We start from the raw sequence: 131,487 nt of genomic DNA, 5'->3' as shown, positions 1-131,487 counted from the left end.
TGTTCTGACTAGTGATATGGGATCTGAGCACTGTGGATGACAGCTCAACATCTATCGTCTTTCCAGCCTAGCCATGCCAGGTTGCTTGCTGTTTTGGTGCCATGTATCAATCGCTCTAACTGTCTACTCGCGAGCTTTACTATAGTGCTTATTAATTAATATAAAGATAGCTCCTGACTGGGTTGAAATAAATGAACTGCAAGGGCCTTTTTTAAGTGATTCTGCCCTATTATCCCCAAAGAATGGTCCAGACTGGATGAAGTGAGCTTCTTATTAGAAGTCACGCTGCTAAGAGTACCCATATTATCAAGGCACTATGCACCCTGACCAGCAGCAGGTGCGTAACGGAGGACGATGGGCCCAGATCTAGAGCCACACTACACGGAAGCTGGGGTTTAAAAAAAGAACAGACAATGCAGGAACAACAGTGAATGAATTAGAATGATGACTAAAACTATAATCAGACAGCCTCCCAGTGGTAAGTAAAGCGTATCGATGATACGGAGCAGAACGCGCAGTAAAGACAGTACGATGGAAAAGAGAGAGCCTCCCATTTTCGCAACATGACCGTAAAGTTAGCCACCCAGTAATGGACGAGGTATAAGAACATGGCATAAAAGGCAGTTAAACGCAAGAAAGAGCCACCCGAAAGGTACTGTGATGCAACCACAACATGAACAAGGCAAGGCGCAGAAAAAATGCCACGAAAAAGAAAAAATGAATAAAAGCAGGATTCCGCCCCAGTCTTCGCTTCGTGATAACAGACGCAAAATACCACCTTTATTCTTCTGGGTCCCACGGTATCAGTCAGAAACCGATATTTGCAATAGGAACGGTGAAGATAACAGTATAGTCCTCCCATTGGGTCGCCCCAAAAAGTTTATATGTCGTTGAATCTGGTTCTCCAAAACTCGCAAACTACACGGTGTAAGTTTTTTTTTTTTCTTTTTTTTCTTTTTTTAAGTGAGAATTCGATGAGGCGAAGGTCGGCCCACGGACAAAGCTGCAAAACCGGCATGATAGTGCATGAGTCACGAGTCGATGCACCTTCAATAAGTTGTGGCCGTGGCCGCACGGATTGAACAGATGGGATGGCAAAATTGTAGAATTGCGCCAGCACAATTCTTGTGGCGCCATCAACTCCGCACAGCCCCAGACGAGACGAATCATGGTCCTCCAAATCCGGTAACGGATTCCAGAAGATTGAATAGAGCTTCCCGGTGAGTAGATGACTGACGGATTGACGAGTATCTCTTTTATATGCCTTTAGTTTCCGCTATTTGTCTCCATAGACCAACCCACGGCCCAAGCCTGAACCGAAAACGTCAGAGCGTGTGACCAGCACCTGCGCAAACTTGAAGTCAACCATCACTGACATAGGTCTCCCGCAACGGTTCCAGTCAGAGTCCAGATTTACCCTTGGATAACCCGATTTACCGAGCATATTGGGCATTGAAGATGGCTACTGACCCAATCCACGGCGGTCCAAAGCATTAAGCATATCGCTGTCAGTGCTAGAGCGGCCTGGGTTTTCACCGGGGTTGAGCATATCCCGCACGTTTAGACCGTTGCGAGGCGCTGAGCCCGGGGTTGACGTTGGCGGAGGTGTGGCACCGTTCTGAGGATGCATCCCAGGATAAGGTGAAGCATGGGGTGAAGAAGAATGACGGTTATCGTACGAATAAGCTCCCTGAGGCGAAGGGCGACGGTCGTGCGGGGGTGGTGGAAAGTAGGGGGCAGCGCGTGGTTGATAGGGAGCGGACGTCACTGGCGTCACGGGAGCCAGATTTGTAGGGTCGGGATAGTCATACCCAGAGCCGGAGCCTCGACGAGGTCTCTGATCCAAGGAAAGACAGATTAGCTTTCAATAACAGAAAACGGCGTAGTATATATATTGATGACCTACATGATCCTGAGGCACGGAAGCAAGGGGTGGTGTGGCTCCTCCGTAATGATGCTGGTACATCCCCTGGGGTGGTGGGAGCGTTGTCTCCGGCCCCGCTTGAGGTTGTTGCTGGGGAGGCAGGGGTTGACCATGAGCACCGTAAAGTACAACGGGTTCTCCAGGACGTCCGTTTTGGCCATTCCTCAAATGTGGGTATGCGGCTTGAACAGGGACGAAAGCTTGGGCTTGAGACGAGACGGGAGTAAACACGCATTGCTGGCTGAAGCGAACGCAGTTGGTGCAACGTCCATCTGAGCTATGCTCGAAACCAGAGCATCGGATCTGCGACGCCGACTCATCAGCTATTTATTCCTGCATAACAGTTCCGGTGTACCGTACCTTTCGTCTCCGACAGTAGCGACACGCAATAGCAGTTCTCTGTCGAGGAGCAGCCTGGTAGACGACACCTCCCGGTGCTGGTGCGCCTGAAGGCGGAGGTTGCTGGCCGTATGGGGGCGGCGGAGGCGGGGGCTGCTGACCGTATGCGACATCTGGACGATAGGCCCCCGGGGGAGGAGGAAGTTGGTAAGGCGGTTGCTGGGGGTGCATGGGATGCACGGAAGCCATGTTGGATTGAGGCGGTGGGTATTGAGACTGAGGAGGATACTGCGACTGAGGGGGAGGGTAATGCGCTGGCGGGGGCGGATACTGATGAGCCTCCGCGGGCGGAGGATACGACGCTGGAGGGTAGGATGATGGAGGGTACTGGACGATCGAAGTCATGATTAGCGTAAATGTCGAAGAAGCAAGCGAGTCACTGCGCGACTAGGCAAGACGGGCCTAGGCAAGGCGGGCCTAGGATTATATAGACCAGGGCGAGGACAGCACATACCGGGTACTGAGAGGCTGGTGGGTAGGGAGACGGGCTCTCTTCGGGCTGACTAGAGTTCCACTGTGGTGGTGGATACTGCCCCCGTCGACTAGGGTCGTTGTAGTCGTTGGGATTGCTCGGGTTCGGATTGTTCGACATTGGAAGGTCGGGGAGCAGGCGATGCTGCCGAAGGACGGGCGAGGCGAAGGGGTTTAAGAGGAACAATGCAGGATGATGTATGGGCGCTGGGCACGCACTGTATTGCGGGCGTTTGCGGTATGTAACGTATGTTATGTACGGTACGCTGAAAGAGGGTGAGTAGGTTGAATAATAACACGGCAAATAAGAGACCGGGATGGGCAGTTCAATCAAAGAGCTTCCGTCGGGTGATGTGCAAGACTAGCGACAGCCTCGTGGTCACCTTGAGCCGAACAGGGAGACAGAAGCGAGAATGGAAGCAGAATGAAGAGCGAAAAGCGAGGACAGGGATGAACTTGGGAAGACAGGGGTGGTAGTGGGAGAGGCGGTGGAGGGAAGAAGGAAAGGCGGAGATGGAAAAAATCAAGAGAGGAAAAAGCAGAGAAGAAAAAGGAGAAGTGACACTGAAAAAGAAAATGGCTTCAGGATTCTGATTATGACGTGAAGACAAAATAGCAGAAAAATCAACCACAATAAATGGATTCTTACCGGTAAGCGAGAAAGGACACTACGCCGGAAGGCTAATAGTGCAAAGCGACTCTGGACTGAGTGCGCAGGCGGCTCAAGGCAGTGCTGGTGTAGACTGGTTAGACTGGTGAGACTGGTGTGGATAGAAAAGTCTCGAAGAAGTAGTTTCGGGGAAAAGATCAAGACAGAGCCCTAACAATAATAATATAATAAAAAGAAGTTCACAGTAAGAAACTTGTCAATCTGGTGCCGACTCGCCGGTCCGCTCGGGAGGCAAGGAGAGCGGGAAGACTCGCATGCAAAGGCATTCTTTGGGTCGACTGGGGCGCTGGATACCATATATCATCAATAGATTAATCGATGCGCGAGCGGGCCTATCCTAAGTCTTGATTTCTCAAAAGGGAGCCGTGCTTCGTTAGCATGATTCACCGCAACGGGAGCAACCTTCGAATTAGTGGAGTGGGCAAACAAGCTACTGTGCAGAGTCCTCCAGCGTGCATTCCGTCCTGGATTGATCGAGTCATTATGCGCCTGTGGTCTGTCCCTAACTAACCGACCGTTGCGGTCGTAAAGTGACTGATGCCGCTACGGGTGGGACCGCAACGCCCCATGCGCAGTCCCATAGACATGGACGAGGGCGCGCTAAGCAGACAATCAGTGATCAGCTGAAGCTGAAAAGGGACGCCGGGACGGGTAAAGGCGCCGTGACGGAACTCCCCACTCTCTAATTTAGTGCTCTTTGACCTCTTCGGTGTCAGTTGTTACAGGTACAGCGGCTGGTATACGCTGACCGTCTCAGGACCCGTTCAGATGACCTGTCTGCAGTACTGTCTAGAGGTAGGCTTTGGCCCGGCTCGGCTAGTGCTGAGCTACTGTACTTGCTAGAGTCCTGGTAGAGTTGGGGTCGAGATACCCGTTGATGAAGAGTTCGGGAGGCCCCACGGTGATAGCCGGTTCCGTGGCCTCTGATTGGCTGTGGGGCAAACTCTTCGAGTCGCCGCTGCTAGCTCCCTCTACTAGACTTCAATCCTGCCGGGCCTAACCTTCGGAAGTTCTGCTCTGGCTCTGACCTCGTCATCCCACAAAGCCTAGATCCTTTTAGGGTGCTAGTCTCGCTCTGCTGTCGCGCAATGCTACCTGAAATATCCGGATCCGCTTCCGTTGTTGAACTTATGATCCAACTCAGAAGACACCGGAAATCCTAGCAATCTCAGAAATCTCAGAAATACGCAGTCTCCAACTTCACGCAGGTTGCGGCTTCCTAAATTGAGCGGGCCAGTCCGTCAAACGGTTGAACCATGGTTGACTTTGCTAGTGTGCCAGACTTTGGTTTACCGCGTTATTCTCCTCTCTTTTCTCTCACCCCTCACCGACAAGAAGGGCTAGCTCGATCCTCCCGCCAATTCGCCTGCCTGCCAAGTGCCCTTGGACGTCTTGTCGGCGAGTTATTCGCCAACTCGCAAGACCGAAACCAAGACACCCAGAATTACACCCGCGCTTTCAGGCCCTGATTTTCCGGGTATGCAAGGAACTTCAAGTCAGGCACCCGTCTCGACCCATGCCCGTGCATGCTCATATCAGATTTCTGGCCGTTGCAAAGAACAAAGCGATCCTACAAGCCTCGAGGATCTCAGAGCCTCGAGGGCTGCACCCATACTCTGCGGGCTCAAGAGTACGGTCGTACTCCCCTTGCTTGCCATGCAAGGATTCTTCCAAGAATCGCCGCTGCAAGGCAGGCTCAAAAGCTACTTCAGAACCTGGAGTCCCCGAACATAGCCGACTTGCCAACAAATCGGTGGAACCGCAAGGGCAAATGGCGTTGACGAATACAAAGTCGCAGATTCAGTGCGTCGTCAATGTGCAATGTCTTCCGGAAAATTCTCTCATCTGGCATTGGCAAAGGCCGATTGTCTGTTATCGCTGCGGGTCAAAAGTCCGCTGCGTCTTGACATCTAAATCGCTATTGTATGTCTACTCTGTTCCCTCGTATCTGGACTGCACGCAAGGAGGAAGTTACTACGGTCACTGCAACGCTAGGCGGCGCCTCGACGGATCGTCTACGGCCCAGATATTGGGTATGAACTCAACAACATTTGGCTGAGAGCAATCATATCATCTACCGTGGTAGTCGGCCGCTCGACCGCTGACTCGAACCGCCTGGACCCATGACAAAGGACCGCCCCGAACCAAATTCAGCACTAATAACCCGGTGGAACGGACTGCGTTTGGCAGAACCATGGTAGAAGTTCTGCACTGGACCGAAGTACCGAATTATTGGATCCGCCGCTGTTAAAAGCTTCCAGTGTCTCGGGGCACGCTCGGCCCCGGTGACTCTATGCGGGGTCCCATACGACCAACACAGTACGTAACGCCATTGGCATCAACCAGGTTATGGCTCTGGTTAAATCGGGAGATGATCCTGACTATCGACGACACAGCGAGCACTAGAAAGTGTGCTTCCACCTCAGTCACCGGTCCGTGGTACTGGCTGAGCTCGTCTGGGACTACCGAACATCTCGCCGTCTGCTCGAACAGACAACCAAACACCGACACCGGGACGGCCAATTCCCAGTACTGAGACTAAAGGATCTTGGTCTTGGTGGCAAATTAAGTGCGCACGAAGTTTCTTCTCCTCGGTTAATGATTCTGACTTTGTCTTCTTTTAGGTCCAGCCTGTTTCACCTCCTCCGCCGTATAGTAGCTGCGTCGCACAATCAGGCGAATGTTCGATTATACACTCCCATTGGCTCCCGATACATGCAAGACAGCCAATAGAGGGGCGTTCGACATGAGGATGGACGGGAAGATTGTTCAATCAGCGTCAGAAAACCCTGCTTAGCACTAAAGTCAGAGACGATCCAGAAGCGGGAGAGGGGCGGAGGGGCAGAGGGGCAGAGGGTCCGGCCTACGGTACCAGTGCTACAGTCCTGGGATCGGGTGACGAAGACGTTACAGGCTGCAGCAGCGATCGAAGGAAATATAAAAATAGAAAAAAAAGAAAAATAAAACAAAAAATAAAAATAAAAGAAAAAGAAAAGAGCAGGGAAGAGGATCAGAAAATCAGAAATCAGAAATCAGAAAATTACGTAGGTGCGCTCAAAAATACCGAACATGCTTTAGCGCGACTCGGCCGGTTCGAATTTCTCGGTCTGAACTTTTGAAGTTTGCAGCTGAAAAGAAGCATCGCGGGACGGTGAAGGGTCCGAGCCTACCAATCACACCGGCTGCAGAGAGTCTGCTGACATGCATTGCTTACTACGGTCCACGGAGTACTCCTGCCCTTTGGATTGTTTGCTGTCGTAATCGTCCATTACCCTACGCAGAGTTGCTCGATCCCAAGCGAGCAGATGCGGTCTGGAGCTATCATCGATTCAGGCAACTGACACGACTCTACCCCGGCCCTCCAGCACAAATGAAGAACGAGCGGTCCATTGAGACTGGGATAATCCTATCAGATGCTGTCGTTCCTATCAGTATCCCCTGGCGATACTCCCTGGATGGAGGACCTAGAAACATCCAGTAACGGGGTAACCCGTGACCAGCCACGCTTATCGTGTGACTCGAATCCCCAGAATCCGGCTTCAGCACAGGACTTGTGCCGGGCCCTAATCTGACGGTCGCACAATGATGCGACCGACAAGGGGGCGCTCGTCTCCTGGAAATGCAGGTGCCTGTGACTCCTGTCAAAAGTCGGCCCGTCAGGGCATTGGGCAACCACACCGCACCTCGACCAACCCCCGCTAGTGAAATTAATTGTCGCCCTCCCATGCCACGGCGGCCCGCACCGTTCCCGCCAATCTAATGCATGAAGTGTATCGCTGCCGTCGCAAGTCGCAACCTTGGATGCTGAACCCCTGCTAGCTTTAGAGCTTCATCTCTCGACCGTGTACCGTCCGACTACCGCTCATCCTTCGTAGGTCTATTATTTTTATTGGACTGGCTCCCGTCTGTGGCTGGCGAACCATGCTTGACTAACGCCCCTGTACCGCTTGCCTCACCCCCTTGCTCTCGTCGCTCCGCATGGACTCGCCAAAGCGATCTTCAGGGCGCTCGCATTGGGTCCTTGCCTGAAGCAAGGTGTCCTGTTTCGTTTCGCGGTGTTGTTGTAGTAGTAGTAGTAGTAGTAGTAGTAGTGAGTGGTAGTGAGTGGTAGTCAGTGGTAGTAGAGTGGTAGTCTACCAGCAGTCTTGCGCAAGACCAGATTGCAACGCACGACTGCAGGTCGACAAACTGGCAGGCAAACTCGGTGTGCTACGCTCGTGCGAATTGATATCAGGCAAACCCGGCCGCTTGCACATGGCGAGTTCCACCGAGCTCAGTGCATTAGCCTCGCTTCGTCACATTGATTATTGTTGTTATTATTATATTATTACCATGACTCTTTGGTCTGTAGCGTCAATGACTTGGACCTTCCATACCATACCGAACGGGTCCGGAACGCGGCTCATACGGTAATACCGTAATCAAACGGCTTCCTTTTTCTGCCAGGCTCAGAAAATTGCCACGTTTTTCGATCCCAACCGGCTCGGTGCAGCCGTCCGTCTTTCCGCTGCGGCACCAGAACCCACCGGCCAGTGCGGCCACAATCACCTGCGTTGCTGGCCTGTTGTTGGGCTGAGGGCTCTGCGCTTTTCCTCAGGTTTCCTTGTCCCAGTCCTTGGTCTTGCTCCACCGCCGACTCCACACTCCCTTCACCGCCAGCCCTGAGTCTGAGAGCACTACCGCATTCTGCGGTGAGTCGTGACCACAAAGTTCAAACTCAACGCTGCGTTAAGGCCTCCAGCCTTCTCTTTTAGCCAGCTATTCGCCCCTAGTCGATGGGCCGTCGCGCTGCGTGCATAATCTGCTGCAGGCTACTGACCGCATGCGCTTGGATCCTGAGAGCGACACTAAGCGACGGACCGTGACTCAGGAGCGCTCCTTTTACGTGCCAGACTCTTTCTGGGAAATCTGAGTCTGCCAATCTAACGGCATGTTTGTCAGCGCGTGGCGGTACGACGGGACAGCTGAACGGACACGCTATTTCACCACTACTGTCGAACTAGCGGACTAGTCGACTGCCCAGGTGCCTAGCGTGCGGCTACCCCGGCGGCGCAGGGCAAGCCAACTTGACGAAGCATGCCGCCTGTGATCATCAATAAACCCGCATGCGTTTTCGGTCATGTGATCCGCTTCCAGCCTATGAATGGCCTCAAATTCAGAGACTATCTCTCTACTTTATCGCTTCTGAGCCGCTGTTGGCCCGTTCCGCCGCTTAGTGTGCGACTTGGTGGGTGGCAGGGCGCCAACCTTTGTGACCTGGTTGGTGGACGACGCCTGCGACGACAGGCAACGAACGGCCAGCAGTCCAGCACTTGGGCATAGAGCAGGGCCAAACCTGTCTGTGCTCAGCATTTGTTGGGTTGGGTACAAGACTAGTCGCAGAGACGTGTAAGTCTGGAGCAGACTGTAGCAGTCTGTCTGAACGAAAGAGTGACGTGGTCGACGAGGAAAAGAAGGGTCCCCTGCAACCATGATACAATAATATGGCGCCTCAAATGCCTCAAGTCTACGGAGCACTTTGAGAGGCCTCATGTTCAGTTGCACCTGCCACCTGGTTCCCCCTAAATATACAGCATGTCTGATACGGAATCAATTTATATTATTACTTTCTTTGTCTACGGCTTTCGGATCCCGTTCTTTCGCCTCCGAGGGGAATTCAAGTATTAAAAATTCTCTATTGAAGACGAATTGGGTGATCAAACTCTGTCGCCAGCCTATGCAGCTATGCCTAATGAACCTATGCTCCAGGATCTGCTACGTCAAGCGTCTGACTATGATCATATTTGGTCACACAAACGATGTCAGCAAGTCTGTCATTTTCCGTCGCGTGATGTTTTTCCTTCGTGGCAGGCTGAAGGCAGCCCCGAGATGTATGCCTGACCTAACCCTGCTTGCTTTTCGCAAACCCATGCATTCAGCCCACCAGACTCTCCAGGAGCCCCGACTGCGTCATTGTTCCTGTTGCAACCCAAGTGCCTCCTCCCCAGTGCCCAGCGACGATCTTACTTCCAACTGCCGCCAGCCAGAAAAAGCAAACACCACTATTGCCATTAAGCGTTAAAACTCAACTTGGGCCGGCCCCAGGTCCCCACAGATAGTCACAGACGATCAGGTTCAAGGATTTAGGATCTCGCTGCCGGTGCGGGCTGCCCCGGCACCGCCACATTATTGTCGCAACTGGCAAATTCTCCAGCATACAGAGAATGAATTACCCGGTCATGGACAACGGTCAATAATTCTGATTCGTCAACAGAGTTCCGGAGGACCTGATTTCCGGTCATACATACAACGTCTGATCTTGGAGGGACGGTCAAGTTTGCAATACCAGAACACCATCATCAATGCTTGATCAGATTCAGACGCGTATATCTATTCATTATGCGGCCGGCTAGCGTAAATATCATCTGTCAAACCTCGCAGCTCCTTATCCCAGAGCTGCAATCTCGCTCCTATGATGGATTCTTGCGCGCGGCGCCCTGTACCTGGTTGAACACTTGCTTTCCCCAAATACCCTTTCTCCAAGTTCAACTGTCTATTGCCCCACCCGCGATTCCCCGGATCAAGGGTGTTGGCATGGCCTGTTTGGCATTGGGTCGCGTGCGAGGAATGCAGTCCCCCGCACCCCACACTTGGAAATAAACAGCCTGTCTTTTTCTTTTTATAGTTAATTACAGTTGATAGCCTCGCTTCAGGGATGTCTGTACTCGAATACGGATGCGATGCAAAGAAGTATGGATTTTCCACGCCTACTGTGTGGTGTCTCTGGTACCCAGCCCCGCTTCGCTATATATACTTCTACTCACTGCTGCACGCTAACTTCATTCTCCAGGAGTAATTATTGATTGACAGTATGCTATCTCGCAGGTCACAGATATAATAGGAGTAGCCGAGGTCACGTTTTCGGAGACCCCTGCCCCAGGGATCCCGCCGGCCTATCGACGGTCTTCGCTCCGCCAGACACATGGCCTACAAATACGCTATTGCGCAACAATATATGTGTCTTTTCCTAAACGCACGCATTTTTGCATAGCCTCACCCTGTCCCCAGTCCTGCTTGTTTCAGCTCTGGCAGATTGACCGAAATAAATAATACGCGTGCCATGATCTTGATGTAGGTACTGCACCATAGAGACCACCGATGAGCTGAAAAGACTGGGGTAAGAAAAAAATCTCTTTTGTCCGATCACCTTCTAGCTAAGGCAATGGCTAACCCCAATTCAGCATTCCATCAGACCGTAATTTTTGGTCGGAATCAGAAGCTGCCTCCACAGTTGTCTGGTATTTGATTGATTGTCTGCTACTCCAAGTTGAGCTCTCATGTAAAGAGTCGCTTCCTCAGGACCTGGTTTACCCATTATAGATAGTGTGTGTATTATAAAAGAGGCCAGTCAGACTGCCGTGGGGCTCATCCCCTGAGATTCCAACCGTACAACTTACGAGTACCGTGACGAGATACAAAAAGGACCATAGAAGAAGGATGGAATAGAATGGGTTCAGGCTAGGCGCAAAAGACGATCTGTGTCCCCTCGGAAAGTATGAGACCGGTCCTTTCGCCTCTTATTCAGATACTCAAATATGATGGTAGTCAATAGGAAATCGTCTACCTGAAATTCATTTACACCCAGGACACTTAATAGTCTGGACCAAGATCAATTCTTCCGCCCATTTTGGAGTGGGGATGCCCATGAGCTCATGGTATAAGTAGCTGGTGGGAGGAGAGATGGGGTACGTTTGCCCTCGACAGCAGCGCCGCAGTGCTTAGATTAGAGAAGAGGGCCGCGCTCAGGTGTATTTTTGAGGGGTAGAGGGATGTACTACGGTGCTGCGAGGCAGGCAGGAAGGTAGATCTATGAAACTCCGTAGGAATCGTTGATTCGTAAACAGCCCCAAGTTGCAAATCTAGCCCTAGACTATCTCTTCATACGGTTTAAGCGAAGAGTGGCTCGCAGAAATCAAAGCTCAGCAGTTGGAGGATCGTAGGGCATGAAAAGGCATCGCATCTAGATTTTCTGTCATTTGCATCATCTGCCTCTCAGAATAATTCAAAGTGATCAAGATTGAATAATCCCATAGTATTTCAGAAAGAGATGCATTCGTGAGCCGGAACCACGTGACCATGAAGTACCTTCTATCCAGGTGCAGGACAAGAAGCATAGCTGTCCTGAGGTGATGAGAAGAAAAGACGAATCACCCTTTAGGTTTGTGCCGCGCTTTTTCTCGTAATATTCAGCATGACCATACACAGTCCACGTCAGATTAAATCGATGCACGGCCTATCTGTCTCTTGCAAGGGTAAACAGAAGTCCACGCATACTTTTGAGGTAACTTTGTGTCTATTGACTTTGTTTGGGCACGGATGCAGTGGGCTAAAGTCTGTAATGAAGAAGGCTGCGCTAATCACTATCCGGGGCGCGGGTGCCCGGCGATTCGTGCCGTCCGTGTTGAGAGCCTGCATGCCTAACAGAATACTGAGTGCAATGCGGACGGTAAGCAGGTCATAGCATGCACGTCAAGATTGGTTGCCGGAGGCGGAGATCCGGAATTGGAGACGAGACGCAGAGTCGCAGACGCGTTGCCTGTCAGGCTGGGCGTGTCAACGGGTCGAGACCTTAGCACGACGGGTAGACAAGAACTAGCGGTAAGTCAAGAGCTAAAGTGATATCATCCCTAGCTGAAGTAAATGACCAGCAACTCTGCTGCTAATACAGATGGGAGCCCACAGAACGAGGGTAAACACCTTGCATGAAGATATTCATAGGCTAATGGCCAGCTAAAGTGAAACGGCCAGGATGTGAAGACAGATTACAACATTACTCAGATAGCAAACTGATCAGAACGCAAAGGAGAAAAATATGGGCCCAAAATTATACATCAATAGGCAGGACTATCAAACCGCGCAAAATTACACACCTTAGCTGGCAGCCAGCCGTACTCATTTCCTCGAAAAGGTTCTGGTACCGGTAAATTTCACTCATCGTCTGACAGATCGGACGCGACATTGCCCTCACTTGCTGGATCAGGCATCACCACGCTGTTGAGATACGTAACCTGAGCATGACGACCCGGGTTAGCTGGTCTCTCTCACAAAGTACGTGCATTCCCAGGTACTCCGCCACCGAGAAACCCTGTTCATGAGTCGTGGCCAATTCTCAGTCGGCGTCATTCTAACCAGAGCCAGAGCAAGAAGCTTGGGGGGAATGAGGGGCACCGGTGATATGAGGAGGGTATGTCCAGACACAAAATGCTAGTGCCAATTAAAAGGCGCAAATCGCCCGCCGAATCGGGGAATAGCCAAAGTTGGCCACATATCAAGGAGAAAGTGTAGCTTACAAATGGTTCCATAATGCCGATAAGAGCGGCAATTTTATCCTGTGCGTCAGGACTCACAAAATCAGTATCGGGAATTCGTTTGCCAATAGTAAAGCTGCGCAGCCGCAGAAGCTGGATGTTCTCGTTATCGGGTTCGTAGCCCTGGGGAAGGAGACGAGTTAGTTCCTGGTAAGTGGTAAGTTCACTAGATTTCCAATCGTAATCTCGGATGAGGAGGTATGGAGTGCTGAACCATGGAATGCGAAGAGACGGCGTGGACGCCTTTCCGAACCGGGCAGAGTAACTCGGGGCACCAGTAACCTAGGCAGCCAAAGCAGGCCGCGTGTGGCCTAGAAGGCTCATTCTGGCCAAGCCGTAGCCTGACCCAGTGCAGAACCTGGTCACTTATTGGGTTTAGATTCGTGGTCAACACGGCCTGAGGTGGTGCCCAGGAAGGTCGCCGCGTCTGCGCTTGGAATTGGAATATCCACACGGAGATGTATGCAACAGCAAAGCTTCTGTTACTGCAAAACACCGATTAAGGAAGTCTTTCTGCGTCTCCAATTCTGTGACAGTTCGTACTTTCTATCGATCCTCGTTCTGTAGGACCGATTCGTTACCGAGTTCATGGCCAGACCATCGATGACCAGTGACCACTCAGGGCGGTCGCCAAGATAGTTCCTGAGGCTCAACGCTGTTACAACTTCAGATCAAGCACCTGTCTATCGCTTTCTCTTGATTTGAATGAAGCACAGCAGCGACGACGTGCTCGGTAACTGACCCAAAAGCCAGGATGGACGCGCAATCTCGGGAAATGTGATGAAGACAGGTTCAAAAACTCGCATCACACTGGCTCGCCTTTTGAGGCAAGGCGAGATTTTTGGAATCAACCATTCCAGTCAACGAGAGAGTGGTGGATTGAGACTACTCTCATGGTACAAAATGACCCTGGAGTACGTAATAAAAGAAGGGTCCTTACCTTCGGCTTAGTTTTCAGCGCACTCTCGCTGTTCTGGCTAACGAAAGCTTTTACAGCTTCGTCTTCGTCATCCGGTATCCCTTCGAAAAATTCACGTCGCAACCTTTCCTCCTTGAGAACTGACTTCAAACCTTGCGAATTACCATCGATGTCTTCCCGAAGAAGCGCCAGCTTGTCAGCTTCCGGATGCCAAAGGCCCGAGCCTAGAACAGAAATGTTGTTTAGCAAGATGGAAACAAAGATATAATGTGAGGAAGGGTGAATTCTCATAGCTGTCTTCCGCCCATGCTTGTACAAATGCGATGAACGGAGTGCCCCCGTCAGACGGGCTTTTGCAACACAAAAGTACGGCCAAGGATGAGATGCTGGGACGGTCTCTGGCGATATAAAAGCCGCGTCCATAGAAAGACGATGACATATGGAATAGAGGATAATCCGTCTATCGGGCTAACTCACCAACAAAGCTAGCACCCGGTTGACAATGCACATAATATGCAGCATAAGGACCTTTCTTGCCGGTGCGGGACCTATTCCTGAATTCAGCTGACGCGTGTACGATGGCGATAAGACTCTGCCTACCATGCAGCTGAGAAATGTGTCTGCATGAGTATATCAGCTTCGTTCCTTCAATCCTGACTGGGCTTGACAGAGCGGACCGCGATGTCTGAGGAGATGATCATACCTTGTATGGTGTAGGATCTTTACTGAACCTAATGTCTCTATGAATGCGAAATACCTGCTCATTCATATTAGTATTTGTCTTCTCCCTCCAATTAGACGTATCTCACCAAGTCTTTCGCAGGCAGCTCAGGGATAGTGCTATCCTGCTCAATGATCTTCTCCGTCAAGGTTTCAACAAAAGTATCCCAGTCTTTCTTGGAGGCGCGATAGTCCGCGTCGTGCGCTAAGTTCCAAATAATCAGTTATAAGTCTCGCAAATGGAACCGGGCAGACCATGGAACCTTTGAGCCACTGTCTTTCATTGTTCTTGGCCAAATCCTTCAAAAACAGCATGGTATTGGGATGCAAGGTGTCGTCCCTGTAAGGTATATCTCCTGGATCCCTTGCTTTAGGCTTCTTGATGAAGACCTCTTTCCCTGGTCCAAGGCCGGTCTTGACGCCCTCTCTCCATAGCTCTTTCTTTTCTAAAGAGACAGGCGCTTCCAGCAAGGTTCCACGCTTTTGAGCGGAAGCCTTTACGGCCTGAGAAGTCGCCTCTTTTCCGGCTGTAGTCGGCACGTTTGGACGTTGACAATCTGAATCTGATCCCGACGAATGCCCATCTTCTTCGTCCTTGAAGATGAAATCGTTCTCTGGCTTTGCCGCACGCTTTTTGACCTTGCGCTTTGACTTTTCGGTATCGTCTGTCTTAAAATATTTGCTTGTCTTGGCGGTCGATTTAGGAGATCCTTTAGGGTCGGTAGAGTCGTACTTTTGTTTCTTTAGCGCTGCAGCTGAGGCTCCAGCAACTCTTGCGGAAGCGCGCCTTTTGGGTGCCTGTTCTGGAGCTGGCGCAGCTGCTGTTGCGGGAGCGGCCCGAGTCGATCGAGGAGGCATTATTAGCAGACTGCTGCAGCCTTCAGACGAGATCGATTTCGGTCCAAATTAGAGCGGCTAGAGACTTTCAAGGCTGTTTGCAGCTACGCTTGCTGTTAGGAAGAAAGTTCCCAAGGAAATGAGATGGCGGATGACAGAGATGTTATGTGGCGGCTCCGTTGTTCGCCAGGACCAGGACCAGCTACTAAGCTAGTCGCCGATTGAGTTCGGGCGTGGTTTGAGCGTCGCCGTTTCAACCTTTAAATAAATGATCTTGTATGACGAAGACCAAGCGGCCGGTAGCTTCTGGGGCCCTGGGGCAAGTTCGCGTGGAAGGGGGCGAGATTGCGGTAGGACCGGGCTGCGATCAGTTAGTGTCGACCCCACTGGGAACTAGGACTTGGAAGGATTTTCGGATTAAGCACCTCAGTAAGATTCTATCAGAAAACCGGGGCCCTTCGATCTGGATATATACTCAAGTGGCCTTTCCACTATCACGAAGTTTCTTTAAGTGTTTCTCTTTGTCTCACAGCATCGATCGACTCTCCCCCTTAGGCAGGAGCAAAGCCCGTGAACCGGAGCACGAGCATCACAGAGTTGACTCCATACTTCCCTATCATAAGATGCAAAATTAGCAACGGTGGTATTTAGAATTGATGAACAGAACACAATGATCCCGCCAGTTTTCGTATCGCGCAAAAACAAGATCCTCGCTGAACTTTCGGCACCAGAGGAAGAATACTCTGACCTTTCACCAAAGGGGTCTGTCGACGAGGGAATCCGCGACCTTATTGAAGACATCAACACTCTCCCAGGTTTGGTGACGACAAGCAGCTGCGCTGGTCGCATCAGCGTGTTCTTGGAGGGGAGAAAAGCGCCCAGTTTGTCTGAAGACAGCCCGTCAGCTGGTGATGGGAGAAAATTCGTGCCCTCTGGTGGCAAGGGGGCGGGAAGATGGCTGTATGTTTCGCATGATCCGCTAGAGATCAAAGAGAATCAGTCGTTTCTTAAACTGTTTGGGATGGTTCCTGGAGATGGGAAGCCACCGGGCGCGGATAAAGGAGGTCACGCCCTGCGTCTTGTGCGCTTTCACTTTGAACCAATGGTGAATCTTACCCTACCAGCCCAACCGCCTCTTTTCTGCATTAAAAGTCCTGCAATTAATCTGTCTTGTTGTCTCTTGTCTTTGTATCTCAAGCTTGGGCAAGCAAAAGCATCACCTGCCAATGCCATGCTAACACGACCTGTAGATCCTCCATATAATGACCGCAACACTACACCACGCCCAGCCCGTCTTATCGGCGGCCTCAAGCTCAGGATTCCGAGAAAGTGGGCTCCAGGGACTTCGATGCCTGGTAGAAGGTGACAAGGGACCTAGTCCGATCGTCGCTGTTCGATCAGCAGGCCTAGCACTAGAATCTGTGATAGGGTACTATGAAGACGATAGCGACGTTATTCGAAGTCTAGTATCAGAAGAATATCTCCAGATGCTGGTCACGATGTCAAACGAGCGCTTCTCGGTGAACACTGAGCGTAAAAAGCGATTTAGGATAGCGCTTCTGAATAACTGTTCCTCGGAAAACCCTAACGGCGCTAATCACAAAGGGAAGACGAAGCCTGGATGGGAGGATCCGCAGAAACGGAGAGAGAGAATGAGGGCAGAGGGGTTGGCCAGGAAGAAGCTTCTCGAGAGGCAGGATGGGGCTACGCAGGCCAAAGACCAAGATACACTGGAAGCAGATGAGGCAGGAATATGGGGTTCGTTAGATACATAAATCTCGAAAAAAATTCTGGACTATAGAAGCCAATTTAGCTGCGTCTGACCCATTCCACCCTCCTATCTCGCCAAAAATACGAGCCTCATTCAAAAATCGAAGAGACGGAAATAATGCGTGACTGTAGAGGAAGTGACAATGTATCTTGTATTCAAGTTTCCCAAGCATTTTCTTCTAGTTCAGAATCGTAACGATGATATCGCAGACCTGGTAATTCCTAAGAGACTTCGAGCACGGACAGGTCTTTTCTTCCAATAGACAAGATATCTCGGTCCTATCGTGTGGGTAGGAGCGAGCCTGAAAAGCCCCTAAAGCAAAATACAGTACAGGTCTGGACGAAGCGCATCCAAGCGTGTAGGCCTATGTCCTGACCGTACACTTTGGTTAGTTCATACCTGAAATCTGAAGGAAGAAGAAAAAGAATGGATGGTGTCCTGATAAACTGGAGTTGGCCATACCTTCCCTCTAGCCGGTCATCTCCGGGCTCCAATTATTCGTGGTAGGAGTGAGGCACATAGGAGACGACTCGGTTTTGCGGTGGTGCCGGTACGCAGGACGCGCTTCGAAAGATGAGTCAAGAAGCAACGCGTGAGTCCAAGTGCTACTGGGGCCGCTAAGGCCAGAAATGCGGCCTGATCCTGCAGACTCACTTGCACGGCGGAAGTGAGGCATGTAGACACCGCTGCGGGATGACGAGTCGGTCTGAGCCTGGCTTTCATCGGTATCAGATGTGTAGAGGGAGAGTGACATGTTGCGGCGGTCGCTAAGGCCACGTGAAAACGATAGTTCTCCAGACGGCCTTCTAAGGTTCAAATTCAGCATGTTGCTCCTGTCGTCATTCATCCAGCCGTGGAGGACGAGATCGTGCAGGATCTTCATTTCGTACTCAACAGCATCCTCCCAATGAACCTTGGCGGCGTTCTGCGACCATTCGAGCCAGATGCGTCCGTACGGAGAACTAAGGTAGGGCATATCCATTGGAAATTTATTGATCAAGCCCGAGTTTCTCAAATCTGGAACGACACTCTGAGAGATAAGGTCCGCGTAGTACTAATAATGTTAGTGCTCTCAAGAGACTCAGCACGCGGAACTCACAATATGAATGTCTTCATCGAAGTCAGGCTTATTAGAAAGCGTGTCAAACGGAAACCACTTGCTCATGACTGAGAGCTTGTTGATTTCGGACTCGATTTGCGAGTTCATGCAGAGGGTATACTTCTGGCGCTCGCTGAATCCAGGACAACTCAGGCCAGCCTGAAGTAATTCACGAAGAAGCTTCTCAAGGAGACCGACGGTCTTGTGTTTGATACCAGTTGCAAGGCATTGTATGTGACGGTTGGCCAGTTCGAAGAGCTGGTTGCGATCTGCCACAGTATAGGTCCAAGGAGCATACCAGGGGAACTAAAACGACAAGAGATATGATCAGCTAGTTTTGGACACAAAGCGGTTAAGGGGATTGAGAGCAAAGCCGTACCTTGTAAAGCGTACTTATGGTCGATTCATAAGTACGCTGGGGGCATTTCTCAGAGAAAGGAGACTGGATAGCTTGTGATCAGTTGCTATTGGCATAATGAAGAGGATGATTAGGACTTACACGCTTAGGTAACTCCGCATGACGAATAGCCATGATAATCTCCTCGGAGGTAAAAAACCCATTGAACCCAGAACAAGCGATTTGGTCGTGATTCGGCTGAATTTTAGGCATCCCAGCTTCCCATTTGACACAATTTGCCCGCGGGAATAGATCCTTCAAGAGCGCATCCTGGTCACTTACTTCGACATCAACATGGCGACCTCCAAGACGAGGTACACGTCCATTACTTTGGACACGGTTTATGCGCTCAACTGTCTCAAAAGCATCAGGAACAGTCTGAAACTCGACATAGCAGTCCATCGTTTTTGCGGTAGATCTTTCCATGATGATATGGATCGGGCAGCCCATCTCTTCAGTAATGGGACGTGCCTGACGGCCAATAAACTGGAAAACCTCCGGCTTGGTGACGCCGTAAGGAATCTAAATCGAATTAGCTAACTAACGTTCATGGCACACGACCAAGCCTCTCACGTTGGATATTTTGACAACACCCCATTTGGGAGGCCCTTTGAGATTGACCAGGCTACCAATCGGCATGTAACCAGGGTTTGTCGTTTTATCAACGCTTTGTGTATACACAGCGAGAACACTAGAGCGTTCTGGGACATCTTGAAGGTCAGGGTTACTCAGGTGGTGCAAAGGCGAGGGTTCAGTGCACTGAGAACTGCGAGACACAAGTTCAGTCTCGTGAGGCGTACGTGAGAGCTGCGGCATCATAGTAATCTGGGTCCGGTTAACAAGATTACAAGCGTCCTGGTAGGGCCCTGAGTGTATCTGAAGTGAGGTCCTCAAAGACTCCATAGAAGGAAACTCGGAAACGCTGGGGGTAATGTCACTAGACGATAAATAAGGAGCAGTGTTACTGTCAGGAAAACCGTTGATGGAAACCACATCTCCGTCGCTTTGCTTGTAAGAGTGGCCAGGCACGAAAGCAGCAGTGTTAGGGTTCATGTTGGATTCAGGAGAGATGGGCTTGGGTCCTATCCCCAAAGGACCAGGAGACGTAGAGGATGCGATGGTGGGGAGGAATAGGAAGGAGAAGGAGAAAGAATTACAAGATGAGTGCTATTCAAATGCTATCTCTATGCCGAGACAGTGCTGAGTTGTTACTCTTTTTAAGAATAGTTGTGAATTTGAAACAATCAATCAAAGGGAATGCTGGAACACTTGTGTCCCTGTATTTGTGAATAGGAATACTAAGAAACAAGAAGTCATAATCTATTCCTTGTAGCTTTGCACACAGACAAATGGACCTGAAATGGCTAAACGGGGGTAAAGAGTTAAGAAATGGGAATACGCACGTTGGGGGTCCGCCGCTGATAACTGAGTCATGGTATACCTACAGTAGAGCCGAAACCAGCTGTCTGTCTTGTTGACAGCTTGCTGGAGCTGGCCTGGAGAAACTGGGCCATGAAGTGGGGTGCCGCACACAATCTCTAGTGTGATAATGACCATGTTTTGTGGGTGCCTCACAGGGTGCACCAGCAATCCTGAATGATACTTCCAGTATTTATGTTTTGAATCATCGTCAGCAGGGTTTATTGTAGGCTTGCCGTAGACAAGCGCATGCTAGCTTAGTTGAGCAGCCGCCGAGTTCAATTCACCAGCAATGCAGGCCGCGATGGCGTGTAGCCACAGATAGCTAAGGACGAGATCAGTAATATAGAGAAAGACATCTAACAGGTGTATGACAGGTAGGAATATCACACGGAATAACAAGTCGAACACATGGCGACTCTGGGCCGTCCAATTCATACGGGGATATCCAAGGTGCAGGGACTCGAGCTTGTTATTGTTTATGATATGTATTTGAAGAAGTATCAAGCTTGACCATATACAGAGACAATTCTTCGGCCAGCGAAACCGCGCAGGCCATCCTAGATAGTCTACACATCTAATGGTGTAGGAAACTGAGAAATGGGACGTTGGTGGCTTGTGGGCATCAGCTTTCGGGATGGCCTAATCGAACTGCACCGCTATTAGGGAAGTTGTCCTCAACGCTGCGCAACAGAACTTACCGGTGTCAGGAAGGACTCAGCGACAAATCGAGCGCGAGCATTCAGCTTGGGAGTGTCAGCATGGACTTCAGCCAGAGGGGCAAGATTTAAAAATAACATACGAAAAGCTTCATTTCAGAGATTTCTTTATCCACCTCCTCCATGAACTGGAGAATGAAGTCGACCAATTTGTGCTTAAGCATGGCTTCTGTGTGGAAGTTCGTAATGAGGAAAGATATGTCGTAGCCCTGCTCATTTGTCAGCCGCTATGCGGTGTGGCTGGACGAGTTCATGTCCTTATGTCTTCGTACCTTCACAGGCTTTCTTCGCAAGATAAAGAAAGATTCCGCGCGTTGGGTCAAGAAACGTTCAAACTTGTGGACAAGGACTTGATTCATGTTAGCGTATAGCCCGTAACTCTGTTAAGGCCACATTGCAACGGTATCAAGCTTACTATGCTCAATTTCATCTGCCTGTTTTATCCGAATGCTCACACGCACGCTGTTCACACTAGGTTCGATTAAGACCTTCTCGTTCTCGTTTCGTGAGATTGTCAGAGGGTTAAGGAGAAGTTCGGGGGAGCTCGCGGCCTCGATCTCAGGTACATTATGTCGCTCGGACGTTTGGGACGCGAAGTTGGATATGGCAAGCGCGGCAGTCAACGATGACCGGACGCATTGTAGATACGGACGCAGGGACTGGGACTGCGATTGTCGGTTAGACAGCTTGAAGTGCTTGGTTCAATTGCTACCTACCATAATGAGGGGTGACGTATAATGCGGTGTTGCGGGTGGGCTCAAGGAGTCAGCAAATAAGCACCAACTTCAACACTCTCTGCTCAGGCAATTCTAGGTTCCCACAAGCCCAGCTTCTAGGACATCAATGCAATAGTTTCAAAAGTTCGGCGTAGATCAGGGAGAGGAGACTAGAGTGTTGAGTGGTCAGCCAGTTCGATAGGCAACGTCCCGCAATCGGGCCTGGAGACGTTTGCTTTGTTTGCATCGGGCCCCACGCCTCTCCAAACAATCTGACAATCGCTCTGATGTACCTACGCCACTACACTCTTAAACGAGAAGCTTTGCAAAGCACTTTTTCACGTCCAGAGTGACGACAAGACGTCAAAATGGCCTCTATACCAGGTATGGCCCTAAACGATCATGTATTGCGACTTTGACAGCAACGTAGCTGACTCTACACTAGTTATCGTTAAGCATCAAGGGAAGCGCTACGATGTCGAGCTCGACCCGAATTCCACTGGCGAAACATTCAAATATCAGCTATACTCTCTTACAGGAGTGGAGCCAGAGCGACAGAAGATTCTTGTGAAGGGAGGCCAGCTCAAAAACGATACTCTACTATCTACTATCAATGCGAAGCCGAACCAGACATTCATGATGATGGGTACCCCTTCCGGGGACCAAGGCGCCGGAGCATTGACACGTCCTAAGGAAGTTGTGAAATTCTTAGAGGATATGACGGAAGCAGAGGCTGCCAAGGCAGCAGGGGCCATCCCGGCCGGGCTGCAAAATTTGGGAAATACGTGCTACCTAAACTCGACATTGCAGACGCTGAGGAGTGTCCCGGAGCTACACGAAGAGCTTCAGAGATACCGCCCATCTAGAAACATCAGCGGCGCATCGAACCTCTCGAACCTTTCTGATTTCGGGCTTGGTGGCCTGGGCGCCTCTATGGACCTCACTTCCGCGTTGAGAGATTTGTTCAAACAGATGTCCGAGACTCAGGAAGGATTTCCTCCAATTCTATTTCTCAATGCTCTGAGAAACGTATTTCCTCAGTTTGCTCAACAGGACCGAAACGGCCATGGCTACGCCCAACAGGATGCGGAAGAAGCTTGGTCACAGATTGTGTCGCAGCTGCGGCAAAAATTGGTGATCAAAGATGGCGAGGGGGAGTCTGCGACTGAAGTATCATTTGTGGAAAAGTATATGGGCGGAAGATTTGAATCTGTCACTGAGTGTGATGAACCGGCAGCAAAGGAGGCTGGTGAACAACCTAACAAGACTTCTGACGTTTTCTTCAAGCTTGACTGCCACATCGACAAGGAAACAAACCATTTGCACGATGGTATACTATCAGGGCTCGAAGAAAAGATTGAAAAACATTCTCCTACCCTCAATCGTGATGCCGTCTACACAAAGCGCTCCCGAATCGCGCGGCTGCCGAAATATCTCACTGTGCATTTTGTTCGATTCTTCTGGAAACGCGATGCGCAGAAGAAAGCTAAGATTATGCGCAAAGTGACATTCCCTGCGGAGCTTGACGTGCTCGACTTCTGCACTGACGAGCTCAAGAAACAGCTCATCCCTGTCCGAGACAAAGTACGAGACATTCGAAAGGAGGAGCTTGACATTGAGCGTGCGCGGAAGCGCCAGAAGATTGCCCGTCAACGAGAGGAGGATGCGAAAACTGACAACGCTTCAAGCTTGGAGCCTATGCAGAAGAAGAAGGCTACTGAAGAGCGCAAGGAAGAGGGAACAAATTCAGGAAAGGATGAGGATGCTGCAATGACTGACGTCTTCAAGACCGATGCTGAGTATGAGGCAGAAAAGCAGGCGTCTATCACCGCAGCCAAGAAGGAGCTGGCCCAGCTTATTGACCCGAAGCTGGGCGCAGACAGCGGAACAAACAAGACTGGCCTCTATGAGCTGAGAGGCGTAATCACACACCAAGGTGCAAGTGCCGACAGCGGCCACTATACTTCGTACGTCAAGAAACAAGGCAGCAATAGTAAGGAGGAGCGTGACGACAAGTGGTGGTGGTTCAACGACGACAAGGTGACCGAGGTAGATGGCTCGAAAATTGAGACTCTGGCTGGAGGTGGTGAGTTCTTCTTTACCTACATTTCCTCCCTTTGCCAAACAACATTAATGGAGACGAACTGTTGCTAACGCAATATCTCAGGTGAATCGCACTCGGCTCTTATTCTTCTTTACCGTGCCGTTGATCTGCCAACCGCTGAATAGACTCGCTTCATACGACGGCTAATTCTTATCAATGACATACTACGCATGGTTTGATGGCACGTTGTGAAACAGTCGGTTCTTAGCTTTTATCATGGTGGAACCGTTCATGGTTTTCCCTTCATCCATACATCAATAGAAGCGGATTCTGGATAACTCTCGATGCGTACGGATTAGATATTCTTCGTAGAGTCACCCGATCATGAAATATAATAAACAAGCCTTGGTCACCTGTCCCACTTATGGTTTGGTTTGGTTTGGTTTTATTATTTAACGTCACTCGGCGGATCACGGGGCCCACGTGATCTGCGGCCTCCCAGGGGGCATCTGGACGTGCTACCTAAACAGAACTGCCTAGGAACTAGCTAGATACAGGTTTGAAGCAGCAACTATGGACAATATATGTTGGAAATGAGCGGAAGAAGCACCCGGCGCTGCCCTGGCCAGGTCTTCGAGGGCAGATGCCCGTTTCGACTACCTATAGATTGGGGGGAGGGGCCGGACCCTTTATCCAGGTAGATGTGTGGACTGTCGCACTATCAAGCGCTCCGGCGGGCCCAGTTCGGCATATATCCTTGAAGAAGGATGATTCTTGCACGATGCGGCTGAATTCACCTGTCCCACTTAGTTTCGTAGGTATACTATACCCCCGGCAGCCAACAATGTCACGTGAACTGGGCCTCGGCTGGTTATTCGCAGTCCGGGGCACTGTTTGCCTCGAGTCTTCCGTGTGCACAACTCGGCCCTTCAGCTTGCAATGTGACAACCGACAACCATGTTCGGAGCCCGTCAAGTTGTACATGCCCGGCTCCGTCATGCCGCAGCTCAACGCCGTCCGGTTCCCAGATTACTACCTTATCTCTCGAGAAATGTTAGCTCAGTCGGTTATCAACCTGCTCCTAAGCGGCGTCCGTGGTTGCGACGGTTCGTATACGCCGGTATCTTTGGCGGAATCGGTCTCGGATATGGGCACCACTTATGCCAATACCTAGACCCGCCGCTTACGCCGGGATCGCCCATGGATGAATCCCTGACAAACTGGTATAATGACGCGGTCGACAAGCTCCCCCTCATGAAGGAATTGCGGGAGAATCCGGATTATGTCGAGACCAAAGTCTACGGTAACTTTTCAAAGGAGGATAAAGCACAAAGGCTCACGTCTGGGCCGCTGAGCGGAGCCTCGAGGTTGGCCTTCCAGGTGTGTGATTACCGTTTTGCAATATTCCCATTCAGCGATGCGCTGCATCTTCACTGAGACGTTGGCGCCGGAGGCCTTGCTGGCATTGCAAATGAAAGGATAGTTGAGCAAATGCGGCGAGCTTATGCTGGTAGACTGGCCACTCTTTGCTAACTGATTGGGTCGCACAGCGAGTGTTCTGGAATCACAAAGATAAGACGGCTTACAATTTCGTATACATCGGACATGGTATGGAGGGATGGCCGTTTGTTGTCCATGGCGGCGCACTAGCCACCGTACTGGACGAACATCTAGCTCGAGTGGCTATCCAACACTTCCCTGAGCGCACTGCGGTTACGGCGAATCTAGATATCAACTATCTACGCGCGGCCACGTCGAACGGGATTTACGTCTTCAGCGCGAAGCTAGATGAGGAACGGAGTACAGATCGCAAGGCTTACGTGATAGGATCGGTACGTGATAAGGACGGCAACGTGTGCACCGTAGCCAAGGGGCTCTTTGTAGTCCCTCGAGGATATAAGCTGCGGAAATTGGAAGGCGCCTTTTGATCCTCGCTGACTGGTTCGGTTGGCACCTACATGAGCTCAATGGAAGAGGTTCATTCCATCATACTATTTGGATGACATCATGCAGTAGGCGCTCGTTCCATACTCTGTATGCCAGTGCATCATGGTCAGATATGAAAGAGGTCGACGCAAAACAGGCGATTGGAAGAGCCCCAGACATTCCTCTCTTTCAGCAGACAGTGTTTGCATGCTTTACATCCCGCTAGATTATCTGCGACTCCTAGGTGCAAAGTGCCGAACTTGTATGACCTGTAGCCAGACCCTGGTCCTTCCTGGTCCTTGATTGCGTCGTTTAATATCCCCCGATCATCGCGCGCAGTCCTGAAACGGTCATCTCCGTAAAGCGTCGCATGGGAAGCGCGTTCATTTGCCAGCTCTCCATGACAGGCCGTTTGACTTCGACTAGCCACTATCTAGATTCGGCCAGTGTTACTGTTATTGGACACGGTCCACGTTTTCCATGCAGGATTCTCGGAACCCCCGCATTGTCTGTTGTGCTCTTCTTTAGCAGTAGCCATACCTGTTCTTCTGTCGGCAATGCCTCAACCCCTCAGTGATAATTTGCCGCGGCCCAGGTTCGAGGAACCATTCGAGATCTGAGGTTTGTCGGTACTGCTCGTTCGTTGTTGTCACTCAACGCTTGCTTCTAGGTGTTATCCCCACCTTCTGGGTCCAGTATACAAGTGTCAGAATCCGGGGTAAGAGAGGGGCTAGATGGCTGGTTTGTGCTTTATAAAGTCTTGCAAGACCCGCAATGTTAAGATGCCCATGCTTATTCGAAGCTTGGGTATTTCTTACCTACTGCACCAGTCTCCACATATTTTATTACATTGACCTTAATCCGTTCACCTTTTCTACTTGATTGATAACCGTCGAGATGGCTGCGAGTCCTACCGATTCCGGTCAATTCCAGGTAGAGGAAAAGTCATCAAGCCAGACTTGCGACAACATAAAGCCAAATACCAGCCATCAGGAGCATGCCGAGACGTATGCTGACGAGACTGGGCTATCTCAAGATGAACAGGAATCTACCAAGGTATGAAGCACTCGTGCTGGATCAGGCTCCTCAAGAATGCAGTTATTAATTCAGTTATTGATTCATATTGAAGATGACATTCCGCCGATTCATGGGCTTCACAGCCATGGCCTTTCTCTGGACTGGTAGTCAGATCCCCGTCTACCTTTTCGGTGGTATCCCTCCCATTATCTATGGTGATATCGGCGGAGTGGACAGATGGGTCTGGTTTGTATGTACTTTCCCTTATTTCGGGTCAGTTTGAGGACTGAAGAAGTTAACCTATATACTTAATAGGTTCTAGGGAATCTCCTGGCTCTAGCCGGTGTTTGTCCTTTCGTTGGTTCCCTCTCTGATCTCATCGGGCGCCGTTATGTTGCTCTTATTGGGGCTTCGCTGGTCACTGTCGGAATGATTATTTGCTCAACGGCACACGCAATGAATACCTTTATTGGTACGAATCAATGCCATTGCTCATTTCTCGTCCGGTCAGATTGAATCTAATATAAGCAGCCGGAATGGCCATCGCCGGCGCAGGTGCTGGAGTCAACGAGCTCACGGCACTGGCTGCCACAGCCGAAATGGCACCTACTCGCCAACGAGGCAAATATGTCGCTGTCTTGATCTTTACCATTGCCCCATTCGCGCCATCAGTGCTCTGGGCCCAGCTGATAGCAGATGCAGGCAGTTGGCGTCACGTCGGAGCTTTCTGCGCCGCGTGGAGTGGGCTTGGTTTGATCATTACAGCAATCTTCTATTTCCCTCCGCCTCGAGTTAATTCGGAAGGCCTTACTCGAGCAGAAATCATCGGCAGGATTGATTTCGTCGGCGGCTCTCTGAGCATCGTGGGTTTGATTCTTTTCATGGCTGGAATGCAATGGGGCGGTTACCAAGTACATTTTCTCGCTCTGTGTAACTGTCTATCCATGTTGACTAACTGACTACTATAGTATGACTGGGATTCTGCACACGTTCTCGCCCCTCTTATCCTCGGGGTAGTCCTACTAATCGCCTTCGCCATCTGGGAAATTTACGGCGCAAAGTTTCCCATCTTCCCAAGCCGCCTGAAGCAGGAGCCCCGTACACTAATTCTAACTCTCGTCATTACATTTATCTCTGGTGCCAATTTCTTCTCGGTGCTCATGTTTTGGCCTACACAGGCATTCAACGTTTACGGCCATGACCCAGTCGATATCGGTATCCGCAGCCTTCCCATCGGCTTTGGGATCATGGGTGGCGCCTGTATTGTTTTGTGGCTCCTTAGCGTCCTTCGTGGCCACAACAAGGAACTCCTAATTGCTAGCAGTGTTTTGATGACGGCAGGTTCGTACACTCGACAAACAAGCAAGTTGATGGACATTCAATAATCTGACTCTAACCAGGATGCGGCGCTATGGCCGTAGCGGACGTCGACAACATGCATCAACTCTGGGGCATTCTTATCGTCGCAGGCCTAGGTATTGGCGGGATAGTCGTTCCAGCATCCATAATCACCACCATAATCTGCCCAGATGTACGCTTCACTCATCTCTACCCCCTTATTCATTGCTTAATCTGATAAATTTCCCATTGCTCAGGACCTGATCGCCACCATCTCAGCCCTAACGCTCTCCATCCGCGTCGTGGGTGGCAGTATCGGCTACACGATATATTACAACGTCTTCGTGAACAAGTTTGTCCCCAACGCAGAGAAATACATCGGCGGCGTTATGTCCATGCAGCTCAACATTACAGACGTAGGTCTGATCACCGAGGCAATTGAGCTGACAAGTGCGTCTCTCCTGGAAGGATTGCACGAGATTCCCGGAATAAACGGCAGCCAGACCGCTTATGAGGCTGTCGTTCTTGCTGGGCAGCTTGCATATGCGGAGAGCTACAAGTGGGTATATTATGCCAGCATTGGGTTTGGGGGCGTATCAATCCTGGCGGCGTGCTTTTTGGGGAATATTGCCAATTATATGGATGATCATGTTGCTGTTGTCATACATTAGGGCTTTGGTGACTTTGAATGTTTTTGGGGTGGGTGGATCTCTTTGCAGGATAGTAAAGTGTAGTGTTACCTGGAAGGGTCGAAGTGACTGGGTTAAGATAATATAAATATATCTAACCCCACAGAATTCCACTATATATTTTGCCCACCCCAAATATCTAGAGCACTGCCTCAATCCGATTACTAAACACTTAGTAGTTCCGACGTTGATAGTTGGCATCCCTCATGTCCTAGGATTGAAGATGGATCTTTGCGTAACTTTTTTCCCTGTGTTAGCCCTTGCTGATACTTCTCCAATTCTTAACTCCACCCTACCATTTCAGTTCACGGAAACCCCAACCACACCTAAACATCTTCTATTCTGTAACTACTGATGTTATAAATAACTCAAGGTGCTTCCACACCAATACCAGGTATTACCATCTACAAATAGCTAAAATGGTATACCATATTTTACTTCTAATCAGTGAGTACACCTCTGACATCGCACAGTCCACCGAAGCCCTGTACCTAGACGACGCCACCCTATGCACAACAAGCACGCAAGTAACCTCTTCCAAGTCGTTTGCCAATCTAAACGATGAGGAAAAGAGGCTTGCAAGGAACATCAGCTCTGGAGCCGACGAAGACAGGACCGAGGATATCTTCGCCGTCACGACACAACAAACGGTCTTTTACCCACAAGGCGGGGGACAACCAAGTGATACGGGTATTATCGCAATCTCATTGTGCCTAGACTCAAGGATGAACGCAGAGGCCAGCATTTCTGAAGGACCTAATGCAAATGGTGAAGCCGACGGGATCTTCCAAGTCCTGCTCGTCCGCAAAACAAGCGACGGGAAGATCCTCCATTTCGGACGATTCGCTAAGGTCCCTTTAATCAAGCAACCATATTTCACTGCACACCAGCCGGTAACCTTGCATATTGATGCTGCCAAACGCAACTATCACTCGCGCTTACACACAGCGGGTCACGTTCTCGGCCTCGCAATGCGCCTTTTATCTACGACACTGGGCGAGCGCAAAAAGGTCAAGGCGAACCATTTCCCCCGCGAGGCGTGCTTGGAGTTCGAAGGATTGCTGTATAATGAGCATAAGCCGCTCATCCAGGCAAAAGTCGACGAAATCACTGATATGGATCTTGATGTGAGGATTAGCTGGTGGAGCGAGGAGGAGGTTGAGAGGCGCAGAGACGAGCTTGATATGGTGGAAGGGCGAGAGGTGGGCGGGATGGGGAGAGTGAGGGTTGCGGAGATTGGGGATCTGGACGCGAATCCGTGTGGGGGGACGCATGTGGTGAGCACGAAAAGAACGGGAAGGATTGTGATTAGGAAGATTAGTAGGCAGAAAGGGATCAGTAGGGTTTCGTACGAGGTCCCTGTCTCTTTAGAGTAGAGGGTAGAGGGTTGAAGGGTTGAATGTATGTACATAATCGATTGACGATCAGGGTATATAACAATATAGTATAATCGTAGCCATTCATATTAGCGTCCAATTTAACCAAGCCCGACTCAGCTAAGAACTTGATTCATAGAAGACCTCTTCGGAACAAACGTCGAGCTCCCCGGCGCCTTCCCTGGCTTCCGCCTATCCTCCTTCCCACGCAGTCCCCGACTAAGACCCCCACCTAGTCCCCTAGCCAAAGAAGCAAACGGAGACGCCCCCCACTGCTCCAGGTCATCCTCGGCATGGCCATGGCCATGGTCGGGGTTCACCAGACCATCAATGGACCTCGACGCCTCCCGTCTGTTCTGGGATCTATACGCAGAAGCTGGATTGGAACTGTCGCCCTCATGGACCGGGGATGAAGCCCGGCTCCAAGCCAATGGTGAAGAGGCCACTATATCAGTCATGCCGTGATCTGCGCATTTACAGCCGCAGCCTGAAGGGCAGAATTGTGAATTCGGCTCTTGGTCGCTGTCATCGCTGTGCTGTTGGGTTGGATCTGTGGAGGCCACGGAGAGCCAGTCGCGGTAGCAGCTGAAGCAACAGACGTGGCCGCAGCCGAGACACGGTGTGAGCATCCCTTCGACTACTTCGTGGCATATAGCGCATGGAAGCTTGAGTGGCAGTCGCCGTGTGGGTTTGCATTTGAGGCAGGTTATCGAGGTCGCGTCGCCCTTGGTTTTGCTCTTTCTCGCGGCCAATGCGGCGTCGACGGTAGTTTGGATGGCGAAGATGGATAGTTGTGGAGCCCCGCAACCGATGCAATGTCGTTGAATTCCAAGGCCTTTTCCATCCTTGTCTGCTGAGATTTCTGGCGAGGTTGTTCGGAGTGGACGTGGTAGAGAGAGCGAGTCTTCAGGGCTACTAGGGCCTCCTTCACGAGTGGGAGCATGGTTTGGTTGCTTCAAGTCGCCTATTTTCAGTATTTCACTTCGCTGTATCGGCAGCCCCCAAACAGACAGCAAGTGGGCATAGGCCATGCGATATGACCGGTATAAGCTATCTTTCTTGGGGTCAAGGAACAACGCTTGTGTAGCATTATCGCTGTCGAAAGCACCTTTGTTCTTCAGCGTCACCCGAACTTTCTTCGTCGGTTTAGCATTTTTTGGAGTAAGCCTTTCGCTCTCCGTATCAGAGTGGGTTTGTAAGCTGGATATAACTGCTGGCGTGAGATGATCATTGTTTGTAGACGCAGGTCTAGGTGTAGTAATGGAAGGGGTCCATGTGCCGGACGCTACGGCTGTGCGAGGACTCTCAACTTGGGCATGCTTCCTCCTAAGAAGGTCGCCTGCTGGAGGTGAAGCTGAGGATGGCGCAAATGTGTTGAAAGACCTGGTGAGAGACGACGCGAGAGCTGAACCAAAACCAGAGCTACTTCGTGGCTGTGCTTGTTGATCGGGAGAAGCTGCTAATGACGCATGCTGAGTGACTGCCCTGCGCTCGATACCTAACCCGCTCGTACGAGAAAGCAAAGGAGGGGTTGTACCCGCGGAATAAGGGGGCGTTGTGCCCACCCGCCACAATTCAAAGGATGATCGTCCCGAGCTTTGCGCACCAGGTGTGGCATGGCTATCTTTCGGTGTGGAGTTGAGCGGTGTCACCGCTTGCGATTTGTTCGCATCTAAGGTGGTGTTGTTATAGACATCTAGAGGAAAGAAAAAGTGGTCTGCTTGTTCCGGTGGTAGTTCTCCCTTGGACGGAGACCGCTCGAGGTTTGGCTCGTACAGAACGCAGGAGAGCATCGCAGCCATTTGTATGTCACCAACCTGCTCGAAATGAGCAAAAAGAGCCGGAATGAGCAAATTGCCGCCAAAAGGATGGTTTCCCCATTCAACGACATTTGTTGTATTTTGAGACGTCTTGTCGGGATGGAGTGCGTCGAAACTTAGGTCTATAGCACTATCTTTGCGCTGAATGCGCAAAGACCTGCTCATACTATTCATGACAGGAGGTGACCTCAATGACTTTGTTTGCTGTAAGATGAGCTTGACCAGGCCCCAAATACGAGCCAGTTCATAGTAACCATGATCAAAGGCAACCGCCGCGTTGTGGGCACAAACATCAACGACTTCGCCGCATATACGGTAAGCAATAGCCAGCTCTCGCTTGGCCGGCAGTATACCACTTAGATCATGAATTGTAATGACATTCTGCGGTGTGTCAGATGATCCTGAAGTCATCCCGCCGACAGTCGACCTCTGAGAGTTGTCTGTGGAGCGTGGCCGGTACATCCCAAGACTACCAACACTACGCCATGTTTGGGGTGTGGGAAAGCGATGTTGAAGACCTGAAAGAATACCCGACGACCCGGAAGAGCTCGATGTCTCAGCTTCGGAGTCATCTGAGTACTCTGAAGCACCATCGTCAGTGCTTGCTATGGTACCTGTTATCCGTGGCCCTGGTGAACTTGTTTCAAAACGTCCAAATCTCTCAAAGAGATTATCAGATCTTGACAGTCTCGTCATTTCCTTAAACCCGAGATTTTCAAGAGAGTATGCTGATTTATCTTTCTTTGTTGGAAAAAAGCATACAAGGCGGCCATTATTGCCCCAGACCGCTCCACACTCCCTGGCCCTAGGTACCATCACGTTTGCGTTAACAGGTCGAATCAACTCGGAACTCATTGCTAGGTCTTGGCTCTGCGATAAGCCAACCTCATCCTCATCACTGGATTCGTCGCCTCCGTCATGGCCATTTGTTGGTGATTTAATAGTCTCCGCTGTTTCTCCCAGGATCCAGGCGATGCTCTCTTCGAGGCTGCTTTCACCCAAAAGGTACCGAACAACACCTTCAAGGCAGCCCCGCTTGTATGACAGATACGTCTCAGAAATAGTTTGCAGCTCCGCAATAATCTTGCTGGCGAGCTGGTCACTGACAGCCGTTGTCCTCTGCACGCTGAATGTGGGTACTGCGTCCTTTGGGTAATCTGGTGGGAACTTGATGTCCACTCGAATGAAAAGCGAGGCACCGTCAGCGCCCCATGGCCCATGCAAAGATATTGTGGCTTTTCGCCGCCTTATATCAACTGACTCGAAAGCCACTTTTGTGAACTTTTCACCCACGTGAGTTATCTCGTCCCCAAGCGTTTCGATATCCCATCCCGATATTTTCACGCCTCTCATCCAGGCAATCGGGTTGGTGTCAGTTCGCAGACCGGTTCTACTCTTCATTCCAATCCTCGAGTCGGCATTGCCTCCTTGTATCCAGGCGGGGGCGTATGGAATTGATATAGTATTTATACCGGCGCCGCGAGAAGACGGAGGCACGGGAGTCGCAAATCCTGGTGACAAAGTACCATCTTCCTCTAGTTCGAGGCCAACATTCTCGTCCCGGAAGCTCCTATAGACCGCTCCCTTCCGTGTGATGTTCAGATTGGATATGAACGATTTTCCTTTCTCGTAACCTACTCTTTGTAGAACATCAGGATCGACCCGGTGTAGACGGAGTTCCTTATCAGTACCCCAAGACACTAATTGGAATTCTCTGTGGTCGATGCCATCAACAACATCACCACGAGCCCTCCAGAGAAATTCTTTAACCTGGCCTTTATGGCCGGGAAAGCTATGCACTGGAGCGAGGTGGTTATCAGGATCCGCGCCCTCCACAGCTCGACGGCTGTACAGATGGAGATCACTGTTCCCTCTCTGAGGCATAGCCAAGACACCCCAGCCAAATGGCGTATTCCGTGCACGCCAAACAGGAAACGGTGTCTTGATCACTTTCTCCGGTACATCGTCCTCCACGGTATAATCCCAGAACTTGATTGTTTTGTCCAAGGAACAGGTTGCTAAAGCCCCGGGTCGGACCCTATTCCAGTCAACGCCGTAGATCTTAGTATCGTGAGCTACGATAGATCGAATCGGATAGGCTCCCATCCGCTTATCCCAAATCCGAAGGTACCTGTCGTGAGAGCTCGCAATCACATTGGGATTTTGTCGGTTCCACTTTACCTGAGTAGCTCCGGCGAACCAGTCTGAGAACGAGATAGCCGGCCGGGAAGTAGCTCGGAGATCCCAACAGTGAACGAAACTATCGACTGCACATGTCGCAAGGATATCAGGGTGATGTGCTGAGAAGTTTATATCCGTGATGGCGCGGGTGTGTGCATGCAAGACATGCTCGATGGAATTCTGGTAACTCCGCATCGCCAAGTTCCATACCAACGCCTTCTGATTAGATGTGCTAACAACCCAATAGTCTCGAGCAGCAAATGGAGACCATTGAACGTCCGCAACTTCCCAAGGAGTATGGTGTGGAAGATACCGAGGTGGAGAGTAAGGTGAATCCAGGTCAATAATGTGAAGACCCTCCTTCGACGCCAGAACCACGTCTCGACCGCATGGAGAGATAGACATGGAACCAACCGGTTGGTCTACATGAAAAGAGCTGTCCTCTCCAAATGTCGGACTATCAAAGGCCGAAGCCAATGGCTTCGGTTCATTGGAGTCGGACATTTTCGGCGCTATTAAATACCAGTCGTTGAACGGCTCTGCCAATCTTCTCTACCGGAGACGGTTTTCAACAGACTGGTGGACACATTGACCGCAAGAGCTGCAAGGACCTATAGTAACTAGCATCTCGAACTAACACGATGGTTGTCACTGTCGACAAAATAATGTAGGGCGGCTCAATGGATAATCGTATGCACAGCGCATAACGTGGAGAACCAGCTGTGAGCGGACGGGTCTAGAGTTCTAGGCCTAGCGACCTCCATAAACATATGAGATGGATTGAAGACCAGAGATGTGACTTACAAGTTAGCGGCAGGCCAGACGACAGCCCCGCGGAAAGATTGGTCGTACTGACAACGAACAACAAGGAGCTACACTCCGCACTGGATGCGGCGGGCCTTAGCTCAGCGCAGCGGAGCTGATTGCGCCAAGAACAATGCTTAGTCAACGGGCTCCGGCTACAGAGGCCGAAAGAATCCTAAAGTGCAATGCCCCTCGTCCGTTACGTCGTTGAATCCTTTTGCGATGAGTTCTATTTGGAAGGGCAGGACCAACACCGTCATTTTCTGACAGCCCGTCGGTTTCTTCACCCTAGGACTTTCTCCGCGCTCCGATTTTAGTTGTCTTCGTTTACACAGCAAGCTTTTTTAGTTCTTCAACCAAACAAGGAGGAATCTCGAGTTCAAGTGTCTCCCCGCTCTCAAACATCCACAAGCCTCTCAAACAGCACAAAATGGCGGGATTGCCGAAGAGAATCGTGAAGGAGACAGAACGGCTTTTGTCAGATCCGTATGTCTCCCACATTCATCTTGAGAACTCTGGTCAGTACTGATCCTTTCCCGATTAGAGTTCCTGGCATCAACGCTGTCCCTCACGACGACAATCTGCGCTATTTCGATGTCAGCATCCATGGCCCGACATCATCGCCATATGAAGGTGGCATCTTCCGCCTCGAGCTATTTTTACCTGAAGATTATCCGATGGTTCCTCCCAAAATCCGGTTCCTGACCAAAATCTACCACCCCAATATTGATCGTCTCGGGCGGATTTGTTTGGATGTTTTGAAGAGCATGTCATCCAACCTTTACGAATACGAGTGCGTACGAAATTAACCTCTTCTAGGCAACTGGTCTCCAGCCCTTCAGATCCGTACCATATTACTATCTATTCAAGCTCTGTTAGGGGCCCCCAACCCTGACGATCCCCTTGCAAACGATGTTGCGCAGCGCTGGAAGGAGGACGAAGCGGCGGCAATCAAGACGGCAAAGGAATGGACCATAACCCATGCAATGACTTAGGCAATCCGGATACGCCATTTATCTGCCGTGCGAATGACCATCGACGACATCATGATGAGACCATGAGAAAAACATTCGACTTTGGTGTACCCTGCATTGATTTGTTGGGTCATTTTATATTCTAGAAATTTAGCCCTGTTTCTTCCGTGGAGGGAAAGAGCCGTGTGTCATTGAATACATTTGCATTTCATTCTAATCCTGGTTCGTCTTTCCCTCAGAAACTGATGTAACGGCGATGGGCGACTGCTTATCACTTCCAGGCATGCCGCATTTCAGCTTCCTGCGCTACTTGCAACCATGAATTACTATTCAAGACTTATTAGAAATTTCTTAAATAGAATTGCTTACATTCACTCAATTTGAGGTCAGACAATAATAGGAAGACTGTAATATGTTCAGGGTTTGTAGTCTTTCAGCTTGTGTACTCTACTGCTTCGAAGTGCCCAGTTGAAAGGTTAGAACTTTCTATGCCATCCGGATTCCGTTTTCTATAATGAAAAACCATGTTCAGAATGAATGTATTGATTGTTATAATCCAATGTTATTCACTGCATTGATGAACACAGTAGAACAGCTCATAGTTCTTTCAGCCTAAAGCATCATCAACAGAAGAAGCATGACTTTAGATAATCTGCTCATTCTTCTATATTGCTCATGCGCCTGGCCCGTCTCAGTGATTCTAGGTCTACCTTCAAAGTTCTCCCTGCACAATTTAGTAAGTCCTTAATCTGTGATCTCAAGTAAGAATGGGCATAATGGCAAACAAATCAAAGAAGAAGAAGTCACACGGTCCGAAGGGACTTTCTAGGTAAGACACAATTTCTTCCGCCTTGTTTGCTGGATTTGGGCAATAGTCCCATTCTGCTAACAGAAGCAGCAGCAATAACGTCAAACCACTCCAGGTCTCTGACTCTGAGAAACTGCGTAAGAATAACACCAAGGCAGCGGTGACCTCGTTCCATGTTGAAGACACCGATCGCGCTGGCCTACCTTCGCCACGACTTCCCATATCCGAATCTTCCCAGTGCCTTAAGCAACACAAGCCCACTCAAGCGGACTCCCCGAATGAAAATTCAATTCGAAGGCGTATTCGAACCCTCACATTAGGCTCGACAAAGACGCCCTCCGGTCTCAGACACAGCTGGGAATTTAAGTCCTCCTCGGCCCAAAGCTCACACATATGGTCGAATTCCTTTCGTGACTCCGTCTCAACACAAGAGAGCAACTCGCCGCAAGACAGTCCAGCTTCGGTTTTAACGATTATTCAGAATCCGAAAGAAAAGGGACGAATTGATAGAACATCCAGCTCTTCCAGTATCCTGAAATACATCCGGTCACCGACTGGTATGGGCTGATACTCCTTTGTCTGCTGCTCGTTTGACAGCTAATACTGCTAACGATAGATTATATGATGATCGACCTCGATTACTGCGAGGCCCAGGCAGCTATGAACAGCAGTAGGCCCAACACAAGCGCCCCAAAAATTGGGAAGAGCTCGTTCGATGAACTGGTAAGTATGCACCATGCACACTGCGTTTGGACTGACACCCGAAAAGCTGGCCTATGTCCGCCGCGTGACCAGAACCGAGATTCGAACGATAGTAGTCGATGAACTCAAGGCACCTTGCAGACCGAACGAGGCCAGAATCTGGGATCATAGAAACCTTTGGTGTGTCGATTGCCGTAAGAACTGTCCCATTTGTAATATGGCTTGCTGTGTGAAAGAAGAAGTTGATCAAAAGGCTGCCGATGAGAACTTAAACAAGGAGGTAATCAAACAGGCCAACCATCTTGCAAGGATCATAGAATATCTCAGCATCCATGCCAAAGATGTTAGCACCTTCTCGCAGTGTACCCTTCCCGACGGGTGTGGGCGTTACGTGTGCCCCAACTGCTGTGGTGTCTGTCCGAACGAGGTATGCCGCGATATTCAATGCAAGGTAAGCGTCGCGGCTGCACATTATGCAATATCAATAACTAAATATGCCTTACAGGAATGCAAGCCGAATGTTTGGGAGACCTGTGATTGGCACAATTGATCATGACCAAAGTTGCGCGCTCTTAAATTATACTCTCTAAGAGTCTCAGGGAGCTGTCGGATCTTCCGAAGGGGTAGGTGCTAGATGTCCACTTATCTGACCTAATGAGGACATAAGTTTCCAACCGCGTTGTCAGCCACCATTCCCCTCTCAATCAGAGCAAATGGTTTGGATGTCAGTTATGAATAAACAATTCGCATAAATTGAAAGGAATCTACTGCGCCTTGGGGCCACTCAAGAAAAAATGTCTATGAGATGCCGAATGCCAAAGGAATAGCACTGAGATATATTGACCATATAGGCATAATATTTGAATACAGATAATAGCAGATTCAAATGCATAGGCATATAGAGCTATCTCAGCGACTTACTTCGTAGATGAAGGGTCAAGGGCAGAGCGGGGTCACGTGGTCCGCTTAGCGAGCTCCGCACCGCACCACCTCAGAATTGTGTCAGTCTAGCGAAGCACGCCGCGAAGACCGATTCGACTCAACCACCCAACGCCAATCGACAACATCTCGTCCCAACCGGTCGCGCATCTATAACGTTCAAGATGCGTACCTACGACGATTCTTTCAGCGGTCAGAAGATCTACCCTGGAAAGGTGCGTTCTGTCCTCCCGCCCAAATCCAATTCGATGAATCCTGGGCTCCGAGCGAAGGCCCAACAGGCTTCACGGTCGATCGAAATCATCGTTATTTGGAAGGCTTAATTTGAGAATGTTTGTTGACAGAATGGTTTTGGTGCAACAGGGTAAGCTGTACGTCCGCGGTGACAGCAAGATCTTCCGCTTCCAGAATGGAAAGTCCGAGTCCCTCTTCCTCCAGCGCAAGAACCCTCGCCGGATAGCTTGGACTGTCCTTTACCGTCGCCAGCACAAGAAGGGTATCTCTGAGGTCCGTACCGCCTTTTCTTTACCACTGGATTCGATTTTCGCAGTTGGAATGATACATCTGGGGACTGCGAATGGTTTACCCCTCGGCCGATACTATGGGTCGTGAAGAGATGGAACATTCCGAAAGTGTTTTGCGGATAACATTGGTGGCATCGAAAACAGAATGCTGACCATTGATTTCAACACGAACAGGAGGTTGCCAAGAAGCGTACCCGCCGTGTCGTCAAGTCCCAGCGTGCCATCGTCGGTGCTTCCCTCGACGTGATCAAGGAGCGCCGCTCCCAGCGCCCCGAGGCCCGTGCCGCCGCCCGCCAGCAGGCCATCAAGGACGCCAAGGAGAAGAAGGCTGCCGCTGAGTCCAAGAAGAAGGCTGAGAAGGCTAAGAACGCCGCTGCTGGTGCCAAGGGTGCTGCTCAGCGCATCCAGAGCAAGCAGGGTGCTAAGGGTTCTGCTCCCAAGGTCGCTGCCAAGTCTCGTTAAGGAATGAATAACGGTTCGGCTTGGGATTGGGTGCGGAAGGCAAGAGTTTCATGGACGAATTTTGGGAGGTTACTGGAGCTGGAATATGTGTTTTCCCTACCACCAAAAATGAAATGTTCCAAAACTATCGGCGTGCAAGACGGCCTCTTACGGGTTTAACGGCTCTCAGATAAGCTCTATCAATCGCGCCACGGATGCATGAATGAAGATCCAGATGGCCGCGGGATATATCGTGCTAGTGTAATTCCTACATGATCTTGCTGTTCACTCCATGCGCATCCAGATATTCCAGGGGTCGACTGTTAATTGATATGCCTGGGCTTGAGACTCCGTAGACGCCCAGTCAATGTGCAATTAATACGAGGGTGCTGTTATCGGCAGCAACCTTGTACTTCTCCATAAGATGGGGGAATGCCATGGACCTGAGTGATCAATTGACGCAAGTCTCCCATAACGCGGCGGCTTGACCTAAAATCCATATACCGCCCCGTTGAGCCTCCGCGCTCCAGAGTCCTGTCCCGGAATAGGGCACAAACCTAGGCTAACCTAATTCGTCGTCCGCGTCTGAGTTCAGACAAAAGAACTTCCAAGTATCAGCAGAGTACGCTGATATTGATAAGTAGGCAAACATAAGACCAATAAGCAAGTAGAATAAAAAATTATAAGGACACTGCCTCCATAAAGCGCCCTCCCAAGACCTCAGGGACAAAACTTCTCAAGTGGCAATTCACTGCCTCAGGCCGTGTCCAGTGAAGTGACGAAGCGACACTGTTGCCTGCTGACTCAGCCGCTTTCCGCCCTGCCGAATTTGCCATCTCGCTTACAGGTCAGCACTAGCGCGATTCGCCCACAGATGCTCAGCGCAAAGTGGTGACTCAGTCAAACCCCCCCTACAAGATTCCACCTCGATTTTTCAACTTCCCATCTCGATCCGACAAGTTCTACATCGCCAGCAGCCATGGGTAAGGTTCACGGATCTCTCGCCCGTGCGGGTAAGGTTAAGTCTGCTACTCCTAAGGTGGGTTATTTCTCTTCTCTACTATATCGATTGCCCCTTCGCTGTGCTAGATGGGAAGGAAGTCTTCGGTGGGACTTGTCTCGTCTCCCTCTCCCTGAGATAGGCAAGAAGAGATGGAAAATGGATTTCCAGAAGACCGACGTTGGATGATAGAGGAAGGATTTTGTGATGGAAATGACACAGCAAGGCAAAATCGTTGGGAGTGTGAAAAAGCTGACGAGTTCTCTTTCATGATCTAGGTCGAGCCCCAGGAGAAGAAGAAGCTCCCCAAGGGTCGCGCCATGAAGCGTCTCAAGTACACTCGTCGTTTCGTCAACGTTACCATGACTGGTGGCAAGCGAAAGGTACGCCGATTCTGATACTCTGATACTCGGTGAAGGAAGAGAAGACTCTGGAAACAGCCTCTTGGCCAGTTCCTCTAGATTTTTCATTCTTCTTTCCTCGAACGACACCACTGGGAACAACAGGCTTACACATATTTTCCGTTAGATGAACCCCAACCCCGGTAACTAGACATACCCTAGCGGAGGAACGAAACTGGTAATCGCGGCGGGTTAAAATGACGATGACGACCACGAAAGAAGAGAAAAGCACAATCATAAACGGCCTGGACGGTTATTATCCGCCCTTTACCTAGTCAGAAAAGAGTTCAATCAATCGACAAACGCCGAGCACGCGAAGACGAGAGATTTCGATCCGGAAAAGGAGTGGTACGGAGACGGTTTGCGGTTTGCGGTTGGTTCTTTTCATTGCATGGCTAGTTACTTACGGGTCTCGTATCTTCATCATCAAATGGGAACTTCAACTTCGTTACTGGGAATTCATATTCGGCCATGGTCTTCTCCACAAACAGCTTCATGGCTTTCATCTTCCAGCAGTACATATCTAGACCCGGCGGCGCCATATTCGGTCTTGGCGGCTTGGGTATCTGTTTCGTCCTTGCTCTGCCTGTGTAGTTACATGTTTCAAGCCCTCCATAGCGCCTGCTGCTGTACCGCAAGACGATCCCCGACCTACTTGGGGTAAATGCGCCAAGTACTCAGTCGATGGATTCTGTGGCTGGTATAGATGATGTATGGTTGGTTCCCCAATAACACTCATTTGAGCAAGGGTAACCTAACCAGATTGAAAGTGTATGTGGAATGCCTTTCATCTATGTGTATTTCTATCCCTTAGCAGCGAACACTGCCAGTAAGTCTTGACATCCACAAGCCTTTGAGCGCCAGCAGACACGTCCGGTCACGGTCCTGGAACATGGAAAAAGCATGAACCTAGCGCCATCGCATTGATTATCGATATCCCTAATAATAGTGAGCCATTTCAAGTCCGGCCCTCTTGAATCCACATTTCAAGTAGAACCCTTCATTCGCCTCGGAGCAGTCAAGAATAGTCTAAGCGGACGAACGAGTTAGTAGCTAACCGACCACGCTTCCGAAAGGAAGGACTAACCTTATAACACCCAACCTTTTCTGCAACGAAATCCAACGCCTGAATTACCCTCAATCCCAGTTTCTTCCCCTGTTGTCCCTTCTCTACAGCAATATCCTCAATGTGTCCTACCATCCCCAACGAGTGTATAAACTTGCGCTCGACAATCAGACTCCCCGTAGCCACGATCTTGTCCTGTCCGTCCACGATAACAAGGAGGTAGTATTCGTCGTTACGGGCCGAGATCCAGTCATACCGCTTGTTCCAGGCTGCTTCATCGATGTCGCCGACTGTCGTCAGAACGCGCAGTACGTCGAGATACCCGCGGCTGAAATCGGAGCGCTGCACGGGGCGAATCTTGTATCCCTCTGGGAGAGCGGAGGAGACGGCAGGGGAGATTAGGGACGTGGAGAAGAGAGGTGTATCTTGAGAATGTGAGGTTGAGACGGTCATTTTGACTGTAGCAGGAAATATGGTGGCTTGTTGATGAGTATATGTGTTTCGATATTGAGGGGATGAGTCGAGGTGGCGGTGAGGAAGATTGAGTTTCAGACTAAGTATGTGAACAATGTCACCATACGGAGTCGTCAGGTTGAATCGAGAGTGGAAGAAAAGTTACTCGGGCTGTCAACAAAGAAGGCTGAGGCGGGGAGATATAGGGAGTCTTTGGCCAGGAACCTGAAAATCAAAGGAAGGAGCTGAACCATGGTCCCACTTGAGACACCGTGGCGCAACTTCAAGATTCAAATTTGGGATGTAGTCGATTCAGAGTTATTTATTTATAGATCTGATTTAAGGAGGCCCAGTGTGGTAAAAAGGCGTTCTTATAGTATACTGGATCTGCAGGGGAAAAATAAAAATAAAAAATTAAAGTGTCTATGGTTTTTTTTTTTTTTTTTCGCTTTGGTTAATTTTGAAGGGATTCTGGAGCAGTGATGTTCTTCAGGAGATGGTCTAGGTTAATTTCCAAAAATAACTAAGGCAAACCTAGGCATAGGAAGCAAATAGAAACCAAAGAAAAAGTACATTCATTATACAAGTGTGAAATAGCTAAACTCGCTACAATGTTTTATACCACTTTAGTACGACACCTCCCAAATCTCGTCATGCTCGTCATGCTTGTCTATTTCTTCTCCTTAGGGCTCAGCATCAGCTCTGGTCGGACATACTTGTCAAAGTCCTCCTCGCTAAGAGCCTTGAGCTCCATGGCACTCTCTTTGAGGGTGATACCCTTCTTGTGGGCGTTCTTGGCGACCTTGGAAGCCATGTCGTAACCGATGACGGGGTTGAGGCAGGTAACGAGCATCAGACTGAGAAAGTTAGCACACATGAAACAGTAAGGCGGGTACGTAAAACCTACCTCTCGTGGAGGAGAGTGCTGATTCTGGACTCGTTGGCCTCAAGACCAACAACGAGGTTCTTCTCAAAGCTCTTCATGCCATCGGCGAGAATGCGCACACTGTGAAGAAGGTTGCGGATCATGAGTGGCTTGAATACATTGAGCTCGAACTGACCGTTCATGCCACCAATGGTAGCAGCGACGTGGTTACCCATGACTTGAGAGCAGACCATGGTCAAGGACTCGCACTGGGTAGGGTTGACCTTGCCAGGCATGATGGAAGAACCAGGTTCGTTCTCAGGAAGGATGAGCTCACCAAGACCGCAGCGGGGGCCGGATCCGAGGTAACGGATGTCCTGGGCGATCTTAAACAGGGAGCCGGCAAGGGTGTTAAGCGAGCCGGAGGCCTCGACGATTGCATCATGAGCAGCAAGAACCTCGAACTTGTTGGGAGCGGTCTTGAACTCGGTGCCAGTCATCTTGGACACCTCAGCGGCAATCGCCTCGTCGAAACCCTTGAAGGTGTTAAGACCAGTACCAACGGCAGTACCACCCTGAGCAAGGTAGCGCAGGTGGGGCAGAGAGGCTTGGACGCGCTCGATGTTGCGGTCGAGCTGGGCAACGTATCCGGAGAACTCCTGGCCAAGGGTAAGAGGAGTGGCATCCTGCAAATGGGTACGGCCGATCTTAATGATGTTCTGGAAGCTGTCCACCTTCTTCTGAAGGGCATTACGAAGGCTCGTAAGAGCAGGAAGCAGAGTGTTCTCCAGCTCTAGAACGGCGGCAATGTGCATGGCGGTTGGGAAAGAGTCATTGGAGGAAGCGGACATGTTAACGTGGTCGTTGGGGTGGACGGGCTTCTTGGAGCCCATCTTGCCTCCGAGAATCTCAATGGCACGGTTGGAGATAACCTCGTTGGAGTTCATGTTGGACTGAGTGCCGGAACCGGTCTGCCAGACGACGAGAGGGAAGTGGTCAAGGAGCTTGCCCTCGGCGACCTCAGCGGCAGCCTGCTTGATAGCCTCACCAATCTTGGGATCTAGACGCTATTAAACAACGCATTCTTGCCTAAATTTTATCAGACAGAGCTTACCAAGGCCAAACTTCATGTTGACGGTAGCAGCAGCACCCTTGAGAATACCAAAAGCCTTGACAACAGCATCGGGCATGCGGTCCTGGGGCTGGTTGATGTCGAAATTGCCCAGTGAACTATCCATTCGTCAGCCTCTTAGACTCTATTTCCTCGCGTAACTCAAGTGACGATGCCTTACCGCTGAGTCTGCGCGCCCCAGTACTTGTCGGCGGGGACCTAAACCGTTTGATTAGATGTCATATGTGATCGTCTCGGAACCAACTGTCGTACCTGGATCTCGCCAAAAGCATCACTTTCAGTGCGAGTCTCGGAAGCCTAAATGAGGATAAAGTCAGCGCCTTCTGATCAAATGTCCTCGCCGGACCGTTCCACAACGTCGAACATACCATTGCGACGGTTGAGCTGAAGGATCTTTTGCTGGAGAAAGACTGGAAGGACTGAAGGCGGGGGAACTGTGTAACTGGTCGGCTATTGGAGCTCAACGCGCGTCGGCTAGTGAACGAGGCGGGGGAGCGAGCAGCCAACGTCGCGGCCCGGGCCAATGCGGAGGTGTTGGAGGCTTTGGCAGTAGCATGTGTCAAAGAGCTCATCGAGCGCACCGCGGTTCTGGAAGCCATGGCGAAAGATTAATGTAGATGCCGAAGGGTATATAAAGACGGAACACCGAGAGTTGCTAGTAACTGTGGCAATTGGGGGACAGTGCACTATAGAGAGCTCTAGAGAAGAAAAGAAGGGAGGAAAAAGGACTCCGAAAGGCGGCCAGCACAAAAGACTTATGGATCCAGTTCACCGCGACAGCTCCTGCCCCAGAGGCCTCAAGGTGCTTTCCTGTTGCTGCCGTCCGGCCGCCGGCCGAATACTCCCGGCCCGGTATTACACAGTACGACATCGCACATTTATATAAGAATTTGCCTGAAACAGCTGTATGATACGGTATCTAAGATTGGCGGATAAACCAAAATCCGTTGTTCTCCCTTCATCCTTGACATTCTTCTTCCAAGTTCCAAAGCACGGCCACTCCAATGTCAAGGAACAAATTCCCCCGTCAAAGTTTCTATCATCCTTCTCTTGAATATTTTGGCCGATAGACTGCGTCGAAACCGCTGAGGCGTGCGCAGCTACTGCAACTCCGGTCAGTTCCACTCGTCCGTCTGTCGCTTCAGCCTGTCCGCAAACACTCCGGCTTCGTTTCGGAGAGGGTCTATTCGACACTGAAGACCAAAGCCGTGCTAGTCGGAGAAATCAGGGGCCTATACGTCCGGTTTTATAATGAGTCCGTGACCGTGAACGAAAGTCAAGAAACCAAAGTAAATTTACATCGTTTGACAGCACAGGTAGAGGCGCTCCCGCGAAGGGTTTTTGGAGGTATGACATCCTCGCTAAGGGCAGAGGTATTGTATACTCCATATCCCTATACGATTCGTATGGACAGTTCTCACGGTCAATTCTCTCTTTGGCATGAACGGACTTTGCAATTCGCAGACAAGCACGACGAGGACCTGCAGAGCTAGCGGGGTATTGGCATTTCGACAGTAGAGCGCTACCTCCGCCGAAACATGTCCGCCAGCCGATTGCCCCCAACTGATGCTCTTCCAAGATCGAGGTTGGACTCTCCCTGCTCGGGATCTGATCTATAGCCGCGCAAGAGAAGACAATATGCAGTATTTTGGTGAACAATCTCGGTTGATTGCAACCCAGCAGTCACTCCCGACCGTGGGGAAGCTTGCGCTCAGGTGCAAGTCGACAATCCACGTCAAACGCCACCAGGTGACCGTCGAATCTGTCCAGTATGTCGACGAGGCGTTTAGTCTTTATGGTCAGTTGCGAGGTGACTGGTTACCCAGCCGCTTCCGTAAAGTCAAAAGTAGTCGGCTCTCTTGGGCTTCCCTTGGTCGTCAAGAACAGGCGCAGGCTCGTTCTTGATTCTTCCGACTTTAGCCGCGCATGTCCTCAGTGGGAAAATATCCGGCTCTGCAGCATGACTGTAAGCTGTCGAGTATTAGCCGAGTCTTTGCGAGTTCGTAGGTATGCTGGCAGCAGGCGGCCGCCGTTGTATTTGTCGGAGTAATCTACATAGACCGGTCGAAACGAGGCAGAAGCTCGGCAGGGATGCTGTTGTTTAGAAGCTGGGCAAGAAATGCAAGGCGCAGCTCATGCAGGTCCTTGGTACCTGCCATTGGTTACGAGCAAAAACGAACAATGACGCAGGCGGAGTTGTAAAGGAGATGGGTAGTAGTGTCAAGTCCAGTGATTTGGAGATGCGGGGATGTGCTACTGCCATTCCTCTACTCCCACCCACGTTAAGGCATTCCTTCTCCAACTCCATCAACCACCGCAACATCCGCCAGCGTCCAGCGCTCCGGTTGCGGTATGTTGTCTTATATTGGAAGAGAAACATTTGGTAACCCCACCTAGCCTTTATCATGGCCGGCTTCTTCGAAATCTCCGCCGAGGTGCTAACCGGTTATCACCGGCTTTCTGATGGATGGCAACGGATATTGTTGGCAGAAGACATCCAGCTGACTTCTGACTTCATGAATCGTCTATAGCATCAAACGGCCGTCTCAGCAATCCTTCTACGATAAGCGAATTAATCGGTGTCAGTCTAGCGGCCTAGCGGCGCACCGGTAGAAAAGCCCGGACCCTAAAGGCGTACTGTGTCTACGCTACAAAAAAAAAAAAAAAAGGTCATCCACCTTAAGTGATGCATCAAACCATGTTGACCGTCTTAGCCGGGTCTGACGAATTGAAAGCACTATTATTCTGGTGCGGGTTGAGCAGCAAGCCAAGTTAGCGGCTGCGTTTGCCGAATTGGCTTTCTCTGGTTCCATCAGAAATTTATGAAAAGCCAATGACAATGAGACCCAACTATAGAAATCCACGAGGCGATATCGGTCTAAGCCTTGTGGATTCAAGTCACCGGAATACAGTATATCTTGACGCTACTCCCCGCTTCCCAGGTGGTTTCGGTTTTTTGGTACAAATGCAATGCAGATATAGAGTGCATAGTTTTCAACTTGACTCATTATTACTACGGGACGATCTCGCCTAGTATAAGACCGCATCCACTGCTCCACTCGCATTCCGCACTTTCACCCCGCGGAAGATCTCTGCTGCCCTCAACGTTCTCATAGACGTCACTCACAATGACCGTGCTCAATGTCAGCCCAGTTCCTCCGGACGAAATTTTCGCCCTGAACCGTGCATACATCGACGATGACTTCCCGCAGAAGGTCAATCTCGGTGTAGGCGTTTACCGCACCAACGAGGGCCAGCCATGGCCTCTCCCCGTCGTTGAGGAAGCAGAGAAGCAGCTCGCAGCCGAAAACAGCGTCTTCCGCCATGAATACACAGCCATTGAAGGTGATAGGGCATTCCTCCCTCTCGCTCGGGACCTAATGTTTGGGTTCGACGGCCAAGCTACTTCTGATGCGAAGCAGGAGGCAGCCAAAGCACGCATTGGCACCGTCCAGACAGTCGCCGGCACCGGCGCAAACCATCTCGGTGCCCTCTTCCTCGCAACTCACATGAAGCCACGAAATGTCTGGCTCTCCAACCCCTCTTGGGCAAACCACCTCACTATTTGGGAACTCGCCGGAGTGCCCCGCAAAACATACCCCTATTACTCTGCCGCCACCCGCTCCTTTGATTTCGACGGCATGATCTCAACTCTCGAATCCGAAGCTCAGGAAGGAGACGTGATTCTTCTCCACGCCTGCGCCCACAATCCCACAGGACTCGACCCCAACAAGGAGCAATGGAAAGCTATCATCGACCTCTGCGAGCGCAAGCGCATTTTCCCTTTCTTCGACTCAGCATACCAAGGCTTCGCCTCCGGATCCGTAGACGAAGACGCCTGGGCTGTCCGGTACGTCCTAAACGAGAAGCCGCAGATGGAAATGTGCGTTGCGCAATCCTTCTCTAAGAACTTTGGCCTCTACGGCCAGCGAGTCGGCGCCTTCCATTACGTCCTCAACGAAGGCGCAGAGGATCTCCGCGATACAGTCGTCAACAACCTTTGCCACCTCATCCGCGGAGAGTACTCCATGGGTCCCACGGCAGGCTGCAACATCGTCAAGAAAGTCCTCACAAGTCCTGAGCTCACGGCAAAATGGCACCAGGATCTGAAGGTCATGAGTTCGCGGATAATTTCCATGCGCGAAGCTCTTTACAATGAACTAGTCAGACTCAAAACCCCCGGAACTTGGAAACACATCGTCGAACAGGTACCTTGCCCAAACCGAAACTATAGCATCCCAACGGTCTCAGGTGCTAACACTCTACGCAGAACGGAATGTTCTCCTACACAGGACTTACACCTTCACAAGTCTACGCTCTTAAAGATAAATTCCACATCTACCTGCTCAAGTCCGGCAGAGCCTCCATCAGTGGACGTAAGTTTAGCAAGTTCTCTTGGCACTTCACAATGCCTACCTTTTTCCGCTATGCGGTGCAAAGCTCTGGGTCAAACTAACGATACTTTTGCTTATAGTGAGCCCGAAGAATGTAAATTACGTCGCCAGAGCTATTGACGAGGTTGTACGAAATGTCAACTGATCAAGCACGTTATATGAGAATATTGGTACATGTCACCAATTTGTATGTACTCTTTACAGCGTGTACATAGATAGAATAGAGATGTTGTAGCATATTAGCTGTATCTTCAGAAGCGTCAACAGTAATATACAATTTTGTGAAGGTGAATAAAGATTGGGTTGGGCAAGGTACATAGTCACGCGCTGACATCTCGCGGACAAACTAATTCTACTACGAACGAAAAAAGCGATACGTACGAAATTCAGCTTTTATCAACTAATGAATAATTTTGATTACCTATTCCTGACACGGAGTGAAAGAGAACCATCTGGACTGAAGCCTTTTACTATACAGAATGGTAGTCAATAGGGTAAGACACAGGAATCGAAATCAGACAAACAAGCGAGGAGGAATGGAAAATAGAGAGCAGGAGTATCAAAAGCATGATAGCATAGCATTAAACTAAAGCGTCAAAGGCTAAACTTCAACTCCACAAAAGTCATCAAGTAGGCGGGTAGGATATACAGTACTCGAACGTAGCGCTCAACAGTTAATATTTATGATCAAAGAGGCACCTCGTTGAAATCTGATTCCCCCGTATTGTCTTTGGTTTTGTCTTTATCGGACCCTTTAGGACTGGAAAGGTCTTCTTCATCTTCTTCATGTTCTTGCTCGCCATGTTGCTCATGCGGGCTTTCGTTGTATTCCTCTTTGCCATCTTCACCAGGCAAAGAAGCCTCTGATTCGGAAGCCCCGTTCGCTTCAGTTGATTCGCTTGGTGGTGCTGGTGTCTGCAACTCCTTGGCTCCGGGTTCCTCATCCTTTGGAGGCGGGGGAGGAGGAGACTCTGAGTTTTCGGATGAGACCCTATCATCGTCTTCCGCCTTTGGCTGTCCGCTCATATTGGCTCCAGGAAATGGAGTCGGGGGCGGCTCGGAGGTATTCTGATCCCGCTCTGACTGGTTTGCAGGGAGGGACAGAGACTGCGACTGAGATTGTCGCGAGGGGGACGCTATGGAGGACGTAGTACGCTGGTGCTGCGTCGAGCCATGAATTGGTCCGAGTTGCCGGGCCTTGGGGTCGGCATTCAGGTAGTAGCCTCTCACGCTGACGATGGTACCCTCCGCTTCGCATGCATCAACCCACTCGGGCACCACAACGGGGATATTCATTTCGACAGCTTTCTCCCATAACGGGCCCCTGCCTTCAGTGCAGACGAAGTGCGTGGTATCGATTCGAACAGTGTCAATAAGCTTACCACCAATGCGATCAAGGGCCTCGGCGAGGGCTTCCTTTCGCTGAGGATGAAGCACGCCAGTTGTGACTGTAATACCGGACAGATCCGTCATTTTGTGCGTCCGGCAGGTCAACTTTTCGGATTGGTATGTGCCTGCGGTCGTACGTAGAACGAGATGGAAGGTGTATTCAGAGTGAATTGCGAGACCGCTGATCTTGGTGCTGCGCGTCTCAAGGGGCCGGGGTATAGAGCCGGCTTTGGAGCCATTGCGGTAAAGTGAAAGGGTCTTCAGGGATGCGGTTGCTAGGTCGATAGGGTCCCATTCGAGGACTAGCGAGGTTTGCGTAGCGTTGCGGAGGCGGAGTACTGGTGGTGAAGGTGTCTTGATTCCATAGGTGTTAAGGATGCGCTTTTGGAGAGCCTGAAAAGCGGCCGCGTTGGCAGCTTCTGCGGCATTGTTACGCGACACGGTGATATCCACGATACTCCCTGAGGTGATATTTTGTGGGAGGAGGACCGAGGGAAATTCAATCTAGGTGCAAGCCCAGCGTTAGTGGCCACGTGGAATGATAGTCGAACGGTGGAAGCCATTGATTCTCGCTACTAAGCAATAGCTGCGGGTGAGCCCGTAACAGGCAATAGCTTGTAAGTGTACCCTCTTTGCGGTATGGAAGGACTTACGAGGCGATTGTCCTCAGTCAACAGGACGGCGACACCAGCGTCGACCTTTCCGACGGTCAAAGAGACCAACATTCTGACGGAAGCACGAATCGACAGATCCGCAAGAGAAGTGCACCGACAAGAGAAGGGAGAACGCTGAATGGAAAGGGATGGTTCGTGATAGGAGTTGAAATACGTTGTTGACTTGCTGGTGATCGGCCCCGGTCTGGCGAAGATGCCAAGCTGAGCCAGACGGAGCCAGACTGGGGAGCCGCGTGCTAAGAGCAGGAGCAGGAGCGGAAGCAGTCGTCATCAGGCACACCCTTTCTAGCTTCCTTACAAATGAATTTATACAACCTTCTGACATTTTGAACTTCCGCCTGTTCCTTGTCTGTTGCGGGGACCAACATCTATAACTCTATTGAATTAATTATACATGGGTATCATCTAACGAGCTTCGTAAATATTAGGCCTTAATGCCTCGTTCCGCCTCCACGTTCAATAGAATTGCGGTAAACTTTGCCACCTGCACTTTGAGCTGACTCCTTCCGCGACATTTGTTTGCGTGGACGCTGAAATGGAGTTTGCTCCCGTGGTTGCTCTGGAACCGAAGCATCTGTAGGGGATCTAATCGCCTTCCGCGCTTGTTTCCGCGGCTGCTGCTGAGACGCTTGCTTCCGTTGTTGCTCTTGAATCAATGCATTCATCGTGAACTTCATCTCCTCCCGAATCATGGGAAATGTCGCCGAAATCATAGCCGGTTCAAGATCAATATTGAGAGTCCCTGTCATGTTGCCGGAAAAGCCATGCGCAGCAGCAGAGCGTGGAGTACTTGAATCCAGCCTCCTGCCCTCTGCATCAAATCCGCGTTCTTTCAGTTCCTGTTTGAACGCTGCTCGCGCTCTTCGCGCAACCCATGATCGAACCACTCGCTTGTAGGAAACCAATGCGCTAACTGAAACCCTCCACCAGAGAGTATTGCGATCACGGTTGTCGCATAGATACTGGATCTTCGGAGTGATGGGATTGACTCTTGCCGTTAAATACCGATGAGCAATTGGTGAGATGATCTGGTTTGGAGAGAACCTCGCAGTATACAAGTTTTTTGGTCCGATGGTCTTCATTTTCTGAAGGAGCGCGCCAGGAAGGAAAAAAAGAATCTGCGCAGCAGGATCATATATGCCCCGGAGGGAGTCGAACGCGACAGGAATGCACCTATTATTGTATCATTCGGCGGACAAAAGCATCTCGTTAAGATTGAACTCAGTGTACTCCGCAGTCCAACAAACCAGCCCCAGCAATAGTCGGATCCAGAGTTCTGCCGCCACATCCAAGGCGGTAAATATAATCCGTTGTTCAGACAAGGCAAACTTCAGGCCGCCACGCATCGCTGACATAATCGTCCCCTAACGTGATTCAGAAGAGCGGGCGATTTTATTTAAAGGCACAATCCCCCCACTTTCAAGTCGCTTCGGCTGCCATTTCCTTTCATTCAGGACCCCGGTCTATCTCGTACTGCTGATCAGACATATTACGCCCGGCAAGAACCAACTGCTAGGGACGTTTCAGCATGCCCAAGAACAAGGGAAAGGTATGACTTTTCATTTCTCTTCTCCGTTCAACCCCGCTCTCAGATTTTTGCGGTGTGCCGCACAACTTCGCCTCTGGCTCTACCACAATGTTATGCCCGCGAAATCCCAACATAATCGGGGCCAAATCAACTACGGTGGAGCGCAGCAGGACCGATATAATATAGGCGTCGAATTTGTTTGCCACTAGACAATATGCTAACACAACCTCATAATACAGGGCGGTAAAAACCGTCGTCGTGGAAAGAACGAAAACGACAACGAGAAGCGCGAACTTGTGTTCAAGGAGGAAGGTCAGGAGTATGCGCAGGTCGTGAAGATGCTTGGCAACGGCCGTCTCGAGGCCCTCTGCTTTGACGGCGAAAAGCGACTCGCACACATCCGTGGCAAGCTGAGGAAGAAGGTCTGGATCAACCAGGGCGATATCATTCTTCTTTCGCTGCGTGACTACCAGGACGAAAAAGGCGATGTCATCATGAAATATACCGCCGACGAGGCCAGGAGCTTGAAGGCCTACGGCGAGCTGCCTGAGCATGCCAAGATCAACGAAACTGACACCTACGGTCATGAGGGTTTCGAGGACAACGTCGAGTTCGACGAAGACCGCGACAGCGAAGACGAGAAGGAGGTCGATATCGACGAACTATAAAACCCTACCCACCCCTCGATATCTTTGTATTCTATACTCCCACAAGAGCCACTGTGTTCTTCCCGCCAGCTTCGACAAACTTTCGGCACTTCGTTTCTATCCCGGTGCAGTGTTCACCCTCCGTCGGTGATAGATACTGTGACGAGGAATCGGGCTTGTGGGATCCTCCACTGCCCACCGTCAGAAGACCAGTGCTTTTCAAGCTCCAGAGTATGGATCATTGATATTGGGTTACCGGAGCACCATTCCATGGTGATATTGGATGTCCTATTTCCAAGCACATCTCATCATGGAGCCGTTCTCCAGGTTCTGCAGATAAACGGACGCTACATGTACGGTGTCAGCTGTGCTGGCATACGTCCTGTCACCGATTCATTTGTCTGTTCTCTTTCTACTTACTGCTACTTGCTCCTTTCTTTTTTGTTGAAAAAGCTTGGATGATAGATTTATGAAAGGGTTATGATATTATTACATCTTCAATGTCCGCATTTTCATTCGTAGATTCTTAGAGATCAATCCCCGTCAAATACACTCTTCCGAAAAAATCCAACCACCTGCCTCGCAGCCTCCCTCCCCATGAACGGATCCAACTCTTCAACACTCATATTAGCAATCTCGGAGATATTTCCCGTCTCGAGGATCAACCGTTCTAACACCTGCGGCGATACGCCCGGAACAGCCCTTAGCATCTCCTGCGGCAGAAGATTAAACGTCCTGTGCTCAATCCCCGAAGCAGTCATGAGATCCCCGGAGCCCAAATCGTCTGAAATATTCACATCAAGCCCAATTTGCACGGCACGGACGGGGTCCGGCTCAGGCGCATTCTTCTTCAGCTCGGCGAAGATCTCGGCGGTTTGGTAGGGTGATGACGACCAAATGATTTTCAGGCGCGGGAATGCAAGTGTCAGGAGGACGAGGAGGTGTTGTGCTGACTTTGGCGCGGAGGGGTTAATCAGCGCGCTGCTGGATGATAGAGACGTAGTTACGGTTCCAGATGAGGAGAATCCGAAATCCGTGAGGAATGTTGTCCCCGGCGTCGTGGCAGACGTGAAAGCGTCAAAAGTAAACGATTTGTTCTCGTCGAATTCGATGAGCAGCAATGGCGATTTGTAATGTTGCGTCATGGTCTCGGCTTGGTTGTAGAGGCGGCCGTTGCGGAGGGAGGAAATGAGATCACGGACGGACTTGCGCTCGACACAGATGTCCGGGGTGAGGATGTAGTCGCCGACGGTGATCTGGCAGGGTACAATGACCATATTGTTGCCGTGGAGGAGGGAGGGCAGAGCGCTGCGGAATTCGCGCACGTCAACGACGACACGCGGGGGTGAGGCTGTTGCTGTCAAGCGGCCCCCGCCGGCGATGCGAGTATTTACTGTGCGGAGGAATTGCTCTTGGGGATCTTCGGCGCTTTTGTCGTGCGTGAGGGTTACGGCCATATTCTATTGATGGTTAGCTTTGGTTTGTTTATACAGCTTAGCTGGGTTCTGACGCTTTTCTCTTTGATAAGCTTTGTGAATGCGTCTTTCTCCCGTCGCACTGCGCTCAGGTAACGCTGTTCCTCGACGGAGCCACCATAATACATGAAGTAAACCCGCACGTCCCTCCCTACATGGGAGCTGCGGTATACTTCGACCCGCCGGATGAATGCAGGGTCGGGCTCGTACATGATGATATATCTAGGACGGACTTCTTCGAGTATATGTTCGTCCATATCACCGTCGAAAGGATGTACCATCACCAAGTCATCCATATCATATAGTTCGTAAATGTCGCCCATGTCCTCAAGGTCATCAATAATGATCTCTTCCTTGAGGCTTTCTTCTACTTCCGTGGGTTGAATCACATCCAGGAGAACAGACATTTGCTCTGAAGGCTCAGTATCTGCTTGAACACTGCTGTTTGGTTGACGGGGAGCTGCAACAGAAGCAGCTCCTCCACGGACTCGGCGTCGTTTGTTCGGTGGAGCTCGACCTTGCTGAGTCGTCGGTCGTGGTGAATCCCGGCCTGATCCTGTTCGAGGCTCTTCATTCACTGGTTTTGCTGTCAAGTTTTTGTTGACATTGACCAGTGAGCGTTTCCAGTTGACATACTCCCTTAGTTTCCTGCGCAACATAACTTCTCCTGAGCGCTTCTTCTCTTGCTTGTCCTCGCTACCATCTGCAACCTCCTGCCGCTCATCTTCGACTTTGGTATTCATTGTTCCCAGATACTCCCGAAGTTGACAGCACGTTCGTTGATCTGTGCACATTATCAGTACCGTGTTGTTTGATTCACCTGTACTGGCCGGATTATGATATGCGTCCATTTCTATTTCCTCGAGGATCTCAGCCAGAACGTCCCATTTGGGCTGCTCTTCCAATACAGGCCGAAGCGTGGTAGGTAAAGATGTCATGGATGAGCGAGATAATTCATTGCCAATCTTCCCTTCGTATACTCTAGACTTTGCTGTCTGAAAGAGGACGTGGGCCGCGTCGAGAAACAGCCAGGGTGAGTAATTGTGCCTCGTGGAGCCCGGCGGAGGGGAATGCGCGGTCACAATAGTGTCAAGATATTTGACAAATGAGACAGCATCATATGTGAGCAGGGCGCTGATTGTTGTTAGTATGAATGTCTGTTTAAAAGTGGGCCATCGTACGTACTGAAGTATTGCGCGGAGGTCACTGAGATCGCTCACAATCTGCTTGGTCCTGAAGCTCACACGATGCCACATAGGGTCAAGCTGGCGTCTGATGGAGATGTCGAAGCTCCTATGCAGAGCGCTATCCAACGTCCAATCGGCCATGTCTAATCCCGTGTTCGCTTTCTTGAGTTCTCCAATGCAGAGCTCCACACACTCAAGGACTGCGTTTTGTATCTCGCGCATTTTATCACTCATGGGGACCTCGAGCTCGATTACTTCGGCTTTCCGATGGCCCTCCAGCGATTCAGCAACAGTAACGTGGAACCGCGGCCATAATGAAGCTTTCCGTAGGAAAAGGTTACGCAAAGAGTTGGCTAAGGGCGCGAATCCCGTAGTAAAAGGTTCCGGCGAGTCGGAGAAGGCTTTCAGAAAGCCACTTTTGTTGGCATTGCGATAGATTCGAATGATAAATGCTTCAGTCGACGTCGCGACAATTCTACCAGAAGTCAGCTGGCCCAAGACAACCGGGAGGCAAGGCCTACTTGTCAGCATGAAGTACAACCAATCCAGTCACCCTCTCTGGGTCAAGTAGCTCTGAACGGGTCAGCAGCTTGACATCGGGGACGACTGAGGAGGGATATACTGGACAAAAGATCCACGACTAGTATCCTGGATGTCACACTCAGAATACCGCCTTCGGCGTATATCTTTTCCCTAGAGCAATCAGTCTCCCATCATATAGCCCATGAAAGCGCACCCACCGCATCGGCACTGTAGCCCTGTCGGTATTTATGACCTTTAAACCCCTTGCAAGAGGCGTTTTGCTTATTGCATAATGCTCCGCCAGGGCTTCTACCATGTTAGCGGCGTACTTCTGGATGGGTTATCGCTTGAGGCACATACCCTCGCCGATCCATTCATTCTCTCGGTCATTCGCTCCCACTAATAGAACCAGATTATTCCCTGCTGCATCGTAGAAGTGAAGCAAGTTCGTAATCAGGCGGAGGAGGCCTAGGCCACGGGCGAGGATGACCAGCTCATCTTCGCCGCGGAGTTCGGTGAAGATGTCCTGCTGGAATTGCTGCAACGTACTCTGTTAGCAGAAATCACGATGGAAAAGAATGTACGGTACCAGAAACGTACTAATGGCAAGGACAGCTTCACCGGCACATTCTGTCGTTCAGGCGGCATCGGGAGCCTCTTTACGCGAGGAGAGCAGTGTTCCTCGCGCGCTGAGGCACAAGGCGAGCACGAGGTCACGTGGTATGATGCAATTTATACAGCCGCATCGGCTGTCGCACCCATTCAGCGACTTTTATTGTTTTAATAAAAAGAGAGAGTGTGTAATGTCGTAGCCAGGGAGATTCATTTTATTTTGTGAATACTGGACTGCTCATGTAGTAAGGTTAACAAATACGGTGACTTTTAGGGAATACAAGGTAGAAACATCTGTGTGCCCGCCAGCCCTCATACAATCATTACATTTTTGATTAAATGGACTATTTCAGCTAATAGCGATGCCGCAAAGTTTTCCAATTCGATATCTGCTTCTCAGGATCTTTCAGATAGGTATCACTCATTTATTGAGTTCCTTCATGCGAGCTTCGATTTCTTCTCGAGATGCTTTGGGCGGCATGTCTATAGCTCGTTAGATCGCTGGGTTAGAATCAATGAAGCAGGATCGCTCACTATCAGGAATCTGAGGACCCTTGGAGAGAAAATCTTGAGCGGTGGCTTTGTTGTTCTGGTCCTGAGAAGTTGAGGAGTCGCTGTTGCTGCCTGAAGTAGGGATCTTGGGGTCAGGAAGGACAGGCATCGTAGTGTGTGTTTGAGGGTTTAGAGTACAGTTGCTATGAGTATTTGATGGTTTGCGGATGAGAACAGAAAGATACTGCCTGGAGCTTATTCTATATGAGAAGAGAGACAGGTAGGGTGACGTCATTTGAGTAGGGCAAGGAAAGACAGGGCAGGCTCTGAGGGCGATTTTCACGGATTTGTATGGCTTTGAAAAGACCGTTGCCTGATTCTCGATTTGTTTTCATACGGTGGGATGGTGTTCTACGCAGTGCAAACAGATTCCCCCATGGACTGGTCTTGAGCACTGACCAAGATATATAGTTACCTATATATGGACCAATTCGGGCTTCCCCGCGTATTAAACACATAAAACAAGGCTCAAAATATTCTCGCGACGCCCATTCCACTTTATGATATAATTATATAAGTGCCAAATATTTTTTAGGAACCGAAGGTGCTCTACTAAGAGTACAAAGTACGTCGTAAGCGCAACAGTGCTGCTGAAAGTTCCCCACTGGGCGGTGCCTCTTGTCTAGTGCCTACCTACGACTCCGCTCGCTCCCTCTCTTGTCACCTCGACTTCGCTGGTCGACTCCCTCGTTTCTCAATTCCGACTCCTAAAACGACCTCGTATTACCATTCTGCTGGAAACCTCTACTCTGACCCATCCGAATTCGGTTTCCAACATTAAATCCGGTGTACTCGCCCCCTAGGCGCCTAGTTTCGATCCGTCTCTGCCGCCAACAGGATCAGCTACATCTGTCCCCAGGCACAAACGGCCCCTATTCTTGTACATCTTTCCTGCAATGTGCCCCGTGAACTCGACTTGAGGCAGCATCTTTCTTCCTAGTATTTGACATTTTCGACATTCCACCCCGCATACCTTCCCCGCTCAAGCCGACATGCCATCTATCCTAAGTGACGCTGACAAGGAAACGGTGAAGAGAAGTGTCCCGAAGCCGGCAAACAAGATCCATGCAGTCGCAGTTGCGCGGCTGTTTGTGGCATACCCAGATCCGCACAAATGGACCTACACAGGACTGCAAGGCGCCGTCGTCCTGGCAAATGACTTGGTCGGGCGCACCTTTTGGTTGAAGTTGGTGGATGTATCGGTAAGTGATAAATGATGGTTTCGAGGATCACATTTTGACGTCTCGTGTCTCTTTTTTAGCCTGCTGGAAGGGGTGTCATTTGGGACCAGGAGATATACGAGAACTTCCAGTACAATCAAGACCGGACGTTCTTCCACACTTTCGAGCTTGACGATTGCCCCGCGGGTCTATCCTTCGCGGATGAGAAAGAGGCGAAGACGTTCATTAAGAAAATGTCGGAGCGGGAGAAGAATGCAAGCAAAGAGACCCGCCAGACCCCTTTTGCATCGACACGAGGACAAGGTCCTACACCCGTAGCGAACGGAAAATCCCACGGCGTAGGTCGTTCGATATTCGGCAGCCTGCTGGGACGGTCGAGTGCGCCAACACACATAACGCCCGCGGAGCTCCCCCCTGCGCCTACTATTCAAGTCGCTCCACCACCCCCTGCGCCCGCAGCTACCCCTCCACGCAAAGAATTGCCTTTCGACACTAGTGACCCGTCATGGAAGGGGCTACTGAATGAACTCGAGGCAATGGGATTTACGGAGGACCAGATTGCCGATAATGCAGATTTTATCAAGTCTTATATCGAGCAAAAGAAAGCCAGTGAAGGGGAATCTGCAACACCGCCTGCTGACGACAGGAAAGGCAAGGCGCCGCCCCCCCCACCTCCTTCTGTACCACCCCCTAAGACGAGTGCCGTGAGTCCTCAGCATACTGGCAGTAGTTCAGGCAGCAAACGCGGTGCTCCACCTCCACCGCCCCCTTCCCGCAAGACCCCAGCTAAAACAGAAGACGACCAAGCTCCTACGCCTCCCCGGGATCCGTCGCCTCCACGGCCAAGGTTCCGTGCTCCGCCACCTATCGCAGATGCCGGCAAGTACGCTCATACGGCCGGCCAAGCTCCGCCCGCGCGTCCACGGGCGGCGTCAGGAGCTACGCCTGGGCCTCCGCCACCACCTCGACCCCCGAAAGCTCCGGTGGACGATGCGCCGCCTCGGTTTGGGGTACCACCGCCGTTCCAGGGTGAGCGCAAGGTGTCAGCCCCCCCGGCACCCCCAAGTCGCAGCCCGGCAGGACCTCCGCCTCCTCCACCGCGTACCGCAAGTCCCGCTACACCACCTCAACTCCCGCCCAAAGTTCCCGCATTCTCCTCAGGCCCTCCGCCGCCCCCACCAAGAAGCCCGGCCTCCCAACCGCCGCCCCCTCCGCCTGTACCTGGTGCATCGCGGCCAGTTCCTCCACCTACTGCAAGCGTTCCACCACCACCTCCACCACCAGCACGCCCGACACCAACTGTAACCGGACCTCCACCACCACCGCCTCCACCACCAGCAAGTTCCGGACCTCCCATGCCACCTCCACCTCCCCCTCCAGCCCCTGGAAGCTCCGCGCCGCCGCCGCCGCCGCCGCCGCCCCCAGGGGCCGGTGCACCACCCCCCCCACCACCTCCTCCAGGGGCTGGCGCACCACCTCCACCCCCACCTCCTCCTGGTGCTGGTGCGCCTCCTCCCCCACCTCCTCCTGGTGCTGGTGCACCTCCTCCACCTCCTGGTGGAGCAGCACCACCATTACCTCAACCTAGTGGAGGTAGGAACGACTTGATGGCTGCTATTCGAGCGTCTGGCGGTGGAGGTTTGCGAAAGGTTAAAGATTCTGAGAAGAAAGATCGAAGTGCAGCCATGGTGCCTGGAGCAGCTAGTGAATCGGCAGCTGCTACTCCTAGCACTGGTGGTGGTCCTCAAGGAGGTTTGGCAGGTGCATTACAGGACGCCCTAGCGAAAAGAAAACAGAAAGTCAGTGGAAGTGGTAAGTTCTGAGTCTCGAATCTATTGGATTTCAATCAATGACCTATTATCAGATGATGAGAAGGATGATGACGATGATTGGTAGCGACATGCAGCTGGGCGCCTTTTCATTACCTGGTCCTTTTCTGCATAGGTCTTTCAGTTCGATACCTACTTCCTCTAGTCTTCTGTTGTAGTCTATCTCATATTGTACGCGGATTAATTGCGGAGGCGGTATGCGAATCTCCAAAATTGCGGCGTTCAGTGTCTTGTTCTTCAAACCAGTCAGCCGCAGCTCACGAGGCTACAAAGCGAAGCTTACAGGGAATTTCACTTTCATAGAGGTCTAAAACTGCTTTGTCATTGCTGTACTATTTTAAACATTATATATGTCCTTGCTTCATAGCGATTAAAGAGGACGTACTGTGTATAGATGCGGAACATAGTTGATCCGGCTTTATCTGTACTGGAAAACCTGAAGAGCGGAAAGGTAAGCCATCGTGAACTCGAACAACCGCGGACGGGAAATTTGGATGTAAGATTGCGAGAAGAATTCTGTGCAATCTCCCGCCGAGATCTTGCCAGAACAAACCAGAAATGCTCTCACCGTCGCCTCTGAAGCCTTCAGTTCCCTCTGCGTCACTACTCCGGTTCCTGCGTGCTCAATCCGAGTCGGTCCTCTTTTCGACTAACCAGCCGTCGGCATGCCGCCGTATTTCTACCAGACTGCCTCACTCGTCCAATCCGTTGCCATTGGAGGGACATTCTAGTCGAACGCGCTTAGAGCTCAGTCCGTGTCGAGTTCGCCTATTCTCCGAAGTTGAACCTTTGCGATGTCGCATGTCACGATGCGACACTCTTTTATCCCAGCGTCTTTCGCGATCCCCGCAATCCCGGAACTTCTCATCAACCAGAAGCCGACCAATTCTGCGCAGATTCTGGGATTTTCGACGGAAGAAGCAGGCTGCTGAACCCCGCCGGGGACCTTCGTTGCTCGACGATACAGAAAATTTGAGCCTTGCGCGAGCGCTAGCGGCCAAAGCCTCCAACGAGCTGCGCCTTCGATGCACCGAGTTTGATATTAATGGAAATGTCACTTTAATGAATGGAGAGTTCAAAAAAAGCGAACTTATTGCGAAGGTTAGGATTAAGGACTGAATGGGGTGACGAAAAGCTAAGACTGTCACAGTATGGCCTTCTTCCGCGTGATCTTCGAAAAATCGATTCCTCAACGCTGCCTCATATTTTCGTGCGGCCCAGTACTATCCTGATCAACCTTCTCCATCTCCGCGTTTTAATCAAAGCTGATCGTGTCCTGGTTTTTGACGCATATGGCTCGACGGACTCATATATGCAATCTTTGTTTGTATATGACTTGGAGGGCAAGCTACGGCAGAAGCAGGCTCAGAGCACGGGTGCGGGATCCCTGCCATATGAGTTTCGAGCCCTCGAAGCTGTCTTGATCAGTGTGACCACTGGCCTAGAGGAAGAATTCAACGGTGTTAGGGAGCCGGTCGTGCGTGTTCTGCGCGCTTTGGAGGAAGATATTGACCGGGATAAGCTCCGACACTTGCTTATCTACTCCAAGAAGCTGGGCACATTTGAACAAAAGGCACGGCTGGTCCGAGATGCGATTGACGATCTACTAGAAGCGGACGACGACCTGGCTTCTATGTACCTGACTGAGAGAGCAAACGGTTTCCAGCGCGAAGAGCACGATCACCAGGAAGTTGAGATGCTCCTTGAATCGTACCACAAAGTCTGCGACGAGATCGTTCAAGCTAGCGGCAACCTAGTGACCAGCATCCGCAACACAGAAGAAGTGTAAGCCGTTTTCCACAATACATTCCCGTCCCTACTAACACTCCTTAGCGTTAAAGCTATCCTCGACGCAAACCGCAACTCTCTCATGCTTCTTGATCTCAAGTTTAGCATTGGCACTCTCGGCCTCGCAACGGGGACTCTGTTCTCCGCCCTCTATGGCATGAACCTGAAGAACTTCATCGAAGAGTCCGACCTCGGCTTCGGCGCCGTCTCCGTCACTTGCTTCGCCATCTCTGCTCTCGTGTGCGTCTACGGCCTCGCAAAGCTACGTAAGCTCCAACGTGTCCGCATGTGGGGGGAAGCCGGCGTCGGCGGAACCCCCATCATCCCTCTCCACTCTTCTCGCGCTAGCGCCGTTCCAGGCCACCGCGCCAATTGGCGTGCCGACTCCATCGAGCCTGTTTGGGGCAGTCTGCCGGGTGAGGGAAGGGCGGAGCGTATGAAGCGCCTGAAGGATAGCTCTGCTGCGGCGGCGGCCCGCTCGGCCGCGAGTAATGCGGCGAGCACGAGGGCTGCAAGTCTGAGGCGTGCGATCAGGTTTCCGTCGGATTCAGCGGTGAAGGGGAAGGAGAATCAGAAGGATGCGGCTGCTGCTGTTGGCGCTGATGCTGATACTGGGGTTCAGACTCAGAGCGGGGGTTCTACTGCTGCGTGATTGCGTTACCTCCACTCATGCCGTCCTATATCTCTCTATCCATTACCGCTTACCGCCACGTATCATGTAATCTAATGCCTGACTGATACCATGTATAGAGTTTGCTCACGTTTGTTTTCCGGATGCATTCGAAGCTGGTGGAGTTCGGGTGGCTTCTCAATCGAAGTATTCTTATAATCTAGATAAAAAAGAATAGAAGATAACTCACAATATAGGTCTTTATACCTGGATTTTCAGTTGTGTGCATACGTGCATCCGCCAGGTCTCGACCAGTCCAAGCTCTACCAAGCACTAGCCCTAGCCTTATCGACTTACGACCTCCTGTAGACAAGGTTCATGCGATTCATGCAAATATAAGTCAGATCATGAGCTGCCGTTTCGCTCCCCATAAAAACCCTCAAAAAACCTCTTAAACGCCAGAGCACCATCCTCCCCAAATAACATCTTCCCATTACCTTCCGTCTCTTCAGCCTTTTCCCTCGTGCGAGAGAACATTTCTAATTCAAAGGTCTGTAGTAACGGGTCGAGCGTAGCGAGAAAAGATGCAGACTGGCCGTTACTGTCTCGAAAAGCACGGATTATAGCTTTGGAAAGCAGAAGTGAGTCCCACATAGCGAGGTTTACGCCCTCACCTGCCCAAGGGGGCATCAAGTGCGCAGCGTCGCCGATGACCGTTATGCCTACGGCGGGATTCGTATCGTGTGAAAAGGCGCTGTCTATGGGGAGGGTGTAGAGAGGCTTGATAGGAAGTTTATTGATATCCGTGTTCATGTTGGACTCTTCGTCGCAAGAGGCGGAGACTAGTTCTTTAATTGACTTCCCGAATGAGCCGAGAAGTTGATCATCTGTGAGAAGACGCTCCTTGGCGCCCTGCAGATCAAGCTTGTTAAGTCCGGATGTCGAGGCGAAGTGCTCGTCTGGTATAGAGAGAAATGTGTATATACGTGCTGAATCTGCAGCCCCGCGTTGCGCCATCACGCCATGACGCAGTCCAAGGGCTGAGAAACTCCCGTCTCCAACCAGAGATGATAAGTGTGGGTACTTTGAGCGGATGTTGTAAATTGTCCCTGTGATGCTCTGCATGCCGGTATAGAATGGTTTTACGTCTGTCAGAGCTCGGCGCACGCGAGACCAGGCCCCATCCGCGCCAATGAGAAGGTCGAATGGTTGCTTCCCATGGGGGCCGAAATCGAGTTCCTTGGTTGACGCTGAAACGGAGAGGAGCTTATGCCCGTATCTGATAGAGTCCGGCGGCAGGTGTTCGGTCAACATATTGGTGAGCGCATGCCGTGAGATCTCTGGCCGCTGGCTCAGTTCACCACCGTCGGCGTAGATGATATTGCCGTCTTTATCGGCCACTCGTTGCGCCTGGGAACATTCGCCCGTAAGTGTGAGGAATGTTTCATACAGGCCGCATGCTCTGAGTGCGGCGAGGCCGGACTCTTCGTGGAGATCGAGCATGCCTGATGGTTTGGCGAGGTCTGCCTTTGACGGTTTTTGGCGCAGCTCGTAGATTGTGAAGGGAATGTGGTTCTTGTACAGGAGACGGCCGAGAGTTAGGCCTGCAGGGCCGCCGCCGACGATGGCGATTCTGGGGGGCTTGAAGGACATGGCGGGTATCTAGTGATGAAATTGATGATATTACAGTCAGATTCATGGCTAGGGTATATCTTCTTATATGGGAGTCAGCCGGAATGTTGAGAGTCCGTGTATAGAGCGCTCGGTGATTTCTATAGGCCGACAATCATTAGTCTGAATGGAGACGGAAAGCTTATTGCCGAAAGAGCCTCAGGCAGATGTGGTCCAGCAGGCCGCCGTGCCTTCTAGGCCCCCCTTGATAAACTAGTTGTGAATCGCTGGTCACCTGACCATCGCATGTGATTGAACGTGTTGTTCTGTGTCGCTTTCAAACAGACAACTGTGCTGCCAGAATGCAAGAATTCTTGTTGACAATCGAATTCAATCAACTGCCTGCCTTACAGTGGTCTTACCCACAGTATGCGGTAAGAACAGTCGTCGCTACCCTAAATATGGATTAGAAGAGCTCGCTCAGAATTCTCTTGAAAAGAGTCGATGAGACCTGAAATATGTCTGGATCATATTGAGACGCTGGCCTATGTATGGTGCTGTAGATGACACCTGCCAGTCCTTTGCGGTTTTAAAGGTTGGGGTCTAAGGTTCTAAGAATTATTCTGCTAACAATAGGAACAGTAGAAGAGAGTGCGAATGCCCAAGATAATAAAGAGTGACACTGATTGATGGGCTAACCAAGTTACTCAAAGAATGAGGCAAAGATCAGACTAAGTACATGGAGCGAGCGTTCCTAAACGGAATAAAACACTTAACACTACCGCCCAACATCCTCCAGACCTTGGGCGCAGCACAATAGATTTCATAAGTGCGTCAACATACCTACCGCACACGTACTGGGAAACCCGATCCAGTCTTATGAGGAGTATAGAGGATGACTGATGGCTATTTGTGCGGCAACCCAAGTCTGCCAGAGGGCCCTAGACGCAGACTTCAGACAACGCGGTGTCCGGTTTTTCTAAGCCATATTCTATATAGAAATCCCATCGGTCACCGATACAAATGCACCCCACTACAGGAGGTGGCGAGACAACCCTGTTCCGTTCCCACATCCAGAATACCAGCCCAGACATCTATATTTCGAGCTGGACCTCTGCCTCAACCTAGTTCCCATCCGGTGCCATTTCTTCGACACCAGCACCCAGCAAGCGTGACGCAGTGTGTAGATGCGCAACATGACTCATAGTCTGATCAGCATAGCTGCGGAGATAGCCTGGTATTGGGATGACCATATATCAACCGGCAATCGTACAATAAGGTCGGTTTCAAATTATAGCCATCGCGGGGAATGGGATGGATTGGTATTTGGGGTGAACTGTATCCGTTCGCCTATAAACACGTCAGCAAGCGGAGCTAAAAGGTGGCTTTTGTGATAGCTCATACGCACTCCAAACTCCAGCGGCAGATTACCAATGCGGTCTTCAACAATGGCTGGACTGAATCAGTTAGCCATGTACCTGCATTGCACATGTTAACTGTAAATTTACGCGAGGCCTCAAACAAATTGCAATTCCCTCTTCTGCTGGCTCCCAGGTATTGTCGTCCCTAGTCTGGTAGGCTAGTCCCTCCTTCGCGGCGTCAGGAATCGGTTCAGATGACTCGTGCAGATAGGTAACTCGCGGTGTTGTGCTTGTCAAGCTAGTTTTCACACGGTACGGACAAATGGTCCGTTGTCTTCGGCTGCTGGAACTAGGGGTCACAGGGGCAGCGGACCGAGTAAGAGATGGCGAACTTATTGAAGCTATCAAAAAGCCCGTTTCAGACCACGGCCTCTTGGTCCGGTTGGAAGTCTCAGTCGGTAAAGTTGCCGGTGAAATAACTGGAAGGTGTGCGTCTAGAGAGTTGATATTTTTCCCAGCAAATTTAGATTAGGATGAACTGTCAACAGTATCAAGTCATAAACCAATGGCAGCTCGCTTGTTGTTGTCCATTGCGGTGATGGATGGGATTATATATGGGAAGAGCAATCTGCTGAGAACGAACAACTGATGCCACTCAAGGGAAGTTTCATGACTATGAGTAAACTGACGGCAATAATGGCCGATGCCAGACAGTGGTCACGGACCATAAGTGAGTGTCAACTACTAGCAAAAAAAGTCCCAAGATGTGATAGGAGAAGTCATGAGTTTATACTGAGAACAATAGTAAGCGATGCATTGCAGGCGGGATAACAAGGTATTAGGACTGCCTGTCATGCTGCCTGTCACCTAGGAGCTTTGACGGCATCAAATGGCAGCCCTTCATTGTACAAAGGCGGTGATTTCATTTTCAGCTCTTTTCAAAGTAACTTTGTGCACAGCATCGCCCTCCGCTCTTTGCGCGGGCTTCAGCAATTCCAAAGAGCCCGATCTGCGAATTGGCTCCAGGGCAGAGGGAGCGATAGTAGATAGTTGAGAAGACATTGTGATTAATTATTGAGTTGAACTCTCAGTATCTACTATGGATTGGATAATCAGCAGAGGCATTTCTTTATTACAGCGAACATCTCCTGCCTCAGAAAGAGGTGGTGCGATGTGCATGCTGGGTCTACCAGATGGAGCCAAATCCTGGCTCCTCTTTTGCAGCGTTGGTGCTACTTGCTTTGGCGCTTCTTAAAAGACAGGAATGATACCAGAAAGCGTCAGCGAGAAGAAGCGTCGCCATGCGCCGGGAAGGGAATATGCTGTACCAGTTGATCCACGTGCAGCCAAGGCAGATGGTTCAAGGGACTGGTAAAACAGCAGTCGAGTTGTCATGTCTCAATTTCCTGCTAACCGGCACATCGTTGAATGGAGCTTCTACCATTGTAACTATATTTAATATTTTCTATAAAACCTAATTAAATCTATGTGATGACATGCCAGGGATGCTTTGCCAAGAAGATCATGGAATGACAGCAGCCAATAAACTCGTGATGACATGAAAGCTCTGCGACAAAACCAATTAAATGAATCAAAGGCCCATAGTCGAAACCATTCGATCACGTGTAGTATCCCCTAATCTATAGGAGAAGGTGATATGGAACCGAGTAGAAGCTACGGAATGCAGTAGGAGCTGCACCAGTGGCAGCTCCTATGCGTAAGATGGACGGATACCTAAGGACGCTCATTACGTCGTATCTAGCTCCTACCGCGATCAATACAATCTGTTATCTCGGAATCCACTTGACGACAGCAACTCGCTGTATACTTAATTCTATGAGAAACTGGTCACTTCTGACACCTTTGCCATGCTTTCTCTTGTGGGCTCTACCCCTGGACCGTGACTCGTCTTCATAATAGTCGATATGGCTTTAAATTAGGAATCGATAATTCACATGGGACTACAAGCTTACGGAATTCCCAGAGTGAAAGATTTGGAGATCCAACCTTTCCATAACAGTAAATAGTCTTTAAATTCTTCTATGTAAGGCCCTTTAGTAGTTGTACTTTCAAGCATCTGTAACAATGCGGGCCAGCGTTTGGTATATTCTGTAACCTCAATTCATCCAAGTGACCGTTGGGGGTATGGCCCCCTGCTAGAAGAACCGATTAGGTCATTATATGCACTTGAAGGGCCCCGCGGCTGCTCCAAGTGATACAGCCGCTGGAAGTCTGACGTGCGAATGAGCCATCACTAACTATCCGTTCTATTAAGCCTCCACTAGAGCTTGGATAGCTGATGCTGGTGGCTAAGATTTTATGAAATGGGTGGCCCTTATTTGAGTGGACCGAGGCGCGTTGATAAGACCTGCAGCCTGCCAAACATTGGGGGCATTTTCCCCCTTCCCCTTAAAGGCTACAATTGCAAGTTAACTCCTCCCTCTTGTTCCACTAGTTTTCTCTTTGTTTCAAGCTCTCTGGGGCATGGTGCTTGAAGTATCAAGTTTGCTCCCGCATGAGTATTTTGAGTGTGGTTGTGGATCGATAGAAATTTGCGGACCGTCCGGGAATTACAGTGCGGCCCCGCCAAGCCGATACTCGCTTAGCCGATAACCTCGCTTAGCCGATATCTCATCTCGGGATGAATTCCATCCCATATAAATTTACCTCGCTTTACTATGTAACCCCGATCCCCGATATATCGACAAGCATATCGTCTATTTGAAAAGCTCGTCCTAGTGGAAACCTTATTCTAACCAATCATATGGCTCCACCGAAAAGGCTTTCTGACGTCCAGCGGAAGGCTTTGAGAGACTGGGTTCATAGCCAGTCTCGCCGTCCAACACAAAAGGCCTGTATAGCATGGTTTCAAGCTCATTATAACCATCGCTTGAGCCAGTCTACTGTCTCTGATATCCTCAGCCCACAATATCATTATCTTGACTCGGAATGCAATCCTTCCTCGGCAACTCGCAAAGGTATTGGCCAGTGGCAAGACCTTGAGGCTATCCTTTATGAATGGCATCATACACTTGATTGCAAAGGGGCATATATCAGTGGTGATATTCTTATTGAAAAAGCACGCCAAATCTGGAGTTCTCTATCCCAGTATCGTGACCAGCCCCCACCTGCTTTCAGTAGTGGTTGGCTACATCGGTTCAAACAACGCTATAATATCAAGCAGCGGACATACCACGGAGAAGCTGGCTCAGTACCAGAAGACGTTGAGGAAGAGATGAAGGCTATACGTACGATTGCTGGCCAGTATAATGAGGATGATATCTATAATATGGATGAAACTGGGCTTTTCTGGCGTATGCCTCCTTCACAGAGCCTATCTTCCGTTAATAGGCCTGGAATTAGGAAGGATAAGACTCGGATATCTATGATATGCTGTGTCAATGCCTCTGGGACTGATCGATTACCAATCTGGGTAATTGGGAAGGCACATAAGCCACGAGCTCTTCGCAATATCAATATCTCAGCAATTGGAATTCGATGGCAATGGAACAAGAATGCCTGGATGAACCAAATTATTATGCGTGAATGGCTCCTGGAGTTCTATCAACATATCGGCCAGCGATCAATCCTTCTTACAATGGACAACCTCCCTGCACATCTTTCTGGCCTAGAGCTAGCACCACCTCCTCCTAATATACGCATCTGCTGGCTGCCAAAGAATTCAACAAGCCGGTACCAGCCTCTTGATCAGGGTATTATCCAGAACCTGAAGATATATTATCGGAAACAGTGGTTAAGATATATGCTTTCCCACTATGAGAGGGACCTTGATCCACTAGAATCTGTGACGATTCTAGACTGCATACGCTGGCTTGTACGGTCCTGGCATCATGATGTCCTAAGCTCAACTATCCTTGCCTGCTTCTATAAGAGCACACTGGTTCCAGATCCTATACAGCTTCCAGTTGAAGCACCTGATCTAAAACCACTATATGAGAAGGTACAGCAATCTGGGAATCTATCAGATTGTATGGATATCTCCTTCTTTCTTAACCCTGCAGAGGAGTCTCAAGAGCCTACTAGCTCTAGTAATGGGATGTCCTCTGAGGTATTACTTGAGCAGCTAATTACTGAGGCTTCTGGGAGTACAGATATATATTCGGACGATCTAGATGATGATACAGCTGAGCCAGCACCTCTTCCAAAGCCTCAGGATGCTCTTGATGCTGTAAGACTACTGATCTCTTATATGGAGGGTCAGGATGCATCTAAAGCACCTATTCTTAGATCACTTGAGCGGTTAGAGCGAGATTTAGAGGGTGAAATTATTACAGCGAGGGCTCAGGGCACCTTAGATAGTTGGCTTAGTAATGCTTAGATAATAATAAAAACTTCACCTTGGCGATAACCTCGGATAGGCGATATTTTTTGCTGGGATGACTTGTATCGACTAAACGGGGCCGCACTGTACTTAACGGACAGATGGATGGGTATGATACAAGGGTGAAACATCTCGTCCTGAGACATATATGCTGCTTCATCCACACCACAATGAGTCAGGATCAAGGCGGTGAAAGGCGTGATGGTTAATAATCACTGCAATTCATATGCACTCTGAAAGCAACGATAAGCGGGTCAGCGCAAACAGTCACTCCTAGGACTCGTGATGCGTAGAGCTGCGCTGTTTCCGTATACAAAGAGAAGCTAGATCAAGCTCTAACGCAATCCGGAGTGTAGATTCACGTGACTTTCATCGTTTTACATGCGGAAGGCGGAAAGTCAATCACGAACCGTTACTGTTAAGCTCTCGCAGAAGATTAAGATCATAAAAAAAGAGGCAAGCTTTTGAGCAAAGCAGCGAGTCTGTACTAGTAGCGGATTGGTAATAGTTGACTTTTTGACGTGGAGTGGTCCAAGTGACAATGCATTGTGCAACGGCAACGCAGAGCCAAGATTAGCAGCGAGCGACTGATAAGGATTCAGGAGTCAAGCCACACGTTGGTGGGAGCATGGACCGCGCCCAACGGTTTGTGAATCGTAATTTGCAGTGGAGACCATGGTCCGGAATTAAAGTGATTGCGAATCTTGCTGTTCAGTGGCCGATCGCCCTTAGTCCAAGGTGAGATCATCTTGACGTCAAGGGCGCTTTCAATTACGAGTTGCTAACAGGGATTGGCGATCGGAGTCGCCGCAAAGTTGAGACTGGATTTAAGAAAGTTAATCTATTGTGATATTCATTATTTTGAGGATTATGGGTCGATCGAGCAGTATGAAGCAGCGCCCCGTATGCATAACTCCTGGATTACTGGAGCATGAGTGGTACCCAAGACCGAATGTTCCAAGATTCCAACCTGAAAATAACCTGGTGGAGCTGGACGAGTCTGGCCCAAGGTCTACCCAATCGGGCTTTGAGAGCTTGTTTCTATCTTTGTCAAGTGGGGCACTTCCGGCTTCCATGGAATTTCTGATTTGATTCAGGGCGCGTCCGTGTTTGAGTTGTTGAGCAGTGAGTAGCATGATAATTCTGCAGACTCTCAAGAGACGGATCTAAAATCAGAGACAGAGCAGCTTTTTCTGTAGTGTAACTAACATTGGATCGCTATCGGCAGATACAAACCTCGTGTCTCCCGTAGTATTCTTGGCCCAGTCCCGGTTATGCACCGCACAGTATACCCCGATTCCCGATATTCTGATAAAGTAACCTCTTGCAAGGGTCGCAGTCTATCATCACGCCGTTACTCTTCTGTAGATCGGGATCGACAGGTGGCAAGTCTGACGTGCCACAGCAATTGCACACAGACCCTAACCTCTGGAGATACTTGGGAATACAAGGTCCCTGAAGAGAGAGAACCGGAGACTGGGTGAGAGTGCGAGGAACATGGCCAGTAACAGCGGGTTTAGCCTCTGTCAAGACCAGAAGCCGAAGGACCGCATGCAATCAGCAGCTGCAAACAGCACACCCGCTTCTGTCCCCTGTCCAAGGGCGCCGATCCCTACCCCGGAGAAGTTCTGGCATGCTGGGATAAGAACACTGCCTCCCCCTTCTTTAACGTCAATAATATCATCAGTTAGATCATATTGAGATCGCAGTTGGGTTCTGGGGTCTGCATTGTGCGGATGCGGCGTCAGAACGGAGTCGAATCAGCGTCAAGTTGGAGGTAAAGAGGGGAAGGAAAAAGATACTGGCATGAGTATGCATTCCAGCTTGTACTACCCGTCGCCGTGTCCGATCGACCCGTTCAAATGCGCCCGGGAGGCATCCGTAGAGCTTCGTTGATGGGAAGCGGCTTCTAAAGACTGTTACTCAGGTTGTGGTAGATCCATCGCACAGAGAGCTCATATGACGATGAGGCCGAGATCTAGATCTGGTCGGTTAAGTCTGGCGTTTCTCATTGATTAGTAGACAGGAAGATTCAAGGATGGAAGATTGAGATATGTATCGAGATCCCGCTGACACTTTGCTGAGACTGAGAGACTTTCACTACGAGATTTAATAATTCGGAAGCTGACCGGGTCCGACCAGCACCTGGACCTTGAGGGGTGGATTTGGTGGCCAGATTAGCGGGCTGCTGTCGTGTCTCAAAAACGCATAATCAGGATCGTTCATTTGCGACTCGGCCTGATGAATCAATAGGTGGACTAGGCACGAGTACGTAAAACAGCTGGACAACAGGTGCCTGACCTAGAAAGGAAAGATGCATTCGGATAGACCAGGACTCGTTCGACTGTAGAATCGCATCCGGAGATATCGCAGCTCATCGACTTGTGTCTGAGTACATTCTTGTCTCTGTTTTTCTCGCTTGCAGAGCCAGACTGGTTGCCTCCCTGGTTCCGTTTCCGGGTCGAGCTCTGGCGGGGATCCACGATTAGGAGGGAGAGGCTTGGACACTACTGCTAGATCGAAAAAAAAGAAACGAGAAAAAACAAGTGACAGGCGAGAAAAGGGAAAGGAAAACGTCGATACTGGCAGTCTAGTCGACTATCGGGCGGAAAGGCAGACCTTGACCTGACCGTTTTCCTGCTTCCAGTCGTCCACTGTCCATCCCATCATTCTCCATCCATCCATCCATCTCCTCAATAATCAATCTCTCTTTCTTTTTGCTCCTCCTCCCCCATCGCATCCCTCTCCTCCTTCTTTTGTCCCCTTCTTACTCCCTCTATCTTTCACCTCCAACCGGCTCCCCTACTCTCGTTTTTCGTTCGCTGCTTTTGCTTTCCCCGTCCTGCTGGTGCCCAGTCTCTCCGACACTCGTATCGGATCGCTCTGGACCACGACCAGTGAATCGCGTCCGCTCGTTCCGCAATAGAAGACTAACGTCCGTCGAGTTGTCGTTAATAGCTGTCACCCTTAATCTTAATCAAATCCTGGCTGGCGGGAACAGCTTCCTTCCATTTTCGATCGCTTACCATGGCTCCTCCGCCGCGCCTGCGCATTTTGTCAGGTTAGTTACTCCGGGGCTTTGCTCGTCCGACTCGGCCTGGTGCTTTCATAGTCCTGTTGCACCTCGCGATCGTTCAGAGCAGTCCCTTTTTTCCAATCTTCCGGCTCCTCCGAAAATGGTCCGTCGTCTAACGAAAACCTGTTTAGTGGGCAGCAATGGCATCTCTGCGTTCCTCTCCTGGAGACTCCAGGCAACCACATCCTGCGACGTGACGCTAGTCTGGAAAGCCAATTTCGAGGCCGTTTCTCAATATGGAGTGACGATGAAGTGCGTTGCTACAAACTCTTTCGATGAACGCTAGTATGTTAACTGGCAATTTAGGTCGAAAACATTTGGAACTGAACGATTTAAACCCCGTCATGGTGAGCTCTCCAGATCCGGATCATCCAAATCGGGCAACGTTACTGATAGTGATCTCCCTAGTTGTCCGCTCTCCCGAAGATGCCGCATCTCGTGAAAATGCATTCGACTATGTCATCCTGTGCGTCAAGGCGCTCCCCGATGTGTACGATCTGGCCGCCGTCATCGAGTCTGTTGTCACCCCTCAACACACATGCATCTTGGTCAATACTTCAAATACCCTCGGAGTTGAATCACACCTAGAACAGCGGTTTCCTACCAACGTCGTTTTGTCCCTTGTATCCGGTGTCGAGATAACCCAGACCGGGCCGAGCGAATTTGAGCACATCAACTCATCAGATATCTGGGTTGGGGCTACAAGTAGTAACTCCGGAATCCCGGCTGAAATCCAGAATGATATGGCTCAAGCGCTGGCGATGACGCTCGCGTCTGGACAGGTCAACTGCAAAGTATCGTCCAACATCAGACAGGAGCAGTTTGAGCGTATGATCGGGTAAGCGGCGCTGAATCCTCTTGATCTTCGACCACTGACAGTCTAGGCCTATCGCGTTCCACCCGGCAAGTGTCATATTTGAGACTCCAAATCCTAAACAACTCTTAGAGAAAATGGGAGTACGTCAGCTAGTCTCCGATCTTATTCAAGAGCTTGTCGACCTGGCTACAGCGCACGGTTGCTCTTTCCCGAGCGATTTCAGTCAAAAGACGATTGACAAAATGACCTCCATCGATACACCAAGCACAATGTACCAGGATTTCCAGCACCGACGACCGATGGAGCTTGAAACATATCTCGGATCGCCTATAAAACTAGCTACGCAGTCAGGTGTCAAGGTTCCTCGTATTGAGACTCTGTATGCTCTACTGCACCATGTCAATACCACAAACTTGAACAAACCCCGAGACGCAACTCCACCCGCCGTGGCTCAACCGCCTCCTCGAGTCTCCTCAGTTCCGCCTCCAAGAAATGGTCCGATGCGCCCACCGTCTTCTAGGGTCACATCAGGGATGATGCCCCCGCGCCGAGGCCCGCCATCTAGACCTCCGAGTGCCCAACCACATCCCTCTGGTGGTCGTATTCCTCGCGAGCCTTCATTAGAAGGCCTCGAAGAGTTTAGTCACTTGATGCTTTATGAAGATGCTCCGGATGGCGTGATTCCTCAACCTGCAACCAACGGCTATCATGATATGTCTCCCGGTGGCCCCCCTGGTCCTCCCCCGTCGGCCGCAGATATTGCCTTGAGGGAGCGAGAATTAGCTCTGCGTCAGCGGGAGCTGATGCTTCGGGAACAGGAAATGAATATGAGGCGAGGACCGCGCAGGCCTCCTCCGCCTAGGTCGGTACTCGACGAGGAGGACGAAGATGACTACTTTGACCCCATGGATAATATCCCCATTCCACACATTGACCCAGATAGTGTGGATATGATGAGCATAACGTCGCGAAGAACAAAGAAAGCCCCAAGCGCCAGAGAATTCCGCAAGAACCCTGAGGCCAACATGAACAGCGGCAGGTCTTCCTTTGGCCGATACTTTGGAGGAAGGAAACGTGCTAGTGATCGCATTATGCAAGAGATCCCTGGTCTTCATGACTCGCTCATGGACAACCCTATGATGGCCTACTCATCCAATCGCTACGGGTCCGTTGACAGAAACCAAATGCAACAAGGATCCCGCGCCAACTCTTTGACGGCAAGCCGAATGGGTGACCTACCACACCCTGGTTACCCCGGTAGTAGGCGGAATAGCCAGTCTCCAGGGACGCCGTTTGGTGGCCCCGGCCCCCGAATGGGCCGACCAGGCACCGCACAAGATGGTTTTATGCCGCCCAATGGCCATATGAACGGTCCTCTGAACGGTCCTATGAACGGTCCTATGAACGGTCCTATGAACGGGCATTTGCACGGTCCTCCGAATGGCCCACCAAATGGTCATATGAATGGGGGCCATCCGTCACCGCCCGGGCCCATGCGGACGCCTGCTCCCAGGCACACTCCTGGGCAAGGAAATGCTGTAGGTCCGCAGCAAGTTGAACAACAATATGGGGTGAGCAACCCATACTCCGCCAAGGGTACTCCCAAGCAAAGAAGTCTGACCGGAAGTGCGAGCGCCAGCGCTGAAAGTGGTGATAGTGGAGCTAGTGCCACACTCGAATCCGAAAACTCGGCCCATAGCAGTCAGATCAGCCTAGACGCACAGCAAGCCGCAGCAGCGGCGCTCGTCCGCTAGACGACCACGATACCCCCAAGCCTACTAGCCTCCGTCTTTCGCTGCACCGGTCGAGCGAAACAACCCTCATTTGCCCTTCCCTTTCCGCCTACGCGTTCTGTCCAGCTTTCCCTTTCCGCTGTTTCCTATATTTGAACATCTTCTTTCGCAGCGCTGTTTACCTGTTATAAAGGATACCTTCTAATGAGACGCTTGGTGAGGAGGATGAAAGCCGACTCCCTGCCGTACTGTTTCTGTTGACTACATATACATAAGGGACATAAGGGACGTGATTGCTTCAGTTTTTCTTCCCTCTTGTTTCATATTCGGATAGGCGCAATGTGGGTGGGTGTTTTACTTCGCATTGGTTATTTGTCTTTCAGTCCTGCGACATTGTCTTATCTAATGAACACGGAACCGGAAGTCCTCGCGGAAGAGAGCGGCTCTGATTTCCCTGCGATTATACTACATCGCCCTCGAACCCATCCGCGAATTATACTAATGCATGACATTGCTGTACATTACCTGTCTGCGCATCTCTGATGTCGGTGTCCAATACTTGACCTTCATTTGCTGACGTCTCGTTCATTCCTTCCCGACTCCTATATCTCCGTTTCCTATCATCTGTTCCTGTCTTCTATATGGGCTCGATATAGCCATCCACCATCCATCACCCCTTTCTCCTCGACGGTTTGTATCTGCGGCGCATAAAAGAGCATGGGTTTGATTTCTTGACTTGACTTGTTCTTGCGGCTTTTCTAATGAGGTTCTGATCCGTTGTGCTTATTTGATTGACAATAAATGAGAATTGATTCACTCAGCAACCTAAATATTCCGTAGATTAAGTCCGAACTATCTGGTCAATCCGAATGTACTTATACTTCGTACTCCACCTGGTTGTTGAGATGGTTGCTACACGTGATCAGAACGAGGATCTCCGGTTGATCTCCGTTGAACACTAAATAAACAAACCTCGTCTCCAAACCAACACTGCGTCCTAGATTTGAAGAATACCACAACGATCGCAATGTCCTCAACGCACAATTACACCCACTCCTACTCCAACTCCCAATATCACTCGCAATCCTACTCCGCCCGTCATTCGATGGTCCCCTCTGGCAGCTCATCATCCATGTCCGCCGCCAAAAGTCGCCAATACGCCCAGCTGGAGTCAAAACTCGCCGAACTGAACGCGAATCTTGCAAACACGAAGAGTTTACTGGAGATTACAGCTGTACAGGCGCGAGATATGCGGTTTCTTGGTGGGTATGTGGGTGCGCTTTTTATGGGCGCTGCCAATGTGCTTGGTGAAGAGGGAGTTAAAAAGGCGGGGCAGGCGGAGCAGGCGCAGCAGCGGGAGGGTAGTGAGGACAGGTAGAGCGGATGGTTATCTACTATTGACTGGATTGGTAGAGGTAGAGGGAAGTGAGTATGAATGTAGAGAGGTGCAGAGGGGATGAGTTTAGGGTGGTGAAGTAAGATTTTACTGCCCTTTTATTTGTCTATTGGATGGGTTATATATCTCTAACTATTATTTAGGTCTTTGCAGGAACCAGCTCAGCTCAATTCTCCACGACAAATCCTCCACCGAGGATGATCGCCGGCTCTTCGATGTTATGGTGCTCGTAACTATACGCTTGTCAGCATGCGCTTTGCACCGCACTTTCCACGCGACAAGCACAAATAGTGTGCGTTGGGCGTGTCACTCTTACGGTCGCACGTACCTCAATGTGCCTACACCACCAGCCTCCAGAATCAGCGCCGTCTCCGTTAACGGTCGGCCCGTCCAGCGCATCGCAAACGCACGGAGGATGTGCCCGTGCGCAACGATAAGCACGTCGCCGCTCTCCTTATTACCCTCGAAACACGGCTTGTGGTGCTTTTCTCGAATCTCAGCAATCAGCGCGTCTAGTCGTTTCATGACGTCTTCAGGTGATCTATATGTACATATAGTTAGCCTGGAAAATCTCAAACAGCATAGAGACTAGCCAGCTGCAATTAATGAATCAATCATGAGGTGGAGTCAGGTAACATACTCTCCCCCGGGACACCCATCCCGCCAAATATCCCAGCTCCCCTCCCCTTGTTCCGCCCTTCGCTCTCGGATCTGCTTACTCGTCAAACCCTCGTAGTCGCCGTAATCCCATTCTCGGATAGCCTCTGTAATCTCCACTTTCGCTTCCGTCCGGATCGGCTCGTCAGATTCGGCCTTGCGCTTCTCTGTCCAGGGAAGGCGCTCTCGACACCCGATTTCAAGCAGTTCCAGCGTCCGCTGCGCGCGGGTGCGAGGAGAGACATATCTGACGTATAGTCAGCACAATCACTTCGTGTTGGAATGTTGTATAGAACTTGAGAGCTGCATACACATGGACTAGCTTTTTCGGCGCAATTAACCTGTCGTTGCCGACAAGAGCCTTTCCAGTTGCTTTAATCCGCTTCTCGCCGTTCTCGGTGAGTGGCAGGTCTGTGATTCCCGTGTGCCGCCCGTTCAGCGACCATTCAGTTTCGCCGTGGCGGATTATGAAGCAGCGGGGGGCCATTTTGATTATGACGGAATCAGAGCGTAAAGGGAGAATGTAGAGGAAATCGACGTGGAGGGAGGGTTAGCAAGATGCGGAAGGAGAGGGGAAATGTATGGGTGGTTCCTAGTGCAGATATAATGATGGTTGCGTCATTTATGGGGACAGGGTCTGGTTTCTTATCAGCCTGTTCCTGTCCACGGATAATGTTATGACTTTATGAAGGATTTGTCATCCTGTTATACAGCTGTGGGGATTGCAGATCTGGATTACTGATGAAGGACCCAAGAGTCCATCACCTACTATAACTTTGAACAATGGCATGATTCGACAACCAATGGCTAGAGCGCTTGCCCTGTCACGATCTGTTCAAGTCTGTAAATCGAGATTGTTCACCGTTGCTTCAAAATCAGCAATTACTAAGCGCTGTCTCAGCAACCCCATCCAATATCGATCTGTATCATTATTTGCAACCACCTACGCACCCTCCAAAGACTTGAACTCCAGACTCCACTGTACGATGGGACGGAGCCGATCTAAAAAGTCCTTGCGAGATGTCTCCCGACTTACGGGCGCTCCGCTATCCCAGACAACCATTCCGTCTATAGTGCTGGCAACTCCAGAAGAAAAATGGGTCACTTCGCCAGACCTGACAGAATATAACTTGCCATTTACAGCAGAACACATCGGTGACACAGCGCTCTACCTCCTTCTCAACCCGGGCTTGACCTCTAGTGTACTATTTCGCGCGGATATTCTGGCGCAGAGCGGAAAATGTCCTACCCTTGCTGCTCTTGAGGCGCAGAAGCAGCAAGAGACGGAGGAGGCGTCTACGGCTACGGCTATGACTATGGCTCAGAATGTTATTGAAGAGGAAAAGGAGGTTAAGGAGCCCGTGGTGGAAATCCCTGCGCGCGAAGTACCGGGGTTCGAGCTGCACAAGACGCTTATCAGGCGGCTGATTCCGCGAAACCAACAGCTGGATATGCCGGTTGATCAGACGTGCCATTTATATTCGCACGCGGGCGCTGTGGAGCAGATAGAGAAAGAGAAAGAGCTGGGGATACCCCATTCGAGAGCGCCCAAGGAACGGTTCATGGTGATTTATACGCCTCATGTTTCGTCCAAAGAGGAGCTGCCATATTACCATCCACTCGTCCGATCGATGGCATTTGTGTATGAATTTGGCTATACCGGCGAATTCGAAGGACCAGAGAACTCAATACCGAGAATAGCAGAGAATCCGAAGGGCACAATGTCCATACACTTCCTCCCTTACGAAAACGATGTGGATTCGATTTCTGCTCGGCTGGAACGGTCGCTCACGAAACTCATTGAAGTCCAAATCCGCACTACGAAGGGCAGGCTCGATCCCTGTAGACCGAGCACATCATCGCCCTATGCGCTGATTAAAGATAATGTGATTCCGCGAAATCGCGTGCAGGATACATACTCCCGCCTGAAGAATAAGTACGCAGCGAACTTGAACGAGCGTTGGATCGAGAGCACGGAACCAAGCAAACATGTCTTTGAGGATTTGAGCATTGCGGCGTTCTTAATAGAGTTGTGGCGGGATCTGTATGGGGCTGTACCTGGTGATGAACGAGAGCAACAGAAGCAGCAATCCTCAACGTCAAAGGTGGGCTCAGGGCAGTTCCCAGGCTTCGTTGACATCGCGTGTGGAAACGGTGTACTTGTCTATATCCTCATTAGCGAGGGATATTCTGGTTGGGGCTTTGATGCGCGCCGCAGGAAGACATGGAGTATTTTTCCTACTGATGTACAGGAACGGTTGAAGGAGGAAATTTATATCCCGAAGCCCTTTATGGATGTCCTTGCTGCGCAAAACCAAGGTCCAATCCAGAACAAGAACCAGGATGCTTCGATGCAATCACCACTCTCAGAACCTCAGTCCGGGCAGAGCAATGGCCCTAATTCTGGCACCAGCACCAGTACCTCCCTTTCCAACCTCCCTAAAGATACCTTCATTATCTCAAACCACGCCGACGAACTTACTCTCTGGACACCCATCCTATCAACCCTCCTCAACCCCGCAAACCCTCCCCCCTTTCTGGCTATTCCCTGCTGCTCACATTCCCTTTCTGGGGCGCGACACCGGTTCCGGCCCCAGTCAGCTAGGCCCTCAGCTACTCAAAACCCTCAAAAACAACAAGGCGAAAACGGGACTCATTCACAGGATGAAGAGGGTAGCTCAGAGGACATGAAAGAACGAAAGGGCGAAGAAAAGGAAAAGAATCCAGAAACAGGTGACCTTGAGCAAATGCGGAAGGATAAACTCGCTGCCCAAAACCCTCACTAACAAGGCTTTTTCACAGTCGACGTATGGCAGCCTCACGGATAAACTCGTTGCCATCGCAAATGAGGTAGCTACTGGGTCTGCTACTGGCACTGGCGCCGCTGGTAAGGCTGGTAGGGAGGCTAAGAATGGGAATAAGAATGACGCTGGTGATGCCGTCGTAGTAAAGACACTAATGCGAATTCCGAGTACGCGGAATATTGGGGTTATTGGGGGGATATCTTTGTCCAAATCATCTGGGCCTCGTTTAGCAGGGAGTACGAGTGAACATGAAGAGTGTAACAAGGCTACAGAAGAGGAGGTATTGGCAAGAGTCGCCGCGATCGTGGGGAGGGAGTGTGCTCGCGATGGCGGAGTGTCTCTTGCAGCGATGAACTGGGTTGAGAGGGCGAAGAAGTTGCAGAAGAATCGAGGGGAGAAAAGCAAACATTAGATTAGGACCTAAGCTGCTCTTCTGTGGATAGTAGATTGGATATGGATGCTTGTCAAGCAATCGGCAGGTCGACCTACAGTTAACAATGAGTGATGGAGCACCGAGAAGCGTTTTGGGTAAACAGATGATTTTACACCGGAGACTAGACTACGAGGTCAAACCGAGAAATTGGGAAATAATTTAATGATTTTATTTTATTGCAAGTACAGTTTTCGACCCAGATGTCCCGGATGCCCTTCCCAGCGCATCAACAAATCACAGCCGAACCATCGCGCCAAAAGCAAAAACAAACTGACGAAATAGATAGTAAAAGAAGCAGTGAGCACTCTGAAGAATCGGATGATTAAGCGTCTAAGCCATGTAGGTGCTAGAGTCGACGCCCTCTTCGGGGTACTCAGGAAGAGCGACTTCGAATCGCTTCTCGATATCCTTCAGGACCTGCTCATCCTCCGGAGTGCTGACGAAGGAGATGGAAAGACCCTTGGTACCGAAACGACCGGCGCGACCTACACGGTGCAGGTAAGAGTCGGCATCTGCAGGCAGATCGTAATTGATGGCAAGGTTGATCCGCTCAATATCGATACCGCGTCCGAACACGTCTGTGGCGACACAGATACGCTTGTTGAATTCCTTGAACTCTTTGTAGCGCTTGATACTGGTGGGTCGTTAGTACTAAACTTCGTGTTCTGCGGTCAAGGATACTTACCGTTCTTCCTGGGCTAACACCAGAGTGCACGGCGATACTGGGGAAGTTACACTCGCGCAGTAACTTGTCGAGCTCGTTGGCACGGATTGTGCTCTTGACGAAGATGATGACCTGGTTGAATTCCAGGCTGTCGAGGAGCTCATTCAGCTTCCTGTTCTTTTCTGCCTCACTGAGTTTGATGTAGTATTGCTGCAGACCGTGAAGAGTAAGCTTGGTGTCGTCGTCGACGTAAACTTCGAGCGGGTTCCTCATGAACTTCTTGCAGATAGGTCGAACGTCCTGCGAAAGGGTGGCACTGAACATCATAACCTGCTTGTCGGTGGGAGTAGCGCGGAAAATTTCCTGAACATCGCGGCGCATATCTAATGGGGTGAGCGGTGACCGGCTTTGGGAATTAGGGTTAAAAGACCTACCAATTTGGTCGAGCATTTTGTCACACTCGTCCAGAACGAAAGCCTTAACGTTGCGGAGAGAGAGCTTCTTGTCGCGGACGAGAGCGTTAAGACGACCGGGAGTACCGACGATGATGTTAGGGAAGGTGTCCTTGTTCGACAGGACCTCGATATCCTTCTGGATGGGAGTACCTCCGTAGAAAACAGCAGTCTTCACGTCGGGAAGGTACTTGCTGAATCGAGCATATTCGTTCTTGATCTGGTAGGCCAACTCGCGAGTGTGGCACATAACTAGAACGGAGCACTCTCCAGGAACAGGCTCCAGTTGATGAAGAGTGGTGAGGACGAAAACAGCGGTTTTTCCAAGACCAGACTTGGCCTGGCAGAGAACGTCGACATTGAGAATTGCAGTGGGAATGCAGACTTGCTGGACTATGGTGAGGCGGCGGTATGTTAGACTTTGTTTCGAATCCATGAAGTTAAAAGAAAAAAAGCAATCCGCGTTCCAAGGTCCGTCCATCCCCCCCGAGATCGATTACGCAAGGTAAAAAGATCGGGCCCATCTTCGTCTAACGACCCGAAAGTTCGAGCCGTAAGCATGCTAAAATACCAGACAGATCATTCGCCGGGAATAGAGTTAACATCTAAACCCTCCTTGCGCGAGAACGATTCCGTCCAGATCTGTGGCATGACGCACCGCATTCCGGATGCGCATCGTCTCACCCAGAATCGCACAAAACGACTCTCCTGAGAGAAAGTCGGCGATATCGATATTTCACCATGAATACTGGAGCAATGAAGCGACAGGTATAAGCCGTGGAGCACTTCCCGCGCCACGCGGCGCTGGTCGGAACGTGGAACGTTCTTCAAAGAAGTTTTTCCCATGGCGCCAAAGATCGAAACACAGATGACAGAAAGCGACTATGGATGGATTTCCCTTTCCCGAGGAGATGGACGGACGTTGCAACATGGAGCTATGGAGGAAGGCTATTGGGAAAGAATATGTGATGGACTAACCCTCCGAAGGATGTTCGAAACCGCAATCGGTGATAGCACGTAAAAGTTCGCCCTTGAGCAAAAAGTCGCGGAAACCGGTCGAATGAATACCGACATAACTTCCCTTCTTATCCGCACGGCCACCAGTGACCGTCAATTCGCCGTCCTTCTTCGCTTGACCCCCGTTGGCGGCGGGGGTGGCAGTGGTGGCTGCGGCATCAGTGGTCTGAAGCTCCTCATCGGAGTAGTCAATGAGATCTTCCTCGTGAGACATGTTGAGAGACTGCGGCGAGTTGTATTAGGAGTAGGATGAAAGCGAAAGGAAAGTGCTGATTAATGCGACGCGTCTAAACTCAGAAGCCGATTTCTGAGTAGCGGTGTCGGAGACGTCGAAAACAGTGGTTCGACGGAAGATTGAGAGGTTATGGCACAAACAACGGCTTTTATGGAAACTGCGGGATGAATTGAAAGAGGCGGCGATGATGAAGAGAAAGATTGAAGTGAAGTTGCGAGGGATAAGAGGAAGAAAGCAGCTTATTCACGTGACTCTATATTAGTCAGAAACTCAGCTGCTTTAGTTGCTGGTTCCGGTTAGCTTGAATCGCCACATCTCAGCTTGATTCAATGACCAATTCTTCGCTTGACGGCGACTCCCTTCAATGGCGAAAACAAAGGGCAAAAAAGGTTCTGGAGGTGGTGGCAACAGCTATGTTCGCGCACGAATCAACTATCTATACAACGCGGCCGCATACCTCCAGTCTAAAACTGCCGGAGCGCTTGAAGACGTCGCAACCCAGAATGAGGTGATGTCAGACGCGAATACCGCTTCACCAAAGGCGAAGAGACCGCGTAGCGACTGTCGCGATGAATGCGCGCTTCAAGTTGCTCGACTTTGCATTTCCCAGATGCGCGGAGTATCTCAAAAGTCACAGTTACGACTACCTATTGAGCAAAAACGGTCCTTCTGCAAACGCTGCGACACGTTGTTGATACCAGGAACCAATTGTATAGAGGAGACCAGAAATCCAAGCCGGGGAGCCAGGAAGCCGTGGGCTGGGGTACGGATCGTGCGCTGCAACATTTGCGGCACGGAGAAGCGGTTCCCTCAAACAGACAAGCGGAGTCGCAAGTTGATAGAACGGAAGAGAGACGGGAAAGCAGAAAAAGAGGCAACCTTGGCCATACCAACATAAATACTCCGCGCATCTCCAATACTATGGCAGTCTAACCTACCGAGTTTAGGCTGTGGCAGCCACATCCAGTTTCGTCTGCCGTCGGGTATGCGAAAGCCTGTTCGCTCGGACTGGGGTGTCAGGACAGGCCGCTATTTAGTTATTGCCGGAAGATTCCTCTTTTCGCAACGGTGCGAAGGATAAGGTACTAGAGGAGATTCCAGGAGCTTAGGGTATTTTATCTTACAGATCATCCAGGATCCAAAACCCGAGCTCAACCTCAATTCCCTGCCCTTCGTGGTTGGGATCATGGTTTATCACAACCACTAAGGATTCCTGATAACATGAGATACTATTCGTTCATCTGCTGTTGCTGGAGGCATATGGTCTTACGACCTCTGGGTTTTCTAGGAGTATTGCCGAGGATTCAGCAAAATATGGGACAAGGGGGTCTGTTTAGAAGGTGAGCTAGATTAGACAAGAGAAGCGATGACAGACGCAATAGCAAACAGCAGTAAAAACTCCCAAGCACCGTCCAACGCGAGTAAACTCCGACGCTAGAAATATAATTAGACTGTTATTCTCTGAGTTCCTGGCTCGACTCAGCGCTGTTGTTCCACAGCGAAATAGCCAAGAATTGCCGCGAGGCAGGTATCCAATCTTCAAGCGAGTTCAAATAGAAAAACCTCCCTGAGTTTCCATGCGAAGAGGGTAATTGTAACCAGAACAAAACTCAACAACATAACAAGTAAGCTGGCAGAGCCATAAATATCATGTCATAACGGGGACGCAATCTCAAATCACAGAGTCCGCGAGGACATGGTACAGTATATAGTGTTTTGGAGTGCTCGAGGTGAATTTTTTTCGCCTTTCATGTCCGGGTCGTAGCCGTCATTGGGAGTCGTAGTTTCATGATCGTATGCGAACGCTTGGTTTCATCTGGGGTGGATAAGGATAAAAGAAATCATCGTCGATTAACGTCGATTCAGAGCAGGGGTTGCACAATAGAAGGGAGCGCCTCCAGGGCTGATGTTCAGGATCTGTTCTCCGAGAGTAGGTGTAAAAGAAAAAGAAATGATAGAATATAGGTATAATCGCAGAGGAGGTAGCCGAGAAGGAATGTATCATCGTCGGCGGCGGGCAGCTTGATCAAGACGTTGGTCTAAGCCTTCTATTCGGCCACGATAGGCCCTCACGATCTCTCTAATGTGTCCGATCTTTGCAAGTTCGTTCTCCAGATCATCAATTGACGACAATATCGAACGTGTACGGGCAATCTCAGCGTCAGCATTGCGGATCACGTTTCCGGCGCGGTCATAGCTGTTTTGGATAGACAGTTGCATTTGTTCCTCCAGCTAATGCGGAGTTAGATTAGCTGACTGTACGGCCATCACGCATATTGCGTTGCGCATATGGGAAAGTGAAGCGGCTCAAGGAAGTGTCACGAAATCGGAGATATTCTCAAAAGGTCATAAAGTAAAAGAAAGTGAGACGTACGTGTTCGAGGCGATTCTGAATCTGTTGTTGTAACCCGTCCAACTGATGCGAAAGTGCCCGGAGGCTCATTGGGTCCAGCAGCAATCGACCGTGACTGCTGGCGGCACTGGCAGCGCGCGAGCTGGAGTTGCTTGTACGTCCAGTACCTCTGCCCCTGGAAGCCCCATTGCCAGTGTGAGCGCCCTGCAGAGCAATCTGCTGTTGTTGACGGAGAATCTGGATCTCGGAGGAGGTGAGGCCAAGCGAGGTGTCGGGAATCGAGGCTACGGACATTTGGTCCGCGCAGAGACATGCTCCAAACGCGACTCAAGTCTAGGATGCACCAGCCGATCTCAATGTGGATGGACAGGACGGACCGAAGTTCATGATGCTAATGATCAAGACCGAGAGGAGAGTCGAGGCGGTGCGGACTGCGGAGACGTAGGTGTGGGTGCTGAAAACGGTACGGGGAAAGTGGAGGTAGACCGGGAGAATGTAAGGGGAGAAGGAACAGGTAGTGTCGGAGAAGTGGCACGAGGACAATGTGAGCAGTCCCGGCAACAAACGGATTATCTCCTCAAAAAATGGACAAGTAATCCACTGCGGACATTAATTTGGCATCCTCGGAATCAGGGAAGGGAGGAAGACGAAGGATGGAGGGATGGGTTGATGCGGAAGCGAATGGATTGGATCGTCAGCTGTAAGAAAAGAGTAAAACATACAGAAAGATGGCTCGAAGAGCCCGCGGCGACTCTCCAGTCAACCGCCGAATAGTTACACTGACGGGGACTAAGGGATTCAGTCACGATCAGGCCCCTTTGACGCGGACGGGCGAGGGTGGGATATAAATGGCACAATTAAGTGAGGCGGTTCAGGGATGGGAAGAAAGACCGCAAGCAGGGGCGGCTCAGGATGCGGAGGGAAAAGGAGGAGGACAGAAAAAGAAAAGAGATGAGCAGAAAAGAGTAGAGTGTCAGTCTAGATAGGTGGTCAATCTCTAGTAGATAGATAGATGGTGTGAGAAGGGAAAAGGTATCTACGGCTGAAGCTGCACTTGCACATACAGTTGCAAATGAGCCTCACAGTCTAGCCAGCCAACAGTATCTCAAGTCTCAATCACTGACTTGTTTCAATAGAAATGCCTGCCCTATCAACTTTGCCATGCAGGAATATTTTAAATATACTGAATAATATACAGAGTACTTGTATGATGTATCGTTCGCCCACCGCCTTCAACTTTGGTTCTCTCGCAGTCCAGCACCAGTCTCGCTAACCATTCGTTCCTCAAAATCCAATCTCAACATCGCCCTGGCCACATCCACAATTATATAATATATTCTCCTCCTATTATACGAGATCCGGGCGCCCGGATTTGCCGCTTTTAACGCCTCTGCAGACGCTTATCCAACCGTTTTTCTTGCTAGCTCTATCGCGCATCCAACAACTCGAACTACCGCTGCCCAACCTGTGAGGCTAGAGCCCTATAACTTGTCTGGACGCTTCGATTGGGCTTGGGGAAATCCCACGCCGATTCCGACTTGCTCAGGTAACTTTCCTCGCTGCAGCTTACACCTGCTTTCAGCCTGTGAACGTCCTTGATTCTCCCATGCCTGTTTAGCTTGCTGCAGGTCTCTATGCTTCCCCGCTACCCCTCCGTTGTCGAAGGGTCCTCTATTTCTCTTGCCTAGGTTGGAGTACCGGCTGACGCCATTTGGCCGTTTAATAGGACCTCATCGAATAGGCAAAGCCGAAGTTGAATACCGGGCCACACTGGTTGACTGAACCTTTGTTATCTAGCGCACGGCCGCGCCGTTACGGGAACAAATTGGCCCTATTGTTCTTGAAGGAAAATAGAACACCAGGAAAAAGGCAAAGAGGGAACATACTACAATGGCTAAAGATAAGGAGCGTTCGATCAACCCGGCGGCCGCGCAGCGGAAACTAGAAAAACAGAAGAGTCTCAAAAAAAGCAAGGCTGAAGCGCTTGCCCGCCGAAATGAGAAGCTGGCCCGTCGCAATCCAGAGCGCATCCAGCGGCAAATCAACGAGCTGAAGGAAATGGAACAGTCGGGACAGAGCCTGCGACCACGTGAGAAACAGATCTTGGAAGCTCTCGAACGGGATTTGCGGGCCGTGCTGAAGGCCCGTGAAGCTTTGGGCGATAAGGCACCCAAGTTCGCGAGCTCACAGCACCAGCGGGGTGACGATCATCCGCGGGAACGGAGGGACGGTGGGGTACTGGGGAAGCGAAGACGGGATAACCATGGACGCTTTGGAGACCAAGATAGTGACAGCAGCGAGACGGACGAAGAAGTTCGGAGGATACCCATGCCACGGGATACCCCCCCGCCTATCCCACGCGAGTACCAGAGAAGGAAAGAGGCAAATGCAGGCGGCCAGGCTCGCGGGCCTCATCCTCTCCCGGCGAAACCTCTGGTAACAGAATCGAAGACTGTTTACGAGGCAAAGCCCGAAATTCGCGACCTACGAAAAGAAGCCGTCAGCAAATTCATCCCAGCCGCAGTCAGAGTCAAGAAAGAATCAATACGAGGCCAGGGCAAGCTGTTAGAGCCGGAAGAGCTGGACCGGCTAGAAAAGGCCGGGTACAACGCCGGCCCCGCAGAAACGACCACCACCGCCGATGAACAGTCCAGACTCCTGGAAGAAGAACGACGGTTTGACCAAGAACTCAAGTCCGTCCAAATCGAAGAAGTTGAAGACGAGGAAGCATGAATTTCAATTTCGATACCCACTGTACATTAGTTATGACAATCCAAAAGCCAGGACCTACAGCGTGTCCCGACATAATCTTGTTGATACCCACCTGCAGGTTCCAGGCAGGTCTTACACTAGACAACTATAGGGCCAAATCCTCCCACCTGGACTGTAGTATACTCCGTACCCGTACCGTACACGACTGACCTCGCTGGTGATACTCCACCCATCTTTCCGGCCTCCGGTCTGGCTCGATTTGAATCTAAATGGGTGTGCCTCGATTTCCCCACAAGTCATCGCATCATGGGGGCATATGGCTTTTCCCTTGCCAATAGGAGAATATCAACCATGCGTGTACGACCGGCATTTGATCCCTGGCTTGCCGACGGAAATAATCGCGTCGTCGCTTCGTTTCGTGGCGGCCCGTCCGTTTGATGAATCTCCGGAGTCTCATATGCTACTGGAGGTAGGTTAGGTGGGATGCATCATGCATGCTATATTGTGCTACGCCGATTCTTAATCTGATGCGGCTGCTTCTGGGGTCGGTGGGTGGATTGGGCCGATTTACTCTCCTCGCTAGTGGATATCCTGATATCATTTTCACATGCTTTGCATGTAGCAAGTACTGATTATATGTCCTACAGATATGATTTCATGGCTATCCTTGTTAATGAACAAGGCAATTCCTTAAGCAGTTGAAAAAGCAGTTGCTGCATAGGTCATAAATGAAGACCAACGGCTTAAGTAATAGGAACATGATTTTGTGAGTGCACCAACTCCCGCTCACTTATCAAGTTTTAGCTGGAGCAAAAGTTAATGCACCGTATCTTATAGGGCCTCTACAGTCAGGTGCAGCATGCATTGGTAGTTTTGTTCTCTCTACTACCTTGGTCTCCAGGAACTTTCCAACTCTACGATACAAGTTCGTTGTGCGAGAACTTCTCCTCAATGCCAGAACTACTGTCTGCAACATCTCACGAGCTCGAATTCCAGAGCAGAATCGTGGTGCACCAGGTATGCGGATGATGAAAGACAAAGCCAACCAGGTCTGATATTGCATGGGTGATATGTGGCAAAGTGGAAGTGTCTAATACTACATGATAGACACCAGAACTAGTTGCGGTCAATGACCTCGGGCAGAGACTTTGCGATACGATTCCTGCGTTTTCACTCAAAAGTTCTGGCAACCGAAGCTCTCTTATACTACAACTTGAGCACGATGGAAAGAATGATACCGTCAGCCATAGCCACCAAAACAATGTTCTGTGGAAGATGATTCTGCAATCATGACAAGACATCTCACTCCAGGCACTTAGCCATTCGCTAGCGGCACCTCGAAGCCCGCATTACGGTATACATGCCTGTACTAAGCCCCCTCTTGCTCTACTACGTGTGGTAGTGTCCGACGCGGCTGATGCCACGAGGTTTTCTCGGTTGCCTAGAGGAAAGTCAGCCAGAATAAAACAGACAATTGTCTTAGGTCGTTGGCCATCGAAGTCGTGACTCAGTAACCAACTTCTGGAGCTACAGTGGGAATAGGCCCCGGAAAGCCTGGCTAGGTAGTTTAATAAGGTAGGTAGTTAGGAGTAGCAGATCTAGTTGCTTTATCTCATGCAATATAGCTTATTCTTTGCACTGGGCTTAGGGTAGCCATGATCCTGGCAAGCAGATGTCCCAAGTCTCTCTTCAATGTCCATGTAAGGATATGGGACTCGCTGTTTTGCCAATGCCTGCAATACTGACTTGGGATCGCGGCCTGCAGGGCCATGACACTCACATGCTCTCCCTACTCGTCCAAGTAGGTAGATAATATGGATAATAATATATGGGCAATATTCTCACCTCATTAGCACCCATCTCGCCTGCACTCACTCCTAAAAGCAGTAACGCATTCCGGGCTCGTTGCACTTCTATCCGCGTTTATAATGGAGTCAAAGTACAAAAAATATTGCCAAAAACATACAACAGTAGGGATTCGCATGTGGTCACCCACCATACTACTAACCTACCGGCGTGTGGCTTAAGTACGGCTGAGCGGACGGGAAGCCCTGTTTTCCACACCCTGTGGTCGTATGTACCTAATTTTTAGGTACTCACACTGATGAAGTAACTATAGCAGGAGTTAAGTTACCCCTGCGTTTAAGCCGGCCATAGACTCCGCCCGTGAGTCCTGGAGGTTAACATTTTATTATTTAACGTCACTCGGCGGATGAGCCCACGTGATCTGCGGCCTCCCAGGGGCATCTGGACGTGCTGTCTAAACAGAATTCCCTAAAACTAGCTAGATAAAGGTTTGAAACAGCAACTATGGACAATATATGTGGGAAATGAGCAGAAGAAGTGTCCAGTACTACCCTAGCCAGGTCTTCTGGGAGCAGATGCCTGTTTTGGTTACCTATAGATAGGGGGGCTAAGGATGCACTTGGTGCGGGTTGTACCCAACCCGCAGGGTCAAGAAAAAAAAGCCAGGCTGCAAGTCAGCAGTTCAGGCTTGGCGGTAGAGTTTAGAGGGCTTCGGCTCAGGTAAAGGACTAAACAGACACTGCTACGACTAAAAAATAAGATTAAAAAACGAAAAAAACATACAACAGCTGGGATTCGCATGTGGTCACCCACCATACTACTAACCAGCCGGCGTGTGGCTTAAGTACGGCTGAGCGGACGGGAAGCCCTGTTTTCCACACCCTATGGTCGTATGTACTCGCCTTTCCAGAGCAGGGAACTATAATCAAAGCATTACTTGTGATATTTTTATCTGTGGACTGCGAAGGTTTCGTTCATGACAACAGGTATATTAGTCAGAACTTAGCTCTCCAAGGAGGGTTAGCCCTTTTTGGCTGAGTGGGAAGTTCGATAATTCACTATCAGACACTTCACGTGGGGTGAAAATGTGTACGCTTTCGATTCTCTGCTGACAAAGGCTAGGGACGTGTTTAGTATGTGTCTGATTGTACTTGAGTGGGTGGGAAGAGGAAGGAGAGACGCTTCGGGCATGCACACGCAGGCCAATTTGCTATATGCCGCATACATTGAATGAAGCGCCTCCCTGTTGGGAGCCAGGCATGTATAGGACTGCATCCTTGCAGGGCAAGTTCACGAGCTAAGCAGGATACCTTCTAACCGGCATGGAAGGCTGGAGGTTGACTTATGTCCCGGTCACTCTATGTTTATACTCCAGAGACAGCAACGGCTCTTACTCCCTGTCATACGCCCTCAAACTAACCGTTGGGCCTTCCCACCTATGTCGTCCCCGAACAATCCAGTCCCCAATCGCAAAAAGCATAACAAAACCTAGCACCGGCCCCGCGTACTGCATGTTCTCCCCCGTTACCGGCAGAAGTGGCGGAAACGGAAGGAAGATGACAAAGTACGTCGCAAACAGAATCGCTAAAAGATTCATGGGGAGTCCCAGCTTTCCGAGACTGAACGTCCCCTTTGGTATATCAGTGGGAGATGTGAGTCGCTTGTAGACGAGCAGCCACAGGGGGATCAGGTAGGAGATGTAGAGACCCAAGGTGCTGAGGGAGAGGATAGCGTTGAATGCAGTGCTGGAGCCGATCTGGATGAATGAGAGCACGACAATGCAGGAGGCAACTAGGAAAAGAGCCCGGATAGGGATTTTGAAGCGGGGGTCGACGCGCGCAAAGAAGTCAGAGAACGGCAGACCGTTATCACGCGCAAATGCCCACGCTAGACGGGTCACAGATGCGAGACCATTGAATAGCGCAATCCACCCCGGCAACATACCCATAGCCATAAGGACGAACGTGGCGGCTTTGGAGCCCGTTGCTTGGTAGGCAATTGTGATAATGGGGTAACCTGTTGGGCTCTGCAGTGCCTCCATATAGTCACCCATACAGTAGAGGATGGCGATGAGGTAGCCGAAGGCGAGGATGCCGTTGATCAGGGTGCCATAGATCATAGAGCGCGGGACGACCGTTTTGGCGTTCTTGACTTCTTCAGCCATGTGAATTACGCCATCGACGCCTGGACAGGATCTGTTAGCTTACTCCCTTACGCGTGTGGTTAGGGTATAGCAGGAAAGGAGGAGGCGGGGTTACCAGACAAGGGCGTAATGACCCCCAGTAGACCAACCGAATATGCTACGCCAGGATTTTTCCAGCCACCAAGACTGACAAACGTATTCCAGACGAACTCATTCGGGTTGCGAGGGGCCAGAATGACAAATACGGCGATGGTTACTGGCAGGAAGACGATGTGCATGATGCCCGCGGCGACCTCGATGGCACCCAGCACGCGCCGTGCAAATATGTTAATCACGATAGGAATCAAGGCCACTGCCCACATCAGCAGTGTGCTGCGCCATCTCACGACCTCGTATTCTGGGTGTGCTAGAGCGACCATCCCCTGGATCTGGGAACCGATGAAGTAGGGCGATATGCAGACGAGCGCGGACCAGGAGAAGACGGTCACCCAGCCTGAAAAAAGAAAAAGAAAAAGGAGTAAATATTAGCTGAGCCCCTGTGTTTAAGAGAGAGGCTACCTACCTTGGAAGAAGCTGATGAAGCGACGGAAGCGTGGAGCAAGATGGTAGCTCCAGTGGTACTGGGCGCCGGCTGTGGGGTGTCTGGCTGCTGTCAGCGCCATACTAGGAGCATCTTCCTGAGACCATACACAGAGGCGAGCTCGGCGAGAGAGCATGCAATGGCCAGGTTACCCAGCGTGCTAATAATAATGCCGTAGACGATAGCTGCCGGGCCCCCGTTGAGCAGCCCTGCCTGTAAACTGCCGCCGGCGGACTCCCAAGAGGCAAGCAGCGTTGCAGAGAACGCGAGTGACGAGAAAAAGCTGAGATACCTCTGCGTTCGTTAGAGTCTGTTGTCTGTAACAGAATGTGCGTCGTACCTCCAATTGCTGCTTTTGGCGATAGGCCACGCTACCAGCACCAGGCCCATTCTCTGCTGGCCCTAATCGTACAGCACTTCCGCCTTTCATTTCCATCTCTTCCTGCATGTTGGCAACGATCAATTACATAAGGCCACGAAACATGAAAGGAAGAAAAAAGAAAAGAAAAGAGAGGGGAACGGCCGGATAAAAAAACGAGAAAAGAAATACTCGGTACTCGGATTCTCTTTCTTCTGCCCCAGTCTTCTCTCTAGTTCTCTCTAGCGGAGACGACATGGCATGACAGGGATATAGATTAACTTAAGCCCTTCATCCAGCTGCACTGACTCATGGAACGGACCGTCTTGACACCCCGGTCGCTCAGCCCGATGGTGCCTTTCTAGCTGCATCTTCTAGTCCTTAGCTCGGGCGAGCATGCAACATCGTCTGACGAGAGCCGGCCGAGAGTGGTCCAGACTGGCCCAACATACGGCTAATGTGAGTAGAAGTAGGGATCATGCCTTGCAATTGATGCACGAGCCGCTGCGCCCTCCCTCAGTTGCATTTTTTACGGTCGCCTACCTGTGTCAATGTCCGGAGTCCGGAGTCGACTGCAGGGCGGCCGTCGTTGGATTTATACCCAACTATTGGTAGGGATACAAGGGCACAGTATTATTTTGTTTTTCTGTTCTTTTATTAAGAGCTGCGGCCCTTGCTCCAGTTTTTATTCCAATTCCTGACCGCGTCATGGTCATGGTGAATTACTGGATCGAACAATGGCCACCGCAGGAGGCCTACCTCCATTCCAGAGACTGTCGCCCGATAACCATGGCCCTATCATCACACTAATCTCGGTCTGTCTTCTGATCGTCGCTGTGATCTTCGTGCTCGCGAAGTCAGGGTCAGCAATCTACTTTAAGCAGCGGCGGACGGCAGGCAGTACCCCAATTTGGGCTGCTCTGGTGAGTTTAATCAGTCAGTCCAGCACACAGGATCAGGGATTGACTCTCTATTGCTTGATTTGAGGCACTCTCAGTCGTCCAGGTCGTTGTTCTGCAGAAGGCTGTCGATAATGGACTGGGAAAGCACGAGGCTGGACTCAGCGAGAGCCAGATCCAGCGTCTGAGCAAGGTTGAATACGGTCCTCACCGTTTTACTGGACTGGGCTAACCTGGCATAGTATTCATACGCCGCTCAGCTCCTTCTCATCATTGTCCTCTCGCTATCGAAACTATCGACAGCTCTGCTCGTCTGGAAATTAACACCGAGTCGCAGTCTCCGCCAATACTGCACCACAGCAGCCGTGGTTATCGCCGGATGGACGATATTTGCGCTATTCAGCATCTCCTTTCAGTGCCAGATGCCAGAAACGTGGCGTTATACCCCTGAGCGATGTGCTGGAGAGGTACGGACGATAATACTCTATTCTGTAATGAGCTAAACAGTACAAACGACAGGGCGCGTTACTCTACCCCATCGCAGTCTTCAACATCGTTACTGAGATAATTCTTGTCATTTTGCCGTTCGTCATGATGCAGAATGTGCAGATGGCGTCGCAGAAGAAAGTCAAGATCCTGAGCTCGTTTTCCTCCCGGCTATGGTATACTCTCCCAGTCTCCTGTGCTGATGCGTTTATCAACTAAACATCTACTGTATGCCCGAACAGTGTTGTCGGCCTCGCAATCGCGCATCTAGCTCTCCTCCCTTCCTTCGTGCACTCGGACGACATTCCATGTGAGCATATCTTGATGACGACTCGTCCGCGTCACTGACCAAGATATCTAGGGGACACAACACTCTGGCATGTAATCGGGCAAGCGATGATGCTCACCTCAATCATAATAGCCTGCGTCCCGACCCTTTACCACATCTTTGCGGGTCTGCATTCAGGCCTGATAACGACCCAGATCCAGCTCCCTGACGGCGTCGAACTCTCACGCACAGGAACAGGAAAATTCGCAAGGTCAAAGACAAGCGCGTATATAAGCCAGACCTCCTCCGCCGGAGGTAGTGGGAGCAGATCGCGCGGCAGGTCTAAGGAACGAGGCTCGGGCAGGAGCAGCCGAGGACTCCGAAGGGATTCCTCACTCTTCGATCCAAGGGCCGCTAATGCAGCTGTTGTAACAGAGATTTCGGCTACCAATGTTGGCAATGAGACGCAAAGTGGTGGGACGATGATACGCCGTTCGAGCTCGAGCGAGGGAACGGAGAGTACGAGACGCCTTACGCAGGAAGTCATGGGCAAGCAGCAGGGGGTTATGAGAACAGTTGATATCACAGTTGAGGTTGAGCATCAGTGCGAGAAGGGGCACGATATCCAATAACGGGGTATAGAGACGCTTCGATCTAGACTTGATAGTTGATATAGATCTTTGACTGCCAACCCGCAGCCCTAGACAGATAAACTCTGAGTGACAGGCTCTATTTTCAAGTTCTGTACCTAGAACCACCGTCGATCGCAGTTCAATCCTTCTCCCTACATTCACTAGTCTTGAGCAGATCACACTTGGAATCAGGATCAACCATCGGTAAGCGAAATCCTGATGGCGCGAACAGACGACAAGCTTACTGGCGACGGTGTCGCGCTATTAGCGCCACAGCCTGCATACTCTGTAATTAGCATGCAGTAGCTTGGACCTCAGACGTCTTAGTTGTTTTATAATATATTAGATATTAATGGTAGTGGTATTACATTGTCCAGCTTTTTGGACCGACCAGAACGGTTCAACCGGCCAGCACGGCTCCGGAAAAGCCGAGCTTAGGGCTAAAAGACCTATTGTACAGTCCGGACCCGATCTGAGGGATTTAAGGAGATCATGGAGATTTCTCGGCAGATTTCTGGTGCTAATACTGTAGTCTGCGGATTTCGTAAGCATGGTGACCATCTATGGACAATTTTCCATCTAAATTCACCTCGAGTAAATCAGAATCCCCCGTCGGTCGCATGGCCACATGGCTCTTTGCAGTATACCTCTATATTATCGACACAAGGGCTGAGTAGCCCTAGATTACCTAGGTGTAGATGGTCGAGTAACCACTACGTATAAGAGCTGACTTATCCTGTGGACTTATCTGTCCCTGTGGCCGAGCGAGAGTCGATCTTCGATGCCAACCCGAGCAGGATGTCACTCAGTCCAACCCCTCTCTAGGGAGCGATACTGGCTTCAAAGTCCCACAGCGAAATAGATCGAAGCGTCTAAGAAGTCCGCAAATTGCGGGATTAAGTGATCTTTTCCTTCAATGACTCTTACTGCTTGCTAGCAACCAAATCAGCAAGATCTGTTTCCTCAACATGCCGCTTCCACCCTGACATTGAAGCCTATCGGCCAAGTCAGTTCCCAAGCAATCTATAGCCCGTCGTCAATGAAGTAGCCAAAGCGTCGATTGTTGGAACCGACAGCCTTCTCAGTCACCCAATGGGTCCGCGCCATCTCAATGCCCGCCCTTAACCCCTCGATTTGGAAGAGCTCGAGGTCACCAAAACATTTGACACCCAGTCTCATATGTCCTATTTTGGCCTGACTCATTGCTGGGTATCCTAGACTATTCAAGCAGAACCCCGCGAAGCAAGGACCTCCCTCACCCCCTCAGCGAACAGCAAATGTGCATAGCAAACATGCATCGCCGTCATCGGCCTTGAATACACCCGTCCGCCCGTGCGCGGGTTACTCCTAACATGCGAGTAGATAATTGTGATCTTCGCTTCACCGTTCGCTACAGGACAATCCCTAACCAACTCGAACCGGTGCGAGGCCGCAAGGCTTCTGCCTTGCGTGCGGCCTGCGTATTCCACGAAACTCCGCTCTGGTCGGGGTCTTTGAGCAGATCCGGGGTATATTGACGTTCGATATTTTGGGCTGCAAACGCTTGTGTCAACAAGATAGTATAGGCCGAATAGGCATGCACCGAGAGGCGGGAGGCGCTGCTGAGACATGGCATTGGGGCGAGATATGTCAGGGTCGGACGCGTCTGGACGTGAACATAAATCTCCAGGAGCTTCCCTTGCATTGGAAAATACTGTCTTCCTTCAGCACAGTTCTTCTTCCTTCATCACTCGAGAGACGAAATGTAGAGAACATACCCTGATGGTCAATAATCCCCTGCACAAACGGCGCTATCCATCTCTCTGGCCCAAAAACCCACCCAGCAAAGAATCCTTTGGAGAACCTTGCTAGAATCTCCTCGTCATCTATTCCCTGCTTCAACTCGCGCAGCGGCACCTGCAAGATATAGCTTTCCTCCTCGGTAGGATTTCCCGCGGGGTCGATGACGTACATTCCAAAGGATCGGCTGTGATTTGGCTGAGCGTGCCAGAGAAATTGCATCGACCGGCATGGGATCCCAAAGACTGCTAAACATCCTATGCCTCCACCCAGGAAGGACAGGAATATCTGAGCCTGCCAGGAGATCGCCATGAGAATTGGTTGTGGTGCCTCTCTCTGCTCGCGCGATGTCGTTGGATATTACTGGGGAAGTTGAACCATGGTAACCTAGGCTAGGGTGCGTACATATAGGGAATACGAAGATACCATTACACTCTAGATATAGCGCAATTTTTGGAATATTACTTAGAGTGTACTATCGTAGTGTTGGATTTTGGACAGCTCCAATGGAGTTAGAATGCGTAGATCAAGTATATGGATAGGGAACAAATGCCATTACTTGTAAAATGGACTAAAATAACCCTAGTGTTCATTTGTACTCTCCGTGTGCTGTTCTTTTAAGGATCTCAAAAAGATCCATCGAGTATAAAGTGGCTAGGAGTTGCTGGCTGGCTCCAGGTGCGCTCGCCCGACTGGCACCACAACAACTAGGGGGATGCATGATATCGCAAGAGGTCCGGCCAGTGATTGGTCCCATCAAACGAGCAAACAGCCAACTGCAGATATCGGCGCTTCTGAGAAAGATCCCAATGTACCACCTACACCGCAGCTCGACGTCTTTACCTACCCGGCTTCCGATTTGGTAGTGACGACTCGGAATATGGTGATTCGGATGCGGGATAAGCTCGTCGAGAAATCTGATCATGCTCTCCTTACGCCCGTCGAAGATCCCGAATGCCCATTGAACGCTCTGAGAGCTTATTTGCCTCACTGCAGTTAACAGACGATGATCAGATCCGGTTTATTAGAACCTGCCATCATATTATTGGGAAGAGTATCTTTCTTTAAAGGGTTTGAACTGAATGGTGAGGCATGATCCTAAGTTGAGCAAAGTATACGATAGTAGTTCTAAGGCAATAGTTAAGGACAGAATAGGGCAATAATTATTGATATATATCCTGGAGTAATAGATGACCTAAGAAACTTTCAATTTGACCAATTGATCTGAAGAAGCATTTGAGACCTTGCCTAAAGCCTCAAATGCGAACTGTAAGCAGTCCTGATCTACCATTCGTTTGACCCGACCTACACCAAGACTTCCTTGACAAGCAAGCCCTATCCCCCGTGAATTTATATCCACCAATCGCTCCCAACCTCTATTTTCCTTACCGAGACTCATATTGTCAGTGGGGCAAAGATAACTGTTGATATCATGTGTGACAAGTTGTGGGCTAGACAGAAGAACGAACCTGCCTCGGGTCAAGATGCACTGCCTATTCGTTCCTTTTTCCTCAGCCTCGTCTGCGTATCCTGCGAGTGGGGTAGGCTTCCTATATAGAGCAAAGGTTGATATTTGATCTTACTCAGATTTTTCTTTGCTTGGTACTTTAATTTGGCGCATTTTGCGGAATAATCTTCACAGCGCATACAGCGCAAAGGAAGGCCATAATGGCACAACATGGAGGAAGCCAGCCTGTATAGACTCAGGTCGAGCTGAGTAGCAGAGCGCTTCTGGCGAGAAATACAATTTGAAGTGTAATCGAAGTGTGCATGGAAGACGATGTGCAGATGTGGACAACCATACAGATGGAGAAAGTCGGAAATACACTATGGATATCTCGAGCGAGGATCGAAGAAACGCAGCGGATCTTCAGCATATCACTCAAGAAACCCTCTTTTGGCCCTCACGGCGACTGATCATGAAGAAGATAGGCCTCATTGCTGGAGTTTCGATGCACGGCTGGCCCGAAACTATTTCCAAATCGCTCGGTCTTACCAAGACATTCTTGCTCGTGACGGCGTGTCGGACATGCTATACAGACGACGAAGTCGCCAACACTTTGCTTGAGATGATGTGGCTCACCGATAAGACTTTGCAAATGCGGCCTCTTCACGAATACAATCTGCGATTCGTCAACGCGATTTCCGGCTATTGTCAAGGCTTAAATCCGTTTGACCAATATAGCAGCGTTGTTTCTCTGATACGCAGCAGGGTTTCATCGCGGAGAGATATGAGTATACTTTTCGAGCAATGTAGCCCAAAGAGCCTGGCTACGGTGTTGGTGGAGCTCTTCGCAGCGATGCAGGATGCCGACATCACGAGGATCACACTGGAGGGAACTAGGGGTGGTTGTTTCCTGGTGGCAGCGCTACAGTGGCTTCTGGAAGGAGAGCTCCAATGCTTCTTCGGTGATTCGCTGCTGTTTGGTGAAGCCGGAGCAAGGGTGGTGATCCGACTTGTTGAACGCACCGATCATGCTGGTCGTCCATATTGGCATATTGGACGGTGGAAAGAAGAGAATGAGCTGAAGCCTCTGATCGAGGTGCGAGATAGATCCTCTATAAACTAGTATACTTTTACCAGAAAATAAAACCCTACTGTAGACAATGGCTCCTGGATAACACACGCATACCCTGAGGGGAATGGCATGTGCTAGGCCCATCACCTGCTAGTTAGAGCCTATGGTAAACCTAGAAGAACCGAGCCAGCATATATTGTAGCAGAAGAGCCCGTACCCTCAATCCAGCTTAGCTAGGAAGTACTAGCTGAAATGGATGTACATTGCAGCGGGAACGTCTGGGAATAAGAAACGATAAATCTAAATCACGACCGCAGGCGCGGCGAACATGCAGAGGGCAGGTGCACCTGCACAGCTCCAAGCCGTATACTGGACCAACGGCGGTATCTAACAGGAATGGAGTATAAATGCAGTAGAGCTATGCTGGCGGACACTCTGCGAAGAGCTGCTATTGATATCTGCTCTGAATAAGGCCACTGGTTATTTCAAGAATAGAACTTGTCATCAGGGTCATTTGCATCTAGATAGCGTAGGCTGGCTGGGCACTTCAAAAATACCGAAGCGCCTACGTATTAACATGGGGACCAGATGAGCAGTTCCAGATCCATGTTCTGATACCCCTGGGCCACGGCTTCGGAGGTCTTGATTTTTTTCGGAGAGCGATAAAGAGAGTCCCAGTCCGGTGCTCTCCGGAGTACAATCTACCTCCAAGAGTGGCCAGGCAAGCACACTGAGTAGATCGAGGGTATCATAGCTGTTGCAGGTGCGTAGAGAGAGTAAACATATATGTCTTGCGAAAGCCAACTTTGGGAATATCGACCAGCAACCAATTCGGATACATATTAACAGGCGTATAAACAGGGTATCTACTTCGTACCCAACTCAGAAATCCTCTGGCTATCACTCATTTCATGAATACCTCGACTTTGCCTCATATCCACCGTTCCCGCGTCGCCAGCAAGCTCGAATATTTTTGCAGGGATTGCCTCAGTCTCAACAGGCGGCTTGTGCAGCTTGTTGTCCATAAATGCGACCTTCGAATCTCCTGCCACTGCGGCCGCAGCGCCAACACCAGCACCAGCATCGTCATGATTACTGAGTGCAATACCACCGCCACCAGCTTCCGGCTCTCGCTTTAGCTCCTGCTCTTCCTCCGCAGATGCCGGAGCAGATGGTTTCTTTACCCGACGTGCAAGGTATAGTATCGCCCCAATCAGTCCTACTCCAACAACTGAGCCCACAACTATGCCCGCAATGGCCCCTCCGCTGAGTGACGATTCTGAGGAGGCACTTGTATCTGGAACCGGCGTACTCGTAGCTGTACTTGTGCTTGTACTCGTACTCGTCGGGGTCTGCATTGTTGAAGTGGAGGTGGAAGAGTCAGCGCCGCTCTCGTCCGCCAGGGGAACCTTGAGCTGATCCCAGGATGTCTTCCCCGGCCAGCCGTCCGCGTCTGCATTGGTGTATCCCAGCTTCTCCTGCCAACACTGGTAGGACTGCCGGTCAGCGTCGGACCACTGAGGGCCCGGCCCCTCTTTGTACATCCCACATCCCTCCGCCACCAATCTCTGGCCCATGGCTGTGATGATCGGACTGTTTGGTTCCGACTTGAACCAGTCCTCTCCAGGGAATGGAGTGAGTTCACCACTTGTGCTCGTCTCCGCGCCACTCAGAGAAATAACGGCGAACCCCCGAATCGGACCAGTCGAGTTCTGGGCGAGCTTCTTTTCGGAGGACTCATCCGCCTTCTCTGAGCAATTTTTTATTGCATACATGTATATCCGCACGGTTTCGTCTTCCGGGTCGAATTCGAAATAATTGCCTTTCGCATGGTTGATTTCCTTGCAGGTCTGCCCGCCGGTGCCCTCTTCGACGGTGGAGATGTCGCTGGCATTTCTCCAGACGAAGGTCCAGGCAGAGATTAGCGGGAGGCAATAAAGGGCGTACAGCGCCGCGATGATGGTTGGCAGCCGCGTCATGTTTCGCGATGGAGAAGAGGAGGGCGACGAAGAAAATGCGGAAAATTGAGGTTTCTCAGAGCTTTCAAGGCCTTCACTGACTCGGACCTCCGTCCACTATTATTATATGCATTACGTACTAGTCTATTTGGGTAGGTGACAATCAAATGGCGAACAGCGCTTCACATTCCGAGGCTCGCTCCCGGGTCAAGCTGGGCCCTGATCTGCGCAGTGTACGGTCCTGATACGTTGCTAGATTTCAGAATACGAGCCCCAGGGTCACAGTATGCCTTGGCATATTAATGAGCGGCACGTTCCGCCCAATCAGGTGCGCATTGTATGGGGCTGTATCTGAAGATTGACACTTTGCCCCCCTCAAGATTTTGTTCTTCTTATTCCACACCTGCTTTCTTGAAGCTTGGTATTCCCAGAATCTCCTTTCAACCAGCGGCTCTGTCCAACTGTGCTATTGGGGACGAAACCCTCCTTATGGGAAATCCATATAAATACACTGCTGTTGCTACTTAATCGACATTCTATATTTAGGTACTGTGTCCTAAGGATTCCTCGTCACGCGTTGGAGATGTTGGAAATTTGCCGAATACGAGACAACGCTCGAACTGCATAATAACAGACTTCACCCGTTGAACAGGGACGGGCTGGCCTCGAATTGCATATGCTGCTGGCAACCCTGGTCCGTTGTGACAGTGGCAAAGGTACTTGGTAATGTAAAAACATTACTAGAAACATCCGGATTCTGATTGCATCGTCCACGTTGCAGTTAAGGTGTCACTTCGACGTAGTCAGATAGGCGCAAATTAGCTTGTGGCACAAATATATGATACAGGGAGACCACTTGGAAGCTGGGATTCGAAGCTTATACATATATGACTGACGGTGGGTTAGCAAGTCAGAAATCAATCGTGACATATAATCTCATGCATTCATCTCGAGGATAAGGACGGAGCGGGACCGGGTGAACGGTGAAACGTCTTAGAATGAACGACAAAACCTGCGCAACGTTCGAGTCAACAGAGAAAAGCCGGGAGAAGGATCATGGGCCAAGCTAACAAACTCCGGCCCCCTCCTAGAGGTGATGGACACGAGCAATTGATGAGCACTATCCTCAAGGACCAGCTACCACGAGCGGCGCGCCCTTACTAACAGCAAAGCCAGCGAATGTCAAGCTTGCTATGCCAGTGTTAAAGCCATAAGGCCCTGAGAGACGCCAGCGATATTGGTTAGGAGGATATATGATTCGCCAAAAGTCTTCCCCTTAAGCAAGACTTACTAGGGGGCTCTCGATACCGCTGTGAGAATTTTTGAGTGAAGGCGCTCAGGTTGGATTGGACGTTTTATAAGGCGTCTTACAGTGGGAGTTGCACGCCTGCCTGTAGTCCGGCAGAGAACGAGTAGAAATACGGGCGGCCATGTATCTCTCGCGCTGATATCCCAAATAGGCATTGCATATGCCCTGAGTTGAGTCTCTCTAACCCTTATGAAAATAGCTCGCGAGCTCTGCGGCTCGTTCCCCAGGCAGAAACTGATCTATACATGGACAGCAACAAACTGATGACTGTGATCGCACCTTGGAGCCATTGGAGGGTGACAAGAGCCCCTGATCCCATTTTATGGACCTCGTCGTGATTTGGCGTTACATATTACGAAAATGAATATGTCCGATTTGTTTACTACTGACAATTCAGGCCTGGATGCTTTCTCTCTGAATGCTATTCAAGCACGGGCATTTTTGAGGTCTCTGGACTTTATTACGGCCCATGCCTCTCGAATAGACACTGCTTCTGGCCAGCACATTGGGGTCTACCCTCGCCGTAGTCCTACTGTCTGCATGGTAGTTTACTAGTCATTGGTTTGATTTGATTCGTTTGTGAGGCATAGCGTCGATGATATTCATGCCACAACCGACATTCCTTCTTTATACTTCCAACTGTTACACAAAATGGGGAAGGCCCACCTCGTGGCGTATCTTGCATGCTCGGGTGGCGTCCCGGCATCCCGCAACGTCCTCTCGGAGCGACCCTAGATGCGCACCATGGAACTGGGCTGGCACGAAAGCTAATTGGAACGGTAAATGTGCATCTCTGAAGCTACCCAGTCATACAGACATTGGTGTGGTGGATCCAGACCAGCTGTAACAAACAGCCGTCGTGGAATTTCAATATCTTTCATCCTGCAGTTTCCAAACTATTTAGTCGCGTCCACACCCCTACGATGTGCTCGTGGAGTCCTTTGCCGTAAGTCTTCCAGCTCGTCAATTACTGCCACGGTCTTCTAATAGCCCCGGAGGCTTTTGGGCTATAATCAGTGGTATTGAAGTCTGATAAAGATGCCATATATCGTTATGACTGCAGAGTTGCATAGCTTATTCTTGGAGGTGGACCGAAGCCGGCACTGCCGATCAGCGGGGTCACGGTATATGGTTGAACAGCGCAGCGACCTCATGAGTGCTTTTCGTCTATGGATGAACCAGTGCATTTCCGTTTGTCTTGCCTTTTCCTGCTTTCAAACATATGAAGTCTGATTTACACGCGGAGAGCCTCGGCGTGCAAGCAATACCTTGGTAAAGTCGTAGGCGGCGATGAGGTCACAGTGATGTATTCTGCGCGATAAGCGGACGATATCTTGCAACTCCGAACTGATACCCAGCCTGATCTAGTTGTCTTTGATAGTTACAACGCTTTAGTATGTAAATTAACGCCATTCTTCTTCCTCATGGTTGGTCCCTCGCTCCTGCAACTACCCTGGGTCGCTCTCGCCTACGCTCGTCCCAAACACCGCCAGGACCCGAACTGGACATATCGACAGGCTTTTACCAACTCGCTACTCAAAGCGTTTTTGCGCAATTGGGTGGCTCTTCATCTAAAATGGCGTCTGTCACTGAAGCCACGTTCAGAGTCGGACCGGTTTATTCAGATACCGCCAGCCAATCCAGCTCTGTATACGGGGATCGTCATCGATGAAAAGATCAGACCGGAAACGATCGGGGCCACCTGGTACCCTGCTCCATACCCTTCTCCTGACTCATCTCAAACGGCACTTCCAGAAGGCCAGCACGTGGTACTACACCTGCATGGGGGATCATATATATTAGGCGACGGTCGAACGTCGTCCTGCAACTTTCTAGCCACAACCTTACTCGAGCACACTCCGTCGAGTTACATACTCTGCCCTCAATACCGACTGGCTGGAAATCGGAACGGAAATTTCCCAGCACAACTTCAAGACACAATCGCATCGTACGCCTACCTCATCCACACCATCGGCATTCCAGCGTCCCAAATCATCATAAGCGGTGACAGTGCCGGAGCAGACCTCGCATTGGCACTGCTACGTTATACCATCGAATTCGACAATCTATCCATTCTCCCTGCACCAAAATGCTGCTGGCTCTGGTCACCCTGGTGCGATGTCCCGCCAGCCGTTGATCCTGGCCGTTGGAACCACAGCGCCAATTATAGAACCGACTATATCCCTGGGTCATTTCCTGCACGCGGGGCAAAGCTGTTTCTGAAAAATGTCGATGTAACGAAATATGTTGAGCGATACGTCTCCCCTGTCTTACATCCGTTTGCCGTGCCTTCGCCGGTATTGATCATCACTGGTGATCGGGAGGTTCTCTTCGAGGACCACAAGAAGCTTTCACAAGGCCTCAAAGAGCTCGCACATAAGGATGAACAGATCGAGTTGTTTGTTACTAGGGGCGTTCCCCATGATGTTTTGATGATCGCATGGATCATGGGTTTCCAAAAGGAGGCGCGTGAATCCGCCATAAAGGCTGGGGAGTTTGTGAGTCGGTTGTCAAACTGAGTTGGTGACTGACTGAAGGTCTGGTTCATTTTTATCAGTCCACCTGCTGCTTCTCTTATTCACTGAATTGTCCCAGGGGATGCAGCGGAGGGATCATTACCCATAACAGGCAGGGCTTGCAACGAGAATGGGTGTGTCTTGGCATCGGCCGAGTGATGATTAATTAGGGTTGCTTGCAAATCAGTGAACAACAATGAGTCGACCCAGGCTATGAACAGTTATAAAGGCTTATAAAGCCTTCCACGACGATATGACCATTCTTCTAGTTGCATTCTTCGTTCTTCAGTACGAGATACCGTCACCTGTCTCTTCACTGTAACTTGTTTCTCCCTTTCTGGGGTTTCAACATCACCATAATGGGCCTCTTTCAGCCAAAGGTCATGCCTCTCCCTCACGGTATCGACCTTACAGGCAAAACCGCCGTAGTTACTGGTGCAACTGCAGGCCTTGGCCTCGAAACAGCCCGTCAAATCCTACGCCTTAACGTCTCAACCCTCGTCCTCGCAGTTCGAAATACCGAGAAGGCACAGTCCTGCGTCGCCGATCTCTTCAGGGATGCGGATATCCAAGCCCGTTTGACTCGGCCCGATATCCACGTTCTCGAGTGCAACATGGAGCAATACAGCAGCGTGAAATCTTTCTCGGCGAAGTTGAAGGAGAGTATTCCGCGCGTCGATATCCTCATCCTTAACGCGGGGATCCACAGCTTCGTCTATGAGAAGACCTCGGACGGCCATGAGAAAGCCTTGCAAGTAAACTATCTATCCAATGTTCTCCTCCTCGCCGAGCTACTGCCATTCCTTGAATCCACAGCCGAGCAAACCGGCTCGGCCGTGCGCATAACCTGGCTCGGCAGCCGCACATACTATCTCAGCAACAGCCTCGAGAAGTCCGATATCCTCACATACGGCGGCGGGATCCTGCAATACATGGATTCAGAGAAGGCGTCTGCCAGCGCTGGGATGAACCAGTACTCTGATCGAAAACTTCTCTGCGCGCTGTTTGTCTATGAGCTTGCGTCCCGACTGAACAGGGACAAGGTTACTCTCAACCTGGTTTGCCCTGGCATGGTTAAGACGGACCTAGGCAGTAATGGGCCATTGTGGATTCGGACGCTGATTGAAATTGTCAAGATACTCCGGGCTAGGCCGGTCGAAGTTGGCGGATGGCTTGTGCTCAATGCGGCGGTTGTTGCCGGGAAGGAGAGCCATGGGAGCTTGATTGGGGATAAGGAAGTTACCGAGTAAGTTCTTTCCATCGTTCCCTAGACATAGGCAGGTAGTGAGATGGCAGGTGACTTAACGTTATAACACAGGCCTACCAAGTTTATCAAGTCGAGCGCTGGGCAGGAGCTGCAGAAGCGGCTCTGGAAGGAGACAGTTGAGGAGATGGCCACGCTGACGGAACTGCTTTCAGCTTTTGTCTAATATCTACCAAGCTATCACCTAAATATTGTCATCTCATCCCGGTAGTCTCCCTAATTGCATGTACTTCCCGCCCACTCCAATCAAACATCTCATTTAGGAATTCCGTATCCAATTCAAAGCAACCGTTGCCGTCCTCTCTGGTCGTGCGTCTACCATTCTCGCTTTGCACTCTCACACCTCCAGGCTTATTTTGTGACTGTCGTTGTTCAAGGCCCTCATACTCAACCTTCAGCTGGTTCTGTCCGTTCATCATCTGTATGCCATGCCTTTGCCGCTGCAACTCCCAGTGCGCAAAGACATCTCTCAAACAGTTCCTACTCAATCCAGAATATGCACCGGTAGAGCCAGGCCAATGGCACAAGTATGATACCAACAGAGAAGCACACCGAATCGGTTCCACACAGCGCACGAAGAACCAGAGGTGTGGCGCAAATGCGGAAGACGATACGATAGATAAGTAGATTCGGAGGTATCGGATGCAGAGGCGAATTATACTAGTACTTTCTCAGACACTTCTAGCAAAAAAAGGAAAAGAAAAGAAAAGAAAAGGGGGAGCGGAGGGGCAGAATTCACGTACCGATTCCACAACTGGTCTTGACCTTGATCGATGCCGATATTCGGATCTGAGGAAGGTGTTGGCCGTAACGGGGATCGTAAGAAAGGACTGTGGATCTGGATTGCCATGTGCAGGTGAATCAACGTCGCCAACCTCTGAGCCCAGGAATCTACCTCGCTGTTCGTGGTAGTCCCTGCGGCGGACTCCATCGCGTCTCTCGTTATCCTTGCATCTGAAACAAACCCTCGATATATCTCCTCTGAAATCAACCCTGTACTTGCGCTTGCGTTATGAACAGTGTCGATAAGCCGATGTTGAATACGAGCAATTTCACTGCGAGCCTGAAAGAGTATAGCAGTATCCCCGGCCAGAGTATCAGGCCCTGCCCCAGATATTGGCGTCGGCAAAGAACCAAATCTGCTTCCGGCTGTTGCCGTTACTGCCAGTGGTAACCCGGTCAGGAGGCTATGCTGAACATCCAACCACACGATATGCGCCCATATTCTACGCTCGAGTCTCGCTTCCAAGGCTGAACCGAAGTCTATATCTCTATCCGGTGTAACATGCTCCTGCCGATGTAGCCCAATACTCTGAGCAAGGCGGACTGTCGAACTCACCCACAGCCCATACTCTAGTGATCCGAGGTCCTTGCTCATGAACGGGTCGATAATCAGCGAGGCTGCGACAGTGTTCACTGTCGGACGGCGAAGATGGTCGCAGGAAGTAAGGATAGCCGAAACCGCTGATTCTAGATTCCTGGTTGTGACTGATTCTTGGGAGGTATGTGCTGAAGCGGCAGCTCCTGCATACAGTACCGCAAAGAGCACGCAGTTCATAGTCACGTCTTCCAGCAGGGTGTTGGGGATAATAGTCGATCGTCTATCCCCGGCCTCATGGCACCATTGCCAGAACACGGCATACCAGGATTGGAAATCTGGGAGGTCAATGAGCGGGTACAGGGGGTAGACGGAGGTAATGAAAGTCTGCACAAAGCCGTCGCATGCGTGCCTGTCAGGAATCCTCTCGAAGACGGATGCGATGGTCAGGAAGTTGATATGAGGTGGAAGAGGGTCTACAGTTGCTTTCTTGCGAAATGGCATCTAGGAGTGTTAGGGCTGTTAGGGCTGTTGCTTCGACATGGCTGGCTGATACAGTGGCACTCGACATACCAAGCCAAGGAGCGAGTCGTTGACCGGCCTGACTCTAGAGGGCAATCTAGAAACAACGTCTAACCGAGAGACATTAGAGCGGTCTGTATGGATTTGATCGTGTCTACTCTGATTATCAGAAACTTTGCTGGTACTTTGATATTCGCACACTTTATTCATCCGTCTGCAGTTGGCGCATTCCGGCCGTTCTCTTCCACATCGAACTTTACGAGTGCGACATGTCAGACAGCTGAAAGCAGGGCGTGGTTTTTTGACAGGTGCCATACTCAGGGTCAGGTAGTGATGCTAGAAGCGCATAAAGCAGATTATTCGGTCTGTCAATGGTATTCCGGGAGGAATTCGTGGTTTGTGGCCGAGAAACAGTGTCGCTTACAAATTATGCCCTGTTTAAATATCCAATTTGCTGGGCTGATATGTCACGGAATGTCTTCTGTTTGCCAGTGACCTGGATTATACCTGGTTGTGCCTTTGCACCAGGTCAACGCGTGAAGCCCTACAAAAAGGTATCTACAACAACGATGGGTACTTAGACCGATACATAGCCAATCTCTTCTCTAGTGGGCTTTCTGATAAATCCCTGGGCTGACCTGATTTCCCTCCTTTTCTAACGCAGCATCCACGGCACAACTCGAAGCAAGAGGTTAAGAAGACCTATGTATGTCTGCGGTAAGCAGGTTATTTCATAGAATAAGAGCGAAACACGGGCGGAAAGGTATGGGTATGATGCGATCTTTGAGAGGCATTTCCCTAACATGGTTGGGAGAAGGTGAGACGTAGGAGAGACAGTCAACTCTATATCATAGTACACTTCCAATCAACAGAACAGTATAGTTTTACTCTAGCGGCGGCGTATCTGCGCACATAGTGGCCATTACGCTGTTTCCAATCAGCCACTCACATCCTTTTGTTCAAAAATAAAAAAGAGACACTCACGCAGCAGGATACCTTGTCCCTGAGATCCCCATCGCCGCCTCTTCCGCCAAAGCCCTAATCCTTTCCAGTTCCCCTTCAGTCAAGTCAATCGCCGCAGCTGCCACATCCTCAGCAATCCTAGCCGCAGACTTGGTACCAGGGATCGGGATCACATCGTTCCCCTGTGCGAGAAGCCAAGCAAGAGCGATTTGCGCCGGCTTGACACTTCGCTCAGCTCTTTGGGAATGGGCACTCGCCACGCTCTCCAGCCCCTTCACAAGCTTCAATATTGCCGGAAAATTGCTCTCGGCGTACTTGGGGTATATCCGGCGTAGATCGCCCTCGGGGATAGATGTGTAGGAGGTAAATTGACCAGACAGAATCCCGCGTCCGATGGGGCTGAACGCGATGACAGTCACGCCAAGCTCACGGGCTGTTTGTAGGACATCTGACTCAGATGATTCGATGTCCAGTGTGAATAGGCTGTATTCGACCTGCAGCGCAGCGATGGGGTGCACCGCGTGCGCCCGGCGGAGGGTTGACGCCGAGATGTCTGAGAGGCCGAGGTGCCGGATTTTTCCTTGTCTTTATCCCGTCTCATGAGTCGCTTTCTTTAAATTGATGATACATTGAGGTCTGACAAAAGGGGATGCATACTTCTTTAAATCAACCATAGCCTCCACCGTCCTCTCAACCGGCGTGACCCCATCCACGCGATGACAGTAATAAAGATCAATAGTATTGACACCGAGCCTCTTCAGGCTCCTCTCGCACGCCTCTTTTACATAATCAGGATCAGAGCGAAATCTATGCATCCCGTCAGCTTGCCGCTGGAGGCCGAACTTTGTTGCGATGAAGACATCATCCCGCTTGGCCGGGTCGGATCGTTTCACCCATTCGCTGACGAGGTCCTCTGCATCGCCGTAGATGTCTGCAAGGTCCCAGAAGCGAAGGCCGGCCGCGTATGCGTTATCCAGAAGGGATAGTCTGGATTCAGGGGACCCGGCTGGTCCGTAGAAGCCGCTGAGGCTGCCAAAGCCAAGGCCCATGCAGGGTACTTGCGGAGCGTCGGGGCCGGAGCCTAGAGAGCGAGTCTGGAGGGACATATTCTAGAATGCGGATGCGAGAGCGATATGTTATGTTGAGTCTGGTAAGAAACCTTGGGGATCCGTTGTTTATATGGATTGGAAATAGACTGAGCCAGCGATGGTAAGCTTTACCAGTTTGGGTTCCCGACATGGGTCAACCCTAGGTCCAGACACAATACGGGCACGCAGTCATCGCATCGAGTGACCTATAAATATGAGCCCTTACACGGTAACTTCATTGTTACTGTTGGTGCTTTGCAGATCAAAACTATTACGGCCGGATACAGCATAGTATTTCAATTGGTGTCTTCTTCTGAGGCCACACCACCGCTCCCTCCAGCATACATCTCCCAGAACTATTGATATATTTTCACTTTCTTTACCTTTTTCCACCTTAGAGCAGTCTCTTTATATTATTAGTCGTTAGCAAGTTTCCATGGTGAGCCCAGCTCTTACCTAGCCTCATTCGTCCAGTCGAACAAATTGGAGCATGAAAAGATCAGTTAAGATCTGATAGCTACGGAATTTATCCTTGGCCAGTTAACGTGCGGCCATGGCCGTTAGTTGACGTTGACAAGTCCCCATAGATTGACTCAAAGGTGGTGGTAGTTCTCCTTTGGCTGACCTTTCCCAAGACTTTTGCAGCCTCGAGTCTTGAAGCATGCAGCTCAGAGATTGCAGAGACATTTATCGTACCATTAGGTATGACCAGCTCGTATAGGGCTGGTGCCCACTACGTACTTTACACCATGCATAGCGAAACCAAAGTCATACTGGCGCTTCTGGCCTACGCTATTCATTCAGTCAGACGTACAGTGCACTGAACAGGCAGTGCGGATGATGATTGATGCCCATAGCCCTGACCCAACTGTCTCACCCGTCTCCCGATTCTCCTGGGTCACTTTCAGTGCCCTAACTCTCATTAGCAGCCGGATCTGGTCTCTCTTCGTCTCTATGAACCAATCCGCCAGGCACGCAGTAAAGTTGGCCAGCGTCACTGATCAATACTATAGATAAAAATATAGATAGATTGATTGAAAAGTGAAAAATAAAAATAAAGACCTAAAAGAGAGGTTTACATTCAAATAGAAGATTTAAGAGGAATCGCCCGCTCTTCAATCGCCGTTGCCAATCAGACACCCTCGTTGCCTTACTAAATCTAAGCTCATGCTAAGATTGGAGAGCTCTTGAACATTAATTATCTATAATATTATGATATTGGCCTATTGAAAAGTTTGGTGCTTTGGAAGATATTGATGCCTTGGAGGTCATCAGGTTATCAGTAGAATTTGACCTATTGCTACCAGCAATGCCCGGGTCTAGGAGTTCAGAAAGAAAACGCAGACCACGGCACCTATATTTCCTTTCACCAGCTTGCAATAGGTATGTTTGATCGCATAACTTGGTTCTGGTCCTGGCTTCTCCAGCTTCAATGAGTTGGAACGGGGTGGCAATATTGGCTTTGTAATACTTGTCTGCCGAATTGGTGGGATCCCGATCCCGGTGGGATAGTATCAAACACGCCCAAGACAGAGCGATGCTCCATATCACAACCATACAGCCAGACTGGACATCAAAATGCCCGACCCTCACGAGCGATTTGAATGCCATCATCCTGGTTGCACATCGAGCTACCTGCGCAAGGAGCATCTGCATCGCCATCAGGCCCAGCACACTGGCCGAGTCACCTCTCCATGCCCATTCTGCAGCCGGACCTTTGCACGAAGGTAGACGCGCCACTAACCTCATTAAGCATTGTCATATGACTCCGGGGATTTACTGATATTTGGTCTAGGGACACTCTTAGGCGCCATGTCCGGCGCGACCATGCGAACTCCCAATCTCAGCTAGACTCGGCTCGTGCAATACGAGCTTGTCAAGTGTGTCGTGGCGCAAAGTTACGCTGTAGAGGCGGATTTCCCTGCACTCGGTGTCGGGCGAAGGGGGTTCAATGTGTCTTTGAGCATCCAGCGGCCAAGTTTGGGGTTGAGGACGAGCCTGAGCCTGGGCCTGGACCCAACGCCGACGCTGATCTCGATGCGACGGCGTCACAATCCAATCCGTCACGGCATCAAGGTAATGCTCAAGCTGATCCACAGAATCGACAGGGCCAGACGGATGGCGAGAGCCCTAGTCTTGGTCCTGGTCTGGTTGTTGCACAGTCTGCGGACAGAGATAAGACCCAGCACTGGGTAGATCTCTACTTTACACGGTTCCATCCCCACTGGCCTATCCTGCACCGGGCCACGTTTGACGTTGCCCACGAGCCGCCCTTCTTAGTTCAGACTGTAGTAATGGTTGGACTCTGGGTTAGCGGAACGTTGCGGGGAAGGCGAGCTGCAACGGAGCTTCACAATAAACTGGGACTCTCTATTCTCGAGCAGAGGGTGAAGCGACATACTTGACTTGAACTCGTTTGCAACGGACTGACTGACGATATATACAGAGCAACTGGGCCCGAACATACCCCTCACGAGACGAAGCTGGAGAAGGGTGTGAACTCGAAACGGGGGACGGCAACCCTACCTCCCAGTGGCCGATCGCAACGTATCAAGGCATCCTAATCTACCTGATCTTCTCGCTGGTTCTGTACGGCACAGACCATGCCTCATTCGAACTCAGCTTAACTTTCCGTATGAGCCCGTCTGACCATTCCCTCCTCTCGTCCGTGGTCAAAACATGTCTTGAAAACAACATCTTCCATTATCCTCGTATGCTGCAGCGGTATGTGGGCGTTGAGGATATTACCTGTATCTGGGTTGGAGTAGAGGAGATCAAGCGGTTAGGACTGGCGCTGTATAGGGTTTGTTGCATGTGTGCTGGTGAGACCGGGCGAGAGGCATCCGTACGTCCAGATGGTGACCATGGCCGGCTGCTACGCCTGTGCGACTTGGACTTCCCTCCTCCTGATGAAGAGTATCTGTGGGGGGCCGGCTCGAACGAGGAATTGTCGAGACTACTTCGACATCGGAACGGGACTCCAGAACAGCATCAGACGGACGATGGGCGTGAGGGGTCGTTAATAACAGGGGACCAAAAGAGCTGGATATCTAGTCATATACTATGTCAATGTAGCTCGACGATCCCAGTAAAGGGCTCGCGGTTTGCTACATGACGAACATATTAGCTGGAACCCTCGGTATCCCACCGGAATCCCACCATTCCACCACTTTGCTATACTCTTATAGTATTCCCCACAGGCTTGCTTACAGATCGACCTAGTAATGGATCCATAATTGAATCCAGTTACGGACCAAAGGAACCAATCATAAGTCCATTACAGATCAATTGCATTGGGCAGGCAACCCCTCCCCCGCACTTAAAATACCTCCCGAACCCCCAGCTCCTGCAGAAACACCATCCTCTCTTTCCTTCACTTTCTCGTTTACTCTCTTCTCTCGCCTCTCCTTCCAATTTGTCCACCTGCTCATCCTCAACATGTCCACCCAGTCGTTCCGCCAGATCATCGGCCTCCCGCCGTCAACCGCCACAACCACCGACTCAACGCTCATTATCATCGACGCCCAGAACGAGTACGCCCAGGGCCACCTCAAGGTTCAAGATGTCGACAAGAGCCGCAAGGTAATTGCTGATCTGCTCTCCCGGTACCGCGCCGCCGGTACGACACAGTCGAATATCGTCCATGTCGTCCACCAGACGCCTCCCGGCGCACCGGTTTTCACCCCGGACACGCCCCTAGCGGAGGAGTTTGCCGAGCTGAAGCCCGAAAGTGGCGAAAAAGTGATTTTCAAGAATTTCCCGTCCTCTTTTGCGCAGACCGATCTCCACGAGTACCTGCGGTCTCTGGGAGATGTAGGGAAGAAGATTGTCCTTGTCGGGTATATGGCGCACGTCTGCGTTTCGACCACGGCCAGGGCGGGTGCGGAACTGGGGTATGAGGTGCTGGTTGTGAGAGACGGGGTTGGGGACAGAGCGATTCCCGGCGTTGAGGCGGATGTTCTTGTAGATGTGGCGCTAAAGGAGGTCGGGGATGCGTTTGGGACAGTGGTTACGTCTGGGGAGATTAAAGGGTAGGGTTCTGTGGATGGATGCGCAATAGTGGGTTGGAACATGGATGTAGTGACTGGTTGTAATGCTGCAAGGCGAACTCATAGTATATAATATATAGTATATCCAGAAACATAGTTTGCCCCTATTGCACCTTGACCCTTATACTGTCTGCAGACGTTCTCCCTACCTTGAACTGCTAGTAAATTATAAGAGATATCTATGGATCCATGAAGATGTCAAAATTAAGATCACTGTTGTTGACATACAAGTTTGTGCCTGTACAGCTGCTTACGATTGGATAATCTTGGACATGTAGGTGTCTAGCGTCATTATGGCATTAACTTGTGCGAGGGGAATATGGATAGAGGGTTATATCCTACCTTGATCTATATTGCTAGACTATAAGCCTGTGGATCTGCCCGACCAGGCAGATTATTAGGGATACAGCAGCTGCTATATTTCAAGCGGTTTATAAGCTCTTGTCCATGCATGATCTCTAGCATTCAGGAGAATCTCGAACCACTCCACCATGTCCGCGGGACCCTTCAGCCTTTGAGATATATAATCATAAAGTCTCGCAATGACTGGACGATGATTAGTTCTCACTTGTCTTTTCTTTTATATTCTTTGGGGTGCCGTGGCGAGAATACAGAAGCAACTGTGGTAGAAGGATATCTATGCTCTCGGAAACATGGACTGACGATCGTACCCACACAGTCTTAAAACTACAATAGCAGATTCAATGTTCACTGGGGCAGAGAAGCACAAGTATGTTGGATTCACCGGTGTGCGGGCTGTGCGGCAAAACTGGCCAGTTGAGACACAATCTATTGCCTAGTACCTAAGAGGCAAAGTAAGCCTGCCGCTGGCCCAGGCTCCAGCTGGATGTGTAAATTGAGGAAGTACCAAATTTACGGCAGGCGAGGCTGTGGTGCGCATAGCGCCAGTACCCAAGTAGGATTTTAGAACTAGAATGCTTCTTCTGATAACGACAAGTATAACCAATAGGAGGAGTAACAGAAGTAGGTAGTAGTAGAAGTAGAGGAAGTAGAGGAAGTAGAGGAAGTAGAGGAAGTAGAGGAAGTAGAGGAAGTAGAGGAAGTAGAGGAAGTAGAGGAAGTAGAGGAAGTAGAGGAAGTAGAGGAAGTAGAGGAAGTAGAGGAAGTAGAGGAAGTAGAGGAAGTAGAGGAAGTAGAGGAAGTAGAGGAAGTAGAGGAAGTAGAGGAAGTAGAGGAAATAGAGGAAGTAGAGGAAATAGAGGAAATAGAGGAAATAGAGGAAATAGAGGAAATAAAGGTGGTAGTAATAAGATCGAGCCGCTCCGGCAACACCATAACTAGGGCACGTTTGGGACTAGTGCATGTATCCTAGTGATTTAACTGATACTGATTGTTCGAGTTTCATGCACACCGGAGGATCTGCTAGTTCATGCTCCATCCCAAGATTCGCGAGTTCATGCTAATTTCATGCCCATCCCAGGATATACTGATTTTTTCTGTTGCCACGTATCCGAGCAATATACTGATGGTCCAATGATCTGTGATCTCTTCAGATTGGCAAGGCACACGTCCATACCGTTCGTGTCAGATGAGCCGTGTACTTCATTAGTAGCTATCAGGATACAGCTGCCAATGAAAGTAAGAGGATCGAAAGACTGTCAAAAGCCACTGAAACGGCCACTGAAAATGACACCCAAGTCGCGTCAGATAATGCCCACTGAAAATGCCAGACACAAAGGACGGGAATGATGGTATTAGCTGTCCTCGTATAAATCGTGTCCTCCCATCAGGGCTCCCGAATATCTGAACTTACATATTATCGTTCAACCACAAGCAGTATAAGTTCTTCATACTCAGTGATATATTGGCACTGTCGTTCTCACCTATTGCATTCCTGTACCCATCTGGCGCTATCTCCCGAGCAGTGGCCGAGTCCGATAATTCTTTCCTTGACTATAGCACTTTCAAAGTCTGAAAGGGATCCGGAGCCTCTCAGCATCCTAAAATTTATGGCCATTTCCATTGAAGCTATCATCGGAATCATTGCTGCTATACTCTCTTCAATCCCTATCGCCATCTCCGTATACAAGGCGTGGAATCGACGTGCAGGACGGCGCTTTGGTAATAGTGTGATTTCCCAGATCACATTGAAAGACGACTCTTTCTAACACCAAAGCATCATCTCTAGATCGTACGGAGAGCCATGTCCTGCCCATATGGCATTATCGAGAACACCATGGCACACCTTGGAGGCAGCCCTTCCACCAGTTCGGCACATGCCATGCCTATAATGCTAGCAAGTTCACTCCACTCCTCTAACTGCATATAACACTGGAGTGGCCGTTACTGACGTACTATCTTCCAAATACTAGTGCTGCTGATTGGGACTGATACAATCCACCTGATGACGAGTATAACCGTGCTGCGGACAAACCCTGTCGTGGCTGGTTATTGAGCTAATAGTGCTTGTGTAGTTTGCGTCCAGAGACATTATCATTTTGGCTTCCTGCTATCTAAAGGTATACGACTTTTCTGCGTATCTGAGTGCATTGTGTGGGATTTCTGTACACGGCTGTCTAGATATCCTATGATATTGGAATCAGCAACCTCAGGGCGCGCTAGAGCATGGATATTGGCAGCTAGGAACTGCACTTAAGACTATTAGTTATAATGGTACCAACAGTCTGCATGGATACTTTTTGTTGCGACACGAAAGTAAGACAGCCGGGGAGCTAGGGTACCCCTGGTTGGAGCCCACGAAGTAGTGAGAACGGTCCTCTATGCACATTATGCCCCAAATTGGCTTCATCCCACGTGAGCAGTATCGGATAGCATACTGCTCATCGTGAGATTAACAGTAGACCGGCAGCGACCTGGAGGATATCAGAATATTCGTCTTACACTCAGCGGGCTTCAGGTCTAAGCATGCGACTTATCTCGATGTATTGGGGATAGAATCTGTAGTCTACTAATATAATTACAAATTTGTAAAAGCACCTAGGAAATCCTACTAAGATTATATAAAAACTTTTTGGAAATTAGAGAAGCTAGCTCCCGGCAACAATGACCATGTTTCAAATATAGATAAATCACACTCTATGCATGCCGCATGCATGTTCTGTCAATACAAGTAGGTGCTCGAACCCTAAAGGTCCCATCAAGGCGGTACCAACTAGGTGAAACCAATTTGAGACAATATAATACGCTGCAGTTTGTAGAAACGCTGACAGGATCTCCAGGAATTACTGTTCGTTCGTTCATTATACAGCAAGGCGTATTCCAGCGGCAAGAGTCAAGGGAAATTAACATTCCATTATTGAATGATGCAGTAGTGTGATAATTCCAAAGTGGCTCTCCATTAATTTAAGGGGCAATGGAGAGAGAAGAAGAGTAAATGTAGGCATTGCTATTTCCCATAGCTATTACGATCCTCTGTGAAAGCTAGTCCCAACCTGCAAATGCGTACTCGGGGCGGATGTAAGATGTTTCCAAAACAGAACTGAATCGAACGAGCAAGGAAGGGACATCCTTGCTGTATTCCTTAGGCAGCGCTTTCCACGGTTGTACTCGCATTTTTCTCAGTCATACCCATCTCGGTCGCAAAGGTAGAGTGAGGCTTCCATTTGGCAGATGTGCGAGGAGTAGTCTCCTCCATCATCTTGTCGACTTGTTCGAGGGTGAGGCCTTTTGTCTCGGGAATCAGGAAGTAGACATAGACAAATGCGCAGGCACACAGGGATCCCCAGATAAAGAACACTCGGGACTTGAGGTTCCCCTTGTCGATATCAACCATGTACGGTGTGATAACTGCAATAATCTATAGTAGTGTTAGCGCCAAATCCCAAGATCCTGGCAACGAGCTATAACGTACGCAGTTCCAAAGCCAGTTGGAGGCTGTTGATAGCGCAACGCCACGAGAACGAATGGGCAGCGGGAAAATCTCGCCAATAACGACCCAAGCGCCAGGGCCCCAAGTGGAAGCAAAGAAAACTGCAATGATGATCAGCCAGACGCAAGATTCATAGTGCGTATACCACTTACAGATATAAATGCAGATAAACGAGATTTGCGCCGAGACGGTTTTACTGTTGTCTCCATCCACGGTTCCAGCGATCGCCACAATAAATTGGCAGACGACCATGCCCAGAGCGCCCCAAAGCAGTAGAGGGCGACGACCGAGCTTCTCCATCGTGTAAAAGGAGATCGGAGTAGAAAAGACATTGACAATCGTGGTGATCATGCTGATGAGGAAAGGGTCGTCAATGGTACCGAGCTGAATCAAAATTAGCCACCATCACCGCACAGGAGGTATCAGGGTAGCATACGTTCTGGAAAAACGTAGTACCAAAATAGAAGACGAAGTTCACTCCAGTCCATCTGCATTGCGTTAGAGCACCAACAATCTGATGACTGATAGAACTCAAGGAGGTTGGGTCTCGACTCACTGTTGCATCATCTGAAGAGAGGTCCCAAGGATAACACGACGAAGGTTGCTGTTAGGAGACCGGAGACCTCCACGGAAGCAGTTCAACCACGTAGCAAAATAGCCGCCCTGGGGAATAACCTGCATCTCGTATTCATTGTTGGCCACGATTTCTGCCAGCTCTTGCGTGATATACTCTGACTCCGGGGGCTGGCCTCGCACGCGAGCGAGGGTTTTGGCTGCTTCAGCCAGATTGTTTTTCCGAACATAATAACGGGGAGACTCTGGAAGGACGAACAGACCTATCCCAAGAATGATCGCCCAGAGGAGTTGGAGGGCAATCGGGATACGGTATGAGCCCGAATCATTCCGGTTCTCCGTCCCATAGTTCACGCAGGAGGCCAGCATCAAACCAATGGTGATGCAAAACTGATAGCCCGATACGATAGCACCACGGAACCTTCGAGGAGAAATCTCAGACATGTACAGAATGATGATCGCAGAGACAAAACCGACACCAACGCCTGCGATCAATCGGCCGACGACAAGCATGGGCACGGTGGTAGAGGCAATCTGAAAAGCCACACCAGCCATAAAGACTCCGCAGCCATTGATAATCGTGATGCGACGGCCGTACCAGTCTGCCAGGTCACCGGCAATAATAGCGCCAAAGAACGTCCCCGCAGACAGGATAGAGGTGATAAGGGATTTATTCGACGATGAAATCACAAACTGCGCGGCGGGAGTTTCGCTTTTGACCTACATGGAGGAGAACGTGTGATTCTTGACCCTACAGAAGCAGGGGATCTTACGCACCTTTCCTGTAAATTCTTGGATGAAATAATCCATGCCCATAACTCCATTAATATAGCCAGAGTCGTAGCCGAAGAATATACCACCAAAGGCCGCGAACACGCACATAAGGTACGCCTTCCATGTGACCGGGGCCTCCACGCGCTGACCAGCAATCACCGCGTCTGCCATGGTGACAACTGAGTGAGCGCGAGATCAGAAGCGGAGGGTTTGACGACTGTAACCACGAAAAGACGGAAACCGGACGCTGGGAGCGGGCGAGGCTCGAGTGGTCAATGTATACAGCACGCCGAAATGATGGGAAGCGACGGGACCGTCGCCGAATATATAGCCCGCCTGTTGGCGCAGAATGTTAGGCTCAAGCATTGGTTTCGCATCGAAAGTTCTGGGCAAGGTACGCGTGAGGCCACTGCCAGACCACTACCAGACCACTACCAAACCACTGCTAGGCCACTGCTAGTCCCGACCCCAGGATAGGTTGGATGCGGGGAATGTCGCCCTCGCAGGATTCACTCAGACCATCCATCGTCTTCCAGGAATATCCACTAGGCCAAAGAGGATAAGGCGAGAATACGCAGCCAGTGCCACTCAAGCTCTGACAGACGCGCTGCAAACTTTTCAAGATGACAGCCAAATCAATGGCCACTCCTTCGTGCCGATTCCACCACTCATGACCTTAGCGTCTCCTATATTGACCAAACGACGGCTTCTCGAAGACCATATTCCATAACTCTGTATTCGCAGCTGGCTCTTGGTTCCTGGTCTCGAGAAAGCTGGATGCTGAATCGTTGTTCGCCAGACTGTGGCTTCCCAGCTGACTCGGCACAGCTGTTATCCGTCCTCTTGACTGAGACCAAGAACCAAACATTGGCGACAACCCACGCCCGCCGCGCAAAATAAATGAAACGGTAACCGCCATGGATCCAGGCCTTCAGGTCAGACGGCGTCCGTGCCAAAAGAAGGCTGGCCTTCCAAGACACTTGGCGGCCCAACGAGCCAGTATCAGCTGAGTCGGCCTATACTCGGTAGCCATGGGCAATAATCGGGGTAGCAATCGTATCATCATTCATAATTGCCAACAAGGGCTCCGAGTCTGTCGTGTATACATATATCCAGGATTCCATCGAGGCCTTGGCCTGCAGCTCTAGCCGTTGTTGAGACAGGCTCCTACGAGAGCTGGCCTGTGACCGGGATATGACGATAGCTGGTTTCCAAGAGAGGCTTTAATGTCGCAGCGCCACTGTTGCATATCCTGAACGCTCAAAGTTGCTCTGGCTTGAAGTCTGCTGAATCCCCAGGGGGAACCCCGGGGATTCAGCGGATCCAACTAACCAGTTGGATTAGTTCTCGAATCACCATCATGCGGACGGTGCACGGGCAAGGTAAGATTAGTCAAATTGCAATTGCCTTGCACGCATATGCCTTTCGCTACTGCGGCCATATCGCCTTCTGGATCCCGAGGTCGCAGATAGCTAATCCGGACACGGCTGCACTTGCAGCTCCAACAAGCCAACCGGCTCATTGGAAGACCAAGTACAGAGTTCGAAACAAATGCAACCCTGCACCCCAGAGACGTCGCGAGGCCTATCGTCAGCGGTCACCTAACCAGCCTCTGGCAATCTCCATTGGTGGCCAAGCCCGCGCTTATCCTTGGCCTTTTCCAAGATGATAATTTCCGCTTCGTCTAGCCGTGAAGGATCGCGAGCATCCGCGAAGTTTCCAGCTGGCTTGACAGTTCTTATAGTGGATTGTTACTGGCTTGAACCTGGAGAATGTCGCTAGATCGATTGTTGAGCAGAAGGACGGAGATCAACCGTTGCGGCCTCTTTGTTCGTTGCGTAGATATTTGTATATTTGTACTGTATTTTTCCCTATATATTTTTTTTCATTATTTTATTTATTTATTTTAATTATTATTTTTTTTTGGCTTTACATTGGAGAAGTTGTTTCTAAACTCCATCTACACGAAATTCAAACCCCTACATCGCACGTGCTAAGCGTTGCCAGAAGATGCTCTGGTGTTTCGCGCCCAAAGGCGCGGAAGAATTTCCAAGCAGGTTATAGCTCGCTACAGTAGTTTGCCAATCAGCTCTAACATCTGGCATGTAGTTCAATGCAAAGTGCCGGGAGACTTCCAGGTTGCAGGCCGTTTCGATATAGTAAACCAGCTCGAGTTGACTCGTGTGACGGTGAATTTTAACGACTATTTTCATCTCTCTACCCATATCCAATTTCTGGCCATCCTATTGAATAGATTGCGGCTGTTACTTTTCTACGGGTAATTCGTCACTGACATATCAAGAAGCCATAAATAACTATATTGAATTAGCAGTGCTGCTGATATAGCAAAATATTTATATACCTTCCCCAACCCTTGACCTGTTTGGATCTGCCAGACTCCTCTGGTTTGAGTTGTCCACCCACCGATCCATATAACAAGGCACAGGCTCCGGAATATAGAACTGGATAACGGAGCAGATACACCTAGTCTTGTTAATCCCGCCCCCTGAATCCCGCTCCGACCCACCCCAATCCGCCAAGATATGAGCTCCGTTGAAATGTAAGGAAACGTGGTAAATCCTGGGTTATAACCAGTTTACTTATAACTGTTATGGGTTCGACCAAGTCTTGATACCATAGCAAGGCGCCTAAGCAAACAATTGAGGCCCAGGCAGTTTCATAGCTCTGCCACTTGAAATGGTAGCAAGATGCTGAAGTACTGTTTGGCCAGCCGTATCCGAGTAGTAAGCAAAGAGTTTAGCTGGCGTAAAGCATATTGGTATTGGAAATGGCTCCATAAGGTCAGCCATTCCTCCTGTCCTGTCATATGCCCATAAGCTGTTACAAACCAGACTTATATCCTGCGTTCAAGGGTATTAGATGTAATGGCCAGTCAGGATAAATTTCCGGCGTTGGTTAAGAGCTTTCGTGCAGCATCAGTGACACTTCGAGGTCAGCAGCTTTTTCTGTTCTTGTGTATCTTTGCCAAGCACAGTTTTAGGGTTGTTCAGATATCATGCCCGGAGAGGATGGTTTCCTAGTATTAATCTAACAGCTTCGTATTGAAGTTGAACAGCCTTCTCAGGGTTTGCTACTGTTCCTATTCTTGAATAACAAAGTACGTTGCCGAGGCTGTTCAAGGATTGTGCTCGGCTATAACGATATTCTGGTAATGCTTGGATTGCGTCTTGTGCAATCTGAATGGCCTTTTCAAGGTCAGCAGCTGCTCCTGTCCTTTTAATAACTAATCAGAAGTGCACTCCCAAGATTAATGTATTTTGTCCAGTCAGGATGATGTTTTGGTGTTGCTTCACAGCTTTATGTAACTTGGTAGCCTCTTCAAGGTCAGAAATTTCTCTTATCCATAACAACTTGTTACCGAGTTGATTTCCGTGAGTGTTTAAATATAATGGCCGGTAAGAATCATTTTCAGGATCTGCTTTAACAGCTTCTCGCGCAACTTGGATGGCCTTGTCAAGGTCAGTCTTCTCTCCTGTCCTTGAAGATTGGATGTCGAGCTCAATTGCAAGATTGTTGAGATATTTCGCCCAGTCAGTATCTCGTCAATGTCAGAGTTGCTCCCGGCTCTAAGTATATATCCTCAAGGTTGTTTGCAAGGTTGTTTTAAATACTGTGGTCGGTCAGGGCGATTCTTTGGTGTTGTTGAACTGCTTCCCGTGCAAGTTGGTTGGTTTCTTCAGGGCCGACTACTGCTGCTATGCTTGAGTATTCGCCTTTCAGGCTGTTTGCAAGGGTGTTTTATCTTCTGAGATTGTTTCGGCAACTCTCCGGCCAAGTTGGATGGCTTCTTTCAGATTACTTAGTGCCTCTGCTTTGGAATACTCGCCACTAAGTCGGATCATCGAGGTCGTTCATTTTTGTACACGGTGAGGAGGATCCTCTGACATTGCTTTGACAAAGATTGGATATTGCCCCTGTGATTGAATATCTGACCTCAAGTCGATTACCAAGCTTATTCAAGTGTCATGGCCGTCATGATGATCCTTCTGTGTTGTTCTGATAGCTTCCCATGTAACCTAGATGGGCCCTTCGAGATCATCTATCGCCCCTATGCTTGAGTACTTGAGTATCTGTTCTTAAGGGCGTCCACTATAATAAGCAGATAACCTTCCTCTAAGGATATCTTTAGGTGTTGCTTCGAGAGCTTTCCGTGCAAGCTGGAAATCGTAGTCACGGCTAACCATTTCTCCTGTATTGGATATATGGTCTAAATTCACCTGCCAACAAAGTGGGCTCTACTACCATCCGGTTATTGATGCTTTAAGAAACAAGTCAGATAAAGCCCACTCAATCGCAGATACTAGGAGCTTCTGAGCATCAGTGTTTTCAATGTTTCGAAAATGGGTTGAAGTTAGAGCTCTTTGCGGCTTCATGACCCTGCATATGAGGCTATGCCACGAGACAGATTAAGGCACAGCAAGCCAAAATTGATAGCAAACCTTACAAATCAGTCTTGGGATAACGTGGTTGGTAAGCGAGCTGCGCATGTAAGCGAGCTGCGCACCTGCATACAGATTTCCCATATTTTGACCTTTTAATCAACCACAACGCCTTTATATTAATTATTATTTATTTGGACAAGCATTTCTTCTATGCCCAATTCTATGGCAGGTACTACATGTAGGTAATGCCCGCGCCTTTGGTGTTTGTGCACCCTCTGCTGGTTGCCCGCATGGACCAGGTATTGCCTGAAAAGACGCATTATGAGCTTCCTCGAGCTCTGTAGCCTCTTGTACAGACAGACCATTATCATGAGCTATCCATCTATGTGTACGAGCTCGCTTTTGCCTTTGTATAGCATTTTCAGCACGTAGTGCCCTATTCTCTTGCTCCAATAGTATGCCCTTTTGCATTGCAATTTGACAGCCTTTAATTAGCTGGTTTAGGGCATTATGGGATGGTGATAGTGGACTTTTTAAGCGCTGTTTGAGAAAATCTCTGAGTAAAGAAGCTTGCTTTAGAAGCTCATCAACATTTGCTGGTGTATGTGGGCAAAAAGTGCTTGCCTGGCTGCCACGGCTTCCAGGGGGTGTAGGCATACAAGCCTGAATACTAAGCTTTGAAAGTACTAGTTCAGGATTCAATGGCACTAGTCCTGCTGCTCGAAAACTGTTTCTGATTATATCTAGCTTAAATGTACTGATTCGAGCTTGTAGATAGGCTGCAAGGAAATCAAGTTTGTCAATATGGCTGATGCCAAGCCGTATTTTCTGATCAACCAAGCTGGCGTACGAGCGCTTCAAAACTGCAAAACATCCAATATCAAGTAGTTGTAGAAGATGGGAGGAATATGCCGGCATGCAAAGTAGTATAATATTATGATCTGTACAGATTTGATCAAACTCTGGTGTAAGATGGCTTCCATGGCCATCAAGAACTAGAAGTTGATATCTTCCGCGCGTATAATGCTCTGTTGACGGGATAAATTGCTTCTAAAGCCAGCAAAGGCTAATTTTATTAGTTGTCCATCTATTTGTACTAATTTCAAATCGCCAGTCAGGTGGAAGGCCAGTAAACCATGCTTGGTTATACTGCTTACCCTTAAAGATAAGTATTGGTAGAAGTGCCTATCCAGAAGCACTGATTGAGTGATTACTTGGCGGCGATTCAGGCACAGGTAAAAGCAAACATACCTTTCTCCCTGAAATGTATCTCTTTCACATAGAGCCCCAGACTCCAGAAGCAGCTGGGCGACTTCGTAGTGCCCGCACAGACTCGCCTGAATCGTCAGTTACGCCTCCAGCTACCCCGGCGAGATTTTATTATTAGAAAAGCAGACAGGGTATCACCCACCAAAATCAAGGGAGTATAGTCATAAGGATCCCGTGCATTGATATTGACTCCCTCAGTAATCTTCTCTTGACAAACTTTAAGATCCCCCTTGCGACAAGCTTCGCAAAGTTCCCGAAACGGCTCGCTCAGGTCGAGAGGGTTGTCATCGACTATCGTTCCTTCTTGAATCAGCTTCTTCTCGTTGTGCAAGCTGATCTCCAATTGGTCTTTGCGCAGCACAGTCCTCTCTTCCATGTTGAAGAAGTTGAATGTTGCTCGAAGGTGGCGGAGGGCTCGGAGGATGCGGGACACCAACAGCTTATCGATAAGGGAGTGAGCTCACGTGATATATAGGAAAGGGGCTGGGCTTCCAAGGTTGATTCCGGCCTTGATCACATCCTTGCAGCAGTACATCTTTATCGCCTGCAAAATGCTGCACCAAGCTGATATCACTGCGCTGTTTACTTGAGGTGTGTATAATGGGTTTGCAGAAAGGGATGTGTGCTCTCTCAGCACCTCCAGGGGTTACTCAATAATGATGTTCCTTACGCTCCCGCATCGGATCTCACCGCTTCCTTTATGCAGGTAAGGCTTTGTTGCGGCGCTGCCCGTTGCTCAGCAACAAGGTCCACCAAACATTCACCCCCCAAGGCCAGTTACAATACCGGCTTCTCGAAAGCTTCAACCTTCTCCATGTTCCCATCCGACTTCTTCGACTACTAACCTGCAGAAAATATTTGAACCGGGTCGAATTGTCAATGCGCCAGGACCATCATCTTTCCCATCCACCATTCTCTCCTTCGATAACCTTTACCTGCTGAAGCGACGCTCGATCCCTGCTAGACGGCCACAATGGCAATCGCACTGGCGGAGGCAGACAAGTATGAGGTGCTGGAGAAAATCGGTATGAGCTCCAAGTTGATTTCCTATGTCATTATAGTGTCGTTAACCAACGATGGCCACATCAGGCTGCGGCTCATTTGGCATCATTCGCAAAGTGAAGCGAAAATCCGATGGTTTTGTAAGGCAGACCGGCGAGCCTGTGGTGTAACCTACTCACAAGGGACTGTCTAGATACTATGTCGAAAGGAAATCAACTATATCAAGATGTCCACAAAAGAGAGAGAGCAGCTGACTGCCGAATTCAACATCCTGAGCTCTCTCCGACACCCGAATATCGTCGCCTATTACCACCGCGAACACCTCAAAGCCAGTCAGGACCTCTACCTTTACATGGAATACTGTGGTGGTGGAGACCTTAGTATGGTCATCAAGAATCTGAAACGGACGAATAAATACGCTGAGGAGGATTTCGTCTGGCGTATACTGTCGCAATTGGTAACGGCCCTATATCGGTGTCACTATGGTACGGATCCGGCAGAGGTGGGATCAAACCTGTTAGGGCCTGCTCCAAAGCCTTCGGGCCTCAAGGGCAAACAGGCCCAGATGACCATTCTACATCGTGACTTGAAACCCGAAAACATCTTTCTCGGGTCAGACAATACTGTCAAGTTGGGCGACTTCGGCTTGTCCAAGCTGATGCACTCCCACGACTTTGCGTCCACCTATGTCGGAACACCATTCTACATGTCTCCAGAAATCTGTGCAGCCGAGAAATACACTCTACGGTCCGATATCTGGGCAGTTGGCTGTATCATGTACGAACTCTGCCAGCGGGAACCGCCTTTCAACGCGCGGACACACATCCAACTTGTTCAGAAGATCCGCGAAGGAAAATTTGCCCCCCTGCCCGATTTCTACTCATCAGAGTTAAAGAATGTCATTGCGAGCTGCCTGCGTGTCAATCCGGACCATCGTCCCGACACGGCTACGCTCATCAACACTCCCGTCATCCGCCTTATGCGGAGGGAGGTGGAACTGAACAACTTATCCCGAGCAGCACGAAAGCGAGAGGAGGCTACCATGCAAAAGGCGAAGGATGTGGAACAAGCGTTTGCCAAACTTGAAAAGGAGAAGCAGCAAATTCGGTCGGAGCTCGAGAACTCCATCCGGCGGGAGTGGGAGGTAAAGGCAAGATTAGAGATCGATCGCCAAGTTCAAAACGAATTAGACAAGCTCCGCAAAAGATTTGAATGCGAGGTTCAGGATCGTGTAGCCCAGGAAGTCGAAAAGCAACGACGAAACGCCAACTATCGCGAGGATGCTAGTTTGCGATCTAGTGGTCACAGCTCCCAGATGTCGTCCAGCAACAGCGAAGACTCCGACTTCCCTTCGAGTACAGATATTAGCCAATTGTCACTTGAGTCGCCGACGAACAAAGCTGCCAAGCTGCCCAAAAAAGAGTCACGCACCCCCTTCACCCGCTCTAAGACGGTTGTTGATTCCCCAATGGACATACAAATGGCCGAGCCGTCGCCCATCTCAATAGCGTCTCTTTCTCTGTCGCCTCGCCGCACCTCAGCAACGTACTCTGGAAAGAATATATTCGCCGAAGGGGAACGAAAGCGTCCCAAGTTCGAGCCCACCCTGGCGTACTCGGACGACGAGGACGACACACCGGAGCTTCCATCGCCCACTCGACCAAAGGTCAAGCCCGATCCTTTCAAAGCTCCCTCGCGCCCACTTCTACGACAAAACACGACTGCATTAATGCAGAAGCTAAGCACCCAACCTCCCATCTTCCCGGCCAATCCTTCAAGACTCCCTCAGATGTCGGCGCCTGATGTGAGGGAATCAAAGTCACGGTCCCCCCACCGACGGTTGTCTAAGATCCCATCGTCCGCCAACCTCGCTGCCGATGCGGGGTCGCCGACCCGCAAGAATGGCGTGAAATCGAGCCCATCGAAAATGAACGGTGGTGACGAGATGTTCAAAGCCGTCATGCAGCGCAATATGGGCGGCAGAACGCTGGTCGAGCTGGCGCAAGCCCGTGCCGGTGGCCGGCCCATTGACGAGGTCAAGCGTTGTGCCAGTGATTCCCGGTCTGGCTGCTCCGTTCCCATGAAGTCAGCCGACCGTGATCCACCTGCAGTCTGGGATCCTGAACGGGATGAGATGCCGAGCCCGTTCCTGGCTAGGGGAAGAAAGGTGATTCGCAACTTGAGGTGAAAACGCAAGATCGTCCTAACCGGCGGTGGCTTCTTTTCGACAAGCCCTGCGACATGGCTGCACCTCTGATATGCAGCCAGTGTGATTTTCCCTTTTGGCGGTTGACCCGCGAAAGGCACATGGATTACCTTTGGGTCAATGGACCACTAATTACTAAATTATATTCTTGGAGTTACGGTTGGGCGGCATACATTCAGAGCGAGACCATGCAAGACATGGGCAATGATGCATTTCTTGCGCTGCTGCATCTTTATGGAGATTTGTCTTTCCTACTGGCGAAACAAGCACACTTTCCTTTGTCTAATGCAGTGACGACCTTTTGCTTTTGATTGCCACCACTGTACAGCTATCTGCATCTAAGTCTAGTGCCTGCGCGTCGCCTGGACTGTCCGCTCATTCGGATTGTACATTTCCCTTCCTTTTTCTTTGGGTTGTGCATCTCCATTTTCCTTTCTTTCTTATACCTGGTGTTTCCTTTTTTTTTTTTGGCGGCGTTCATAAAATGGATCTTGGACCTTGGGTTAATGGTTTTTTCAGCTGTACATTCCATGTTCAATCTCAGTCGGTTAGATATGGTGACCTCAATACCGGACATAATCTTATCTTCTCTAGACTCTCATTTCCACGGTTAGACTAGAGTTCATAGCCTAACAGGACTAGTCATGGCTGACCGCTTAGTAGGCTATGTGCTTGTAATCGAGAGCCATATTCTGTCCTTCTTCTCCTGTGCGAATCATAGGTACCATATTGAATTTTCACAATAAGAGCGGTAAGCAGACACAGCGTTTGAACCCCTCCTCAAGATATACCAAGTAATTTGACGGATATAAACCTAAGAACTAATGCCTTTCCCAGAATTATTAACGTGGTTGGTAAGCGAGCTGCGCATGTAAGCGAGCTGCGCACCCAACCACTTTTTTACATGCTGACGCGGTCATCTATCTTCCAACAGCCACCATGCCCCGAGTTCGCGTTAGTTCAAGCCAAAATTGCCATGAGAAGGAAGGTCGGCTCCTACTGGCTGTACAGGCTATAAAAAAAAAGGAGATTACATCAATATGCGAGGCAGCACGTCGCTTCAATGTGCCTGAATCTACACTACGTACGCGACTACGCGGGACTACAAATCGCGCCGAATCTCGCGCAAATGGCCATAAATTGACTGAGATTAAAGAGGAAGTGCTTAAGCAGTGGATTCTTTCTTTAGATCTACGCGGAGCAGCTCCTACAAAAGCTTATGTACAAGAAATGGCTAATATTCTGCTTGCAAAGCATGGTTCCACCCCAATCCAGACTGTCGGCCAGAAATGGGTATATAATTATACTCAACGCCACCCGGAGCTTGAGTCTTGCTTGTCAAGGCAATACGACTGCCAGCGAGCAAAGCAAGAGAACCCAAAGGTTATTCAAGCATGGTTTAAAACCGTACGAGCCACAATCGAACAATACGGGATCCTACTGGATGATATCTACAACTTTGATGAGACTGGCTTTGCAATGGGCCTTTGTGCACATCAGAAAGTGATTACCAAGTCAGAATCATGTGGCCGAAGACCAGTTCTACAGCCAGGAAACCGTGAATAGGTTACTGCAATTGAGTCAATCAGTGCTTCTGGATAGGCACTTCTACCAATACTTATCTTTAAGGGTAAGCAGTATAACCAAGCATGGTTTACTGGCCTTCCACCTGACTGGCGATTTGAAATTAGTACAAATAGATGGACAACTAATAAAATTAGCCTTTGCTGGCTTTAGAAGCAATTTATCCCGTCAACAGAGCATTATACGCGCGGAAGATATCAACTTCTAGTTCTTGATGGCCATGGAAGCCATCTTACACCAGAGTTTGATCAAATCTGTACAGATCATAATATTATACTACTTTGCATGCCGGCATATTCCTCCCATCTTCTACAACTACTTGATATTGGATGTTTTGCAGTTTTGAAGCGCTCGTACGCCAGCTTGGTTGATCAGAAAATACGGCTTGGCATCAGCCATATTGACAAACTTGATTTCCTTGCAGCCTATCTACAAGCTCGAATCAGTACATTTAAGCTAGATATAATCAGAAACAGTTTTCGAGCAGCAGGACTAGTGCCATTGAATCCTGAACTAGTACTTTCAAAGCTTAGTATTCAGGCTTGTATGCCTACACCCCCTGGAAGCCGTGGCAGCCAGGCAAGCACTTTTTGCCCACATACACCAGCAAATGTTGATGAGCTTCTAAAGCAAGCTTCTTTACTCAGAGATTTTCTCAAACAGCGCTTAAAAAGTCCACTATCACCATCCCATAATGCCCTAAACCAGCTAATTAAAGGCTGTCAAATTGCAATGCAAAAGGGCATACTATTGGAGCAAGAGAATAGGGCACTACGTGCTGGAAATGCTATACAAAGGCAAAAGCGAGCTGGGCCCCGAGATGGATAGCTCATGATAATGGTCTGTCTGTACAAGAGGCTTTGGAGATTATCCTGACGTTCCTGTATACCGAAAGGGCAGAGTTTCCGCTATACGTCGCTGTTGACGTGCTGTTTGCGGCAGATATGCTCTTCATTGAAAAACTCAAGACAAAGGCTGCGGTGGTTATCAGCACTCTCGGCAGCGGTAGCATGTCACAGGCGGAAGCCGCGAAAACTACGCAAGAAAGCGCAGAGGATGATATCGATATCTACGCCATCATTCGTGCAGCGTGGATGACACGAGTCCAGCGGCTTGAGGAATTCGCTGCTCGGTACCTTGCCTATCGTCTTGAGGCTTATATAGACTCGCCCGAGTTTGCAGAGTTGATACAGGAGTCAGCGTCTCGTATTCAAAAACGACAAGAAACCGATTCTATCGAGTTACTAGATGACATCAGGTTCTACCTCAACGAACGATTCAGACTACGTTTTGACGACGCAGGCATCGAAGAGATGATGGAGGAGACGGCCCAGCAGCAGCTCGCAGACCAGATCGCTGCTGACGAAGGCATTGAAAAGGTCACCGGCGGTATTGAACAAATTGATCTCA

The 131,487-nt window shown here is 50.1% G+C and overlaps 46 protein-coding genes across 46 annotated transcripts, besides 5 other annotated features; 25 read left to right on the top strand and 21 right to left on the bottom strand.

Moving 5' to 3' along the window:
- Positions 1 to 125,222: part of a sequence feature (contig 1.160 1822..146980(-1)) that runs on past the window's edge.
- ANIA_08697 (uncharacterized protein) lies at positions 17,528 to 19,607 on the bottom strand (the record flags this gene model as incomplete). Its single annotated transcript, XM_676874.1, has 5 exons — positions 17,528 to 18,112; positions 18,158 to 18,463; positions 18,537 to 18,599; positions 18,657 to 19,076; positions 19,128 to 19,607. 5 exons carry the CDS (start codon positions 19,605 to 19,607, stop codon positions 17,528 to 17,530), a joined length of 1,854 nt encoding a protein of 617 aa, XP_681966.1.
- Positions 19,875 to 20,111, bottom strand: ANIA_11628 (uncharacterized protein; the record flags this gene model as incomplete). Its single annotated transcript, XM_050611834.1, has 2 exons — positions 19,875 to 19,918; positions 20,000 to 20,111. 2 exons carry the CDS (start codon positions 20,109 to 20,111, stop codon positions 19,875 to 19,877), a joined length of 156 nt encoding a protein of 51 aa, XP_050467816.1.
- On the bottom strand, positions 20,465 to 21,559 carry ANIA_08698 (actin-related protein 2/3 complex subunit 4 family protein). Its single transcript, XM_676875.2, has 6 exons — positions 21,409 to 21,559; positions 21,108 to 21,357; positions 20,965 to 21,041; positions 20,776 to 20,901; positions 20,675 to 20,719; positions 20,465 to 20,624 (listed from the first exon to the last, which is right to left on the bottom strand). The coding sequence occupies exons 1-6, from the start codon at positions 21,409 to 21,411 to the stop codon at positions 20,616 to 20,618; spliced, it is 510 nt and encodes a 169-aa protein (XP_681967.2). The 5' UTR covers positions 21,412 to 21,559; the 3' UTR covers positions 20,465 to 20,615.
- On the top strand, positions 21,731 to 23,861 carry ANIA_11102 (ubiquitin-specific protease UBP6). The gene is made up of 3 exons (XM_050611833.1): positions 21,731 to 21,792; positions 21,854 to 23,494; positions 23,576 to 23,861. The coding sequence occupies exons 1-3, from the start codon at positions 21,777 to 21,779 to the stop codon at positions 23,635 to 23,637; spliced, it is 1,719 nt and encodes a 572-aa protein (XP_050467815.1). The 5' UTR covers positions 21,731 to 21,776; the 3' UTR covers positions 23,638 to 23,861.
- On the top strand, positions 24,410 to 25,380 carry ANIA_11106 (ubiquitin-specific protease UBP6; the record flags this gene model as incomplete). The annotated part of the gene is made up of 2 exons (XM_050611832.1): positions 24,410 to 24,832; positions 25,003 to 25,380. The coding sequence occupies 2 exons, from the start codon at positions 24,410 to 24,412 to the stop codon at positions 25,378 to 25,380; spliced, it is 801 nt and encodes a 266-aa protein (XP_050467814.1).
- ANIA_11103 (putative MFS drug efflux pump) lies at positions 26,276 to 28,404 on the top strand (the record flags this gene model as incomplete). Its single annotated transcript, XM_676877.2, has 7 exons — positions 26,276 to 26,434; positions 26,508 to 26,645; positions 26,711 to 26,867; positions 26,927 to 27,306; positions 27,364 to 27,736; positions 27,796 to 27,926; positions 27,991 to 28,404. 7 exons carry the CDS (start codon positions 26,276 to 26,278, stop codon positions 28,402 to 28,404), a joined length of 1,752 nt encoding a protein of 583 aa, XP_681969.2.
- Positions 28,842 to 29,798, top strand: ANIA_11110 (putative alanine--tRNA ligase; the record flags this gene model as incomplete). Its single annotated transcript, XM_050611831.1, has 2 exons — positions 28,842 to 29,131; positions 29,237 to 29,798. The coding sequence occupies 2 exons, from the start codon at positions 28,842 to 28,844 to the stop codon at positions 29,796 to 29,798; spliced, it is 852 nt and encodes a 283-aa protein (XP_050467813.1).
- Positions 29,915 to 34,303, bottom strand: ANIA_08701 (Mtc5p; the record flags this gene model as incomplete). The annotated part of the gene is made up of 1 exon (XM_676878.1): positions 29,915 to 34,303. The coding sequence occupies one exon, from the start codon at positions 34,301 to 34,303 to the stop codon at positions 29,915 to 29,917; it is 4,389 nt and encodes a 1,462-aa protein (XP_681970.1).
- On the top strand, positions 34,835 to 35,948 carry ANIA_08702 (E2 ubiquitin-conjugating protein UBC13). Its single transcript, XM_050611830.1, has 4 exons — positions 34,835 to 35,089; positions 35,148 to 35,368; positions 35,423 to 35,799; positions 35,859 to 35,948. Exons 1-3 carry the CDS (start codon positions 35,034 to 35,036, stop codon positions 35,596 to 35,598), a joined length of 453 nt encoding a protein of 150 aa, XP_050467812.1. The 5' UTR covers positions 34,835 to 35,033; the 3' UTR covers positions 35,599 to 35,799; positions 35,859 to 35,948.
- On the top strand, positions 36,354 to 37,637 carry ANIA_08703 (uncharacterized protein; the record flags this gene model as incomplete). Its single annotated transcript, XM_676880.1, has 6 exons — positions 36,354 to 36,406; positions 36,479 to 36,942; positions 37,002 to 37,108; positions 37,155 to 37,281; positions 37,324 to 37,538; positions 37,593 to 37,637. 6 exons carry the CDS (start codon positions 36,354 to 36,356, stop codon positions 37,635 to 37,637), a joined length of 1,011 nt encoding a protein of 336 aa, XP_681972.1.
- On the top strand, positions 38,115 to 39,226 carry ANIA_08704 (60S ribosomal protein eL24). The gene is made up of 3 exons (XM_676881.2): positions 38,115 to 38,241; positions 38,390 to 38,533; positions 38,725 to 39,226. Exons 1-3 carry the CDS (start codon positions 38,191 to 38,193, stop codon positions 39,010 to 39,012), a joined length of 483 nt encoding a protein of 160 aa, XP_681973.1. The 5' UTR covers positions 38,115 to 38,190; the 3' UTR covers positions 39,013 to 39,226.
- Positions 39,887 to 40,863, top strand: ANIA_08705 (40S ribosomal protein eS30). The gene is made up of 3 exons (XM_050611829.1): positions 39,887 to 40,030; positions 40,270 to 40,374; positions 40,520 to 40,863. The coding sequence occupies exons 1-3, from the start codon at positions 39,971 to 39,973 to the stop codon at positions 40,541 to 40,543; spliced, it is 189 nt and encodes a 62-aa protein (XP_050467811.1). The 5' UTR covers positions 39,887 to 39,970; the 3' UTR covers positions 40,544 to 40,863.
- gup1 (glucosamine 6-phosphate N-acetyltransferase) lies at positions 41,171 to 42,090 on the bottom strand. The gene is made up of 2 exons (XM_050611828.1): positions 41,480 to 42,090; positions 41,171 to 41,421 (listed from the first exon to the last, which is right to left on the bottom strand). The coding sequence occupies exons 1-2, from the start codon at positions 41,909 to 41,911 to the stop codon at positions 41,332 to 41,334; spliced, it is 522 nt and encodes a 173-aa protein (XP_050467810.1). The 5' UTR covers positions 41,912 to 42,090; the 3' UTR covers positions 41,171 to 41,331.
- On the bottom strand, positions 42,465 to 44,651 carry ANIA_08707 (fumarase FUM1). Its single transcript, XM_676884.2, has 6 exons — positions 44,277 to 44,651; positions 44,161 to 44,205; positions 44,069 to 44,106; positions 43,891 to 44,006; positions 42,819 to 43,836; positions 42,465 to 42,768 (listed from the first exon to the last, which is right to left on the bottom strand). The coding sequence occupies exons 1-6, from the start codon at positions 44,505 to 44,507 to the stop codon at positions 42,582 to 42,584; spliced, it is 1,635 nt and encodes a 544-aa protein (XP_681976.1). The 5' UTR covers positions 44,508 to 44,651; the 3' UTR covers positions 42,465 to 42,581.
- Positions 45,547 to 46,521, top strand: ANIA_08708 (uncharacterized protein; the record flags this gene model as incomplete). Its single annotated transcript, XM_676885.1, has 4 exons — positions 45,547 to 45,747; positions 45,894 to 45,915; positions 46,099 to 46,258; positions 46,440 to 46,521. The coding sequence occupies 4 exons, from the start codon at positions 45,547 to 45,549 to the stop codon at positions 46,519 to 46,521; spliced, it is 465 nt and encodes a 154-aa protein (XP_681977.1).
- On the top strand, positions 46,880 to 48,579 carry ANIA_08709 (putative aspartate transaminase). The gene is made up of 3 exons (XM_676886.2): positions 46,880 to 48,116; positions 48,179 to 48,284; positions 48,383 to 48,579. Exons 1-3 carry the CDS (start codon positions 47,037 to 47,039, stop codon positions 48,445 to 48,447), a joined length of 1,251 nt encoding a protein of 416 aa, XP_681978.1. The 5' UTR covers positions 46,880 to 47,036; the 3' UTR covers positions 48,448 to 48,579.
- Positions 48,990 to 50,501, bottom strand: ANIA_08710 (putative chitin biosynthesis protein (Chs5); the record flags this gene model as incomplete). The annotated part of the gene is made up of 2 exons (XM_676887.2): positions 50,345 to 50,501; positions 48,990 to 50,195 (listed from the first exon to the last, which is right to left on the bottom strand). Exons 1-2 carry the CDS (start codon positions 50,414 to 50,416, stop codon positions 48,990 to 48,992), a joined length of 1,278 nt encoding a protein of 425 aa, XP_681979.1. The 5' UTR covers positions 50,417 to 50,501.
- On the bottom strand, positions 50,702 to 51,612 carry ANIA_08711 (uncharacterized protein). Its single transcript, XM_676888.2, has one exon. It carries the CDS (start codon positions 51,445 to 51,447, stop codon positions 50,797 to 50,799), a length of 651 nt encoding a protein of 216 aa, XP_681980.1. The 5' UTR covers positions 51,448 to 51,612; the 3' UTR covers positions 50,702 to 50,796.
- On the top strand, positions 51,798 to 53,044 carry ANIA_08712 (translation initiation complex factor eIF1A). The gene is made up of 2 exons (XM_050611827.1): positions 51,798 to 51,914; positions 52,133 to 53,044. Exons 1-2 carry the CDS (start codon positions 51,894 to 51,896, stop codon positions 52,559 to 52,561), a joined length of 450 nt encoding a protein of 149 aa, XP_050467809.1. The 5' UTR covers positions 51,798 to 51,893; the 3' UTR covers positions 52,562 to 53,044.
- Positions 53,074 to 56,372, bottom strand: ANIA_08713 (ssDNA endodeoxyribonuclease RAD1; the record flags this gene model as incomplete). The annotated part of the gene is made up of 8 exons (XM_050611826.1): positions 53,074 to 54,000; positions 54,051 to 55,149; positions 55,201 to 55,677; positions 55,724 to 55,775; positions 55,825 to 55,909; positions 55,943 to 56,030; positions 56,081 to 56,262; positions 56,325 to 56,372. 8 exons carry the CDS (start codon positions 56,370 to 56,372, stop codon positions 53,074 to 53,076), a joined length of 2,958 nt encoding a protein of 985 aa, XP_050467808.1.
- ANIA_08714 (uncharacterized protein) lies at positions 56,536 to 56,997 on the bottom strand (the record flags this gene model as incomplete). The annotated part of the gene is made up of 2 exons (XM_676891.2): positions 56,536 to 56,819; positions 56,871 to 56,997. The coding sequence occupies 2 exons, from the start codon at positions 56,995 to 56,997 to the stop codon at positions 56,758 to 56,760; spliced, it is 189 nt and encodes a 62-aa protein (XP_681983.1). The 3' UTR covers positions 56,536 to 56,757.
- ANIA_11104 (WASP family protein) lies at positions 57,881 to 60,174 on the top strand (the record flags this gene model as incomplete). The annotated part of the gene is made up of 3 exons (XM_050611825.1): positions 57,881 to 58,090; positions 58,150 to 59,881; positions 59,934 to 60,174. 3 exons carry the CDS (start codon positions 57,881 to 57,883, stop codon positions 59,963 to 59,965), a joined length of 1,974 nt encoding a protein of 657 aa, XP_050467807.1. The 3' UTR covers positions 59,966 to 60,174.
- Positions 60,457 to 62,552, top strand: ANIA_11107 (CorA family magnesium transporter; the record flags this gene model as incomplete). Its single annotated transcript, XM_676892.2, has 3 exons — positions 60,457 to 60,999; positions 61,049 to 61,683; positions 61,732 to 62,552. 3 exons carry the CDS (start codon positions 60,457 to 60,459, stop codon positions 62,336 to 62,338), a joined length of 1,785 nt encoding a protein of 594 aa, XP_681984.2. The 3' UTR covers positions 62,339 to 62,552.
- Positions 62,702 to 63,949, bottom strand: ANIA_08716 (FAD-dependent oxidoreductase; the record flags this gene model as incomplete). The annotated part of the gene is made up of 1 exon (XM_676893.1): positions 62,702 to 63,949. One exon carries the CDS (start codon positions 63,947 to 63,949, stop codon positions 62,702 to 62,704), a length of 1,248 nt encoding a protein of 415 aa, XP_681985.1.
- Positions 68,033 to 69,607, top strand: ANIA_08717 (uncharacterized protein; the record flags this gene model as incomplete). The annotated part of the gene is made up of 1 exon (XM_676894.1): positions 68,033 to 69,607. One exon carries the CDS (start codon positions 68,033 to 68,035, stop codon positions 69,605 to 69,607), a length of 1,575 nt encoding a protein of 524 aa, XP_681986.1.
- On the top strand, positions 72,638 to 75,473 carry ANIA_08718 (ketopantoate reductase family protein; the record flags this gene model as incomplete). The annotated part of the gene is made up of 6 exons (XM_050611824.1): positions 72,638 to 72,671; positions 72,818 to 72,938; positions 72,993 to 73,033; positions 73,095 to 73,524; positions 73,571 to 75,074; positions 75,143 to 75,473. 6 exons carry the CDS (start codon positions 72,638 to 72,640, stop codon positions 75,146 to 75,148), a joined length of 2,136 nt encoding a protein of 711 aa, XP_050467806.1. The 3' UTR covers positions 75,149 to 75,473.
- On the top strand, positions 76,242 to 76,682 carry ANIA_08719 (DASH complex subunit HSK3 family protein). Its single transcript, XM_676896.2, has one exon. It carries the CDS (start codon positions 76,264 to 76,266, stop codon positions 76,612 to 76,614), a length of 351 nt encoding a protein of 116 aa, XP_681988.1. The 5' UTR covers positions 76,242 to 76,263; the 3' UTR covers positions 76,615 to 76,682.
- On the bottom strand, positions 76,755 to 77,776 carry ANIA_08720 (histidine phosphatase family protein; the record flags this gene model as incomplete). The annotated part of the gene is made up of 4 exons (XM_676897.2): positions 76,755 to 76,865; positions 76,961 to 77,173; positions 77,273 to 77,536; positions 77,601 to 77,776. 4 exons carry the CDS (start codon positions 77,774 to 77,776, stop codon positions 76,799 to 76,801), a joined length of 720 nt encoding a protein of 239 aa, XP_681989.1. The 3' UTR covers positions 76,755 to 76,798.
- trm44 (tRNA (uracil) methyltransferase) lies at positions 78,093 to 80,075 on the top strand (the record flags this gene model as incomplete). The annotated part of the gene is made up of 2 exons (XM_676898.1): positions 78,093 to 78,270; positions 78,433 to 80,075. The coding sequence occupies 2 exons, from the start codon at positions 78,093 to 78,095 to the stop codon at positions 80,073 to 80,075; spliced, it is 1,821 nt and encodes a 606-aa protein (XP_681990.1).
- ANIA_08722 (ATP-dependent RNA helicase SUB2) lies at positions 80,675 to 83,070 on the bottom strand. Its single transcript, XM_050611823.1, has 4 exons — positions 82,621 to 83,070; positions 81,625 to 82,035; positions 81,212 to 81,573; positions 80,675 to 81,160 (listed from the first exon to the last, which is right to left on the bottom strand). Exons 1-4 carry the CDS (start codon positions 82,871 to 82,873, stop codon positions 81,077 to 81,079), a joined length of 1,110 nt encoding a protein of 369 aa, XP_050467805.1. The 5' UTR covers positions 82,874 to 83,070; the 3' UTR covers positions 80,675 to 81,076.
- ANIA_08723 (uncharacterized protein) lies at positions 84,896 to 86,147 on the bottom strand (the record flags this gene model as incomplete). Its single annotated transcript, XM_676900.2, has 3 exons — positions 85,970 to 86,147; positions 85,269 to 85,847; positions 84,896 to 85,126 (listed from the first exon to the last, which is right to left on the bottom strand). Exons 2-3 carry the CDS (start codon positions 85,539 to 85,541, stop codon positions 84,896 to 84,898), a joined length of 504 nt encoding a protein of 167 aa, XP_681992.1. The 5' UTR covers positions 85,542 to 85,847; positions 85,970 to 86,147.
- Positions 87,138 to 87,980, top strand: ANIA_08724 (WW domain binding protein 11; the record flags this gene model as incomplete). The annotated part of the gene is made up of 1 exon (XM_676901.1): positions 87,138 to 87,980. One exon carries the CDS (start codon positions 87,138 to 87,140, stop codon positions 87,978 to 87,980), a length of 843 nt encoding a protein of 280 aa, XP_681993.1.
- ANIA_08725 (uncharacterized protein) lies at positions 88,718 to 89,252 on the top strand (the record flags this gene model as incomplete). The annotated part of the gene is made up of 3 exons (XM_676902.1): positions 88,718 to 88,725; positions 88,861 to 88,976; positions 89,074 to 89,252. 3 exons carry the CDS (start codon positions 88,718 to 88,720, stop codon positions 89,250 to 89,252), a joined length of 303 nt encoding a protein of 100 aa, XP_681994.1.
- ANIA_08726 (putative GABA permease) lies at positions 91,156 to 92,936 on the bottom strand (the record flags this gene model as incomplete). Its single annotated transcript, XM_676903.1, has 5 exons — positions 91,156 to 91,949; positions 92,024 to 92,401; positions 92,471 to 92,550; positions 92,598 to 92,782; positions 92,829 to 92,936. 5 exons carry the CDS (start codon positions 92,934 to 92,936, stop codon positions 91,156 to 91,158), a joined length of 1,545 nt encoding a protein of 514 aa, XP_681995.1.
- ANIA_08727 (uncharacterized protein) lies at positions 93,584 to 95,131 on the top strand (the record flags this gene model as incomplete). The annotated part of the gene is made up of 6 exons (XM_676904.1): positions 93,584 to 93,769; positions 93,852 to 93,938; positions 93,988 to 94,212; positions 94,265 to 94,407; positions 94,474 to 94,541; positions 94,653 to 95,131. The coding sequence occupies 6 exons, from the start codon at positions 93,584 to 93,586 to the stop codon at positions 95,129 to 95,131; spliced, it is 1,188 nt and encodes a 395-aa protein (XP_681996.1).
- On the bottom strand, positions 96,355 to 97,222 carry ANIA_08728 (uncharacterized protein; the record flags this gene model as incomplete). The annotated part of the gene is made up of 2 exons (XM_676905.1): positions 96,355 to 96,824; positions 96,889 to 97,222. 2 exons carry the CDS (start codon positions 97,220 to 97,222, stop codon positions 96,355 to 96,357), a joined length of 804 nt encoding a protein of 267 aa, XP_681997.1.
- ANIA_08729 (uncharacterized protein) lies at positions 98,740 to 99,480 on the top strand (the record flags this gene model as incomplete). Its single annotated transcript, XM_676906.1, has 1 exon — positions 98,740 to 99,480. The coding sequence occupies one exon, from the start codon at positions 98,740 to 98,742 to the stop codon at positions 99,478 to 99,480; it is 741 nt and encodes a 246-aa protein (XP_681998.1).
- ANIA_08730 (uncharacterized protein) lies at positions 100,131 to 101,408 on the bottom strand (the record flags this gene model as incomplete). Its single annotated transcript, XM_676907.1, has 2 exons — positions 100,131 to 100,183; positions 100,307 to 101,408. 2 exons carry the CDS (start codon positions 101,406 to 101,408, stop codon positions 100,131 to 100,133), a joined length of 1,155 nt encoding a protein of 384 aa, XP_681999.1.
- ANIA_11108 (uncharacterized protein) lies at positions 104,121 to 105,215 on the top strand (the record flags this gene model as incomplete). The annotated part of the gene is made up of 1 exon (XM_050611822.1): positions 104,121 to 105,215. One exon carries the CDS (start codon positions 104,121 to 104,123, stop codon positions 105,213 to 105,215), a length of 1,095 nt encoding a protein of 364 aa, XP_050467804.1.
- ANIA_11105 (uncharacterized protein) lies at positions 105,263 to 106,671 on the top strand. The gene is made up of 2 exons (XM_676908.2): positions 105,263 to 106,458; positions 106,531 to 106,671. The coding sequence occupies exons 1-2, from the start codon at positions 105,572 to 105,574 to the stop codon at positions 106,640 to 106,642; spliced, it is 999 nt and encodes a 332-aa protein (XP_682000.2). The 5' UTR covers positions 105,263 to 105,571; the 3' UTR covers positions 106,643 to 106,671.
- Positions 106,957 to 108,631, bottom strand: ANIA_08732 (uncharacterized protein; the record flags this gene model as incomplete). The annotated part of the gene is made up of 4 exons (XM_676909.2): positions 106,957 to 107,136; positions 107,220 to 107,391; positions 107,442 to 108,298; positions 108,368 to 108,631. 4 exons carry the CDS (start codon positions 108,629 to 108,631, stop codon positions 106,957 to 106,959), a joined length of 1,473 nt encoding a protein of 490 aa, XP_682001.2.
- ANIA_08733 (uncharacterized protein) lies at positions 109,201 to 110,417 on the bottom strand (the record flags this gene model as incomplete). Its single annotated transcript, XM_676910.2, has 3 exons — positions 109,937 to 110,417; positions 109,301 to 109,864; positions 109,201 to 109,243 (listed from the first exon to the last, which is right to left on the bottom strand). The coding sequence occupies exons 1-3, from the start codon at positions 110,383 to 110,385 to the stop codon at positions 109,201 to 109,203; spliced, it is 1,056 nt and encodes a 351-aa protein (XP_682002.1). The 5' UTR covers positions 110,386 to 110,417.
- On the top strand, positions 110,921 to 111,384 carry ANIA_08734 (uncharacterized protein; the record flags this gene model as incomplete). Its single annotated transcript, XM_676911.1, has 3 exons — positions 110,921 to 110,926; positions 111,003 to 111,069; positions 111,125 to 111,384. The coding sequence occupies 3 exons, from the start codon at positions 110,921 to 110,923 to the stop codon at positions 111,382 to 111,384; spliced, it is 333 nt and encodes a 110-aa protein (XP_682003.1).
- Positions 111,946 to 113,482, top strand: ANIA_08735 (Zn(II)2Cys6 transcription factor; the record flags this gene model as incomplete). Its single annotated transcript, XM_676912.2, has 3 exons — positions 111,946 to 112,094; positions 112,163 to 112,676; positions 112,814 to 113,482. 3 exons carry the CDS (start codon positions 111,946 to 111,948, stop codon positions 113,480 to 113,482), a joined length of 1,332 nt encoding a protein of 443 aa, XP_682004.2.
- Positions 114,596 to 114,629: a sequence feature (Short protein (ANIA_11629, CBF78135.1) was converted to a misc_feature.).
- Positions 114,671 to 114,708: a sequence feature (Short protein (ANIA_11629, CBF78135.1) was converted to a misc_feature.).
- ANIA_08736 (uncharacterized protein) lies at positions 115,213 to 115,983 on the bottom strand (the record flags this gene model as incomplete). The annotated part of the gene is made up of 2 exons (XM_676913.1): positions 115,213 to 115,731; positions 115,954 to 115,983. The coding sequence occupies 2 exons, from the start codon at positions 115,981 to 115,983 to the stop codon at positions 115,213 to 115,215; spliced, it is 549 nt and encodes a 182-aa protein (XP_682005.1).
- On the bottom strand, positions 117,670 to 119,784 carry ANIA_08737 (glucose transporter mstA; the record flags this gene model as incomplete). The annotated part of the gene is made up of 6 exons (XM_676914.2): positions 117,670 to 118,194; positions 118,249 to 118,367; positions 118,419 to 118,650; positions 118,703 to 118,754; positions 118,823 to 119,559; positions 119,617 to 119,784. The coding sequence occupies 6 exons, from the start codon at positions 119,782 to 119,784 to the stop codon at positions 117,919 to 117,921; spliced, it is 1,584 nt and encodes a 527-aa protein (XP_682006.1). The 3' UTR covers positions 117,670 to 117,918.
- Positions 125,223 to 130,937: a sequence feature (contig 1.214 865..6579(-1)).
- Positions 130,938 to 131,487: part of a sequence feature (contig 1.161 621..266267(-1)) that runs on past the window's edge.

This window comes from Aspergillus nidulans, chromosome III (assembly GCF_000011425.1).
Source record: "Aspergillus nidulans FGSC A4 chromosome III".
NCBI lineage: Eukaryota > Fungi > Ascomycota > Eurotiomycetes > Eurotiales > Aspergillaceae > Aspergillus > Aspergillus nidulans.
The sequence above is the reverse complement of the archived record's forward strand: the minus strand, read 5'-3'. Positions and strand labels throughout refer to the sequence as shown.

Excerpts from the sequence above, each read along its gene's own strand:
- ANIA_11105 (XM_676908.2), top strand. The coding sequence starts at position 105,572 with ATGGGCCTCTTTCAGCCAAAGGTCATGCCTCTCCCTCACGGTATCGAC. Across the intron at positions 106,459-106,530 it reads GGGGATAAGGAAGTTACCGA|GCCTACCAAGTTTATCAAGT; the intron begins GTAAGTTCTTTC and ends GTTATAACACAG.
- ANIA_08712 (XM_050611827.1), top strand. The coding sequence starts at position 51,894 with ATGCCCAAGAACAAGGGAAAG. Across the intron at positions 51,915-52,132 it reads TGCCCAAGAACAAGGGAAAG|GGCGGTAAAAACCGTCGTCG; the intron begins GTATGACTTTTC and ends CTCATAATACAG.
- ANIA_08704 (XM_676881.2), top strand. The coding sequence starts at position 38,191 with ATGCGTACCTACGACGATTCTTTCAGCGGTCAGAAGATCTACCCTGGA. Across the intron at positions 38,242-38,389 it reads AGAAGATCTACCCTGGAAAG|GGTAAGCTGTACGTCCGCGG; the intron begins GTGCGTTCTGTC and ends TTGGTGCAACAG. Across the intron at positions 38,534-38,724 it reads ACAAGAAGGGTATCTCTGAG|GAGGTTGCCAAGAAGCGTAC; the intron begins GTCCGTACCGCC and ends CAACACGAACAG.
- ANIA_08698 (XM_676875.2), bottom strand. Across the intron at positions 20,902-20,964 it reads TGCGAAGAAAGCCTGTGAAG|GGCTACGACATATCTTTCCT; the intron begins GTACGAAGACAT and ends ACAAATGAGCAG. Across the intron at positions 20,720-20,775 it reads TCTCTGAAATGAAGCTTTTC|CTGAATGCTCGCGCTCGATT; the intron begins GTATGTTATTTT and ends GACACTCCCAAG.
- ANIA_08702 (XM_050611830.1), top strand. The coding sequence starts at position 35,034 with ATGGCGGGATTGCCGAAGAGAATCGTGAAGGAGACAGAACGGCTTTTG. Across the intron at positions 35,090-35,147 it reads GAACGGCTTTTGTCAGATCC|AGTTCCTGGCATCAACGCTG; the intron begins GTATGTCTCCCA and ends TTTCCCGATTAG. Across the intron at positions 35,369-35,422 it reads TTGTTTGGATGTTTTGAAGA|GCAACTGGTCTCCAGCCCTT; the intron begins GCATGTCATCCA and ends AACCTCTTCTAG.
- ANIA_08722 (XM_050611823.1), bottom strand. The coding sequence starts at position 82,873 with ATGTCTCACGAGGAAGATCTCATTGACTACTCCGATGAGGAGCTTCAG. Across the intron at positions 82,036-82,620 it reads TTTCGAACATCCTTCGGAGG|TCCAGCAAGTCTGCATTCCC; the intron begins GTTAGTCCATCA and ends GCCTCACCATAG. Across the intron at positions 81,161-81,211 it reads GTGTTAGCCCAGGAAGAACG|TATCAAGCGCTACAAAGAGT; the intron begins GTAAGTATCCTT and ends ACGACCCACCAG.
- ANIA_08711 (XM_676888.2), bottom strand. The coding sequence starts at position 51,447 with ATGAAGACCATCGGACCAAAAAACTTGTATACTGCGAGGTTCTCTCCA.
- ANIA_08719 (XM_676896.2), top strand. The coding sequence starts at position 76,264 with ATGTCCTCAACGCACAATTACACCCACTCCTACTCCAACTCCCAATAT.
- ANIA_08709 (XM_676886.2), top strand. The coding sequence starts at position 47,037 with ATGACCGTGCTCAATGTCAGCCCAGTTCCTCCGGACGAAATTTTCGCC. Across the intron at positions 48,117-48,178 it reads GGAAACACATCGTCGAACAG|AACGGAATGTTCTCCTACAC; the intron begins GTACCTTGCCCA and ends CACTCTACGCAG. Across the intron at positions 48,285-48,382 it reads CAGAGCCTCCATCAGTGGAC|TGAGCCCGAAGAATGTAAAT; the intron begins GTAAGTTTAGCA and ends TTTTGCTTATAG.
- gup1 (XM_050611828.1), bottom strand. The coding sequence starts at position 41,911 with ATGACCGTCTCAACCTCACATTCTCAAGATACACCTCTCTTCTCCACG. Across the intron at positions 41,422-41,479 it reads AAAAGGTTGGGTGTTATAAG|ACTATTCTTGACTGCTCCGA; the intron begins GTTAGTCCTTCC and ends TCGTCCGCTTAG.
- ANIA_11102 (XM_050611833.1), top strand. Across the intron at positions 23,495-23,575 it reads TGAGACTCTGGCTGGAGGTG|GTGAATCGCACTCGGCTCTT; the intron begins GTGAGTTCTTCT and ends GCAATATCTCAG.
- ANIA_08705 (XM_050611829.1), top strand. The coding sequence starts at position 39,971 with ATGGGTAAGGTTCACGGATCTCTCGCCCGTGCGGGTAAGGTTAAGTCT. Across the intron at positions 40,031-40,269 it reads TTAAGTCTGCTACTCCTAAG|GTCGAGCCCCAGGAGAAGAA; the intron begins GTGGGTTATTTC and ends TTCATGATCTAG. Across the intron at positions 40,375-40,519 it reads TGACTGGTGGCAAGCGAAAG|ATGAACCCCAACCCCGGTAA; the intron begins GTACGCCGATTC and ends ATTTTCCGTTAG.
- ANIA_08707 (XM_676884.2), bottom strand. The coding sequence starts at position 44,507 with ATGGCTTCCAGAACCGCGGTGCGCTCGATGAGCTCTTTGACACATGCT. Across the intron at positions 44,206-44,276 it reads TCAGCTCAACCGTCGCAATG|GCTTCCGAGACTCGCACTGA; the intron begins GTATGTTCGACG and ends ATCCTCATTTAG. Across the intron at positions 44,007-44,068 it reads TGGGGCGCGCAGACTCAGCG|TTCACTGGGCAATTTCGACA; the intron begins GTAAGGCATCGT and ends ACGAATGGATAG.